This window comes from Dipteris shenzhenensis, chromosome 28, assembly GCF_047967505.1.
Source record: "Dipteris shenzhenensis isolate YYH24624 ecotype China chromosome 28, Dip_SZ_1.0, whole genome shotgun sequence".
Classification (NCBI taxonomy): domain Eukaryota; kingdom Viridiplantae; phylum Streptophyta; class Polypodiopsida; order Gleicheniales; family Dipteridaceae; genus Dipteris; species Dipteris shenzhenensis.
This window is the reverse complement of record NC_141623.1, coordinates 10,550,743-10,694,921: the sequence shown is the minus strand read 5'-3', so window position 1 is coordinate 10,694,921 and position 144,179 is coordinate 10,550,743. Positions and strand designations below refer to the sequence as shown.

The 144,179-nt window shown below is 43.8% G+C and overlaps 2 protein-coding genes and 1 pseudogene across 9 annotated transcripts; all 3 read left to right on the top strand.

The window, feature by feature from the left end:
* The first annotated feature begins 911 nt into the window (after positions 1–911).
* Positions 912–2,309, top strand: LOC147883161 (uncharacterized; annotated as a pseudogene).
* A 31,715-nt stretch (positions 2,310–34,024) lies between these two features.
* Positions 34,025–53,968, top strand: LOC147883160 (monodehydroascorbate reductase-like). Its single transcript, XM_087399280.1, has 10 exons — positions 34,025–34,213; positions 35,556–35,627; positions 37,165–37,216; positions 37,372–37,452; positions 39,911–40,029; positions 40,595–40,814; positions 40,976–41,094; positions 41,187–41,312; positions 52,828–52,968; positions 53,446–53,968. Exons 1-10 carry the CDS (start codon positions 34,166–34,168, stop codon positions 53,770–53,772), a joined length of 1,305 nt encoding a protein of 434 aa, XP_087255406.1. The 5' UTR covers positions 34,025–34,165; the 3' UTR covers positions 53,773–53,968.
* A 13,548-nt stretch (positions 53,969–67,516) lies between these two features.
* Positions 67,517–113,196, top strand: LOC147883159 (uncharacterized). 8 transcript variants are annotated; one of them, XM_087399977.1, is made up of 4 exons: positions 67,517–67,637; positions 103,126–103,301; positions 103,391–103,550; positions 113,089–113,196. In XM_087399977.1, exons 2-3 carry the CDS (start codon positions 103,176–103,178, stop codon positions 103,541–103,543), a joined length of 279 nt encoding a protein of 92 aa, XP_087256103.1. In that variant the 5' UTR covers positions 67,517–67,637; positions 103,126–103,175; the 3' UTR covers positions 103,544–103,550; positions 113,089–113,196. The 8 variants fall into 8 exon arrangements, 6 of the variants coding, with proteins under 6 accessions (XP_087256103.1, XP_087256105.1, XP_087256101.1 ...); XM_087399979.1 differs by lacking the exon at positions 67,517–67,637 and adding an exon at positions 78,442–78,655 and having other exon boundaries at positions 103,391–103,545; positions 113,095–113,196; XM_087399975.1 differs by lacking the exon at positions 67,517–67,637 and adding an exon at positions 78,442–78,655.
* Positions 113,197–144,179: the final 30,983 nt, after the last annotated feature.

The following is a 144,179-nucleotide window of genomic DNA, read 5'->3' as shown; positions in this document are numbered from 1 at the left end:
CACATGCATGTTGTTCTTGATCCATCATGGCTTTTTTGGAGGTCACTTGGTTTGATTCCAACAGAGTTGATGCACATGCTGCATGCGGGTCTGTTTGTAGAGTGACAATGTACTACTGGCGTAGTTGGATCGCTACATGCATCCATTCTATAAGTTGGGACTATTGTTTTACTTTGACTTCTAAGGCTCCTTCTCCTCCTAGACACATGCATGTTGTTCTTGATCCATCATGGCTTACCGCCATAGTGCCTCATAATCTATCTGGAGGGTATCGTTTGCGGGAGTGTTCCGTGGCCAAGGCCTTCTACATCTATTTTAGATCCTGTTCCAATTTCATGCCAATTTCTATGGATTGTAGTCTGACATTGAGCCAACCTTGCTTCCAAAGAAAGCTTCTGAGCAGGTGGAAGCTTCAAGCACTGTTGATCCCAAGTTAAGTTCCGGATGAGCTTTTGTAATTAGCACCCTATTCCCATGAATTTTTTACCATTCTAGGTACGTATGGTGGATGAGAGTGAAGCTTTACTCATATGGTCTTAGGAAGAGTTATGTTATCCTAAGAGACTTTTTCTATTTCCAAGCATATTCTCCTTGAGCAAGCGATCTCCATGAGGACCAATTTTTGTTTTGACTTAGGGAAGTCCAAAGAATGGTGTGGATAGAGAATGAGATGAGTGCTCTGTGTGGCGAGGGGGGCAATTTGTGACTCCTTGGGCCTGTTTCCCCATCTAAATGCCGGTGCGGTGGTCTTTCCAATAGCTACTTTTTTGGTTGATTTAATCTCGCATTGCGGGTGCGCCAAGCGCCACGTGCTACCAAAGAAAATTCAGCCAATCCCTCCATGTCTACTACATACCTCTAATGCATTTTCAAAGGACCGAGGGAGCTTCGTGCTGGAGCGTGTGGCTTGGATGGCCTCGGCGCCTGCCACGACGTGCCCACCAAAGGGCATCCGTGGAAAGAGGTCCCTGCGAGGAGAGAGTCCAAATCCAAATCCAACTGTCAAAGTCATGGCCACCAATAGCGCTGCTTTCCCTTCTCTTGCACCATCACAACTCACAATTATCACTGCCCGTCATCCAGCTATGGCGTCGCCTTCCATTGCTTCCAACATGCCATCACCCCCTCCTTCTCTGCTGCAGTTTGTTCCTCTCACGACCGCACAGCCCTCCTCGCGCCTCCGTCTCCAGTGACCCCTCCAACACTCTGTCCTCCTGGAAAGCCTCCTCCCCAAACTGTTGCTCTTGGAATGGTATCACCTGCGACTCCTCCTCCGGCCGTGTCACCCGCCTCGAAGTCAACCAAGCCAAGCTCGCCGGCCGCCTCGCTTCTTCCCAGCTGCAAGTCATCAGCCTCTACGAGAACAACTTCCACGGGCCCATCCCTGCCGTTCTCGGTAGCCTCAAGAAGTTGCAACAGCTCTCCCTGGCCAGCAATAATGGTTTGACGGGCTCCATTCCGGAGTCGTTCGGCCAAATGAAGAGCCTCCAGGAGCTGGATGTCTGTTAGAATAAATTGTCTGGGTCTCTCCCACAATCTATTGGAGGAATGTCCAGCTTGCAGCATATACGCATTTACAACAATCTTATCACTGGTCCGATTCCGGCCTCCTTTGGCCTTCTTTCTAACGTCTTCAACGCGGATCTGGCTTATAACCGACTCACCGGCCAAAACCCAGATTCTTTCACGCGCAATCTCACCAGTCTCTTCTTCCTCTTCCTCGATCACAACCGAATCACCGGCCTGCCCCGGGATCTCAGCAATCTGAAGAGCCTGGAGATTGTCTATCTCGATAACAACATTCTAACTTTGAGCAGTATTGCCGGTTTGGCTACTCTACCTAAACTGGGCGAGCTCCACTCTAGCTCTTGCCACTTATCGGGGGCTTTCCCTCTCTGGGTTGCCGAAATACCACAGCTAGAGGACAACTCGGACGAAGTGACACCTCTCATCGACTTGTCCCACAATGCCCTTACTGGTGCCATTCCGGTTCCGCTAGGATCGGTGGCCAATATACAATCCTTGAGCTTGAATAACAATCAGCTATCGGGGAACATCCCGAAGACGCTAGGAGATCTGACTTCACTACGGTTCCTGAGTTTGCAACAGAATAAGCTATCCGGTGGCATCCCGAGCACGTTTTCCCAGATTCAGGGTTTGGAAAGTTTTAATGTCTCCTACAATCGGCTGACGTGTGAAATTCCGCAGGAAGCACCTTTCACCACTTTCCCCGTCTCATCATATGAAGGCAATTCTGGGCTGTGTGGCTCACCTCTTACGGCCTGCAAGAGGAGATAGAAGTGCCACCCTCGATACATAAATAAAACGAGTACTGCAGATGTACCACAGCTTTGTAATGTCAACTTCTTCCAATATATATTGTTGTTAAAAAAGAACCTACGTGTTCTCAAAATTCTAAAGGTAATGCCGGGTTGATGGTGTTCTCTTGGGTTAGAATGTGGAGGCAAGATTAGGTGGTACCCTTTAAAAGGTTATTGTAGGTGTAAGTGTTAGTGTGCATTATGCATAGATGAATGCAATGGTATGTCCATTCTTTGAATTCTAAGTTGAAGTGAAAGTAGGTGTCCACCATGATTTGTAGATTTGTTGATTGTGGTGTTTTTTGAGAGGTATGTATGCTGAAGTCACCACTATGGCCTTGCTTTCAACAAGGTGGCACAATCACTAAATAGCCATTTAGAGAAAATGTAAAGTAGCTGAGATAAATATTAAAATTTTATGTAAAGTAGCTGGAATAAATATTACAATAAAATTTTTCAACAACTTATAAAAGAGAAATTAAAGGTGTAAGAAAGGGAAAGAGATTAATGCAAGTAAAGGTGAATAAATATGGCAAAGGTAAATGAGTGAAAAGTTAGGGGAAAAAAAAGATTAAAGAGGGGATGGCCATTAAATATGAGTGCAGACACGACCATTTGGCAAGAGACCTTCATTTTACATGCTTGTAATAAAGGTGGTGTCATAAAGCTAAATGCAAAAATAATTCACTATCCTTCATGTAAGGCCAAATACGTAATCCACACAAAGTCAAAAAGTCATTTAGGACCCTCACAAAAAGACAAAGGCCTAAACTTAAAACTCATTACAATGGCCTAAACTACTACTAATCCTAACACTAAACACCCAAAATGAACTAACTTCCAAACAATGAACCTGATTACAAAAGAAAAAAATCCATCTCTCCATAGACCTTTAGCAGGACCAAAAAGGGTATGCTTGATAGTGTTAAAACTAGGGTTGCTTAAGTTTAGTTTGGGATATTTTGAAAAGAGTTTTGGTGAAAGTAGCAGATTTGAAAATTGGATATGCTTCTTTACTATAAATGACTATGATTATGGACACTCTCGAGTCTTGAGCTTGTTGTCTATTGGAAATCCTCTCCATCCTCCTTGAGTCTCATTCTCCCCAAACTTGTCTTGTTGATTCTTGCATAGAGATTTCTTGCTTGCACTTTCCCTCCATTACCAATCCTCAAATCCTTGCCTACGCTCGCTGTCCATTTTCATGCATGTGGATTGCCTTTTTGCATGGCTCCCCTGAAAGCCTATCCAAGGCTAAAATATAGAGAGCTATGTCTGCCAAGTACCCTTCTCAGACAAACTTCTGCTGCACAAAAGAAGGGTTCCATGCATAGTATGGACTACCCATACAAAGCCTGACGTTGATGACCCATGAGAGTAGTTGCTCCCAATCTTCAAAGAAAAGCATAGAGTAATCCTGAAACCTAAAGAGCACTGATTGTTGAGGATTATTGCCTTTTGCACTACCATACCTACTGGGGAAGGTTCTTGTGTAACTACCCTACTTTTAGGGGTCGGTTCTTGTGTTGCTTCCTCGGGGACCTGAGCGACCTTCTCATTGAGTTGCACTATTCATGGAATCATGACACTCCATGGGCTTGGGAGCTTGTTCATCGTGATAGGCTCGAGGGTAGGTTCTTGTGGCACTACATCTAGAGTTGACACAAGTTCTTGTGTTACTACCTTCTGAACCCCAGCAAGTTGGGATCACGTATTTGGTGTCGTCGAGGTGTCGTCGAAAGTTTCTAGACTCACTGGCGGCTCGTTCACCTTGGTAGTAGGCCTAGATTTCCAAGAGCTTTGTTGCAAACCAACGCTTGTGAGGCTACTCTGCATGGAACATTAGGGAAATTTGGAGCTCATTTTGGGGCCCTCTAAGGACTTCCCTTGAGAATATTCTCTCAAAAAAGAGGGACATGGATGATATTTTGGAGATTAGCTCAAAACTTGTCAAACTTGACATTTTTAGAACCTTCTCTTTGAGGGCTTTCCAATGATATATACCATGATGCGGTGTAGAAGAAAGGAATCTTCCCTATGCTTTCCATTCCCATGTCCAAACCCCATCATGGTATATGTCATTGGAAATCCCTCAAAGGGTACCTTCTAGAAATGCCAAGTCTGACAAGTTTTGAGCTAATCTCCAAAAAATTATCCATGCCCTCCTTTTTTGAGAGAATATTCTCAAAGGAAGTCCTTAGAGGGCCCCAAAATGAGCTCCAAATTTCCCTAATGTGGTGAAATTGGCCCTTGCAATCGAGGTGATTGGCGGCGTTGAGCTCTTCTCTTTGATGAGATTGCCCATGTTGGTGTAGGCCAAGAAGGATCGAAGACCCTTCCCTTGCTTCCGTCTTCCCAAGCCGTTGACGTATGTTGAAGTGGCATTGTGCACAGCGTATGGCTTCTTGTACCTATTGTTCAGGGCATTTTCGGGTGGGGCACCTATGGTGTTGGGTGTGGGAGGTATGGGTGGGGGGGGAGCTTGTGGCATGGCCTTGCTATCACTATGATTAGAACTTCATGTTGTCTCTGTCGAGACTTCCTTGTGAGAGTCAAACCAGAAGTGTTGGGGGTTGTTGAGGACTTGGAATCACCTTTGTTAAAATTTCCTTGCCTTTTGCAAGTGGTGGTATTGCGATGGAGTTGGGATGATCTTCACAAAGAGGAATTACTGTAGTTCTGCCCCCATTCATGAGAGTTTCTATTCTAGCCCTCCAATCGATTTGGCAATTCGTGGCGTAGCACCAGGTCCTTCCCAATATCATATGTTTGTCGATCACCTCTATAGGGAGAACATAAAAAATGAATCTCTACTTCTTGACAAACAACCATTAGTTTCAAGTCCACATACCCCAATGTGCTTGAGTTTATCATTGATTGCACGAACTGAGGCCACAGTAATATTTAGGGGTACCTGCAGTGCTTCCCATACTTTGCGGGAGATGAAGTTATGGCTCGCTCTTGGATCCACAAGTGCCTGAATCTCAGCGGGTTCACCTTATAAATTTTACTGTACCACATGCATTCAAAAGGAGGGGTATTTTAATTGAATTTTTTGCAAAAATTTAACAGGATTACAATAATAGGAGGGATTTTTAAATTCAACTTTTGAAAAAATCACTTAGTTCAAAAGTAAAGAGGGGTAATTTTATTGGGGGAAAAAATTTAAATGAGGGGCTTTTTAAATACCCCTTGAATGCATGTGATACATAGGGTTTCTTAGTAGTGCACCCCCCGAGGCCTGGATGCGTAAGCTAGAGCCCTAAAATTGGACATTCAACCTAGCTAGATCTACCGTTAGTTCATTAGTCAGTTCCTAATGTTCAAGTGTTGCCTTAAATATGGCCATTTGCTTACATTGTCTAATTTTGGCATTACATGCCTTGGCTTCTTCGATGGCCTGGCGTTTCATCTGAGCTACCTCAGCCTTGAGCTCCTTCTCACTATGAATGGCTTGGATGGTCTACTGGGTGAGGGGGCTATAGTATGTTTTCAATTTGCTCCCATTGAGGTAGTTGTCCATCTCCACTCCATCCAGGGTAGCTATTCGGCATGTGCCTTGCAGAGTAACCTTCAATACGCAGTAGGGACCCATGCCCTTGTATTTAAGTTTATGTTTGGTGTTACAGACACTATAGAGGAGTGCAAGATCTCCTTCCTCGAGGTCCTTGTTTTGGAAGTTGCATTCGAATCATTTTTTGCAACATGCCTTCTCCACTTGGAGGCGATAGGCTACACACAATCATGTTTCATCTAGCCATTTGAGATAGATTAAGCACTGCACCAAGGAATTTTTTGTGAGTCTTTCCTCGACCATGATGCAAAGGTTGGCCACTACATATTCCATTGGAATAACTATAATAGTTTCAGTCACGCTGAATGGCGTGCAGTTAGGATCACTATAGTTTCATTGAGGAAATGAGTTCCTCGGTCCCTGACCAATTCTAAGGGGCACCCAAACCAAGGATAATGTCTCTGGCCCTTGTTCCTTTAGCGACTAGACTTATCGAGCCAATAAAATCTATGCCCCATTTCTCGAAGGGCCGATCAGTTAATGTTCTTGTTAGGGACATCATGTCTGCTTTATGTGGGATTGGCACTCTTTGGCATGGATCGCATCGCTTGATAAACTCTAGTGCATATCCAAAGAGAGTTGGCCACTAGAACCCTGCTTGCAACACTTAATGTGTTGTAACATCAGCCGGCAAAGTGACCGCCTGCTATCCTAAAATGGGCTTCTTCAAGCACGTCGATATATATGTGCTTGCACGTGCACCTATGCATGATGTCATCCTTGCCCATTTGGTATAGTTGGCCTGCTATGGTGCTGCGTCCTTGATGATATTGCAGGCTCTGTCTCTCTTGAGGGCCTTGTTCAGAGGCAACCCATTTGCCAGGTAGTGGCCTATTTCGACTTCCCATTCTGGAATTCTATCAATGACGAATAGGGGGGCATCTGGGAGGTCATCCTCGACTCCCTTAGAGCTTCCCATTGGGAATCCTTGAGAGGTGGTCGGGTAAGATGTGGGTCTTTCCTTTATATTACATACCACGACTTTGAACACTAGGACATGTTGATGCTCATGTAGGAGGTAGTGACTTATGATGCCACTTCCCTCCTCGCAAGGGTAATAGTTAGCATGTGCGTGATCTTGGTCGAGCTCCTCCCAATCATTGGGTAGCCACTCCATCAACACTTGATTGACTGGGGTTATATGAGGTGGGGGAAGTTGCAGACCCACTATAGGTGGTGGTAAGGGAGTTGGTTGTGCCCTATACTTCCTTGGATTGGCTAGAGAGCTCGACGGGTTCATCTCCAAAATTTTAGTGTACCACATGCATTCAAAAGGAGGGGTATTTTAATCCCAATTTTGAGAAAAATTTAACAAGGTTACAATAACATAAGGGATTTTTTAATTCACATTTAGAAAAAAATATGTTAGCTCATAAGTAAGAGGGGGAATTTCATTAGGGAAGAAATTTTAGTTGAGGGGATTTTTAATTACCCCTTGAATGCATGTGATACCTAGGATTTCTTACTAGTGTACCCCCCGAGCTAGAGGGGCACCTTGTGCATTCATTGGGTTGGGTGGGGCCGTCAGGGCTAATGGGGGTCTCGCTTGATAGATCGGTTGGGGAAGTACCTTTGGGAATCAACACTAGGAGGTGTTGTGGTTTCCCCATCTATAGCAGTGTGAACAGTAGAGTGCTTGCCTTGCCCTAAGGCGGGGGCACTCATTGGAGGGGTGATTTCCATTGCATACCCCGCACCAAACATTGTCTCTCCTTGGAAACAAGTGGGGGTTACTCACTGTTTCCTTGGAGGTTCCTGGCTTCACTACTGACCCAGCTAATTTAGAAGGTTAGAAACCAACTCGCTCATATTCAAACCCTTAGGTTCATTGTTCTCCTTCTTAGTAGGCTTCATACTAGAGAACCATACCGATTGTGATACCTCAATACAGGTGGCTACCTTGCTACAAAGTTTGAAGGAAGTGGGATTCATAACCATTAAGTGGTCATGCAACTTAAATTTGAGATTGCACATACAAAGACAATGCAAAAAAAGACACTTTATTATATTGAAAAGAGGCTGATACAAGACTGATGCCCAAAGGCAGAGTACATGAACTCTAACTATCGCCCAAGGCATATATATAAAATCCCTATGTGCCCTTGGGCTTCCTAATATGGACAATAAACTACATGTCTTTGGCGGTCACAGTGAATCTTTTCCTATAAAAGGCAGCTAGTTGGGTGTCATCCATGAGGTCTACTAGTAGGAAGGCATTAGCTGCATGCTGCATGGCAAGCAAGGCATCTCTAGAAATATTCCATGGAGCCTCCACAAATCCACTCCTATGATACCAAAACATGGGGCTATTGTGGAGGTCCTGCATGACCTTGCATACCACCCTTGCAAATCTTGCCATTGGGATGAGCAAATCGATAGATTTTTGAAACTTTCTAATCTCCCAAAGTGCCACAGTGCCCAGCTTGAACCTGTATCGCCTCACTAGAGGGCCTCTTCCTAGATGTGGAGGGCCTCTTTGCCCTGGACCTAGAGCTAGGTGCTGATTCTCTGCTCTTGACTTAGTCCTCTGCTCTATCCTTCGCTGTTGCTCTTCCTCGCGCTCCTCCTCTATGCTTTCTGAGTCATCGGCCTCTACATTATGATCCTCTTATGTCTTCCTCTATCCCTTTGTCTATGGGCCCACCCCTTTCTCCCTCTCTGACCTCCAAAATGACAATTTCTCCCTTAGACGGGGATCATCAAGGGGAGAGGGGGGGGGCTATCACTCTCTATCGATGAGTCTAGAGGCTAGTCTTATTGTGCCAGTATCCTTGGTGTCTTGATCTTGGGCCTGGCCATGGGGGATGAAGAGAGTGTGCAAGAGAAAGGGTGTAAATGTTAGGGGCAAGTGGGAGGTGGTGTGGGAGTGGAGAGCTCTTCAAACAATGAAATGAAAAGAGGTCCCATTCTTTTATATAGGGCCCAAAACCCTAATTTTTAAAAATACTTGTTTTTAATAAAAACTCTAAACAAAGTAAAATTGACACAACCTTTAAGTGCAACCTTGAGCTAAATACTTATAATTAACATGCAATAACTCAAAATTTCTCATTTGTACTGCAACTCATGGCCATTATACATTGGCTTTATTGCAAATCATATAACTAAAATTACAAAGAAATTCTAAAACTTATGCATGGGCATCCACGTTGGAAGAGTCTACATTATCATTTTCGTCTGTCCACCCATATGTGCCCTTCTCTATGATGGGTTGCACACCACCTTGCATGATTCTGTCTTGCATTTGATGAGTTGTATATTCTTCTTCGACATTCCGCATTAACATCTTGCACTGCATGGGACACTAAGGACTCTTTGACTGCTAGTGTTGCAGTTGCTCTTATTTCGATATGCGTCTACCACCATTGAACCAATTGAACTATTGGGCTTGTAGTTCTACCACCCCCATGTTGGGTCGATCTATTATATGCACAACGTGCTTACTAATGAGATATTTCCATGCCCTGCATAGGGACCACACTCCGATGCTTCCATAATTCCATGCCATGTATGGTGCATGAGCATATAAAATGTGCTACCAAATAGAAAAACAAATTAGTAAATATAGGACAATTCAATACGCAAGCTCTTTCCTCTTTCCTTGCTTTGAGCTCCCTGGTTTTGCAGGCTCTATCCTTCTTCCTCATTTCTTTAAGCGGGTTGTTCCTCCCTTCAGGTTCCTTTCCCTTGCAGTTAAGCTCAAGCTTGGCCTTCTTCAATTTAAGCTCCTTATCTTTTGCAAATTTTGCATAAATGGCAAATTGTGCTATAGCATCTATTGTTGCATCGTAGATAGCTATAGCAAGCAGGCACATTTAATCTGTCCATGACCGGGGCAATGGAAAATGACATACTCTACATACCGAGCTTGCATACACAAACACCTTAAAGCAAAAAACATGCATAGGGTGGTAGCATAGAAGCCATCAAATCATGCAGTCATCTATGATGGGGGGTATGGTATACCAGGGGCATACCATGCATTTTGGACCATATTACATAACAAGATAGCTATGATAATATTGGGTTGCCGAGGGAACCCTTGCAAAATGGATTCATGAAGCTCAGGACAAGCGGTAGAAAAAATGTCATTGCTGCTGTGGCTTTCCATCTCTGTTCCTTTGTTGTTCCTTCACTCAAGACCTGTCAGGTTTTTAAACTTAGTTTGCTCTCCTACTATCCAAGCTATAATTGGTCACATATTCTAATGTGTTAAATCAAGCCGTCTTGACATGCTTAATGATGTAATCCAATGAGATTACATCTTTGCCATCTTTGAAGACCCGTGTACCAATAGATTTCCTACACATTACATTGATGAATATGACATGTTAGTTGTATGACAATTGAGGCTAGAGGAGGTAGGCAATAGGGGCAAGGAAATCCATTTTCCTATACCCTTTAGTAGATCCCAAACAACCACCATGCTTGTTTTAGTAAATCCCAACCAATAAAGACAAAAGTAATCCCAAACAAGGAAAAATGTAAATCCCAAATAGTATACTAATCCCAAACAACCACCGCACTTGTTTTAGTGACAATGAATGTGCCTGAGGGACTTTGCATGAGGAACCATCTAATTCATAGGCTCAGATTAGCATTGAGTGGGAATCAGACTAGTGTAATAACAATGACTTTGCATGAGGGTCCATCTAATTCTCCCACTCAGATTAGCATTAAGCTGGAGTTAGATTGTAAGAACATATCAAAACGTTAGAGTTTTAGAATTTCTATTTATAATGGCCAGTGAATTATTATGATATTGGCTACAATGACCGAGAAATGCTCCCATGGAAACCATCTAATTGCACATCATGGCTAGACAATATTGTATATGACTGCCTACACTAGGCTAGGCTACCAGCAAGCTGGGTGCATGTGCTACCGCTCCTCCCCCTCATCCCATTTAATTATTATGATCTTGGCTTCGATGACCGAGAAATTATCCCATGGCAACCATCTAATTGCACATCATGGCTAGATGATGATGTATACGACTGCCTACACTAGGTTGGGGTCCTAGCAAGTTGGGTGCATGTGCCACCACTCCTCCCCCCTCATCCCATTGAATTTTTATGATCATAGCTCCGATGACAGAGAAATTCTCCCATGGAAACCATCTAATCACATGTCATGGCTAGATGATGATGAATATGACCGTCTATGCTAGGCTAAGCCACCATCAAAATCCAACGGGTGGATTGTGTGCTCTTAGTAGTGATAGGCACCCAGCGTTGCACAAACTCGCATAAGAAATGAAGGGAAAAAGAGTGGGAGGGTAGAAAGTCTAGCTATATAAAGGCCTTAAGGGCAGAGAAACAATTCACCGCATCCAAGAAAATCCCTCTCCTACCCCCTTCCATGCTCTCCTAGCCCCCTTCCACCCCTGTGATAAATTTTCTCCCACAATCTTGATGCCCCTTCTAGATAATGATGCCCAAGTCATTGGATCCATTGTTTACCTTGGCTCTGCATCTTGCAACACTCCACCAGCCATAGCCATGACCAAGGGAGTTGTAGGATGGGGAGCCAAGGGAAACGAGTATTAAGGGGGGGATTTCCGAATGGATTTCAGGTCCGTCGCATTTGATCCCGTTCTCACCTATGAATGACCTCATGTTGGAGACCCTTCTAGGCTTTCATTTTAGGGTCTCGACCTGTTCAAGTATCCAAGGTTTTTTCAACATTGTGCCCTTCTTTTGGTTAGTAAGCTCGATGGCAAACAAGCTGGTATTGGTGCTGTGTTTGGAGACCACCATGAAGAGGAGGAGACCCAGCCTATAGTGGCAGAGAACCAACTCCTACCTAAGCAAATGAGGCCTTGTCTATGCCTATCCATTTCCTTTTGACCGAAGGTGAGGATTAGAAGATGTTTGGTATCTCTTATCAAGGATTTTTTTATTGAAGCTATACTTATATGTTAATATAAAATCCTGGCAAAATTTTATCTAGCTAATTTTTTTAGTTTCACAATATTGATAGGACATATTACAATTATATTTATATATATATAATTTTGAAGTAAAAGATGACCTTAGCAAAACTGTAAATTTATTTTCATAAAAGCTTCAAATCTTGGCGAATTTTTCAAACATTTGTTTTTATTAGAAACTTTTGAGACCAATTTAAAAGTTCACTTCTTAATGAAACTAACATGAAAAAATCATCCATGTCTCTCATACCATTGTTGTTCTGTTGGGTTGGGGGTCCATGGACAAAGAAGTTGCTAGGAAGAGAGTTTGAAATGATAGACCTCGGACTGATGCATTTCTGTTTGGGGATTGAAGTTTGGCAAGAGCTAAAACAGATCTTCATCCACATCTGAAGTATGCTGGAGAGATACTGAAGGCATTTGGCATGGCTGAGTGCAAGATAGTTGGTACCTCTATGAGGATATCATTGTTGTTCCATCAGGAATTGGGAGACAACTCAACTTGGTGGAGAGCCGCTCATAATTGAGCACAACTTTCGACACTAGGGGAGGAGAACTCAACCTGGTGGTGAGCTTCAACACACTGAGAGCATCAGTGTAATAGAGCTCACCACTAGATTGAGTTCTCATTCCCACTGCCAAAGGTTATGCCTGATTATAGGGATCTCACCACCAGATTGAGTTCTCTCTCCCAGTTCCTTGAAGGGAGTTGCTATGAAGAAGATGATGTTCAATTACAAGGTGCTCGTATTGTCCCGTGCATACAAGGCACCAGGACAAAAGTGTAAGAAAGTTCTAACAAGGGCAAAAAGTGACACCAGGTTCTACCACAGTGGCGGTGTTGATAAGTGCTAAAAGTGTTTAAAGAAGTGTCACAAAGACAAAGTGCTAGAATCTTTAGATTTAATCTCTTTCTTTTGTTAAATGTTTTCTTCGGATGTAATTTCTTTTGTTTCAATTTCAATGTAATACTATTATCGCAAAAACTATCGAATGTAATTTCTTTTGTTTCAATTTCAATGTAGTACCATTATCGCAAAAACTATTGTTGTTGTTACTTTGGTAGTGAAAGTGGCTCTAAAGAACCACAAATGGCACATTTCTACCCTCTTTTACATTTTACTGCAACCGTAGGGATCGTTGCACAAGAAACTGATGAAAAAATTGTTGTTACTGTAGTGAAAATGGTTCACAAATGTCCTCATTTAGGATTTACTGCAACCAATGCAACCGGTGCAATTGTTGCACAAGCAATTGTTGCAGAAGGACTAAAATAGCTCTAAAATAGGACTACATTTTCCTTAGCTTGGAACTAAAATAGCTCGAAGAACTAGCAAAAATTATTGCACAAGGACTAGTAGGACTAAAATGGCTTCAAAATAGAAGTATATTTTCCTTGGTTTAGAACTATGATACCTCTAATAACGAATGCGTTGGTTGCAAGGAAACTATCATAAATTGCAAATGTCTATATTTTCCTTAGCTTGGAACTAAAATAGCTCCAAGAACCAGTGCGGTGGTTGAGAAATTATTGCACAAGACTAATAGGACTAAAATAGCTCCAAAATAAGACAATATTTGCCTTGGTTTAGAACTAAAATAGCTCCAAGAACTAGCATGGTGGGTGAAAATATGGACCTTAAGGGGTCCCATTTAGGGATTGTTATGCCATTATGGTCTTCATGCCAACATGGTGGTCTCTCAATGCCAACATCATCGCTTGAACCAGCATGATGGTTAGCACAAAAAAAGATTGTGTTGTGTAGTGACTCATGGTGAAGCTATGCAATGATAGGTGGCAATGCAAAAGTTGTGTGACATAGTCTAACCAACATGGTGGTCACTCCATGCCAACAACATTGCTCGAACCAGCATGGTGGTCACCACAACAAAAGATTGTGTTGCGTGGTGACAGATGGCAAAGCTGCGCAATGACCGGTGGCAAGGCAAAAGCTGTGTGATGTAGTCAGGCTAGAGACTATGGTGTGCAAAGGAGGGCATAGCAACAGTCTCGGTGCTGATGAGAGTAAATGCATGTAGTGCCATGTGTCGAGCTCCGTGCTATTGAGAATGATGAGATTGTGTCTCATTATTTTTCTAGTGCGGCAATCGTGATGCCGAAAAAACTTTTGGCAACGGTGAGAGCATGGGTCCACGCAAAATTCAAAATCTCACCCACCGCGACACCTAACGAATCCCACTTTGATTATCGATGATTAGCGCCCCATGTGTGCTAACTGCGATTGGCTACACCCAAGCAAACGTTGACCCCCAAGCTACTCCTTGTGAGAGCAATGCAACACACGAGCCTTCTGCAACTGTCACTCAAGCGGCTTTGAGATTGTTGCAATGTGTCCACAAGAGAAAGAGGGAAGGGAGAGAAGGTAGAAGAGAGGAAGAAAGGGAGATAGGAGAATAGAGGGAGAGGGAGAGGGGAAGGGAAGGGTGAAGGGGGATGGAGTGGCAAACACAAAGGCACTACAACGGAAATAAGAGAGCACCTAAAGACACACTTGAAAGAGAAGAGGGAGCTTGTATTCCAAACTTGTGCATACAACAATGAAGACCAAAGTCAACTATTTGGCCTTTTATATAAGTCACCTTTTCAACGGAGGGCCAACCCTTTCCTTATACCACTCTCTCATATTTCTCTTATTATAAAAACCACTTGGGCCCATATGGCACCAAGGCATTCTCTCAACCTCCTCTTGTCTTCAAATGGCTCTTGTGTTATCCATATACAGGATCCATATGGCTCTTGTGTTATCCTTTCCAATTTGAATGGTCCCAACGCTTACCTCTGTCTTAATCCATTTGAGGGTCAAAACCCACAGGACTAGATCGATGTTAAGACATTTGCAGCTCAAAACCCATATGGCCAGATCCATCTCTTTGCTCCATGGCTGTGGTGGTTGTTAACACCAATACAAGTAATGGCTCCTCATGAATCATTTATTGCACAAAATCAAATGATTAGTCACCTTAGAATGGATGAATAGCTATGCGCATATACATGATGTTCATAGAAGAAACATAGGTGCGAAATCCAAGAAATTATGTTGGATATGGTGAGCATAACAAAGCTTATAAATTGTATGGTCCAATCAACTAAAAGATAGCTATCTCAAGAGATCTAGTGTTTGATGAAATGTCTGAATGGAAATTATCAACTTCACAAGACATGATTGTTCCCGTAATCCAAAGTATACCTCGAGAAAAATAACTACCAAAACAAGTAGATGAGCCTACAAAATAACAAGATCTTAAGATATCCAATAGAGAAAGATAATAATTACCATGGTTGACATATGTTTAAAAAAGAAAATATAATATTAGGTTGCAAATGCCAATTTTGCTCTCATCAAAATTATATGCAAATAGAATAACCAATTTTCACGGTTGACAAAGCTAATATTAGGTTGCAAGTACCAATTTTGCTCTCATGACAATTATATGCAAACAAAATAACCAATTTTCTTTGAATATGCAAGTCCAAAGCCAAAATGGCAAATAGCAATGCAAAAATAAATGTATGCTTTGTAGAAGAACAACACTTGAAAACCATGTAAATTACTACCAAGAAAGAACCAATTATAAACAAATGGATATGTGTGTAGAGACCCAAAAGGTCCCCCCAAAAGTGGAGGGACTCCTATCCAAAAGGTCTCCTATAAAAGAGGTCCCACCAGGGAGGTACCTACAGATTGTGTAGACACCAACATGTATAAATATCTCTCAATGGAATGAAGCTCCCACTCTTTGGGGTTTAGTGTTCAAGCTCACTATTGTGTTCATGTGATTGATCTCCATTGCGTCCATGCTCTCTTACACTATTGTCTTCTAGCATGCCCTTACCCTTGCACTTTCTACCCTTGTACTCCCTCCTTCTCCTCCTCCTTCCTCCTCTTCCTCCCTCCTCTGCCTCCTCCTCCTCCTCCTCCCTCATCCTTCTCCTCCATCTCCTCCTCCCCCCTCCTCCTCCTCCTCCCCCCTCCTCCTCCTCCTTCCTCCTCCTCCTTCCATCTCCTTCTCCTTCCTCCTTCTTCCTCCCTCCTCCTCCTCCTCCTCCTCCTCCCTCCTCCTCCTCCTCCTCCTCCTCCTTCCTCCCTCCTCCTCCTCCCTTCTCCTCCTCCTCCCTCCTCCTCCCTCCCTCCTCCTCAACCCTTACCCCTCGAATCTGCGAAGGAGACTAGCTCTCCACTCCTCAACCTTGGACTCCTCCTAAACTGTGAAACCCCCTCTAAACCCTGGAACTCCTAGTTAGCTTTCTCAACCCTGTCCCCCTTTCGAACCCTGAAATCCCATTCTAAACCCTTGAACTCTTGTGGAGGCGAGAGCCTCCATCAATCTTTATAATCAAGTCTCTTTCTCATTCATGTGTGCATGAGATCTGCTTTCCATGCTTTAACCTATGCTACACTTGTGAACACCTATGCTACAACAAACAACGACATGACTGTAGGTGACCAACACCCTCAGAACCTGAACTTGGGTAAAACATTTGGTGTCATTGTCGAGGAGGTTAGTGGCAGAAGCAAAAGCAGAGCACGTGCTTGCATGTGTCAAAAAGAACCCCCTTCAAAAAACCATTCAAGATACATCCCTCAAGGCAAAGGAGTGAAAAAATGCTTCCAAATGATGCAAAAGGATAATGTTGACTTACAAAATCACATTATTACACTAAACACCCAAAATTAACCCTTAATCCCACCACATCCTATAAAAGCAACACCAACCCCCCTCACTTCTTTCCCCACACTTTTGCTAGCCACTTCCTTCTCCAAATTCCGTTAAGCCTCCATATTTTTCGTCTATCTCTATTTTCCATCCTACAACTTTCGTCCACCATTTCCACCACCACTTTTTCTGTCAACCCCCCTCCACCACCACTTTCTCTGTCACCCCCCTTCCATCTCCATCTCCACCTCCCATCATCTTCCTCCCCACCACCTCCACTTTTTCCATCTATCCCCCATCTCTCCCACTCAAGGTAACCATCCTTTTCCCCTCCACCATCTCTCTACCTCTCTCTACACCCCATCTCCCCTTTTCCCCCTCCACCTCCACACCCCATCTCCATCCTCCACTCCACTATCTCTCTATCTCTCTCTAACCCCCATCTTTTCCCACCCCCACCATCTCTCTACCTCTCTCTCTAAAAAACCCCATCACCCTCCACTCCTCTATCTCTCTATCTCTCTCTAAAAACCCCCATCACCCTCCACTCCACTATCTCTCTACCTCTCTCTACACCCCCATCTCCCCTTTTCTCCCTCCATCTCCCCTTTCCCCCACCTCCACCTCCCACCTTCCCCTCCCCCACCTCCACCCCCCCACCTCCACCTCCACCTCTACCCCCCATATCCTCCACACCCCATCTCCACACCCTCCCTCCTCCCGCCACCCTCTCCACCCCCCCCTTTCCTCCTCCTGCCAACCCCCCCCCCTCTCCACCTCCACCCTCTCTTCACCTCCTCCCCCCCCCCTCTCCACCTCCTCCCCCACCCCCTCTCCACCTCCACCCCCTCTTCCCCCCCCCCTACCCCCTCTCCAACTCCAACCCCCCACCTCCACCCCCACCCCCACCCCCTCTTCCTCCCCCACCTCCACCTCCACCCCCCCTTTTTTTTCTTCTCTCTCTTTTCCTTCCCCCCCCTTCCCTCTTCTCTCTCTCTCTCTCTCTCTCTCTCTCTCTCCCCTCTTTCTCCCCCACCCCCCTCCTCTCTCTCTCTCTCTCTCTCTCTCTCTCTCTCTCTCTCTCTCTCTCTCTCTCCCACCCCACCCCCACTCTCTCTCTCTCTCTCTCTCTCTCTCTCTCTCTCTCTCTCTCTCTCTCTCTCTCTCTCTGCCCCCCTCTCGCGGCCCACTCCTCTCCATACAAATAACAAAGGGCTTATTAAGCCCTTGCCTTAAGGTAAGGCAAGGCAAGGCCGGCCCAACGGTAGTGCGAACAGTGCTAGCCAGCAGTGCCCACTCACCACAGCGATGGTGCCACCAACCGCCAGCATCGGAGTGCTAGCCCCACAAGCGTCGCCTTGCACCTCCTACTGCGCCTCGTAGCACCGCCACATTCCACCTCCTACCCTTGCCCCGCCTCCTACTTCGCCTCCTCTACCTCCTCACCACACTCCCCTTCCCCATGGTTACCACACCCCCCCCTCTATCCCCCCACTCAGCCGACCGACCGGCGGTAGTCGCCACCCCCTGTCAAAAAATAAAAATTAAAATTAAAATTGATTAATTAATTTAAAAAAACCCTAATCTAGCCCTAGACTACCCTAGGTTAGGCTCTAATCCTAGGTTAGGTTAGGCTAATTTTACTAAAGCTAGGTTAAGATATTCGATTAGGTTAGCATTGAGTTAGGTTAAAATTAACTCTAGCCCAGTTGGTATACTAACTACAATTAGTTAGAATCAAAAGTAGGTTAGGTTAGTTGTTGTTTGGTTAGGTCAATTGGATTGAACCAGTTAGGTCAACTGAGCTGGGTCAGTTACTCCCCCTTAGTTCTACTTTAAGTTCATTCACACCAAACTTTTGACCAAGGGAACCTCCCCCACAAAAAAGCTGGACCATTTTTACAGCTACTTCAACCCTCCTTCAACCCCTCGTAAGTCACCCGTTTTGGACCCGAATTGGACCCAGATTGAACCACAAATTCACACATGGAACCATTGAACTATAGAAACTTTTTCTAGCCAATTCCACACCATTTAGGCACCCATAGCACATGTCTATTTGCACCTCCGTGTGGACCCATTTTTGTACTATTTTGCCCATAAGATTCCACTGTGACTTTTGATTAACAATCTGTCTACACCGACACATTTTCCCACTCATGTGAAACAATTCTAGGCACATTTTCAACACGACGGTTCCTACAACACTAATGCATCTCTAAACCCCCCTAACAATTTTTACTCCTTTTTTGGGAGCCGATATCATGGCCATTTCAAGACCAAATCGCACCCAATTAATGCATCAATGCTCCACTCTCACATAACTACACGGGAACCAACTAACTCTACTTATAAGCCCCCCATATGAGGAGAAGGCACTTGAGTAGCTCGGTTATCCGGTAGGTCCTAGTTTGGACACCAGATGGGGGCCATGTGTGGCCTATTGGCACATTGCCAACTAGGCTACATGCAAGTGTGAGAAGGCATCCCATGACTGATTGCATTGAGGGTAGATGGAGCATTTCCAGGGGCAGCCCACTCTCGAGCTGTGGGACCCATTTGGAGCCCTGGATGATCCCGGATGGCTCTATGCCAAATGGTAACCGTAGGTTAGTTGCTCTATTCTGCGCCATGGTTCTAACGTGTGGTCGGTGGCCTATTTCAGGACCGACCTCCAATCGGTCGTTTTGGGTGGATTGGGTCGATCACCCTATTGGGTCTAACCGACTATGACTAGTGGCTATATAAGAGCAAGCCCGTGAAGCCCATAATCATCATTGGCTATAGCAACCCTGATTCCTTAGCATCTAGCCTCCGTCCTCTACTGTTTCCAGCATGCCATCAAAGCTTCTCACACAGGAGTGCACAGCTGGGAGGCAGTGCCGTCTATTGTATCAGTTTTATAGTAATCAAAATTTTGATTCTCCATACTATCTGCTTTTCTCTCTTGCATACGAGATCCTATTATCTGTTGAGCACGGACGTTGTATTGTTTTCTTACATGGTATCAGAGCTTGGGCCCTAGCAAGAAGATTTGGTAGTGTGTTTCTGTTTGCAAGCAGATTGTGAGAGATGGCCCAACCCGCAACACTGTGAATCCCACCGTTCGGCGAAAGCGAAAAGTTGGACAACACTAACTATCCACTCTGGAAGTTCAAGATGAAGACCATCCTAAGCGCATACGAGCTTTGGGATACTACTACTAGGATGGATGTGAAGCTGGTTGGAGACCGAATCCAGCCAATGTAGGACAACAGATAGTACCAACTGCAAATCAAATTCTCACGTGGACAAGAAGAAATGCAGATGCACTGTGTTCTATTGTCTGCAGTGTAAGTGATTCTATCATGGCGTTAATTCAACATGTCACCACAACGGAGGAGGCATGGACGGTCTTGAAAAATCAGTACGAGACCACGAATCAGATGCGGATTCAGAATCTAGAGACTCAACTCACAAACGAGAAACTATCTGAGTCTGAAACGGCAGAGAAGTTCATCACCAGGGTGAAGAATTTGCGTGATCAGATGAATGTGATTGGCATCACCATCACCAGCGAGAATCTAGCACGAAGGTGCATACGGGTTCTCCCACCAAAGTACGACGATCTTGTTATGGTGCTGAATACGCAGAACAAAAATCCGCCCCTCAACTTTGAGGATTTGAGCGCGATGCTTCTGGAGGAGGAGATGCATCAAAAGACGAGGACTGGAGAAGATTCGGCTTTCTCGGCTAGATCAAAGAAAGGTAAGGACTCTAGTAACCCATCTTCTTCTGATGATAAAAAGAGAAAGAAGAAGATCAAGTGCTTCTATTGCAACAAGGCAAGGCACAAGCAGAATGAGTGCCAAAAGAAGATTGAAGATGAGAAAAACGGAGTAAAGAAAGAGTCCAGCAATAGTGCGCAGGTAGTACCGGTAGAGCTATTCATAGCAATTGAGGAGATTTGCATGGAGGCAGTTCATGTACTTATGGATGACCCTTGGATTATTAACAGTGGTGCATCGTGCCACATGACTAGTCGGAAGGATTAGTATACCTCTCTACATCCGGTAGGGAATGACATCCTGGTAGTAGTCGGCAATGATGCAAAATGTCCAGGAAAAGGAAAAGGTATGATTGCTCTTAAGTCAGATGGAGTTGTAAAACAGTTGTCTGATGTTCTTTATGTGCCAGATATCAAGAGGAACTTATTGTCTGTTTCTGTGATCACGGATCGGGACCTCACAATTCACTTCGATAAGAATGGTGCACAGATTTTAGATCTTCAAGAGAAGGTCATTGGTAAAGGTACACGACGCAACAACATCTACGAACTCTCATCTTTCAGTGCTCGAGCCGATGTGAGCAACACTAAGCTGTGGCATGAGAGGTTTGGTCATCTAAACCTTAGTTCTTTAAAGGAGATGCATAAAAGTGGAATGATTGTAGACCTATCAGAAATTACAGATCTGCCCGATGTATGTGAAGCTTGCATGATGGGCAAGCAGCATCGGTAGCCCTTTCCTAAAGAGGCCAACAGGGCAAAGGCTCCTCTAGAGCTCGTTCACACAGACCTCTGCGAAAAGATGGAGATGGAAGCTTTGGGTGGTTCCTACTACTTCATGATGCTGATCAACGACTATAGTAGAAGGATATGGATATACTTCCTGAAGACTAAAGATGAGGCTTTTAGTAAGTTCAAAGAATGGCATGTAATGGTTGAGAAAGAGACAAGGAGGAAGCTGAAGAAGTTGAGATCAGATAGAGGTGGAGAGTTCACATCAAGTGAATTTGAAAGTTACTGCAAAAGTCACAGGATCAAGAGGTAGAAACCCCGCCACATACACCACAACAAAATGGAGTAGCAGAGCGCAAGATGCGCATCATCTATACGAAATGGGCAGGAGTATGATGAAAGGGAAAGATTTGCCAAAGATTTTTTGGCTCAAGCATGTAACACAATAGTTTACATTCTGAATCATAGCTACACGAAGGTTGTGAACGGGATGACTCCACTGTAGGCCTTTTCTGGTAAGAAACCTTCAACTGCACATTTCAAAGTTTTTGGATGTGACTATTTTGTGCATGTCCCTGATGCTAACAGGACCAAATGGGAACCGAAGAAACGGAAGTGTATTTTCTTGGGCTACAGTGAAGAGGCGAAGGGTTACTGTCTCTATAATCCTGTTACCAAGAAGGTAATAGTAAGTCGCGATGTTGTCTTCTCAAAACAACCGCATCAATTGGAGGAGGATGCTTCCTTCCTAGACAACCAGAACCAGGATATCCATCCAATACAACCACCAACAGTAGACCGAACTCCCCCAATGGTGCTTGGGAGGATTCAAGATAAAGAAGAGGAAGAAGAGCCTGCAGGACCACAATGGCAACGGCCATTCCTGAAGTGGGTAAAACAGCTTTTGGATGGCAGAGAACCTCCAGCCATTGAGGAGGAACCAACGACCTTGTCATAATAGGGAACCATGAAGAGAAGATCTCACAGACAAAGCAATTACTAGGAAGAGAGTTTGAAATGATAGACCTCGAACTGATGCATTTTTGTTTGGGGATTGAAGTTTGGCAAGAGCCAAAACAGATCTTCATCTCATAGCTGAAGTATACTGGAGAGATACTGAAGGCATTTGGCATTGCTGAGTGCAAAATAATTGGCACCCCTATGGAGGTTGACGTGAAGCTCTCAAACGAGGATTCATCACCACTGGTGGACGAAGCGAAGTACAGAAGGCTTGTGGGCAGTTTGATTTACTTGTGCAACATGCGGCCGGACATCAGCCTTGCAACTGGTGTACTAAGCAGGTTTTCCAATAAGCCCCGGGAGAACCATTGGAGGGTAGGGATGCAGGTGCTGAAATACATCAAAGGCACACTTGATTATGGCATCACCTATACCAAGGGCAACACCTTGATCAGATTCTATGACTCGGATTGGGTAGGAGATGTGGATAGCAGGAGATCAGTGACAGGTTACTGTTTCTCACTTGGATCTAGAGCTGTGTCATGGGTTAACAAGAAGCAACACACAGTTGCTCTTTCTTCTACCGAGGCTGAGTACAAATCAACATGTTTTGCCTCTTGTGAGGCAGTGTGGTTGAGGAGGATTTTGAGGGACATGGGTGCAATGCAGAACAAGCCTACGCAGTTATCATGTGACAATCAGAGTTACATGGCAATTGCAAACAACCCTGTGTTCCACACTCGCACAAAACATATTGAGATTCAATATCACTTTGTATGTGAGCTCATCATGGATGGAGAGGTCGACTTGGTGTACCGTCCGACTACAGAGAATGCTGCGGACATCTTCACGAAGGCTCTTGGAAGAGACTTGCTGGAGATGCATCTTCATCGACTTGGCATTGGGCTGAAAAAGTAAGTTCACTTGCGGGTGGACATTGAGGGGGGGTGTTAGATATCAATGCTCCACTCTCATGTAACTACGCGAGAACCAGCTAACTCTACTTGTAAGCCCCCCATATGAGGAGAAGGCATTTGAGTAGCTCGGTTATCCGGTAGGTCCTGGTTTGGACACCAGATGGGAGCCATGTGTGGCCTGATGGCTAGATGGCTTCAGATAGAGTTGGCACACTACCAACTAGGCTACATGCAAGTGCGAGAAGGCACCCCATGAGTGACCTCACTGAGGGTAGATGGAGCATTTCCAGGGGCAGCCCACTCTCAGGCTGCGGGGCCTGTTTGGAGCCCCAGATGATCCCGGATGGCTCTGAGCCAAACAGATACCATAGGTTAGTTGCTCTATTCTGTGCCACGGTTCTGACATGTGGTCGGTGGCCTATTTTGGGGCCGACCTCCAATCGGCTGTTTTGGGTGGACTGGGTCGGTCACCCAATTGGGTCTAACCAACTACGACTGGTGGTTATATAAGAGCAAGCCCATGAAGCCCATAATCATCACTGGCTACAACAACCCTGATTCCATAGCATCCAGCCTCCGTCCTCTACTATTTCTAGCATGCCATCGAAGCTTCTCACACAGGAGCGCATGGCTGGGAGGCAGCGCCATCTATTGTATCAGTTTTATAGTAATCAAATTTTTGATTCTCCATACTATCTGCTTTTCTCTCTTGCATACGAGATCCTATTATCTATTGAGCACAGACATTGTATTGTTTTCTTACAGATTCACTCACGCAACACCCAATCTCAAATGATAATTTTCAAGTCTTTTTACCGTCATTTTCAATCTCAGTAGTCGCCGTTACGTAGGCACTGATTTTGACTCGTCGATTGAATATTTTTTGCCATTATCAAGCTACGAAGGTCGAAATCAATTGTGAATTTCAAAGTCAAAAGCACTCACTTAAAGAAAACACTTAAGCATTGTGTATGCACCTCAGATCTGGATGAAGACTAGCCCCTGCATACTTTTGCGAGATTTCTTCGGCCCTCGATGCTCTTCAAGAATTCAACCTCTCACCATTGACAAGTAGCATTTGACAAGTAGCATGGAGGAAATAACAATTGAAGAAGCAATAAGTAGCGACGATCAAAATCCTTCAGAACACCTTAAAGAATGACACAATCGCAACAACAACAACAATGGCAGACGACACTTTGGTAAATTGGAAATGCCAAAGTACAATGGACGAGGGGACCCCGCCAGGTTCCTTCAACTCTTCAACACAGCATGCTGTGTTGGAGGCAACCAGTCAAATGAAACCAAAGCTGCCACTTGGTTCCCGATGGCCCTAACCGATGAGGCTTCGGAATGGTACCTCGACCTTCTCATAGAGGAAAGAGAGCAAGAGGATGACTCTACACCCCTCTCAACACAAGATATAGAGGACTTGAAAACATTGGTATTATCGCCAAAATGGGAATTAGACCCTCCACCTACTCTCAATGCAGATAGCATGGAAGGGCAACAATAAATCCAAACAGACTCCAAAGAATGACAATGTGGAACTCTGCTTGCCAAAGAGTACTGCACTCAGTTCAATCTTGCTCCCGCAACAGAAGGACTCAAGCGTGGAAATCCAAGAGGATACCATTCCACATAATGATTTTGCAAGAGAGCCAAGTAGCATGCCTCTCCAAGAATCACAAGTCACCAATGTTGAAGACTCCATGACTCTAGAGTCACAAGCCCCAAATGTCTCTAATGGCACCATACAATAGACTATTGTTCAAGAAATAGATCAAAATTCCACATGGACACATGGGAGTCACCTGTATGTCCAATACAAGCAAGGTGATAACATATTCCAAATCATACAACGTCATAGCCAACAGTTAAAACAATGGTCTCAATTATTTGCTACCATGGCGTTAGATGAGCAGGAAAGAGAAATGGAAAGACAGATGCTCCCATCATTCCAATCCAAAGTTGCAAAGTGCCAAGATTGAAATTATGAAGCTCAAGCAAAGCATGGCAGAACAAATGCAGCAACAACTCCTAACACAAAATGCTCTAGCAAAAAGTAGAAAGGATGCCCTACAAGCCACGGTTTCTCTCCAAGATAAACACCTACAGAAATCTGATGCCTTGAACCAAAAGGAAAAGGTTGAGTTATCCCTCTCCCATATGCAAGCCACTTGTGATGATATCAAGAAGGAATTAGTGCACTTAAATGAAAAAATACTACTTAAAGAGGATCAACTCCATGCCACATTAGAGGAAAAGGTTGAGTTATCCCTCTCCCATATGCAAGCCACTTGTGATGATATCAAGAAGGAATTGGTGCACTTAAATGAAAGATTACTACTTAAAAAGTGAAGCCTTAGCAGTCATCCTAAATGTGTCCCTCACCATTGACGACCATTTGCCCAACCTCAGCTTCAATTCAAATCAACAGATAGATACTCAAACAACAAGTCACCTCTTTCAAAGGGCCATATCTCTTCAAGGGCGTTATGTGTGCTTGTTTGAAGAAATGGTCGACACCGGCTTCTTAAAAACTGAGGAAGCAATCTACGGTGTTCGTGGATTACAAGGAAAAGATCGACAAGAAGCTAACTCCATCTATCACCGCCACCATCTTTACCATACTCATTGAGTAAAGACAACCGCATCACATCATCTGTAGACCCAACCATAACCGGAGGACGAGTAATCAAATCGGTCCAGGGGAGTTGTTAACTCTGTGGCTACAAGGGTTAGAAGTGCAGTCTAGGACAACAACTATAGTCTATGAGAACATTGTGTGTGTAGAGTAGCGACAAAGCTCCGCTTGTAATATCTTGAGCTTGAAAGATGGTATGATAAATCTTAAAGGATGAGGATAGCCAAAATCCACTCTAGAAAAGATCCAATCACACTTGCAAAATCAGGATCTAGAGAGAGAAATACTAAATCTAGAGAGAGAAAGACTAAGCCTACACTTTTGGAGGTCCCTCCACTTTCTGTAGAGACCCAAAAAGTCCTTCCACTTTGTGTAGAGACCCAAAAGGTTCCCCCACCTTGGGTAGAGACCCAAAAAGTCCCCCCACTTTGTATAGAGATCCAAAAGGTCCCCCCCAAAAGTGGAGGGACCCCTGTCCAAAAGGTCTCCTACAAAAGAGGTCCCACCATGGAGGTACCTACGGATTGTGTAGAGACCAACATGTATAAACATCTCTCAACGGAATGAAGCTCCCACTCTTTGGGGTTCAGTGTTCAAGCTCACTAGTATTGTGTTCATGCGATTGATCTCCATTGCGTCCATGGTCTCTTACACTATCGTGTTCTAGCATGCCCTTACCCTTGCACTCTCTACCCTTATACCACCTCCTCCTCCTCCTTCCTCCCTCTTCCTCCGTTCTCCTCCTCCTCCTTCCTCATCCTTCTCCTCCATCTCCTCCTCCCCCCCCCCTCCTCCTCCTCCTCCTTCCTCCTCCTCCTCCCATCTCCTTCTCCTTCCTCCTCCTTCATCCCTCCTCCTCCTCCTCCTCCCTTCTCCTCCTCCTCCTCCCTCCTCCTCCTCCTCCTCCTCCTCCTCCTCCCTCCTCCTCCTCCTCCTCCTTCCTCCCTCCTTCTCCTCCCTCCTCCATCTCCTCCCTTCTCCTCCTCCTCCCTCCTCCCTCCCTCCTCCTCAACCCTTACCCCTCGAATCCATGAAGGACACTAGCTCTCCACTCCTCAACCTTGGAATCCTCCTAAACCCTGCAACCCCCTCTGAACTTTGGAACTCCTAGTTAGCTATCTCAACCTTGTCCCCCTTTTGAACCCTGAAATATCGTTCTAAACCCTTGAACTCCCGTGGAGGTGAGAGCCTCCATCAATCATTATAATTAAGCCCTCTTTCTCATTCACGCGCACATGACATCTGCTTTCCATGCTTTAGCCTACACCTCTCACCGGAACACAACCCGAGGACCTATGCTACACTTGTGAATACCTATACTACAATGAGCAATGACACGATTGTAGGTGATCAACAACCTCGAAACTTGCACTTGGGTAAAACAGAGACAACATTATGCAAGATCAAATATGATATTTCATAGGTTCACATTGAAATATGCATAGCTAGGCTTGTTGCAAAAGGATCTGCATAATGGTATCAACAAGTGCTAACCGTGTGGGGTGGCAAGGGCCAAAAGCACAATCTACAGCAACAAAGATGAGATTGTTATATGTGTGGAGTAGACGCAAAGTTTTGCTTATAATCTAAAGCTTCAAAGATAGTTTGGTGGATTTATAGGGTAAGGATAGCCAAAAATTCTCTCCAAAAAATATTTGGTCATACTTGTGAAATCATGATCTAGAGAGAGAAATCCCTACACTTTTGTGTAGGATAATTTTTCCTTATACTTTTGTATAGGATACTTGCCTTACACTTTTGTATAGGACAGGTGCATTACACTTGTGTAGGTCACTTGCCTTACACTTTTGTGTAGGACACTTTTGCCTTATACTTTTGTGTAGCTCAATTGCCTTACATGCTTTTGTAGGACACTTTTGCCTTACACTTTTGTGTAGGAAAATTTTTCCTTAACTTTTGTATAATAAAATTTTGGCTCACACTTTTATATAAGGGTGGAAACTATGGAAAATGGATAAATCTCTCTCAATGCAAAGAAGATCCCACTCTTTGTGGTTCGATGTTCACTTCACTTTGATGTTCATGTGCTTCATCTCCTTAGGTCTATGCTCCCTCAACACTATTAACGTGTCATTGCATGCTCTACCCTTGCAATCTCCCATCCTCCTCCCTTATCCTCCTCCTCCTCATCCTCCTCCATCCTCCCTCCTCTTGTTTCCTCCTTCTCCTCCTCCTCCTCCTCCTCCCTTCTCAACCCTTCTCCTCTCCTTTCTTCTGCTCCTCCTCCCTCCTCCTCCCTTGGTTACTTAACCTAAAGTCCATGAGTACATGAAGGAGACAAGCTCTCCACTTCTCAACCTTGAACCCTTTCTAATCCATGGAACTGTAGTTAAATTTCTCAACCCTACCCTCCCTCTAGACCCTAAAACCCTTGAACTCCTATGGATGTGAGAAATCATTTCAGACTACATTGCTCATTTGCATGCTCAAGTCAAGATTAACTAGATAAATGGATGTGAGAAGTCTAAATGTAAAAAAAAATGCATGCAAATGTTGAAAGCCTAAATAGTGGAGACTTTAGGTTGCATCCTGCATCTACCTATTAACTACCAGCTCACTTCCTCTTAAACTCATGATGTCTTCTTCATCATGAGATTCTTTCATCATGAGATATTGTCCTTTTATTGCATCATGGGTTTTTAATGGCTCCATCTTTTGAAGAATCTTGGCTAGATTTGGTGTTTCTCACATCCATTTATCTAGTTAATCTTGAATTGACATCAAATCATTGATCGATTCATTATTGTGGACCCTTTCATTACAAGAAGCAATGGAATTTGAATATGATTGTGTTTGTGAAGGTAAAGCATGGGATTTTAACATTGCAATGAATGGAACGTTGTTAGCCTTTTTGCTATGGAGAAGATGGTGCCCCACTCCTCTTTATCCTTTTTCTTAAATAGAAGCTGATGCCCCTAGCCATTGATGATATATTTGATTAGATGTTTCAAGTTCCCTACATAGGAGCAACATTATCTTTGCATCGTCCAATCACCTTAGTGAGCATATTACATCAAGCTTGTAGCTTTGATAAATCGCTCTTGGCCAAATATGTTGCCAACCCATTGTTGAAAAGCTCTAATCACATGTATTTTGATCCATCACATCTATTTATCCACTCTTCTTCTAAAATTCCTAGCTCTCACTACAGAGCTCCAATCGCTGTCAAACTAGTGCCATGATTTTTTTAAATTTGTGTTCAAAATTGCGGAACACATCTCCTACTAACTACTTCCCCATCTATGTAGCTTCACATACTGCTGCCCCTCTTCGGTCCATCCATGAATGTGTGTGTAGCATGTGAAAGCATCCAGCCTGGAAATTCAAGCAAGTCAGGAATCAACATCACCCTCGAAAAATTTGACGTCCGTCCCTCTATCCCCTTCAGCAACAGATGGACCGTGATTATAGGACTTCTACGAATCAGTCCTTTCCACTTGTACTCTTTTTTATGGCTCTCATGTACAGCGCTTTTGGCCGGCTTTTGCTAGAGGCCTTTAGGTCAACCTTGGAAATGCTTACAATTGAGCAAGGGCGACGGGTGCAAGGAGCATATTGAGTTGATTAATATTCGTGGACCTTAAAAACGGACCCGGATTAATTTTTCATGGTGTTTAAAGTTAGCTTAATCATTCTATTCCCATCACAAGGGGCATGACTAATTGACATGAATTTTTACATTAGGTGCCAGGGGCACACATTTAAGAGGGGCTTGCTCTAGCCTCTTAGTCTCAAAAACCCTTAGTTTAGTCAACACAATTTTCTTTTTGGTTAGGACTGAACTTGTAGTGAAGGTAAACCTTTTTTTTCATTAGGAAGGACTCAAATATTTAAGTGTAATTTTTATTTTAAATAGGTCATATCAGGCCTTACTTTGCAATGTTGCCTTTGGTAGAGACTCATCCTTTAGCTCCTACCTCAACTTCAATATCCTCTAGCAACTCATGTTCTAGAACATCCTTACTTATTACCTTTACCTCTCAATCTGCATCGGCCCTACAAGGATCCTTCTTTTTAGGGCATTTTTATTTTCAACATTCAATGTAAGGCAAGCTTTTTTTTTTTGTTTCTTGGCAAAACAAGAAATGTATATATTAAAGGGAGGAAATCAAAATACAAAACAAACATAAAGGATCTCCAAAAGGCTATGGTCTACATAAAAGCCGATGAAAGAGTTTAAAGTTAGTGTTTGACTCAAGTAACTGAGTATTTCTTCTTTAGCCACCTCCACAAATGGAGGGGTAGCTTACTTCTACCAAACAAAGTATTATTTCTAAAAGACCAAATAAAGTGGATCATTTCTACAAGAATTGTTTGCCAAACTTACATTCGAGTCTCATTTACCCGATTCGATCTGTTGAGAGAACCCAATGGTAACTCTGTTGGTAAACAGAAAAGAAAGCATGGAGTGAACACAAACTCAGATTTCTTGCTTATGGAATGAAGAAAGATGAGGTCCTTAAGTAGGCACCTCTTACATGATCATTGACATCACTGATGACCTCTGAGCTCCACAATCATCTCCTCAATCTACTCCTAGAGTCTCTCAATCATCCTATGTGGCTTCTATCATCACCTAATTGTGCTTATGGGCACCTAACTGTGCCTCTAGCACACACACATAGAAACCAAGGTGTGCCTAAGGCATACACCTTGAGATATCCCAACAAAACCCCCCCTCAAGGGAATGCCTCAGGCTATGTCAAGGATACAACTAGCACAAGGTGTCACATGCCATCTCATGGTGGTCATGGATCTATCAATGGCTAGGATCTCAAGCTAGCAAGGGTTCCCATGGGGGTAAGGTAAACAAAGGGATACATAAGACCTTCCAATGGTTATCTCCCCTGCATGTACATGCACACACTGTCTGCAAGAGGTACCATGGAGTAAAACACTACACATGGCCTACATCATATGGTGACCAGAGGTGTTCACAAAACACAATAGTTTATTTCATTCATTTTGGAGGACTATCCAGGCTGAGTACCTTGACTCAACAAAAGAGAGATCTAGAGCATACATGGAGATGATTCAAAAAGCATAATCTTCAAAGGATGCCTCATCTTGTGGAGGCACATCAACTGAAAGTAGATTGGCATTTTCTATCTTTGAAGTTGCTTCCTTTTTGGCTCTACAAAACCTTTCATGATGATTGTTTTTGCCACAGTGTTTGCATGGATTGATTTTGAAGCAGTCCTTTGAGAGATGATTAGTCTTCCCACAATGATTGCAAGGTGAAAACTTGCCCTTCTGGATTTTTATGGCATAGGCTGTGTCATTGCCTTTCTGGAGCTCCATGTGCCTTTCTTCTTCTTGGAGAGCAGAGATAAGACCTTCAAGATTAGGATTAGGAAGATTTTTCAAAGTGGTAACAATATGATCATAATCTTCACGCATACTCTTGAGCAACACTGCCATTGCATCATCTGTAGTGATAGGAGAGTTGATAGAAGCAAGTTGAGTCATAAGACTCCGCATGTAATTGACATGGGCAGCCAAAGGAGTGCCACTAACCATCTTTAATTCAAAGAAAGAAATTTTAAGTGATAATTTTGAGATGTGAGCTAGCACCAAAAATAATGTCAAGCTTCTGAAGGAGACTCTAAGTCAGAGATGTGATGAATATAATCATCTCCTAAAGCAAGAGCAATGATGCCATATGCTTTCTCCTCTCTAGCAGGATCTCTTGCCGGGCGTGTTGGAGCTGAGGATTCTCCAGCATTGGAGACTGTTGAAGAAGAAGTTGAAGCCGGTTTGACAAGTCCCCAGAGGTTTTCCCTCATTAATGCAAACTTCACCTTCATCTACCATGTGTGGAAGCCCTTACCATTGAACTTATCTATATTCAATATGGTAGCCATGAGAGGGTCTAACCCAGGTATTGGGCAGTGTCTTCTCTCTTACAAGGCTAGAAAAATAACTGAAAAGCTTCAAAGTATAAGCATTTAATGCAAAGACTTGTGACCAAATTTCATACTACAAATCAATGATGCTTTCACTTACATGCTTCACAGAGGTGGCTAAATGAAAGCTTTCCAATCAAAACCAGGTATAGCAACTTAAAAGAAAGTTGTAGCCACAATTGTACTAATGCTTTTCAAAACTTCAAAACCTCAGAAATGCTAAAGTAGCATCTAATGTAGCATCACTTTCACAACCTTGTCAAAACTGTCAAAAACAGAGGCCTAAACTTGGAGGGCTTGTATCTCACTCTCCAAAGCAAAGAAAAAGGGGCTTTCTAAGGCAAAAGAAAGCTCATATACTAGGGAGAGGCACAAATCCGCGTCAAGTCGCCATAGCTCGCTTCTTCAAAGTCGACTGGTTTTTCTCCGTTTTCTCCTTGAATATGTAGCCATTGCTACTCAGATTTCAGCACAAGATAGCCCAAGGTATGGAGAAGCTTCCCCTGAAAGGAATTAGAGAAAGAAGGAACAGGCACAGAGAAAACGTAGAACAGAGATTCGATGATCTGCATGAAATGGCGACCAGCAGAGATGAAGATGCTTCAATTCCTTGCAGCCAAAGGTTCGCCCCTTTGAGAGGTATCTCCAGCAGGAAGGGCTTGGAGAAAGGCGGAGAACTGAGGGAGAACAGGCTTTAGCAAGATTTGGGAAGAAAGAGGAGAAATGGTGAAGATGAAGAAGAAGAAGATGATGTGGCAGAAATGGGCACAAGGGGGATCAAAGGGCTCTGATACCATGTTGGTAAACTAAAAAGAAAGCATGGAGTGAACACAAACTCAGATTTCTTGCTTATGGAATGAAGAAAGATGAGGTCCTTAAGTAGGCACCTCTTACATGATCACTGACATCATTGATGACCTCTGAGCTCCACAATCATCTCCTCAATCTGCTCCTAGATTCTCTCAATCATCCTATGTGGCTTCTATCACCACCTAACTGTGCTTATGGGCACCTAACTATGCCTCTAGCACACACACATAGAAACCAAGGTGTGCTTGAGGCATACACCTTGAGATATCCCAACAAACTCTTTGCCTTCAAGCCACCGAATGAGTTTTCTCCAAAGGGTTCAAGTCCAGTTTGGAGGGTATGAGTCCAGTTGCACTCCCAAAGTAGATAAACATGAGACTCTACTCGAGCTTTGTAGAGTGGGCAATGAGGAGATATTAGCTACTTCATAGTCAAAATTCTATCCATGGGATAGAGGAAGTCGAAAGGTCCCATACCCCACCCCACCTCATTAGAATTCGTCGAGGGTACCTCAGTGCACTTAGGGAAAGCGCTGAGTGGCGCTTTATCTCGATGGGGCCTTCCTGTGCTTCCCCTTTTCCAGAGGGGTAAAATGCAAGGCTTTTCAACCTTCATTGATTTGTCAAAAACACCTTCTCCAAAACAAAGTTGAGTGAATAGAGCTATTAGGCAGATCCTTGTGGCATAGGCTAAGGACAACTTGCCCACTTTGCGGCCAAATTTTAGATATTGTCTCTTTTTCGGGCTAACCAGCCATTAATACATTTGTCACGTTAGATAAAAACCAAAGTGTATGAGGATAAAAGATTCTTACAGTTGGCCAAGCTAAAATTGGAGGAGAAAGCTTGTGTGATTCGTACCAATAGGTAATCAAAGGAATGCCATGGCTAGTTACATTGAGTCCATGATGAGAGAGGTGCATGGATAGAATGGGATATGGGCTAGTATGCATGCATTTAATGCAAAGATGTGATGGTTCTTTCACCTTTAATAAAGTTGAAATGGACGAGCAAAAGCATGAGTGTGTACTTCTTTTAAGAATAATGTCATTCTTATGGTTGGTTACTACAAGTCCACGCTTACAAGAGGTGAGTGGATAGCATGAGGTCTAGTCGAGGGTATCTTTGAATGCAATGATGGGTTTCAAGTGTTTCGATTCAATTACCTTAAAAGAAGATTTATTGAATTGTACACCATAGAAAAACATTTCATTCCAAGTGCTCCAACAACAAGCTTACAAAAGGATCTTAGTGGCTTAGATTCCAAGGTTCCATGCCTTACATTTGGGACAATGTAGTCAATAAAACATCTAGTTTCACCTCAAATGTAGATGCAATGGTCAGGATAATTGGTTTGATTCTCATACAGCTTTCGATTTGGCAGGCTGAAAAATCTCAGACTTTGAGATGGGCATTGTGGGAATGTGAGAGGGAATGTGGAGAGAGAGAGAGACATAACAAAAAAGGGGTATCAAAAGAGAGGGAATGTGCTCTTTTTTTCTTCCCCACACCCACTCGTGGTTCTATCGAGGGGCACGACCGGCTTGGACAGTCGGGCACAACCGGCTTGGACGGGCGGGTCGACAGCCGTCAAGTGAGAGAGGGAGGAGCATCAAAAGATAGGGCAAGGGTGCAATGAACTAAAGAAGAGGAGGTACAATACAAATAGATGACAGAGAGAAGAAGTGTCAAAGATAGGACAGGCGTAAAAATTGTTAAGACGGTAAGGACACCAGTGTCGAATTTTTTCCGTCATCGTCTTCATCATCATCTTCTTCCTTCTAAATTTTGGAGCTTCTTCATCTTCTTCATCTTCTTCATCACGGCAGCTTGCAAGATTTCTGCAAAACTCCGAATCTTCCTTCCCCTATCCCCCCTCCCTCGCTTCTTCTCTTCCCCCTCCATGGCCTCCTCCTTCAAATACATCGTCCTCGGAGGTGGCGTCTCTGCTGTACGTTCCCCCCCCCCCCCCTTCCTCAGCAGATCCCCTTTTTCTCCGCTCTCTTGCTCTTCAATCGCTCCGTGAAACGATGCTCTTGCGATTTTCGTTTCCCCTCTCAATTCCGCGAGGGAATACCGTAATCGGAAGAAGGTCGGGATGAGTTCCGCCTTTTACATGGGAAAACGTAGCGTAAGAATCCAGCTTCTCTGTGCGCGCTGTGCCGCTGCCTCTTTCATCCGTGTCGAGACCCAACTACTTATTCCTTGAGCATTTCAGACCACTGCCGCACTCTGTATTCAAGCGAGCTTGCAGCAAGTTGCATGAATCATGAGTTGGTCTTTGCGTATTATTATTATTTTGTAATGCTTTGACGAGCGATACGATGGATTTCCATGTTGCCTGCTTAGCTCGATTTTGAGCCCATTGTCGCCAGTCATCATTTTTCGAAGCTCACCGCAAGAGAAGATGGCCTTTCTTGCTTGCTCTTCTTGGCATTTAGCGGGTGTAGACACACTTCAAACACAAGAGTGACTTCCGCAGTTTACGTTCCCTTAGAGAAAATTTAATAAAACGCAAGAAACAGAATGTGAAAGAATTCTAATACTCCCGGATCAGCATTTCTTGTCTTTGGCTGAAGGAAAATAATGAATCAACATGGTGGACTGCTTGCAATCTCCTTAAAACCTTGCGAGGCAAGAAATCAGTTTCGGCTCGTGGAAGATGACGATATGCTTTGCAAAGCAAGATCAGCGTGTTCTAGGAGGGCGATTTGTTGAAATGGCTCCTTTGGAACTGCCTGTTGAACTATCCAAGTGCCGACCGTTAAATATAGCAGTTTTAGGATTTTGAAAAACTCGGTCTGTTATTCGTTTTGGTCATTCGTGTTTGATGCCCGATCAGGTTTGATCAGGAACGCAGAGAGACCTCCTGCTATAATACTCGGACATCAGTGAGTTTTTGTCAACAAGTTCCTACGCAATGACGCTCATATAGTAGTTACGTATGGGATGAGCAATGCTTTGTGGATTTCAACAATACATGCTTCTGTAGGTCTGTCAGGCAGGCACTGTATTTCTGCCCTCCCTTTCAAGGTCTGGGAAGGAAGGGGCTCATACGCAGCGTTCTGAGTTAATCGGAATGCAGCAAGTGCAGGGTGTACATTCACAGCCATCTAGGCCTCTAAGAATCATTTTCTGGAATTGTAGCTGCCTTCTTTATTGTTTCCTAATCATATATTCTCAATTAAGGTTTAGCCCTTTTTAATTAAACATTGCCTTATCCTTTTGTTTACTGTTTTATGTGCTTATTTTACATGCTCTTCTTAACATTATATATGCTGGTGTGTTGACAGGGTTATGCTGCAAGAGAGTTTGTCACTCGGGGCCTTCTTCCAGGAGAGCTAGCCATAATTTCGAAAGAAGCAGTAAGTTTTAACTTTGGTTGTTATCTACTCCGTCGTGATTATCTTCGATGCTTTCACAGCCCTTCTTACCTTCAAAAGAGTTGGTCTCTTCTCTGCTTTGGAGTTGGCGTTCTGAGCATCTTACACTATAGATGGGGTTCAAGGTTTGTAAATCATCCTTTACTGGCTTTTGAAGTGTGTGAACTGGTTCTCCCACAAGTAAAGAACCAGTGTAGAGCTGGTGCACTCCAGGTGAACAATTAATCATAGCTTCACATAGCTTTAGAAAGGCAATCTTGATGCTGAACGCTTCTTCTTGTACATGGGACATCTTGTAGTTTTAGCTCCACCAAAGTCTGAGGAATAGACCTTTATACACGTATTTTGTTCAGGGCTTTGGGTGGCCAAGGAAGCGGTGGACATATATTGCACACATGGTTCCCTTAAGAGGCATGGGATTTCCAATGTTTCTTTCAATTTACAATCTATTATTCGAAATGTACATGCATGTGTGCATGCACCTTTGTTGTACAGGTCTTTAGGTGTGTAGTTTTTGGAGACATGCGTTAGGTGCAAGCTTCGGAAGAATCTTACCTCTGAAATTTCAAGGCGTGAGCTTTAAAAAAATTATGCTTAAAGTTGAAAGGGGAAGGGTATATTGCCTATGCAAGGGTGCCAAGGGAGGTAGGCCACACATGTTGCCACCCCTACCCCTTGGAAACCCAACATGATAGAGAACTTGGGTGATAGAACTTTTCCCCACCTTACTGCAATAGACGCTTTCATTTCCTATTTCTGAAGCCGGCAGTGGATGCACCAACATCAGTGTTGTTAGGGGACTAGGTGGTTGAGGCATTGTGAATTTTGAGAGGACTTAGGAGGCAAAGGGGATGAGAGGGGACCGAGCCTCGAGAGGAGGGCTGAAAATGAAAGGGGCCTGAGAGAGTCAAAGAGGATGAGAGAGGGAAGAGAATGAAAGGGGGTAAGAGGGGGGCAAGGGTGTTGAGAGAGGGCTGAGAATGAAGGGGGCTGGGAGAGGGCTGAGAGATGGGTGCACATGCATGCCATGTGCATGCCATGGTTGATAGGAAGTGCACATCTAACAGAGGTGCAATTCAAAGCATTCAAGACTTTTTCAAATGCTTCAAATCATTAGGTGCACTTCTCCTGCACCTAAAACCTTAACTTGACATGACTGCCACACGTGACAACTCTGCCTGGCATTTGTTTCTAGCATCTGCTTTCGGGTCTTGCCTCTCTCAGCCCCTCACAGCTCTCTCAGCCTCTTGCCTTACTCAGCCCTCACTCAAGTCTCAGCCCTCTTAGCCCTTTCAACCCTTTGCCCACTCTAAGCCCACGCTCAGCCCTTTCTCATCCCTGAATGCTCTCTAAGTCCCCTTTTCTCAGCCCTCTCTCATCTCCTTTGCCCATGCATTCCCAAGGAACCCAAAATTACGACTAACAAAATCAACAATGTTAGTAGTAAAGAAGAATTAGGAAGTTACTGAGTCTTTGAAGTATGACCATTCAATTAATTTCATGACAATTGTATGTGCAGGTTGCCCCTTATGAACGACCTGCTTTGAGTAAGGCATATCTTTTTCCAGAAGGTATGAGAGGTTTGATGTATAGGCCTATTTATTTCCATGATTGCCTGTTTCATATATGTCTGCTTTCTCAGCTTTGTTTTGAATGTGTAAATGAAAAGTATCCTCATGGAAGGTCATGCTTGTCATTATTCACGAGACAGTTGTACTCTGAACAGGTGCAGCAAGGCTTCCGGGTTTTCATACTTGTGTTGGTAGTGGGGGCGAGAGGCTGCTACCTGAGTGGTATTTGGAGAAAGGTCAGTTCCATTTTTGTGTTCATCTATTTATATAAGACTTTTGTATTCTATTGGTTCTGATTGGATTGTCAACTTTGAAGAGTCGTTTTAATCCTATGAAGCTTGCTTAGTAGTCTTTTGTGGACAGCCTTGAGGATTATAGAGGGATGGGTGCAAGTTGCATGCAATGGAATTGCCTCGCTGAAGCAAGAGCTTCCAGGGCTCTGAGCTTGGGGTAAGACCTTGTACAACCAACTTTGCCAAAAGGGCTCTACTCTGCAGTTCCGGGTCTATGATTCCAGTCCTCCCTCTGCCCTGGGGCAGAATCACTGTCTGCCAAGTGGCCTTGGCTCTAGCATTTCTTGTGCCATCCGATCCCGCACGTAGAGAAACTGCGCACTAGGTGCCTTAGCTGTCCCATGCATCCTCTATGAAAACACTAGCACGAGGCTACCCATAGCTAGGAAGACAGAAGCACCTTCTAACATAAGGGAGAAAATTGTTGTTGCTACAATCTGGGACTCCCAAATTTTTGAGATGAGTATTTTGTGTATTCTCCCACTGCAGTTTTTCTGTCTGATGGAATCATAGAGTTGGTAGTGGTCAAGAAGTGGAATCTAGCACCCTGGATCATGTGAACTGGAGGGGAAGGAGAAGAATTCCGTGGGACAAGGGTGAAAAGATATTGCAAGTAGAGCTTGAATTGTTTCTTTGTGGAGGGGGTGGGCAAGAAGCAAGTTTTTTGAGCGAGTTGAGAAGCGAGTTTTTTTTGGCAAACCACCATTTTTTGTTCCACCTATTCCACTTGTGATGCCGCCACGAGTGCCCTTCCTGCAAGAGAGAGTTTGGCTGAGCTCCAATACAAAAGTTTGCACCACACACTCTCAAGCACAGATGCCGCCTGGTTGAACCTGGCTCCTTACGGGCACGAGGCCTACAATGCAGCGCACCAGTGCTCTATCATGGAGGGACTGGACGGCATTTTGGGGAAAGTGCAAACCGAATGGCTATGGGAGTTGAGGGAGCTGCCATGTGAGCCCCTCTTGCCAGACCGAAGGGCCACCATTAAAAGATGGGTGCCAAAGCAGCAGAAGGGGAGGGGGAAGAGAACTAGGCAGGTGAGGTGAAGCAGCAACAGGTCTCTTATGTTAAGGGATGTTAGAGGCGTTTGGGGATTTTTATATTTTATTGCTTTGTGGGGTTGGGTGGGATTTGGGGGGATCTAGGGTATATTGTTGTTGGTAAGTTGTATTGACAAGTTATAAGAAACATGTCAAATCATTTCATGCCTTGCAATCTTTCAACATGCACTCGAATTGAACATTGATATGCTTATGTCTTAGCCTCTCTAGCTCTCCCTTCATTGTCCATGGCATCTCTAGAGGGCCACAAATTTGCATGGGCCTTTTTTGGCGACAATGTGTTGAAGATTGTGGTGAGCCAAATGGGTGGCCTAGTGTCTCACCACCTCTTGTAGACTCCGATTCCTTTCTCTTGTGAAGCACGCGGTTTCCCATTCTATAATGTCACCCTCCCACTACTCCAAGGCCTTTCCATTGCTCAAGGCTGTCATCTTATGCTTGATGTGCATTGATGTTCAGCCTCTCATGCTTCTCAAGCTCTCGATTTATGTGATGAGTTATGAGTCATATGTGATATATCAGCCCTCAATTATATTTAGACCCTTTATTATGTGAAGAGCATTAAGCTTCTGTGGCCTTCATTGTCATGACTCCAAGGCAATTTAAATTTCTATAGTGCGGCGGATCAACGATGGTTATGTTTTGTATGAGCATATACCTGTGTAATAGTTTTTAAGTTTACTGTCCCCCCTCCCTTTTCTTGGAAAAAATTATAAATATTAACATAATTAAGGCGCCTTATGTCTCTAAAATAAAGAATCTTTAGGGTCTTATCCCTTATCTGCCCTTATGGCACGCGTCTTACCACTATCCTGGGAACTCATTTCATGTCTCATGTCAATGATCCTATTCATTTAAATAACTAAGAATGTGGGATTTAGATTGTGTTAGAAGTTTGCTGTTGCATGCTTCTTTGTAATATTGTTCATCTATGACAGTTGTATTGTTTTAAAATAATAGTTCATTTGAATGAGATTCAAAAACTATTAATTTAGAGACATCGCAACTACAATAACTTAACAATTACAGTCTAATCTATTACCTCGAAATTCAATGGAACACTCTCCATACTCCTGCACTATACAGTTGAATGAAGCTCATTTTGTTCCGTTTTCAGGTTGTGAGATCAGATGTAAAATACAGAAACTAGGGTCTGAATGGTTGTATTTTTAATCTATTGGATGAGAACCTTTAGATATAATAAAATTTGGATCTGCTAGCTTCAACGTGTTTGGACCTTAATATCTGTCCACCTAAATTGCACGCTGTCATGCATCAAACTAATGGATCCACTGTCTAGACCTTAAATTCTGTCCCTCAAATTGTCCTCTGTCCAGGTATCGACCTTATTCTAAATACCGAGGTGGTGAAAGTGGACCTTGCTAACAAAACTCTTACAAGTGCTGCTGGAACAGACTTCAAATACGGTACTTTAATCATTGCAACAGGGGCAACGGTAAGATAGTCTTTCTATGAAAATTTGGAGAATCCGTTGATTGGCTTTACTTTTGAACTGGAAGTCTTTGTCTGTGTCTTCTCTTCATCTTTTGAGAGATCGTATAAATGTGCATGATGGTTTTAGAATAAAGGGCTTCATTTACATAATCTGCACCTGCAACATGAACAGGCAATGCCTTCAAACTTATTAGTACATTTTTATAAAGTCAAAGCTACTTCATATTATCCCAGATTCATCTAGTCTACAGAATTGTCGTGAGACCTGGGAATACAGGTTCCATATTATGCACACACATGCACATCTATGTATGAATAGATTGAAACCAACCTACATACTCATACAGACCCACATTTATAATGAATGTGTGTATACCACACTATGCAGAGATTTTCAAGACTTCCTTTTTGTCAAGTTTATTAGTATTAGAGACTCTACAAGGCAACTTATCTTCTTCTTTTCACAAGAAAGAGCATTAGGGTATATTTAGTGCATCAGCAACTTTGAAATCCAGTTCACAGGTCCTTTGGTAACTAGTGCTAATCCTTTTCGTCCCCCGCTGCAGTTCATCAAGCTATCTGATTTTGGTGTGCAAGGAGCAGATGCAAAAGGCATATATTATTTGAGGGAAATTAGTGATGCTGATGCTCTCATTGAAGGAATTCGTGCAAATAAGGAAGGCACAGCTGTGATAGTCGGTGGAGGCTATATTGGATTGGAACTTGCTGCAGTTTTGACCCTAAATAAGTTGAAAGTTACCATGGTTTATCCAGAGCCATGGTGCAGTAAGTATCCCTAATTGACCCTCTTTTTGGTGGTGTGATTGTAACCTCTGTAGTTTTTCAACTTCTGGTTTTCTCTTTTGCTTTTGAGGTTGTGTGTAGGCCGCTTCGGTACTTGGCTATCAATCTCACTCTGTGTAAATGCTTGCTTCAATCATTTGCAGTGCCCCGTTTGTTCACAGCAGAGATAGCAGCCTTCTACGAGGGATATTATGCAAACAAGGGTGTGAAGATTGTGAAAGGCACTGTTGCTACAGGTTTTGAGACGGATGCAACTGGGCATGTCAGTATAGTTTGTGAGATCATAATGAAAATGCTTTTGATATTTCATGTGACTACAATTCTTTCAGCCCTGATTTCTCTTTTGATCTGCAGGTGAAGCTTGTGAAGCTGAAAGATGGACGAGAGCTGCCCGCTGATATTGTCGTTGTTGGAGTTGGTGCAAGACCCCTTACAAGTTTATTCAAGGGGCAGCTAGAGGAAGAGAAGGGAGGCATCAAGGTTGTGCTCAGCACTGTACATCAAGGTTTTCTTGTGTTTCTGATTGACAAAGACTTTTATATTCACCGCACAACTCTACAGGATTATAGAAGCTATCCTTATTTCTGAATGTTGGATTGTTTATTTGTCAATCGTTCATTTGCTAAGTGAATTACTATGGCAATATCTGAATATGGATTGATCTGCAGGATTTCTATCTTCTTCTCTTAGTCTTCTTCTTACATGCTAGTGTCCATCCCAAGGGTTCCTATTGACATTATAGCTGTTTGGTAAAGGATGGATATTCCTTCCATGCCACAATTTGGAATGAAAGTATCAATGTATGGGTTTGCCAGCTCCTCTCTGACTTGGTAGTAAAAGAGCCACAGTGATGCTGGATTGGTTTACACATCTTCTCTGGCCTTGTCTCAAAGTTTCTATTAATTTGCTGGTACAGACCCAAGGATGGTCATATCTGTTGGTAGGGACCTGAGGATGCCCTTTATTTCTGGTTTCAAAGTGGGGAAGCTGTTATCCTCTGAGGGTTCCTCTGTAAACTACTCGGTGCTTTCTATCAATTCAGACAACGGATTTTGAAGAGGCGTTTGAATGAGATGATTGCGAGTTGCCAAACACATATACTTGAACTTAAGAGTTTGCAATTAAGCTGGAATTAAGACTTATACAGCTTAAACACAAAGTGACATCATTGGAAAATGCAATATGATTGAGGGGCCAAGACGGCCCCCCCCCTTTATCCAAGCTCACTTTATTCTTGAAAATGGAGATACAAGACCAAGGTGCAATGCACCTTCCAAACTGATGAACTCAGTGAAAACCTAGGACCTAGATACAAGACTCGAGCATATGTACAAGGTAGACAACAAAAAGGAGGACTCCAAGCTCAGGTTTCAACTCTTGGCTTGCCCAATCCACAAGGAAGAAGCCTGCAACAATCACCACTTACATCCAACATTAGAGGCAAGCACTAGTTTCTAGAAAGATAGTAGAAACAACATGAAGTAGTGATGTAAATGAGATAAACTTTGACAATAGAGGCTCCCTTTGTGACTTGACTCTTTTGTAGATGAAGTCCTTGATGCCTCTGAAGCTATCTTGGGTGAGGAGAGTGTGGAAATGGGGCTGGAATGAGAACAGCTTAGAAAAACAGCCTGTAGGCTAGAGAGAGAAAGTTTTTATGGAGTGATAGCTGTAGAGAGAGAGTGCCACTGCTGATCCCAAGGGAGGAGATGTAAGAGAGGAGCTGCTGCTGTTCCAGAGGTGCACAAAAAGGCAGACTTGTGCAAGGGAAATGGGCTGGGACAGTAGAGAGAGAAATTCTGCAGTAGAGAGAGAAAGACTGCAGCAGGAGAGAGAAAGGGGCTGTGGCTGCTCCAGGCTAGCTGAAGGGGAGAGGATGCTGCTGTTGTTCCAGAAGAGCTGAGAGGGGGCAGATTTCTGGAGAGGAGGGGCTGGAACTGTAGAGAGAGAATGTGCTGTTGTAGAGAGAGAAAGTGCTGCTGAGGTGAGAGAATGGCCTGGGGAGAAGCTGGCTGCACCCAAGGAGCTGGAGAGGTTCTGCTGCATCATCCAAAAGGAGGGAGAAGAAAAGTGACGAATTTTTCATGTGAGGAATGAAGGGGAGAGGCCTTCTTTTATAGGCTCAGCCCCCCCCCTAGGCCTAGAGTGGAAGGTGGACACTTGTCCGAGATTTTTAGTGGGCTGCAGTCCCAAAGAGGACAGCCGACAACTTGCCCCAAATCTACCAGATTTGGGGCCAAACACTTGGCCTGCATGTCCTGCCACTTGCCATGCATGTTGCCACATGTGTGGGACAGGTGGACTGACCTGCCAGCTCAAATTCCATGTGGCAGTCTGCCACGTGTCAGCTCCCAAAAACCCTAAAATTTCAAAGTTGTCAGAATTCAATTCTGATCGCACCCATGGGTTCCTAACAACTTAGACTATCTATTGATGTACTCTAAGGTCATAATTGAGCCATACTGAGCTCATTTGTTTGTCGTCTTATCTTGTATCTCCATTACTCTTGGCATGCTGCCAGGCCCACACCCAAAGCTCAAGGAACATTCTCTTGAATGGTTCCTAGGTCGGTATGCAATCTGTGCATTTGATTGGTCCCATGTTTGGGTACTCAGGTGGGGTGTGGTTTCCAGATGTCCCTCTCAAAGAGAGGCCATCACTCTTGTGGGTCACTAATGCCCATAACCCCAAGCAAGGGGGTCCACTCTCAAATGCTAGACCTAGTCCCCATTGTCCGTAACTGAACAGTAGGAAAACATTTCATTTCTTAATAAGCATGCTATTGTAAAACAAAAAGAAATAGTACCAAGTAAGTGGATACATGTTAAAGCAGGATGACATTCCCTCCGTCTTTCATTCGGTTGTCCGCAACTGAAATGCTTCCTCATAAGCATCCAGGATTTTAGGACACTCCTGAAATGTAGCTCTGTCCACCCATTGGGCATCGGTGGATGGGAGCCCTCTGAACTTCAAAAGGTACATTTTGCGAGTCGTGCCTCGACGTCCCGTAGTGAAGTTATGCAAAATAATTTGCTCTGGGATCAACAAGATCTCAGTGTCCTCTACTTCAGGTGCATCGTCCAGTGTGGGCTCTTGAGGTGGTTCCCCAATGAAGGGTTTCACCAAGCTTACGTGGAAGACATTGTGGATCTTCCAATGCTCTGGAAGTCTCAATCGGACTGAGACATCATTTATCACTTGCAACACTTGAAAAGGACCATAATATCGAAAGGATAGCTTGAAGTAGATGCGCTTTTTGCCCACTTTGGTTTTTAATCGGGCTTTCTCAAATTTCAATAAGACCCATTGGCCTTCTTTCATTGCAAACGCCCTCCGTCTTTTATTTGCAGCTGCTCTTTGTTTCTCCTGTGCCTTTTGAATGGCTGCTCGAACTGTGGCATAAGCAGAGTCATAATCCTCCACGAATTGATGAGCGGCAAAGATTTTCTCTTTTGTTTGCATGAGTGGAGTTGGTAAAGATCTACCATATACAATTTCGAAAGGAGCTTTTCCAGTGGAGGAATGAATTGTGTTGTTATAAGCAAACTCCACAAGAGGAAGGAATTTCTCCCAAAAGGTTTGTTGGTCATGCACATAAAATTTCAGCAAATCCAAGAGTGTACTATTCGTAACTTCAGTTTGGCCATCCGTTTGAGGATGAAAAGCTGAGGAGAAACTTAGAAGAGTTCCAAGGTTCTCAAACAAAGCCTGCCAGAAGTTACTAGTGAACTTTGAGTCTCTATCTGATACTATAGACTTGGGCATGCCGTGGTGATGTGTCCAATAAATAAATGGGCAGCTTCAGGTGCCTTGAGATTCTTTCTGCAAGGAATGAAGTGGGCTCCCTTGCTGAATCGATCTACTATCACCCAAATCATGTCATGATTTTGATTGGTCCTGGGAATTTCTGTAATGAAGTCCATGGTGATGTGTTTCCATGGTCTCTCATGAATGGGTAGGGGCTGAAGTAAACCCTTGGGTTTTCCTCTCTCATACTTAGCTTTTTGACATGCGAGACAAGCCGAAATGTAGGCTGCAGTGTCCTTTTTCATATTAGGCCAGTAGAAAAATTTATCCATGGCTGAAAAAGTGGCCACAATACCCCTATGACCAGCATAGGGTGGGTTATGGCTTTTCTCCATCACTTTAGATCTAAGCTGCTTTGTGATACATAGTTTGTTCTCCATGAATAAATAGCCATCCCTGATGTGGTAGGCATGATGGGTGCCTCCATCTTTCAAATGTGCCCATGGCTGAGCAAAATCAGCATCTCCCTCATAGAATTTATCCATGGCTGAAAAAGTGGCCACAATACCCCTATGACCAGCATAGGGTGGGTTATGGCTTTCCTCCATCACTTTAGATCTAAGCTGCTTTGTGATACATAGTTTGTTCTCCATGAATAAATAGCCATCCCTGATGTGGTAGGCATGATGGGTGCCTCCATCTTTCAAATGTGCCCATGGCTGAGCAAAATCAGCATCTCCCTCATAGAATTCTTTGAGGGCTGTTAGCTCATCATGATAGGGAACTGAAATATGGTGAAGCCGTGGTCTACGAGAAAGGGCATCAGCCACTACATTCTCTTTTCCAGGAGTATATTGTATCTGAAAATGAAATGATTGCAGAAAGGTAGACCATTTCATATGTCTCTCTCTGATCAGAGGTTGAGTTAGAAAATATTTAAGACTTTCATGATCAATTTTTACAAGAAAATCTATCCCTAAAAGATAATGTTTCCAAAGTTTGAGAGCATGAATTACAGCTAAGAGTTCTTTTTCATAGATATCATAATGAAGTTCAGCATCTCTTAGCCGTCGGCTTTCAAAGACCACAGCATGACCATCCTGGGTAAGAGAAGCCCCAAGGCAATCGCCACTGGCATCAGTTGCTACTAGGAATGGTTTCCTAAAGTCAGGAATGATAAGTACAGGAGCTGTAGTCAGGGCATGCTTTAGAGCATTAAAAGAGTCCTTTTCTTTTTGGGTCCATCTATACTTAAGATTTTTCTTGGTGAGATCATGTAGAGGGGCTGCAAGTTCAGCAAAATGCCAAATAAACCTTCGGTAATATGAGCATAGGCCTAGAAAAGACCTTACCTCATGGGCATTCTTCAAGTCAGGCCACTCTACAATTGTCTGTATCGTGGTTGGGTCCATACGGACACCTTCTTGTAAGATAATGTGACCAAGATAGTGAATCTCAGGAAGAAAGAACTCACTTTTCTTCTCATTGATGTGAAGAGCATTTTCAGCTAAGATTTGAAATACAATCTTTAGATGTTCCTTATGTTCTTCCTCATTCTTGCTGAAAATGAGGATGTCATCAAAGAAGACGGCAGTGAACTGTCTATAGTTCTTGAACAACCGTTCCATCAGCCGATTGAACGTGGTTGGGGCATTAGTAAGGCCAAATGGCATTACCATATATTCATACAGCCCAAATGTGGTTCGGAAGGCTATTTTATGAATGTCCTCAGGTACAACTCGTACCTGATGGTAGCCACTCTTAAGATCTATGCGGCTGAAAATTTCAAATCCTCCTAAACGATCAAAGATATCGTCTATACGAGGAATCGGGAAACGATTCTTAACCGTCTGTTTGTTTAAGGCTCTATAGTCTATGCACATCCTGAAGGTTTTATCCTTCTTTTGGACTAGTAAGACAGGAGAGCAAAAAGAAGAACTACTGGGTTGGATCAATCCCTTGTCCAAGAGTTCTTGGACTTGCTTGAAGATTTCATCTTGTTGAGATTGACTAACTCTATATGGGGGTCTATTTGGAGGTGAAGACCCTGGAACTATGTGAATTTTGTGATCCTTTGGTCTCTCAGGAGGGAGGTGACTGGGAAGTTCCTGAGAGAAGCAACTAGAGAATTCCTGAAGGAAATCTAATCTTTCTTTTGTGAGAGGATCTGACTTTTCTTCACTTGGTTGCTTATCGCGTACAAACACTAGAAAAGAACATACTCCTTTCTTAAGAAAATTGGAAGATCGTGCATGACTTACCATAGGATTGGTGTTTCCTGAAACTCCCGTTGTAATGCTCACATCTCTACCCTTATGTTGGAGGGTTAGAATATTCTTCACATAATCGATTCGGGGGTTGACTTGCTTATGCCAGGGCATGCCGAGAATTACATCTGATTCTTGAAGTGGTGCCACCATGAAGGGTAGATGATCCAAGTACCCTTGGATGTGTACCGTCCAAGAAGGACGACTCTGATAACGTGGACACTTCCAAGAGGAAGCAGAAGAAGAAGTTCTTCTACTGTGACATGCCAGGCCATTTTACAAAGGATTGCTGAAAGAAGAAGGTGGATTAGAAAAACAAAAGGGAGTCCGACTTAGATTCAGAGGGCAACACAAAAGCCAAAGCTAATGTGGTAATCAAAGATTAGTTCTTGGTGACATCTCCGTGTGTTACTAAGGTCAGATATGCCGACCTAGAAACCCTATTGATGATGTCTGACATTGAGATGTGGGTCGACGAGGAGTCAGAAACCTTTGTGAAGGTGAAGGACAGCATGGAGTGCTTGGTATCTTCTAGGTGTGTGGCCATTGATACTGACACGAGGGTGGATTCCATGGAATGCCCTTGGGTTTCATGTTCAGATGGATGCTGTACTTCAGAAGGGGATAGAACAAGATTACATAGGCTATTGGTATGTGCCTCGATGAGGTGCATGGTTTGCTTTCAGAGCAAGCACACAGGCAGTACGATGATGTGGTATGTACTTGATGTTCTCAATTTGAGCCTTTATAGCATGATGTGGAGAGAATTTGCTCTTCATTTGTCTCAGATAATGCGAGATTGAAAGGAATGGGCCTTCTTCAAAGGTAGAAGGAGAAGTGTGAGTGCTTCTTCAAATCTTGGACGCAGATTGCTGGAAGGTGATGGACAAGGTGTACTGTAGCCAGAAGAGTACTTGCTTGAGAGCTTAGTGAGAGTTCGTGGTCCAGGTTATCTGGAGATATTCATTGGTTGCGGACTGACCCTCAGAACATGGTGACTTGAAGACTTCAGGTTGTTCACTCATTATGAGGGAGACAACTTGAAGATCGTGGCAGCTAGATTGCTCGAGTGCGAAGGCGGTAACGTGACTGAAGATGGTGGTGCCAAAAGGTGCAACTAGAGATGGACCCCTGTACCAAGATGGTGTATGGAAGCAGAACCAGACCTGGTGGAGCAAGAGCCACTAGATTAAAAGCCCGAAAAATATTTCGACACCGAAATGTTTTAGAGGACTACGACTAGGGAGTTACTGTAGCATCGTCATCGATGTGCGGAGATGTGTTGGTGAGAGGGGGTGTTGGAAAGGTCACCCCCCCATCTGTAAGCCCCCATATGAGGAGAGCGTGGGGGAGGGAGACTTAGGGCAGGATGTGCCCAAGAGAAAAGAAAGAGAGGGGGGCTGCCACATGGGCAGCACCTCACATCAAAGAAGAGAAAGCCATGGAACCCAGGAGGCAAGGACTCTAGACAGATGTGTGCCCTTTGGCAGAGGTGCAAAACATGGCGGCTGTCTACAGGCAGGGATGCAAGCAGTACGGCAGCGCGGCGGATCCATGGGCAGGGATACAACCTGCAAGAAGGTCCTGAAGGTGGCCTGGTCGCAGCACAGGAGTTGCAGGGAAGGGAGGGGCTGTAGTGGGCAGCACCTTGCCCTTATATAGGTCCAGGAAACTGGTGGGCCACATAGGCCAGCCCACAGCCCCATGCATAGATGGGAGTAGGAGGGGGCTGGCACACAAAGCAAGGGGGCATGGGCCCCTGTTGGCTATGGCAGGCAATGGAAGCTTAGAAATGGATAGAAGACCAAAAACGAGATGCTGCCCTAGAGATGTGCCCACATCCCAATAAATAGGGGCCTGCATCCCAATAAATAGGGGCCTGTGGGGTCGGTTTTATGGCAGACTGGTCAGCCATATTGGGGCAGGCCAGTCGGTCACTTCAAGGGGGCCTTTGGGCCAATAAAAGGAGGGCCTCCAGGCCCTCGTTACTCATTCTTTGGAGCAGCCTTCACACAAGCAGTATGAGCAGTCTTCTACCCATCTTGGAGCCTATACTTTGGAGGACCAAGAAACCTAGAGAAGCTGCAGAAGAGCTTGAAGGGTTGCCCACCTAGGCTGATCTATAGGCAGCAAGGTGGAGACTGGACAGAAAGTCTATAGACGCTCGAGGTGGAGCACGACGTGGGCTCGAGTCTAGAGATAACCGGCAGATAGAAGAAGTACCTTGTGTTAAGATAAGAGGACCACACCATTGGTGGGACTCTTGATCTATCTCTTTTGTATTGTGTCCATAGCTTTGGACAGAAATATATTATTTTGTCGTCTTCTATATCTGGCTGGTTCATTGTCTATTGATGAGTCTGCACCTCTATCCTATGCACGTAAGTTTAAGAAGTTTGGGATTCCACACGACCCATAGTGTGTATCCTATGCACGTAAGTTTAAGAAGTTTGTGATTCCACACAACCCACACCACACTGTGTGAGCTCCTGGGCTATTCTATAAGTCTTCCGCTGTGCGTACCCTGTGTTGGTTGATTTCTAACACGTGAGAGGGACACAAAGACCTCACTCGAGACAGAGAGTACACAGAGTACATTATATTCAGGTCCGACCTATCACAACACTCCCTAGAGGTGACCGACAGAGACGAGGGGTCACTCTTAACATAGTGGAGAGAGTTCAGAGATCGCATCCCCCACCACCGCAGTGCGAGACAGCCCTACAGATATCTTCACGGCTCAGCAGAGAGCCATCATTGTACCGGGCTTCGGTTTCTGAGTCCTAGCATTGAGACGGACTTGTCTCAGTTCGTATTTGGATAGACTGATTATGATTATGATTATGATTTTGCTAGCATAGATTAGTACTCAGCAAGGGCTCTAGCGCACCCTTTGCATCAGCCCATTGAGGCTTGTATGAGTTCGCTTTTTCTGTGCTCTTTGTCCCACAGGCCTGTGAGGCCTTCCACGGATGTTAATACATCTTTCTTTTTCTTTCTTTCTGGGCAAGGTTCCCTATACAGCTTGCTAGAGTGGTTTAGGCTTCTTTTTCCGTTTCGATAAAATTCAGTTAACCCCTTTCCCTGCTGTGATGGGTCCTAGGGATCATGCCTTCCTGAAATTTAGTCAAGATGCCACAAACAGGCTGCTCAATGTTTTGCCTTTATCTACCCCCCCAAAGCAGTTAGATCTTCATGCATCTGCTCTAGGATAGCATCCATAGAAGGCTTGCTGGAAAGGGTTATGCTGAGGACAGTAATGTCTACGTCTAGGAAAGTCTCACTCTTGAACTTTGCTCAAGCTGCTACAAAATAGGTTTCTGTGTCCTCTCTTGTTTGTCATGGGCATTGAATCCAAATGTTTAGCATTAAAATTTGTGGATGGCTAACTAGTCCCATCCAAATGTGGACCAGTATATATTTTTTAATGCTCCACCCTTTGTACCCTTCACCATAGCTTAGTTGCAAGTTGGTTGAGGCTATTTGTACCCTGCCCAATCCATGGCCTATACCTCCACACTCCATCACATTCATGTGTTTTCTTCACCTCCTGACTTTTATGAGTTGTGCAAGAGTGTTCAGGCATATTGCATTCCAGCACTTTGTTCCATCTTTTGTCTTAGAGTTGTGAAAGGAAGGCTACTGACTTCCAATAGAGGGAGTGTGGCTTCAAGAAATTGTACCTGTGGTGGAACTTCAGTTTCCAGCCCAATTGGGCCCTGTTTATACATTCTCTCTCTCTCTCTCTCTCTCTCTCTCTCTCATATGTGTGACCTATTCTTGGTTAAAGTTTGCTTTCACTGTTTTGCATTGGATGGATGTTGAATTCTCTCACATGGTATTAGAGCCAAATGGGTTCTTTTGAGAGAGATGACCTGAAGAAGACCAATAATCAGTCCGCCTATATTTCGTACCGATCTACATCAGTCTGGTTGAAGAAGTCAACCATGGCTGTACCTCAAGCTCAAGAAGCTTACCTGGTGAAGCGGATCTACATTAGATGGGACAGCAAGACCCTCCAGATCTAGTCGGCAGTCCCAGGAGAGAGAGCTGCACAGCAAACAAGGGCAGCAAGCCCTAGATCCAGTAGGCCTTGAAGAGTACCTATGGACAGAAGGGCCACATCCTCTACATCTTGGAGCATAGTATCGCTTTCAAGGACTGGGTCCTGTCGCAACAACATTGAATGTCTCATCAATTGGAAGGCCCACTGAAGACGAGAGGTTGTGGTAGTCTATGCAAGAGCACCCCCACCTCTTGGCTGATTGATGTCAGCGTGGATAGCCACCACATGTAATTTTGAGGGCAAAATTCTTTGGGAAAAGATGGCTGGGAAAATCAGGCTAAATCAGCCTGGGGAGACGTGTTAACACTAGGTTATATTAGCTAGAGGGCTAATTTGTAGGGACTTTGGGACAAGGCTAAAAAAGCTCCACATTTTCTCAATTGTAGATTATATATTGATTTGACTCCTTGAGTGGCTGAGCCAGATCGCCAATTTGTTGAGCACGTTCTCCCTATAGTGACAATTTTGAATTGCCTCACCAAATCATGATGAACAACAACCACTCATATATATGGGAGGTCAATTTGCGCTTGACCCAATGAGCCTTTTCATCAAGGGGTAAGTGTAGCAGTTCTATAAGAATTGATTGCTTTGTAGACTAGATTGGCAGCACAAGATAGACTGACTAGTGGAGTGGATCAATCCTACACTTTGTCTTCCAATTCTTCAAAGTCTGCAATAAAATTATCATAAGTTTTAGTCCATCCTCACAGTACGGAGCTCGATGGTCAATTACAGATAGTTAATCGTTTATGAATGTTCCTGTCCTTTATGACTGAAGAGAAGTGCAAGGAAGTTTATCTTAAAGAACTAAAGGAGGTTCATCTTGATAGGCAACCTTTTTTGAAAATTGAGCTCACCAATTTCCATACATAGCTGAGTTAGTCAAGTTTACACGTATTCACATAAGAAAATGCTCATCGTGTTGCAAGTTTTGTCACCAGAAGAAACAACGTGGAACAACTTTCAACATGTGTTCAAAGACACACATGATATTTATTATTGGTCTTCTGCCGGACTACCAACATGATATCATGAGAAATGAGATCTTGAGTGTTGATGATACAATTAAGTATGCTAGAATATATGATGGTACTTTGGCAGTTAAGAAGGGTTCATGTGATGCACAATGCTAGAATACTGCAGTCACTAGAATAACAATAAGGGTTGGAATTGAAGGTTTTCATCATCGAATCTTGCTTAAGGTACTTAGAGTGAAGTGAAGCGATGTAAAAAACAAAAGAAGGCGTGTTGCACTTGGTTCATATTGATGTATATGGACCGATGCGGACAGCATCTTTTGGAGGCTACTCCTACTTTGTAGTCTTTGTGGATGACTTTACCAGGCACACTTGGATTTTCCCTTTGAAACCCAGGTCAGATGTCTTTGCTTGTTTTAAGCATTTTTCTTACCATGGCTGAAAATGAGAAGCTCCTCACACTCTGCACGGACTGGGGGGGGGGGGGAGTACATGTCCCATGAGTTTGCTGATAGCAGTGATTTATAGAATTTTTATATTCTGACAAGCTGACGATGTGTTGCTTCTGTAGCTTGTGGAGAAGTGTTTGTCGTGGCTAGTTGCTTTTATACTAGGCTGTGACGCATGAAGATTTTGGATTTTGTGATCTATCATACGGTGGTCATATATGCGCTTCTGGATCTTGTTTTGAAGTGTGATCATACCTTTTTATATTGAAATATACGGCCATATATATCTTGGTATACTGGGCATTTCAACTTGCAGGGCATATTCTATAGTTGTTGGATCTATTTGGTTTGACATTTGAATGGTTCAGCAAATCAGTCTGTTTTGGACAAAGCCTTTAGCTTTAGCATTTGCTCAGAAGATTGCGTGTGACAGATTGCTCTTTGTTTTTGGAATTGTTTTTCATAGAAGCTAGTTTGATTGAACAGGTTGATGCATTCTTCAAAACCAGTGCTCCAGATGTGTATGCTGTGGGTGATGTCGTGAACTTTCCTTTGAAGATGTACAATGAACCAAGAAGAGTTGAACATGTTGATCATGCAAGAAAATCTGCTATTCATGCAGTGCAGGTGTGTTTGCCTCAAAAATTTCCTTGCTTTCAAGTTTCTAGATTCGGCATTTATTATGATGTGATGTAATGCAAGCCTGCTATTGCCTCCTCCTGCCTTGAAATGACCTTTTAGTTCTGTTTTATGTTCTATTTCATATACAATGGAATGGATTCGGCAGAAACAGTTAGCTCTACCCCCCATCTCCCTCCCCCCCCCCCCCCAAACCCCCCCAAACACACACACGCACAACAACAACACACACATCCCAGGGGAGGGTGTATCTAAGGACATTTGTACATGCGGGGGAGCATGTCTAAATGTGAGCTACACCGCCCACCATAGGGAGCAGTGAAGTTGGTCTGGAATCTGGATGTGATGGCAGCAAATATTTCACATTATATTGTTGATGGGCTGTGAGATTGTGGGTGACCATCATACTAGACTCTCTGATTTTGGCAGTGGTATTAATCTTTCAAGTTATCTTCTGTCTTGCAGGCCATCAAAGCCGCAGAGCAAGGCACGACAATTGATACGTATGACTACCTACCTTATTTCTACTCGCGCTCTTTTGATCTCTCTTGGCAGTTTTATGGAGATAACGTGGGAGATTTTGTCATTTTTGGAGAGACAAATCCATCCACTCCAAAAGCCAAGTTCGGTGCGTATTGGATCAAGGATAAGAAGATAGTAGGTGCCTTTTTAGAGAATGGTTCCCCTGAAGAGAACAAGGCCATTGCCAAAGTGGCAAAACTGCAGCCTACAGTGGAAAGCAAGGAAGCCTTACTTGCAGCTGGTGGTCTCGAGTTCGCCTCCAAAATATAGTGGTTATTTGAAGAGTGCAAGTCGCACGTTTGGATGCCATTTTTGAGGAAGAGCTTGTAAACTTGTCTTCTAGGCTAATGCAAGGAATTTTACACCATCTACTGATTGTAACAGTCCGCTGTAAAGTTTCAGGATGAACTTAGAAAGCTGTACTCTTATTTTAAATTAACAATTTATTTGATAAATTTCATTGTTTGATCCAGCCATGAATGTGCATTTTTTTGACCTGGCCATGAAATTGCATTTGTTCTACAAAATCCTGTGGTCTGATCATGAATGTGGATAGGGCATAGTCATAGCGGTGTGCGCATTTTTGGCTTCTTTTACTAGGTGTCTAATGCCTTGTTACCATCCTACTTCAAAAATTTGTGCAGGTTGCATCACGACAGCTAGATGCATACCTCTAGAATTTTGGACTTTAAAATAACAAAATCTGAATATATATTCTAGTCTTACAAAGGTATATATACCCCTAGTGTTTGCTAGGTGTCTCATCTTCTAGTTATAATCATACACCTGAAAATTTGGTGGAGATTGTATAATGACAGCTAAATGTATATCCTTACTGTTTGCTTGTTCTTTGGTAAATTCACATGGTCTTGCATGTAGTATGTGACTTCAAAGTATGAACATGTGGCTTGCCCCCCTAGCTTAGCTTGATGTTTTTAGACGAAACAAGGAGTGGCTTGTTATATTAGATACAGACTTCTTAAGTTGAGACAGCTTTTGGCCTTGGGTTCAACGCTACATCATATCTATTGCTGAGATTACATATTACGAAGCATGGTTAGAGGGAGTTGACCTCCCTGCTACGCGAGAGGTATTTGCTGGATGTATAGTCCACCGTCTTGGTTGCTAGCTCCTGTTTCGGAATCTCTCTAGTCAGTGAGCCTTGAGATCCATAAACAGGTGGGCTTTAGCTGGCAAACTGGTTTCTTTTTGGTACTTTCATTGACAGCTGCTTTTGGAAGCTGTTTGTATGGTGCCTTCAAGCATTAATAGAATTTGCCTTTTTTTTGGGGGGGAAACTTGACCTTGCATAAAGCTACTATAGCCCACCACATTGAGTTTAGTCCATGAGCCACCTTGTAGATCTCTTCTAAGCTAGCCACCAAATATGATAACAAAAGCACCATAAAGGTAGGTCTATCATCTTTTCATATGTTTACTAAAGTGTATTACCAAAAAGACTTCCTAGTATGTGATGAAAGTACTCGAGCATAAGTCTTAAGGCTAGGATGTAACTTCATTCAAGTTGTCTGGTATTAGCATTCTTGGAATATGCAAGCATTTATGCATTTTTTAAAAATTGTGTAACAACTTGCATGCACATCTTAAGGTTAGTGACGGGAGAGATTTGAGTTATGAACTTGTCTTTCTAATGGAGATTGGTAAGAGTAGTTGCAATAGTAGAAAAGCTGTAGATAAACTTTGACATATTCCTTAATTGCCTTACATTCTTGGATACTTTCCAATCTTTGACCATAGATTTGATGTTCATTTGGTCTATCATGATGCCATCTTGGTGAAAACATGCCCTATGCCCTAGGTTCACCTCCTCTTGATAGTTGGTCATCTTTGCAAATAGTGTATGTACCTTTGTAGTGGGCTCAATTGGCGAAGACCATGCAGGTGGGGGAAAAAAAGAAGAAGCTCAAGGTCTAGTTGCATATCCAAAGGTAACAATCTATGCATGGCATATGAAGACAACCCAACCATTCAATTATGAAGACATGAATAACATGAAAATATGCTGGAGAACATAAATCAAGACTCATGTTCGATAGAGGAAATGGTTTGAAAGGATAGTTGGCTTGAGGGATGCCTAAAAGGAGAAGATCCAAATCAAGAGGAAGGACCATTATGCATCCATATATTTGAAGTAAGGGAAGAAAGAGGTTGCCATCAAGGGGTAGTCTCACAGAATTATAAGGTCGAAATGGCATGAGAACAAACACATAGCATAGGACTAAAGAGGAAGCCAATTATCAAGATTGAGGCAAAAATGAAATCTCCATGAAGGTAAAAGCAAATCTTGATTTGATTTCTCCTTAGCCTTATAAACTTTAAATCTCTATCATTTCCAACAAAGCAAGTGCATAATAAGGGTTTGCTTGATGATGAGATATAGGATTTTTCTATCTATATGTTTTTAAACATTGAGTAAGCAAAAGAGCATGCATGTGGGAGAACAAGCTTACCAAGAGACAAAAAGATCTGCGTATACAAAATGAGTGGTGTCAAGTGATAGAGAAGCCTTGGAAAAATCAGTCCATAGGAGTTTCATGCACTCAATGAAGGTAACCTATGTAGTCATTTGTAGATAGTTTCTATCAACATCATATTATAAATTAGTGCAACAATTTACATAAATTACATGAACCACCTATCATGCACATTGCCCAAGGTAGCATAGAGGTGACCTAATCAATACCAAGGAAGACATTGCAAAATTGGGAATAGATGATAGATGCCTTCTTAAAGATATAAAAAAAGAGATCAATGAGGAGGATATATGGCCTTTACTAGATATCAAAGTAAAAGAAGCCCAAAATAATGCAAAATTTCATGTTGTGCATAGGATTATCATACAGTAGACAATAAAACCATGAGAGCATGCCTGATCAATGGGTTGCCAATGAATTTATAGTCTTTGCAGATATAAAATGCAAAAGAGACCTTACAAGGAGTAGTGGCCAAGGAGAAAGGAAACATGCCTCTTCTCAAGAGCAAGAGGATTGGAATAAAAGCAACACTAATGAAAACATTATTTCATTAATAGACCTTATAAGGAGCAATGGCCATGGAGAAAATGAAACATGTCTCTTTTAAAGAGCAAGAGAAAGAAGGTAGATTAGAATAAAAGCAACACTAATGAGAGCACACACTTCACTAATTTTGGACTTTTCTTTCATTTTTGGTAATTAAGTTTAAGACATGTTAATGTTGTAAAAATAAGAAAAACATAATGCTATGAAAGGAAAAACATTTGTACCTCATGAAGGCTTCAAGAAAGTAACAATTATGCACAAATAATAAAGGTTTTATTTCGTTAATTAGTATTACAAAAAGTACAAGTTATTAAAACTAGCATGACCATGCTCAATAACTAATATTTTACTTGTAAAACTTGCATATATCTTTTAGATTGAGTACATATTGCTTTCAAGTATCACATAATTCTCTATATGTGAAAAATCAAAAAGCAATATTAAATCCTCCTCTAAAATGTGTCATTGTCATTTAATCTTGAACGTAAAGAATAAATTTGCACACAAAAGACATCAACTCACATAGAGAAGGAGATTTGAAGCCACTTCATGCTTCCATAGATTAGAAGAGCCTTGCAACTATACATTGCATGTGTACAAGACATATTAGCTTCTTTGTTGTAGATTATTGTATGTTACAGAGTACAAAGAAATTTGGTAAAACCATGTTTCTCACTAAGTTACGGCTGAAAAGAAATAGTACATTGCCTTTCCTTGCATCATTTTGTTATAACATGACGTATTTGAGCACAAACATATTATAGCAATTCATCATCCTATATTATGTCCTTCTAAATCCTCCTTGGGGGGTGTCCCTACAAACTGTTCCATTTATGCTACATAGTACTTTAGTATTCTTATTTCTTTCTTACTAGATATTGCTTCATGTGCTTCCCATTTTTCTTAGACTTTGCTCAAGACATTATGATTGTGTCTGATAGTTACTCGAATATTGATTCATTGCTTGGGACCCATTATTTTTTTGTAAAATTAACATATCATAAATTGTTCTCCATATACTTCATCCTAGCACTTGTGCTCATACCATACTACTTTAAATGTCATGGCTCTTTACTACACTATGAATTGAATGCATGATGGATGTTATAACTTGATTGTTGTCATGAGGACGCAAGGAATCCTCCATATGTCTACAAAAAAAGTTAAAACCATGCAATAACACTCAACATAAATGTGTCTTCAAAAAGTGTCTATTACCTCTACGCCCCTACATTTTAGCTCTCGAGACTGTAATAAAAACTTGATCAATATCCTCATGTGTATATCCAACATACATAACTCTTACATTGATCCCATTGAAGATCCACGAGCACACAAACAAAACTCCTCTAGGATTTTGTCCTAGGCATGGACCCTGGACATGCAACAATAGACATTCCATGATTCCTCCAATTGGATGGCTATGCTTGACTTGCTGAGCAAGATGCGTTGTGATTGAACCCCCTCACACATCAGAGGAGCCTCACTATAAGTCCTGAACTATCCCCATCATTCACACTACTACTACTACTACTTCTACGGCTAAAGAAGAATTTACAGGGATCTACAAATAGATGCTTACAAAACATATAAGGGTTGTTAGTGTTAGTCCTGTACGAGAACACGCCTATAAGGGTAATGATCTTCACATGGAAATGAAGGAATCAAAAGTTACTAATAAACAAGATATATTAGAATCGAAGGTGGATCCAGTTCATGGCCAGATGAAGGAACCACCAGGAGCTAGAATGTGAACATGAATACATTAATGTTCTCTTGCTAGAAATTATTGGTAGGTACCTTTTGTTGCATCTACACTGTGAATTGCATGCATAATGGATGTTATAACTAGATTGTTGTCACAAGGATGCAAGGAATCAATCCATATGTCTTAAAAAAAAGTTAAAGCCATGCAATAACACTCCACATAAATGTGTCTTCAAAAAGTGTTTTCCTTGTAGCTTAGGAGGAGTGGCAAAAAGTGAGGCAAATGTTGTAATTTACTTCATACCATCTACAATAAGATGAATATATTATTTGAATGTGAAATGAGGTGCTTCTTCCAAAATGCATATTTTTGTTTTGTATCCAAAACAATTCCATGATGATATTTGAGCTTCCTTTTGTATAATTCCCTTTCCTCTAGACTAACTACAATCTCAATTGCTCATTTGAAAATCATTGTGTTCAACTGCATTTTGAAAATTTTTATCATTTTTGATTTCAACATTTGCAAAGTTGTTCTACCAAAGAGTACAAAGTATAAGAAGAAACCATGGCATGCCTATCTCCCTTAGTTTTTCTTTAATACGTATTTCTATTTAAGCCCATTAAGGTGCTTTTCATTTACCTACATATCCTAATATCAAGCAAGTCAATGAAACACATGCATTTGTTGGGTTGAGAGATAGAGCAAGTCAAAGGTATGAATGTTGAAGCAATGGATTGATGTGACTACAAGTATCAACAACACTCAAAAGTATAAGGTCCATAAGATACCCTAAGGTTATGTGCTCTAGGCATACCCCTTACCACACCCATGGTCACATGGTGTGGCACAAGGTTAAAAACCTCCACCAACTAGAGTAAAATTTGCCCTGGTTAGTGTCCTAAATGAACACCCATAGCTCTAATAAGCTAAAATATTACAAAACCCCTTGCAGCAATGTTGTGGTCAAGTATAGCCATAAGATGGGACATTAGTCACCAAAAGGCTAAAATTTCAAAAGCTTATGAAAGCCTTCAAAGTTTTCATGAGACAAAGACTTGGTGAAAATCTTTGGCACATTTTCATGTGTAAGCACACACATCATGTTGATCTCTCCTACAGAGAATGTCCCCCTAACATAGTGATAGTGAGGCATGAAACACTTCCATTGCATAACAATATTTTGAACTAAACTTGATGTTTCTCCTGAGATTGTTATTTCCTCATCAACATCATCCTCAATGCTTGTTTCACCCACATGCATGTTTCATTATGCATATATATACTAGCTTCTCATTAGTCAAAATTTGATGATTTGCATAACAATATTGATGTCTCTCCTGAGATTGGATCCATGTTGTTCAAGGGAAGTAGGATGCCAAACACATCTTGGGATCATATCTCTCACTGCTATTTGTAGGATAGAAAGATATGAGTGGGATTTTGAACAAACACCACATATTTTCTAGTGATAATCCTCCCACTAGAGGGATGATAGAATCTATAACCCTTTCTCTTTAAATTGTACCCCGCAGAAATGCACTTGACTGCTTTGCCATCTCGCTTGGTTTTGTGTTTCTTGGGCATAAGAGAATATGCTGGGAACCAAAAACATGGAAGTGGTCCACTAAGGGGTTTCTTTGCACACCAAGATTCATAAGGAGTTATTGTGTGCAAGGATTTCATGGACATTTATTGAGCACACATGATGGCCTCCAACCAAGAGCTATTGGGCAAACCTTGGCCTTTATGCATGCATTTGGCCATTTCCATGAGAGATATACTCTTCCTCTCAATGCACAAAATGAGGCATATATGGCACAATACACTGGTGAATAATGCCTCTGTCTATAAATTATGCATGAAACTCCATCGACATGTACTCCCCACCCCACCTAATATGTACAATTGTCCCAATCTTTGTTGTCGCTGAATTGTTTTTAGATTGAGAACCAAAGTGTCTAAACTTGAAAAAGACCTCAAAATTCTCTCAATGTATACACCCATGTGAAACGGGAGCATTCATTAATAAAGGTCAAAAAATACAAATATCCCCTAATAGACAGTGTCATCATATGACCCCACACATCACAATGCCAAGCTACAATTTCCTTTCATCTCTTAATGATCCATTCTTAGGCAAACAATCCTGATGTATCTTTTCAAAGATATACCCCTCACAAACAGGGCACATAGGGGCTATAATCTTTGGCATCACTGACACCATATCTTGCATTATCAAGGAGCAAGATACCAAAATTCAAATGGCCAAAATGAGCATGCCAAAGCTATGCATCTGCCACATTAGATGTAGTTGCAATTGTACAAGCATCATGTGCAACAATGTCATAGTGATCCATCCAATAATAACCATGGAATAATGAACTTGAGGAAACAATGATGTCTCCATCATTGAAATCTTGAGTTATGCACCTATCATTAAAAAAATTGACCATTAGGCATACCTTAGCAAAGGCTAAAAATGAAAATAGGTTCTTCTTAATGTCAACAACAAAAAATAAAAAATTCTTAGAGGTCCCACTATTTATTGCAGTGAGCAACACTCTACCAGGCTCCTTTCAATAGATAGGAGAAGTTGTTAGCACAAGTGAGAAGCATTCCCAAATGTGGTAAACTAACTTTGACATTATATAGTGTGCTTACTAGCACCAGGACCATAGTACCAAACATTTATGTTTGATACTAGAAGGTGTGGGAGTCAGAAAACCTTAGATGGACAAGGTTTACATAGTTGACATGTGGTGTATTGCATGCATGGCAATTCTTAGTCTATTACATGGCATTTCTACATGGCAGTAGCTTTTGGGCTTATGAAAAACTCCAAGATTCTTGCTTACTCCCCAATGTTCCTTTGCATGATGAATGGTTCCCATATTATCCAAAATAGTCGCTTGTGATCACCTTGAATCATTGCTGAGATCATGATTGTCACTAGTGCAAATTTGTTTCTCTACAATCCAAAGTGCACATAGTCTGATGGCTCATTGTAGTGGTATTGGTAGCTCAACACTCGTGCATTGTGGCTCTCCTTGCAACTTAATTTATGTTATAAATGTAAGATCCTCCAACAAGCCCTATAGGGATGAGGAAGATCCTTGATGGTGAATATTTGTAGTTATTATTACATGCAATAATAAAAGTTAGTTAGTTATTGTTCTTGGGCATTTCTTAGACTTTTGCATGTGTCTATTGCATATGTGTGTAGTGTATAAGCTAGGTTCTTTCTCATATCTACCCCCATGGCCACCTCATGCTTTGCCCATGTGTTTTCACTTTGATCTAGTCCCTTTTTTTTGTCATCCTCCCCCATCTACTTATATGGGGCGTTATAGGTGTGGAGGTGATATCCCTATGTGAACAAAGTATCTACATTTGTATACTGGTCTCTAAATCACTATGCTTTGATATCATAGTATTTTCATGGATGGTCTATAAGAACTTATGGCTCAATTCTAGTCTACTTAACAATTGGCATGGCTGTTGCATTTTCACCCTTGCATAAAATCTCTATTCTCTCTCAATTGCGATGGACTTAAAATCCAAATGTTTGTAGATGAAATATTCATCCTATAAATCTCTTTCAAACTAGCTATTGACCGGTAGCATAAAATAGTCCTTAGACAATGGTCCTTATTGTATTTGATTGGCTCCCCATAGGAGGAAGTACAGTTCACATGGGACTACCACATGCATTCCCATCATTGAAGCTACCCATGGGCCTTGTGGGAGGAGTCAAAGGCTAGGATAGTGCCCCATCATAAGCCCTATAGATAAATAAGAGAGCTAGGGCTTTTAGCCCCAACAATAGAAGAATGCTTTAAGGGACCTTGTGCAATGCATGTAGCACGTGGAATTTGGGAATGGTAGTCCCACATACAATGGTGTGAGCAAGTGGTCATTGCATATATTTCCTTAAGAGGTGGCCCTCCTTGCATCCTAGCTAGCTCTTCTGGGGTGTGGGGAGGTATGTACGGTTGGGAGGCGAGAGTGGCCTTCACCCTCACATGCGTGCAAATTTGTTCTTCAAGGGCCCTTGTGCAAAACCTGTGACACATGGACATGGGGACTATAGTCACATATACAATCTTGTGAGCAAGTGGTCCTTGAATGTAATGCCTTGAGAGATGACCTTCCTAGCATCTTAGCTAGGTCTTTTTAGGGTGTAACGAGGTATGCATGGTTAGGGGGAAGGAGAGTGGGACCCTCCATACCCTTTGCTTCACAAACAACATGGTATCAAAATAGGTGACTAGGCCTATGAACTGGACTATTGTATGGTGTGGACAATTGTATGGTGTGGACAATTGTACTATGCATGGGAAGCATAGAACATGCCTCCAAACACAACTACTTGGAGCAAGCTCTACTTTGGCAGACTATTTGGGTTGAAGAGATTCTAATGTAGGACTGTGTGCCTTCTCATGGCATTCTTTAGAAGATAATGTTGACGGTGTGAAGATGGCATATTCGTGGCAATTCTCAAGATTGGTGAATTTTTTTTTGATGGACTTGCACTTGTGTCTAGCAGGTAGCTATGGTACCTCATGATGGATGGTCACGATGGGTGGTCCAAGGGATTGGACATTTAGTTGTGAGCATGTAGACATGTGCTTTAAGGGACCTTGTACAAGGCCTATGACATGTGAACTTGGGGACTATTTTCCCATATACAATGCTACAAGCAAGTAGTCCTTCAATATAATGCCTTAAGATATGACCCTCCTTGCATCCTAGTCGTCTCTTTCGGGAATGTGACAAGGTATCATGGCTAAGGGGAAGAGGTTTTTGACCCTCTGCACCTAGTTGCTTCCTTGGCCTACCACTTAGTGGCCAATATTTATCAATGCTTATATGACATTTGTTCTAGCCTTTTTTGATGCCTATGAATTTTGTTAAAAAGCATCTTGAAGGGATGTGTTTGCTAGTGAATCCTTTAAATTTTAAGATCATATTTGATGTCTTTGTGCATAAACAAATCATTTAGTGAACTAGATAAAGTGGTTGGCTTTGCCAATTCGAATGATCAAAAGTCTCAAAAGGATCAAATTTTGTTATTTTATACAAGGAAGCACACAGCTAAGACAAAGGGATGATGGATAATCAACCTTGATGTGCTCCTCATGTGACCAATCATCAAGAAACGTTCTCAAAGATATAAAATAATCCAAAAATAAGAGGAAATCTGTTCATTGCAAAAGTCATCCATGCAAAGTGAGAGCCATGGGATTGATATATCTTGATGATGTGCTGTAAAAAACATAAAGAGTGGTTGATGATGTGCCACATGTACCATTTCTCACTCAAAAATCATTATCACCTTGTCAATGAATATGATGTCATCGAATAAAAGAGGAGTTTGCATCCAAGGGGGAGGCATAGGTTAGAAAGAAAGAAAGCTTATTGAAAGTCTTCAAAAGGCTAAAGGGTCTAGTATGAGACTTAAAGGAACTATATACAATAAAATGAATGGTGGAGCCTCTAAGTAGGCATCTAAACCCAAGATAAATACAACATAATCATAGAAAAACTAGTAAATAACATGTCGAAGATCATGGGGAGGATGGAAGCAGTGTAGAGTCATCATGGAGATGGTCCTCTAGAAACAAATGGAGGGGTCAGGGACAAGGGGATGTGTGGTGGTGTATGAGGATGTGGTCCTATAAAACCTATAATAAAGCAAATGTGGTGTGTGTGGTTTGTTATGGTCTCCTAGGTGCTGCATCAAGCAAATGCCACTCACACCCTTTAGATGTGTCTCTAGTATTATGAACATGGAGGGAAGATTCTTGAGCTTGATATGTGCATCAACCCTTTGGCAAGTCTATCTTGTCTCTTGCTCCAACAATAGTGTAACATCTAATTCGAGAATTGTAACCTCAAAATGAGAACTCCAGGAGAATCTTTCAAAGATTCCCTTCTTTTCATGTGAAATTTACATATTTTTTAAAAAGATGGCCATTTTGCACAATGTCTTTTGACAAAAGACATAAAAACCATCTTTTCTTGAAAAAATTTCAACAATGATTTGTAGAAAACAGGCATGAAAACCTTTACTTAGAATACAAAATCCACATAAAATACAATAATGTCTCAAAACCATTACAATATGGACCTATGCATCCAATGCAAATAAAAGGACCATGGCATGACATATTTCAAAAGTCTAATATGCTAGAAATTACATTGCTTCACAAATATACATGCCATTAATTCTACAAAGAACAATACTCATCCTTAGATCCTATACCTTCAAATGCACTAGAGCTAAAGCTTTGTGGGGTAAAAGTTGTAAGAGCCTTCCTCCTCCAAACTATCCACTCGAACATTCTCTACGTCAACCTAGCCAAGTTGAGATGTCACTCTCTTTCTTGCATGGCGTGTCTTGGCTTTAACTTGTGCACTGCATCCAATCAATGTCTTTGGAATCTCTTGGGATAATGTTATGTATTGTGTCGCCTTTGGCAATTACCCTACTTGTCTCAATTGAAATGCATATACCAAAATATATAACCCAATCACTCAGTCAATGATATCATCTACCAATCTCTACCTTGCTTGCTTTATGCAACCAAGCTATATGCTTGGTCAATGATATCATTGACCGAGTGAGCCAAAACCTTTGAAAGCTTTAAATTATTTGCAAAAAAAAAACTTTTTTTAGATACATATTTTAGTACTTTTGACATTATAAATGAGCTTGGAAGGCCCCAAAACCCTAAAAATGACCGCAAACATGGGTACCTTTTGATGATTTTTTGAAAAGGCTTAGAGGGAAAAGCATACGCCCATGTGCTATGTTGATGATATCATCAACCTGGCGTGCGTTTGGTCGATGATATCATCGACCAAGAACATTATCATCAACCTGGCACACATTTGGTCTATGATATCATCGATCAAGAACGTTCTTGGTCGATGATATCATCGACCAAACGCGCGCCAAGTCGATGATATCATTGACCAAACATGCACCAGGTCCATAATATCATTGACTAAGAGCCGAGTGCATGCTTTCCCATCTGGGATTTTAAAAACATCGTCAAAAGGTATCCATGTTTGCAATAGTTTTTAGGGTTTTAGGGCCTTCTAAGATCATTTCTAATATCGAAAATATGAATCTACAAAAACTTTACTTTTTTTCCTCAAATAATTTAAAGGTTTTCGCTCACTCCAATAAAAGTTTTCCATTCTTTTTATATGTGATTTAAAAAGTGGGTGAAAAGTCTCATTTGAACAATAATGAATAGAAGATGCTATTAGGTACAACAAGTTAAGATAATAAAAGTTATTTTTTGATAAAAATACAAAGGGCACGGGAACGTAAAATCTTTAAGACTTTGAGAATATAGAAAATCGAAAGATATATTGTGATATAGGGGAGGCCCTTTTAATTTATAGGCATGATGTTTGAAAAATGTATGAATTCTGTAAGTTTTTAGTTTTTGACTATGCAAAATATAGCTTTTTTCTAAAAAAGTTATAATTTTAATGAATTTCTTAGGGAATCTTAAAACGGGTACCAATGTTGAAGCTTCTAGCCTCAAGTTATATTTGTTTGAGTGTGTGAGGGTGAAAATCCCCATGACATTGTTAAGATATCATGTGAAGGAAGAAAAGGTTTTTGTAGGCTTCATGTTTTTTAAAATTCAAGGACCAATCCCTTATGATATGTCCTTGTTCTTACTTTGGGAGAAAATGGTTTAGTTGAAGATCCCCCCCTTTTTTGGTGTTCAATGTATCTTCTTTAGTATTAGGAGGCATGGGGGATAGCAATTGGTGGCATTCCTAAGTATACTCTCACAAAGCCTTATAGTTCTAAGGCCCTAATGCTATGGATATACCTCTAAGGTTGGTGTGGAAGCTTTGTTTTACTAGATTCTAAAGGAGCCTTAAAGATGAGGGCCCAAGGCATAAGACGTGCAAAGATTTAGAGGTTTTAAGGCCCTAACACTAAAGAGCTAACTACTAAGGGTGGCATGGAAGTTTTACTAGGCTCTTAAGGAACCTTAGAAATGAGGCCCGCAAGGCACAAGAGGTGGGTGGGGGTAAACATTTTTAGACAAGCATGCACCACTTTTGTCCACAAAACATGGGTGCTTTGAGCATGGCAAAAAATGCAACAAATACACAAAAAAGAGGCATGAATCCATTCATAATGTGACCATACAATTTGTATACTAGAGGGTCCAAATGCTTGTGGATGCCATATTAGTCAACAAAGAGACCTATTTGACACTCATATGTCATTTTCTAGGATACCTTGCATGTTTACATTCAAGGATAATGTGATTACTATCTATGAGTTGTGTCCCATTTGGCTAGTGAAACATGTTTTGATTGAAAGGAGAATTGTGAGTGATCTTGCACCCCTTCTCCAAAGTCCAAATAAATTTTTAACAAAAGGAGAGTATTTTCCTTTTATGATCCATTTTACCCTTGGTCCAGTTAAACTCCAATACTCTCTCTCTCTCTCTCTCAACTTTGCATATGATATTTTGAGAATCCATAGGCTTTTGAACTTGATTCTCACAAGCTCCTATGTTAGAGAGAGATTCCAATCTCTATGTGAGACATAGGGCTTCTAAATAGCCATGCATCTTCATGTGCAACTCTTATTTCTATGAGTTAGCATCTCCTCATTTGTGTCTTTATGTATAATGTATTTGCGAATGTTGAACATACCATGTTATATCATTTTATGTGTACTTTAATGATAGTGCCTTACACCAGCTATGTGTACTCTAAGGGTGATGAACATTTTCTTGTCTTTCAAACTAAGATCCACTAATTTGTCACCACAAGATTCTCCAGTTTCCCAACCTCGACACTTGTGACTCCCTAATCTTGTGAAACTTGCCATGAACCTTTCCTGAGCATGATTCAAGCCTTTGTATGCCCAAAAGCGAACAACCCAAGTACCCAAAAAAAATAAAATATTGCCAACCTTGATCATTTTAAACTGATATTGCTCTACCTAATTTGGGACAGACCCACAATTGAGATACAACGTAGTAGTCTTAGATTGGTTGATCTTGAGACGTAATAGTATAGCAAATTTGTGGTAAATCTCCATCAACTTATCTAGATTAGTCGAGTCAGCTAGTAGCAAATTAGAGATGTCATCGGCAAACAATTGTGACATGAAGGAAGAGAAATTAGGAAGAGGTTCTCCATGTACGGAAGCAATAGAAGCGTGATGCTCAATCTAGTGCCATAGGGACTCCATCTTGAAACTGCAAATAGAGGTGCTGCTAACGAGCAACTTCAAGCGCTTTGGCAGTTTCACAGTAATACCTGTTGATAGAGATTGTATAGCGCTTTTGGGAAGGGAGTTTTAACCACGCTACGAAATCCTTCTCAAAACGGTAAGAGTTTATGGTCTCGTTCTCCGCTTCAGCTTGTCCTCTGTAAGGAGTACCTTCCAATTACCTAGATCTGTTGTTGTTGCTGCCTCATTCAAGATCTCCAGAGTCCAGCAGAAGTCTCTATTGGTCAGGCCCTCTCACCAGCGCATAGAATCACAGCATCGCTTGCAGCATCGATTGTGCAATTAGCTGTTTGAATTCTAGGGCGGGAGAGGGAGAGGAAAAAGATAGGGAAATTTGAATCCTTCCCCTCCTTTCATTTCTCTTTCCCCTTCCTCTCCCCTCTCTTCTCCCCTCCCTCTCTCTCTTCCCTCATTATCATCTCCCCTCTCCCTCTCTCTCTAAACGACCAACAACTGATCCGATCACATGCTTTCTCCAACTCCAAGTTTCATCATGACCATCAGGATAAACGACCAACAACTGATCCGATCACACGGTTTCTCCAAGTCAAAGTTTAAGGAGGAATAGCTAGTCAAAGTTAAGAAGGGAGTTTTTACCATGCTACAAAATCCAACTCCAACTCCAAGTTTCATCATGACATTTAGGATAAACGACTTGTTGAACTGGTCATATGCTTTCTCTGAGTCAAAGTTATGTGTGACGACAATGAAATCAATTGTTGCGTTATGGATGATCCCTCCATGAAGAATCATGTATTGCTTAGGGTGCAAAGATCACGCTAGAAGAAACTTCACACATGATGCCGTGGCCTTAGCAACTATTTTATAAGCACCATTCAACATAGTTAGTGATAGCTAGTCATCCAGTAGAACCCATTTGGGGATTTTTGGATAAGTTTTATAAGCCCCTGATTGATCTGTCGAGGAAGTTGACCTTCCCGTATACAGTGATTCAGGAGACTAGTGAGATCCCTTCTACATAGACTCAGATAATGTTGATAGAATTCTATGGGAATATCGTTGGGGCCAAGAGATTTATCTTTGTCCATACTAAGATATAGTAAAGTGCAGATCTGATTGACTGAATGAGCATTGAAGTAGAAGCGCTTCATGAGGCATCACACTGTGGTTGGTGTAGTGTTAAGGAACGGAGCAATCTAAAACTCATAATCTTTTGGTGGCTAGGGCCGAGTACCAAAAATTCTTGATAGGTGTGTACACATCACCCTTGTAATGGAGTTGTCATCCATTACCTCACGCTCATGACTATCCACGATGATTGAGATATTTTCTCTAAGCCTTTTCTCCTTCACGTGCTTGATGAAAATTTTTGATAGCAATCCCCTAGGTCTAAAGATTTCAAACCTAATGTATGCGAACAATAGCAAGCTTATTATGTTCAATGGCACATAAATGGGATTCAACTTCTCTCAAGAGAGGCGGTAAATATGGATCGTAGGGTTTACACTGTATAGCCAAGAGAAGACATGACCGGATGACTGTGAGAGTTTGTTCACTTTGTCTTTTTATCTTAGCCCTTTTCCTACCATACTCTTTGTACACTTTGTTGGAGATAGTTTGCCTAACGTTGGAAGAGAACAAGCTTTTGAAAGAAGAGAACAAGCTTTTGAGGAGAGATCTAGGTGCTTTGGAAGAGGAGCATATTGCGAATTTTTTGAGATGTGTTACTGATGGCTGGTTGAAGTCAAGCAAGGGATCTACAAAACTAATGGGCACTCGAAGCGTAGAAGAAATCAAAGGACTGCTACGAAACATAGAAAGGTTGGAGTATGAAAAGAGCAAGTTGGTAAGAGCGGTATGTGAGAAAAGAGAGAGAGAGAGAGAGATTTATGTTTTTTGTCTCTTTTGTTTGAACGTACCATGCCGTCAATAATAGTTGTCTTTCTTTGAATTAAAATGACATGTGCCCGATTTTGGAAGGGAAACATAAATTTCACTCTTTCTAAGGGGGATTCTTGTCGCAGGTAGATATTTTAATCGGTTGGCAAAAAAAATTATGTAGATTGTCTCTCTATCGGATGGATTCAAAATAATTAACTGGACTTAGTGCTAGATCACTAGCGTGTGCTCTGCAGAACTCTCGAGTAATTACCACATAGTTTGAAGTCCTGTCTTCACAATCTGTCTTTGGGATTTGGAACCAGTACAAAAGTCAGCACGCAAAGCTAATTGATAGCTATACTGTATAGCAGGCTATAAAAACGCTGCGAGTAATTTTGTCTATATGTCTTCCTGGAAGCTTAACAAGCAAACTTGCGCTCTTGCTTAGATCTTGCTGGCCTAGGTGAAACCTTTCGCATTCCTTTAGAATATCAAGAAACTACTAACGAAGGAAATAAGTACCACATGTCGTGCCATCCAATAATGTGAGTGCAAGATACCTTTCGCATTCCTTTAGAATATCCGATTATCAGAATATCAAGATCCTTTAGTTTTTTGCATTCCTTGAATGACAAAAGATCCACTTGATCCAAGTTATGAAGTGTGAGCTGGCACTATCAAAGTCCGTGAGACTTTTGATCTTTAGGTAGCAGCAAGAACTGCTGCTAAAGTGCAGGGCAGAAGTTTGAGAATAAATTACGACCTGACAACTAACGTGTATCTGTCATTTTAACTTTAGATGCGTCTAGTTTCACCTAGGCTAGCAAGATCTAAGCAGGAGCGCAAGTTTGCTGTAGAGAAGGGGGAAGGGGCAGATTTGGAGATGGGGAGAGAATAGCAAAAGGAAGGGAGGAGAAGAGATGAGAAGGGGAAGGAGAAAGGAAGAGAGAGAAGGCTGAGGGAATAGAGAGAGGGAGAGAGAGAGAGTGTGAGCGTAGGCAGCAGGTAGCAGGAGGGAGAGTAGATAGGATTAGATGTCACATATAAAAGTCCCTTACAATTTTTTTGGGTTGACTTATATAGTCTCCCACAGTTCCCACATTTCCCCTACTATTCTCCCATCTATTTCCCCCTTAAAATCCTTCTTTTTCCCACCTTCATTACAGCCATCCCTTCCCAAAGAATTTTGCCCTCAAAATTTCCAAGAGGTTGCCCTGGATGAGAAGGATACAACAGAAACTGATCAGCTCTGTAGGAGATAGGGGTAGTCCTGCACAATGCTCTCAGGTTGCCAAGAATTCTCATCTTCGGTTAAACCTTTCCATTTGATAAGGTATTCTGTGTAGGCTTTGTTCCTGAGTACATGATCTCTGAAGCCCTTGATTTGCTCCGGCACATAGATTATGTGGCCCTCTTCATCCATAGGAGGCAGCTCAGGAAGAACCTGGACATGCTGTCCGACATGTGGTTTCAGCAAGGATACATGGAAAACATTATGGATCTTGGAGGTACTCGGTAGTTCCAACTGATATGCTACCTGCCCAACTTTGCGGATGATTTTGTAGGGGCCATAATACCTGTGGGCAAGCTTTGTGTTGGTATTACCTTTCAGCGAGGAATATCGATTCTTATGGAGACGTAAATGCACATAATCCCCTTCTTCAAAAGATAAGTACCTCCTTTGTTCATCCGCATACTTCTTTTGCTTGGCTTGGGCATCCTGCATATTCCTCTTAGCCAACTGCAGAAGGGCATTGATACTCTCCAAATCATTCCTTGCTTGCTGATTTTTCACAGCCAAGTCTGCAACCCTGGAAGGGATTCCCACTTTGCATCCATACATAGCCTCGAATGGACTCATGCCAATAGAGAGGTGTTTGGTGCTGTTGTAGCAAAATTCAGCCAATGCTAACCATTTGTCCCAAGACTTCTGCGTGTCATGACAGTAGTCATGACAGTAATGTCTTAGATACTCCTCCAACCACTTGTTCACCCTCTCTGATTGTCCATCCGTCTGTGGATGATAAGCAGTACTAGGCGCAAGGGAAGTACCAACTGCAGTGAATAACTCCTGCCAAAGGTGACCCATAAATTTAGCATCCCTGTCACTGACAATCTCCTGAGGAAAACCATGGTGCTTGAACACATACTCAATGAATTGCCAGGCAACCTGTGAAGCGGAGTACCGAGTTTTAGTCGGTATGAAATGGGCCTGCTTAGTCATCCTGTCAACCACCACAAATATGCTATCCCAATCCTTATCTGTAGAAGGCAAGCCTGTAATGAAGTCCATGGCAATGTGAGTCCATTTGCCTTCAGGAATGGGTAGCGGTTGCAGAAGGCCTGCGGGTAACCGGCTGTCCACTTTATTTTGTTGGCAGGGCAAACATTCACTGAAAAACTTAACCACATCTCGCCACAAACCATCCCAAATAAAGCTCTCCTTGACTTTTTCATATGTTTTTGTGATACCCGTATGCCCTGACATAGGGGATGAGTGCATTTCCTGTAATACCATCAACCTGTACTTGGAGTCTGGCACAAGATAAATTCTGTCCCTGCACCATAACAGTCCGTTGCGGAGCTGAAATCGAACATGTCCTTGGCTGGACGGACTCTGTAACTCCACAAAAATAGGAGCTGCATCAGAATTTTGCATGTATTCCTCCTGAATCCCAAGTATCCACTCCTGATGAAGCGTGGAAATGGCAGACAGTTTGCATGACCACATCTTGGACAAGGCATCAGCAACCACATTCTCTTTCCCCTTTCTATATTCAAAATCATAGGACTGAACTGCAGCCAGCCATCTCTTCTGCTTCATGGATAAATTAGGCTGCGTTAAGAAGTACTTGAGTGTCCTGTGATCCGTTTTGACCTTAATCTTGCTACCGTACAGGTAGTGGTGCCATTTTGCAAAAGCATGCAAGATTGCCAGCATCTCTTGATCATAAACATGATAATTCATTTCTCTGGCATTAAACTTCCTGCTCTCAAAAGCAATCACACCATGCTCTTGTTTTAGGACAGCCCCTAAACCTTTGCCACTGGCATCCGTCTCAATAATGAAAGACCGTGAGAAATCAGGGCACACCAATACAGGTGCATTGCTAAGGGCATCCTTGAGGTTATCAAAGCTGAGTTGTGCTGCTTCTGACCATTGGAAGGCATCCTTTTTCAGCAAATCAGTGAGAGGGGCAGCCCTTTTGGCGAAGTGCCTAATGAATCTCCTGTAAAAAGAAGCAAGACCCAAGAAACCTCTGAGCTGCGTGGTATTTTGTGGCTGCGGCCACTCCTTAATGCATTTCACCTTAGCTGGGTTTGATTCCGTGCCTGCTTACAACATGACCAAGATATTCAACCTCCTCTGCCATAAATGTGCACTTGCTGGCCTTGGCATAAAGCTGATGCATTCTCAAGATTTCTAGCACTTGTCGGACATGGTCAATGTGTTCCTGTGCATCCTTACTATAAATGAGAATGTCATCGAAAAATACCAGCACACATTTGAAAAGAAGGTGGTGTAAGATCTTGTTCATGAGTGCCTGGAAGGTGGCTGGTGCATTAGTCAAACCAAAAGGCATCACCTTGAACTCATATAATCCTCTTTCTGTACGAAAGGCAGTCTTATGCTCATCACCCTCTTTCATTCTGATCTGATGGTAACCTGACCTCAAATCAATCTTCGTGAAATACTGAGCACCCTTGAGTTCATCCAGCAGGTCATCAATCCTGGGAATAGGAAACCTGTTCTTAATGGTGGTCTTATTCAATTCTCTGTAATCAATGCACATACAAAAAGAGCCATCCTTCTTTTTCACCAGGAGTACTGGAGATGCAAATGGCGAGGTGCTATGAGCAATGAAGTTTTTCTGAAGCAAATCTTGCACCTGTGTTGCCACTTCTTCCCGTTCAACCTTAGAGAGTCGGTACGGGGCCTTGTTTATTGGTTTACTACCATGTTCCAGGACTATGGCATGATCAACATCTCTTTTTGGAGGCAACTGAGATGGCATATCAGCAAACACATCCCCAAATTCTAAGAGCAATTTCTGCATTTCACAATTATCCACATGGGAATACCACCCTTCTGAGGTACAGAGACATTCAATGCATAAATGGCACTTTCGTTCTTGAGCTCCCTAGCTAGCTGCCTTGCTGAAATGACCTGCAATTTCTGATTCACAATGCCCTGCAATGTAACAGTTCTACCTTTGTGGCAAAACTCAAGAGATAAAGCATTCAAATCTATACTGATTTTCCCCAGGGATTTCAGCCAATCACAACCCAGGACAGCATCTATGGGTCCCATATCCAATGCCAAAAGATCACCTGCAAACTCATAATGATCAGAAAACTTGATCCTGGCATCCTGGCAACAATGTCTGCTGATCATGTGCTGTCCATTCGCGATCTCCACTTTCAGACCATGGTCTATCTCTGTAGCAACTAATCCCAATCTTTGCAATGTTCTACAATTAATGAAACTGTGAGTGCTACCACTGTCTACCAATACATGGACAGATCTGCCATTAATCATTCCCTTCAACCTGATTGTGTCAGCACTTTTGGCACCCATCAAGGCATGTAGTGAGATGGTATACAGTGTAGACTGGGCATCCCAATAAATCTGTTCATCATCCACAGGAACATTACCATTAGCATCACCTCTGACAGGAAAAGGCATTGTAGGTTGATGCTCCAACACAGAGAGTGTTGGCTTACGGCCCTTCCTGCTACATGTAGGCTGAATATCAATCTCATGCATCACATGAGTGGTTTGCTCAATAGCCCCACCCGGATCAAAAGGAAAAACAGTCCCCTTTGTGGCATCTGTGTCGGGAGACTCATCTACATCATGAACTCCTGTCAATTCCTCATGAGAGACATCATGGGGGTCTGCTACATCAGCCACTTCATCATCATCAGATAATTCAATTATCATGCTGAGTTTGGCTGAGCTGACATTCTTCATTTTGCACACATCTCGGTGCTCAGGTGTCCATTTCTCTCCACACCTAAAGCATAAATTTGCCTTCTTCCTACTGTCCATTATGGCTCTGGAATGTTGTTTAACTTCTGATTTGCCAAAACCAGCGCTGGGTTTGACACCTGTCTTTGCATCCATGGGCCTGTATGGCTTTGCATATGGCATCTTACTTCCAGAAACCGTTGGATATCGTGGGAAGGAAGCAGCTGCTGGTTTCTTATCAATCCAATCAGCAGAATTTGTCTTCCTGTCAGCATCATAAGCAGTACCATAGAAGCTATGTGACACATGCTTGTACTTGCCAGCATATTTTGGCTCAAACACCTCAGCAAGCTGGGCTGCTCGCTCAATGGTTAGAGGATTGTGAGCTCTCACATCAGCAGCTAGAGAGGGATCTAAGCCTTGTATAAAACGCAGCAACTTCCCTTTCTCAGAAATATCCTGTACAAACAAAGAAAGTCTCCAAAAACGCTGCAAGTACTCCTGGACCGTACCTGTTTGTGACAGTGCATAGAATTCAGCAAGGTACTGTTCAAGGATCAGGGCCGAGACGAAGGTCGTGACCATAAGCTCCTTGAACTGTTTCCAGGTGGTAGGCTTCTGAGGTGACTCTCGCATGTAACGCCACCATGTATGTGCATAATCCTGTAAACGCATGCCAGCAAAAATGATCCTCTCCTCATCATTCTTAGGGTAGAAGCGGAAATAATCTTCAAGCTTCGTGAGCCACTCCTCCAACTCATTGGGAGTGCGAGTGTCACCCTTAAACTTATGCACAGAGATTTTATCTTTCACATCTTTGGCTGCGTTATTCCTATAGTGACTACCAGCATACTCACGCTTGAAGCTCACATACTGTGAAAAGGGCATCTCATTACGAACATCCTCAGGCAAAGCCCTATATGAACGTAAGGCATCTGAAAGCATATCATCCATGTTTGCGTGCTGCCCACTTCCAGCATCATGCTGGTTAGGAGAACCACTCCCCTGATGCATAAAGTGCGTCTGACTGAAAGCATTACCTCCCTGATACGCAGGCTGAGTCTGACTGAATGTATTAACAGGAGGTGTCATCGAAGCATGCAATCCCTGCTGAGTCTGCCTGCCATAAACATCTCGGTGGGTGGGTGGCATAGAAAAAGGTTGAGAAGAGGACTGGCCCCTCTTCCAACTGCCCTGAAACCCAACACCCAATCCAGGCATGCTCGCCGTTGGCAAAAATGTGCCAATGGGCCGGCCCAAAATGGACGGCTCAGCGAATGAAATATGCGAGCCAAATGGCGTGGAATCAATAAGAGAAGTGCTCGGCGGCACGGGCAAGGCATCACCAAAATCAACATAATTCCCATGCTGGGGTGCATGCATAGAACCAACATCATAAGTGCGACGGCCATCAGCCATAAATCCCCTGTGTGGGTCAGGAAAATCACCCTGGCTATCCGACTGATCCCCGTGCTGGGGTGCGGGCTGCTTATCCCTATCGTGCATACTGATGGCGGTAGTGATCTGTTGCCCAAGGTTCTTACCCATCTGGGTGATAGCTGTATCGTGCATAGCCATAGCAGCGGTGAGCTGCTGCCCCAACTGCTGACCCATCTGCTGAAAAGCCCCTTGAAGCATCGAGGCCAATGCATCTAGAAACTGTGTGTTGGTAGGCATAGCAGAAACTGGCTGTGAAGGAGATGCACCCTCTGGGACCGGCATCTGCTCCTGCTGAGCAACATCGTCACCGTGCTGAGATGACTCATCCGACCGGGGTGCACGTTTGGGTGCCATGAGTGACACGAGGAAAATGTGCCAAGTGTCGAAGGCTCGATGTAGAGGCTCGAGAGGTGTCAGTAAAGAGGCTCAAATGCAGTCGTTGAAGAGGTTCGAAGAAAGCTCGGTGAAGAGGCTGGAAACGGGGCTCAAAATGAGCCACGAAGGTGGCTTAGAAAGGCCCAGAATAGGGCTGTAGGAGTACCCTAAAAGAGGGTTTTTTTTTTTTTTTTTTTTGGTTGAGCTTAGGACAACTAAGACACCTAGGGTAGTCTCAACTAAACCAAACTGACTAAACCCAACCTTATCCAATCACTAACCTAAAAAGACCTAACTAGACCTAAACTAACCTAACCAATCAAACCCAAGTAGCTAACCAACCCAACCTAAACCCCAACTAGCTGAACCTTAGCAACTGCTAAGGTCTCCAGCAACGCAGCGCCGACGAAAGGCGACGTCAACGGCACGGGTGGAGAAGGCATGAGCGCGACGTGGGCGCCAAGATGGTGACGGGTTGCAGGCATGACGCCAGGATGGTGACGGGCTTTGGCGGCTGACGGGCTGAGGGCCTGAGCGACGGATGGGCAACAACGCCAGAGATGCAGGCTATGGCGGCTGACGGGCTAAGGGCTTGAGCGACGGATGGACTGCAGATCGAGATCATTGGGTAAACCCGTGCATGGCAGGTTATGGCGGTTGACGAACTGACGGCCTAAGCAAGGATGGGCTGCAGATCGAGACGGTTGGGTACACCCTTATAGCGCAGCTCTTGAACAGACGGGCTGCTCACAATCGATTTGTCTGGCAGTCACGTACTGTCTTGGGAACAAGAAGCCCTTTTTTTTGTGCTCACGAAAACGTGTATTTTGATGTTGTTTTCGGGAGACCCAGTTGTAGAGTGGCTTGGCAAATGCTATCTCCTGCCACAGCTTGATGATTCTGAAGCCCTTGGTGATGCTGGCGTCCAACAATGTAGATAAGGGGTTGAAGGGGAAGCGAAGGTGCCAGAGATTGGAGCTCTGATACCAATGTAGAGAAGGGGGAAGGGGCAGATTTGGAGATGGGGAGAGAATAGCAAAAGGAAGGGAGGAGAAGAGATGAGAAGGGGAAGGAGAAAGGAAGAGAGAGAAGGCTGAGGGAATAGAGAGAGGGAGAGAGAGAGAGTGTGAGCGTAGGCAGCAGGTAGCAGGAGGGATAGTAGATAGGATTAGATGTCACATCAAAAAGTCCCTTACAATCCTTTTGGGTTGACTTATATAGTCTCCCACAGTTCCCCCATTTCCCCTACTATTCTCCCATCTATTTCCCCCTTAAAATCCTTCTTTTTCCCACCTTCATTACATTTGCTTGTTAAGCTTCCAGGAAGACATATAGACAAAATTACTCGCAGCGTTTCTATAGCCTTATGTATAGTATAGCTATCAATTAGCTTTGCGTGCTGAATTTTGTACTAGTTCCAAATCCGAAAGACAAATTGTGAAGGTGGGACTTCAACCTATGTGGTAATTACTCGAGAGTTCTGCACAACACACGCTAGTGATCTAGCACTAAGTCCAGTTAATTATTTTGAATCCATCTGATAGAGAGACAATCTACATAATTTTTTTGCCAACCGATTAAAATATCTAGCTGCGACAAGGATCCCCCTTAGAAAGAGTGAAATTTATGTTTCCCTTCCAAAATCGGGCACATGTCATTTTAATTCAAAGAAAGACAACTATTATTGACGGCATGGTACGTTCAAACAAAAGAGACAAAAAACAGGAATCTCTCTCTCTCTCTCTCTCTCTCTCTCTTTTCTCACATACCTTCTCTTATCAACTTGCTCTTTTCATCCTCCAACCTTTCTATGTTTCGTAGCAGTTCTTTGATTTCTTCTACACTTCGAGTGCCCTTTAGTTTTGTAGATCCCTTGCTTGACTTCAACCAGCCATCAGTAACACATCTCAAAAAATTCGCAATCTGCTTCTCTTCCAAAGCACCTAGATCTCTCCTCGAAAGCTTATTCTCTTCTTTCAAAAGAGCGGCGTTGGTAACCATCGTCAACCGAGGGACGCCTCCCACTCCCACTCCACTTTCAGGGGTCTCCCCCCAGAAGTTGGTTCAGCTCATTTCTCCTCACTTAAGGGAGCAAAGGTTCCTCAAGATTGGGGAGAGTGGAGTCAGGCGTCCTTTGTTTGTAAAGGACGTCAATGAACCCCTCAAGGCGGTCTTAGCACAGTTCAAAGTCATAGGAAGGGACGTAAGAAAGCTTCAGGAAGAGGACATAGTCAACAAGGTAGAAATTCAAAAGTTGAAAGAAGAGAACAAGCTTTTGAAAGAAGAGAACAAGCTTTTGAGGAGAGATCTAGGTGCTTTGGAAGAGGAGCAGATTGCGAATTTTATGAGATGTGTTACTGATGGCTGGTTGAAGTCAAGCAAGGGATCTACAAAACTAATGGGCACTCAAAGCGTAGAAGAAATCAAAGGACTGCTACAAAACATAGAAAGGTTGGAGGATGAAAAGAGCAAGTTGGTAAGAGCAGGTATGTGAGAAAAGAGAGAGAGAGAGAGAGATTCCTGTTTTTTGTCTCTTTTGTTTGAACATAACATGCCGTCAATAATAGTTGTCTTTCTTTGAATTAAAATGACATGTGCCCGATTTTGGAAGGGAAACATAAATTTCACTTTTTCTAAGGGGGATCCTTGTCGCAGCTAGAAATTTTAATCGGTTGGCAAAAAAATTATGTAGATTGTCTCTCTATCGGATGGATTCAAAATAATTAACTAGACTTAGTGCTAGATCACTAGTGTGTGCTCTGCAGAACTCTCGAGTAATTACCACATAGGTTGAAGTCCCGCCTTCACAATCTGTCTTTCGGATTTGGAACCAGTACAAAATTCAGCTACTTATTTCCTTTGTTAGTAGTTTCTTGATATTCTAAAGGAATGCGAAAGGTATCTTGCACTCACATTATTGGATGGCACGACATGTGGTACTTATTTCCTTTGTTAGTAGTTTGTTTTCAGTCCTTCTCGTCTTGCTCTGTTGCGTTACGCTTTCACACACCGTCTAATGTCCTTGAAAGCAAGTAATAGGGAGAGAGCCTAACTCGCTCTCTCTTTCTTGCTTGGCACTCCATATGTCCTGCTGTCCTAGCTGTTGACCTAGTTGCTGATGCAGTGTGCTAACATGGCAGCAACCTGCATGGGCTGCTGACGTGGCTGCTTGCTAATTTGGCAGTCCATGTGGCAGTCCAGCACGCCACAGGCTGAGGATGCCTGTGACATCCCCTTCTGCTGAAACTCAAACTAGTACATGAAAGGGGCCTCCCGACATGCTGAAGGAGATAGCTGACTGTGGTATACTTGGCCAATGAATCCTGATGTGAATACGTGGTTCATGCATCCGGAGGTGATTGCCAAGTTCATGAATCCTGATCTGCAGGAACTGAATTTCTAGGTCTTGTGCTAACTTCTGGTAAGGATCTTTGCTCTGGGACAGTGCTCTAGGATGATGCTCCATTTGGTTCTCCTCGGCGTGTATACGTGATAGGGATTGAGAAAAGTTTGTTTTGATAGACATCCTAGTCCTGCTGTGGGCCTTGAGCCCTCTGTCTACATCAAAGGTCGAGGCGGAACATGCCTAAGCCAAGAAATGAACTTGGACCAAGATATGGGATCTTGATATTCTGATAATCGGACTGGTGCTGCCATCCTCAAAGGTCGAGACTCATCCAAGAAATGAACTTGGATCCATGGACTGGGATCTTGATATCCACGCCTTGGTTCTGATAATCTAGTCGGACTTCGAACTTGTGCCACTATGGTGCCCACGAGGTGACATCCGTTGTTTAAGTAGGTGTGACCCTTAGTGTCCGATTGTGTACGCACCCTAAGATCTTTAGAGTGGCTAAGGATACTTGCATGTGGCTCTCTACTTGACGCCTTGGAAATGTGCCAAGTCACATAACTGTCGGCGTGAGAGGCAACTGGACCTTCTTAGGTGCTTTGGTGGAGATGATGTCCTCAGAGCTACTTGAATCTGCCAAGCTAAGGACTTTTTGACCACCAACATGTCCATAAAACTGAAACATGCTGGGAAATTGACGAGACTCCCCCTTCTGTTGATCGTCAAGCACCTCGATAATCACTGAGGTTGTCCCTGTAGGAGTTGAAGCTGTGGGTGAACCACTTGGCAATCTTCCTTTATTATGGCCCCCGGCACATTATAATGGAAGCATCAGTTTTCTTTTGCATAGTTTGCGCGTGTCGTTGCATCCAAGTACCCGCCATATCCGTTGCCGTCCTTCGTCATCCAGATCTTCTCCTGCTGCCCATTCCCACCATCATCTGGTGTGGAATCCTGGGACTTTTTACTGGTGACTTGCGTGGATCCTTGACTCTTGTACATGAGCTCAAAGTTCTGAGCAAGCTTGTACGCACACTCATAATCCCGTGGTCGAAAACTATGGACGTACCATTGGATGTCGGAATGCAGCCCATGGAGGAACCTGCTCAGCTTCTGACTTTCCGCCAGCTGCAATTGTACGAACACGTGAGTGAACTTGTTGGCATAATAATTCACTATCTCGGCGTAGCTTGTATAACTCACTCAGTCCTTTTGCCACCTCAGCCACTAGGTGACCGCCTCGCCTGTAAGGTGCATGGATGCTAGGATGCACTGCTTGTTGTTGGTTTGTAGGCATAGCTGAAAAATAAATCTCAAATTGATTGAGCTAGGAGGCCAACACTAAAGGTTCTTGCTTACCATCGTACCACGTGAAGTTGAGCTTCCCAGGAAAAGAGGGCTTGATGGGCGGTGGGACTCTCACTTTCCTTCCCCAATGGTCAGAGTAGAGAAATGAGGAGTTGTCGGTCCCATTCTTCCTTCTCTTCCCGAGTACTACACTCTTGCTTGTCCTTTTTTACCTGAGCAGTACGCTCTCTAAGCTTCGTGGCCTCCTGAGCCTCACTGTCCTAGAGTTCCTTGGCTAGCTGAATTATGTGGCTGAAGAGACTCTCGGTCTACTGTTGCTGCATCTTCATCATAGTCATCATGGTAGACATTGAAGTATCTGTAGGATTCCGTGGTGGTAGGGGTTGGCAAATTGATCCCTCCTCCCCACTTGTCGTGGACTACTCACTAGTACTCATGGTGTCCTTTCCGAATCTCATCTGTACCATAAAATAGTGGGGCTGTCCCTAAATTGACCCTCCCCAGCTGTCTTGGACTGCTCATTAGTACTCATGGTGTCCTTTCTGGATCTCGTCTGTACCATAAAATAGTGGGGCTGTCCCTAAATTGACCCTCCCTGTGTCTCAAGAAGAAAATCTGAAGCTCTGATATCAATGTAACAGGGAGGTAGCCTAACTCACTCTCTCTCCTGCTCAATACTATGTGGACTGAAAGAATGATGCACTCAAAACACACGAGGAAAAATGAATAATGAACAATGTCTGGTCCAGAGGGCTGAATACAACTGTAAATAGAGAAGTACTGTATGGAGGGGAAGCCCTCACTACAAAAGAGTGAACTAAGGGGACTAAACTGAAGGACTGGATGGGTTGCTGCTCTACTGCAGTCTTCTCCGAGCCTGATCCTGGACTCAAATGCTGCTGCTGGCTGAGGCTAGAGCTCACTGAGGAGGAGGATGAATAAGGGCTAGGGGGGCTGCCTTTTATAGCCCCCCTAGGGCCCTGAGTGCATGTTTCCCCACTGACCGATGTTGTCCGACTGCACCGACCAGATGCTGATGTGGCATGACTGCCACGTAACAGTTGGGTACTGATGATGTCACCGTTGATATAAGCAATGATGTCAACACACTGTTTTGCTGCCTGCGTGGCACTGGTGTTGGCTGACGTGTCGTGCACTAATGTTGTTGCAAGCCCTACTCTGCATTGATGACGTGGTTGCCTATGTGGCAGTTTGTTGATGTGGCTGCCGATGTGGCAGTCCATGTGTCCTACTGTCCTGGCTATTGACCTAGCTACTGATGCAGGGTGCTAAGGTGGCAACAACCTGCGTGGACTGCTGCTGACGTGGCTGCTTGCTGACTTGGCAGACCACGTGGTAGTCTAGCTTGCCACGGGCTGAGGATGCCTGTGACAAAGCACCTCCCCTCTTAATGAGATTTATACATTTTCTCTTGGATTTGTTTGTTTATTTTTGCTTATTCACCTTCTTGCTTTCTTCTTTATTCTTGATTCTTCCCCTTTTGTTTAATTGATGTATTTTAGTAACCACTGGGATTGGCAAAGAGACTCCGCGAACCCAGTGTAGCTGCATCTGATTGGGCACTGATTACGACATAAGCATTGCTTTGCTTGTCTTTCTCCGAAAATACGGGCTTATATGAATAAGTCACATGTTTTTACTAAAAGTTTTCTCTGCCCATGTGAGACTAAACGAGAATATAGATACACCAAAAACATCCGAAACTTTCAGGGAAACATGTCTGGCTTAAAATCCACACTAACGACCAGGCTGTAAGGGGGGGAGGAAAACAGTCCAGCCTTTGATGGGGTAACTTTATTAATGTCCTGAGTAGGAAAGTGTGTCTGTACTCTACAAAGGTGTAGATGCATGAACTGCTACGGTTCCCACCAAGGTAGAGGCGCCAGGATATTATGCATGCCAGATCTTTTGGAGCGAATCTACGGCATATTCCCATCTGGTGTAGTCAGCAAAGCACTTGGAATCACCTGAGAGGTAACTTTGGGAGAAAAAAGAAAAGGAGACTGGTAGGAGTCTGCATTGTTTGAGCCACACCCCACTTGGGAAACCTGGAGATCAATTCTCGGGCAAGCCACCAGCCCTAGGTGTATTGATACCACCACTAGCCACAACTGAATACAAAAAACTGAACGAGGAGAAAAGAGCTGTTCTGTTTGAAATGTTTGACTTTTGGAAATTGCCATCTATGCCATGGTAGTCCTCTGCACCACAACTTCCTGTAGGGGAGACTGATCTTGCTTCTTTGACCATGGAGTCTGAGGAGTCGTCGAAAAATCCCGCCAGCATGGTCCAGGTCTTTTTCTTGAGGCAAACTCACAATTGTTGTACCAAATGGTCCACATGCTCCAAATTTTCAGCTCAGGCTTTAATTCACCGACCATGTTATAATAACATACCCTCCATCCACAGCCTCACCTCTGAAGGCATTAGCACATCTTTGAACCACAAGACATTGCTTCTTATAATGGTCCAATCTTCCTGCATTCTAGAAGGAGTGTCTCCTAGTAGAATGTCTGCATAGTCAAATGGGAAATGTATGATATGACTTCTAACCAAGCTCCACACGTAGGCACTCAATTCATAAAATTGTGTGGTATGTCTTCATGTGTGCATTAACATCTTTGGCATCTTCCCCTGTCTTGTCATCCTGGCCCTACTAGCTGTCCACACAGTCTTATGCACAATTATCCACAACAGACATGCTTGCTTATTTTGGGATCTCTTTATGCCATATTTTTTCAAATCTAAGTTTGTGTTGAGTCTCTTTTATGCCATTTTTTGTTTAGATGAGCTATTAGATCCTTCTGGCAGTCCACATTGATAGGAAAGCTCTTTTGCCCGACCATCTAGAGTCTTTGGGTGATGGTTGTTGTGTACCTCCCATCCATGCCAAGGTCTTCTTATCCCAAAGGTTCCTCCTCTCCTGAAGTAACATAGTGTCAAACTCATCGAATTTAAAAACTCTTTTTAATTCCAAATCACTTTTCCAAGTGCCCCTTCAACCTTGTTTTGTCCCACAGGTCCTGCTAACATCTCAATCCCTTCTTGTTGAGTCTTAGAGCCCCCTTGATGTTTGAAAGGTCACGTCCTTATGTGTAAGTTCCCAAATGAGGAGAAAGAGAGAAAGAAAGAAAGTTGATTAAAGTCTTCGGGAGACTGTGAAGGTCTATGAGACTAAAGATAACTGATACAATGAGCATAACGGTGGCAGTCTCAAAACGGGCCAGCCAACCGTTTCTACAAAAAAAGAGGTTATGAAGGACGGTGTGTCTAGTCCTGATACAAAAAATATGTGTCTACCTAAAATGGGGCAGAGGGGGGAGATACAATATATATGTGTAGGTGGTGATCGTCAGAGACCAATCATAGAGGGGCCGTCAGATGGGAGGCCGGAAAAAACCCTGTGATAGATGATTGGCCTCTGACGTCATGCGGCCTAGTCGAGCTCGGTCGTCGGGGGCGGCGGGTGGCCCTGTGGATGAGGGCAACGGTAACCCCGGTGGGGCGGGCAGAGAGCAGAGACGAGATGTCATGGACCCGGATGTGTGAGTCTGTCCGCTGGTGCAGCTGTCATGGCTTTGGCTCTCGCTCACGTCCGCGTCGTTGGCTAGACTGAGGAGAGGTATCCTGTGATCGGAAGAAATCAGTGATGGGCCGCTGGGTGTCCTCACGCTGTGTGTGCTGTGCGTGTCGTCGTGCTCGAAGAGAGGTATCTCGGTGGTGAGTCATCTCATGTAAGAAAGCGGCTAGGCATCGCTGATCCGGAAACTGTAGCATGTGTGGGAGGGGGCCGAATCCGTCGCGGAAGAGGCAGTGGTACCGGCCTCGAATGGCATAATAGATAGGACATCTGAAAGCAAAGTGCTCCTCCGACTCGATCTCCTGCAAGTCGCAAAGTGGGCAAAGGCGGTCCTCTTGTGGGACTCCCTCTGCGCGTCCGCTCTCAATCCGTAATCGGAGTGACGAAACCCTAAACTGACCAAGGGAGATCCGGAGCGCATGTGGTAGATGAAGCTGTGTGTAACCCGGAGGTGTGATGAAGCCCTCCTGTGAGATCTGGAGGCAGTGTCGGCGGTAGAAGTCGAGCTTCACAGGAAGCTTGGGGTGAAGAAACCATGTCCGCCAGGTGTGGAGCTGGAGCAGATCCGCTCGAATGAGCCGGTTGACCTCCTGGTCAGTGGGGGAGAGGGGAGATGGTGGAGTGTCGAGGCTGTACTGAAAAGGAGGCAACCGGTCTAAGTCGAGGCCCAGTCGGGTGAACCAACTGGAAAGACGACTATACCAGCATCTCTGGTCCCCATCAACGGATAAGGCCATAGAGGAGGATAGGGCTAGCCAAGGTAGGCGGAGGCGACTGTCAGAGGAGCTGAAATCCCTGACTTTGTGTAGATAAGTGATAGCTTGAAAAGCCGCATCGAGCTGTAGGGGTGAGGTGCCGAACTCTGCTAGAATGATCTGGTGTGGTACCGATGGTTTGCTGCGGATCATCCGAGCAAACATCAGTATCTGTAGGCGCTCGACTCGAGCCGACTCTGTGTTTGAAAGGTCGGCTCCCCACCACGGGCTACCGTACATGCCTGCTGGGCGGACCAAAGTACTTTTGCAGGCGTCGTACCTTTGCAGGTTTTCCTTGCAGGGTCTCCTTGCAGAATCATTTTGCAGGTGCCTTCCTTTGCAAGTGTTCCTTTTGCAGATTTGTCCAGAAATTGGGGCTTTTGCAAGCAAATCACAATTTCGGCAACATTTGGGGCTTTTAGTCAATATTGAAATTTCTTGCAGGAATTTGAGGCTTTTGCATTTTGGATGCAATTTGGCAGTGGACAGATAATTTGAGAGTTTTGTAGGCAATTTTGGACTCAGTTTGAGTCACCTTGCAGACTTTTTGCCAATTTTTGCAAATAGATTTTGCAGATTTTGGGCATTTGTAGAGCATTCTGGTGCATTTTAAGCCTTTGATAGGCTGTGATAGCAAGTTGTCATTTTGGGCAGATTTTTTGTAGCTTTTGGTTGTGCATCTTTCATCCTAGGAAGGGATTTCACTTGTCAGGTTTGCTGCATTTTTTGAGTTATATGGCTCAAAACAATCCCAATGAGGTTTTTGGTGTCCTCACAGAGGAGGATAAGTTGGATGGCACCAACTACTCCTTATGGAGTTTTATGGCGCGCAACATCTTAGTTGACAGACATCTATGGGATTATGTCAACGGAGATGAGACAAGGCTAGAAAATGTGGTTGCACCTCAAACTCCTCCTCAACAAGGTGGAGGACGACGCAGAGGTCAAGGTGCAGGACAAGTGATAGGAGTAGCAACTGCTGCCTTGGTGGCTGCCACACAGGACAAAAAAGGTGGGATTCACGTTATGCCAGGTGAGCAGGTATATGCACAGCCCAAAGACAACACATTGGCAAGCTGTAAAACGCATCTTCCGTTACTTGCAAGGCAGAAAGTCTTATGGCTTGATGTTTCTCAGGGGGAGTGACTTGCAGATGCATGCTTACAGTGACTCAGATTGGGCTGGAGACTATGACACTAGGTAGTCCACAAGTGGTAATTGTTTCTTTTTGGGCAAAGCTTGCATTTCTTGGCTGATCAAGAAACAATCTACTGTGGCTACTTCCTCATGTAAAGCTGAGTACACAGGGCAGCTTCCCCAGCAACACTTGAATGTGTTTGGCTACGTTGTTTGTTTGCTGATCTTCATCTCTTATTGGAGGGTCTTTCTCCAGTTCTCACTGATAGTCAAAGTGTTGTAGCAGTGGCAAAGAATCCTTTGTTTCATGCTCGCACGAAGCACATTGAGGCTCATTATCATTATGTCAGAGAGAAGTTGCATGCAGGGGAGATCAATATGATCTATGTGTCAACACATGACAATGTTGCAGACATCTTCACCAAAGCACTTCCACGTGAGAAGTTCGAGGCATTTCAGAGTGCCCTGAACTCATCTCCTTTTGGTGATTGATCACTTCCTTGTACATCATCATAGTAGGACCCTCATGGATCGGTTATTTGAGACTGCAAGTCAGCCCACAAGGGACTACTAAGTGGGTACAGATAGAGGGATACCAGCTCCTATAAAAGGGCCCCCTTGGGGCTTCATACCATATCCACCAAGGTAGCCTTCAGGGAGCAGATCAGTAGTAGACCAGGAGGACTAAGGCAGCCTGTGTACTGCAAGTAGAGTTTGAAGAAGGGCTGAACACCTTTTTTTTTTCAAGAAAAGAAGGGCTGCACACCGTGACATGACACCAGAACTCTTGAAACCTCTGACCTGCAAGCAAATACAAGAACACACGAAACATGAGTCGTCCGAGCAGGCAGCTCACCACCCAACCATGACATCTATCAGATAAGATTGTCTCCGAGCCACGAGCTGAGCTACTTCCCCCTCCTCTAAGAACTCACTCCTAAGTCCTAAGAAAACCTGGGAATGTCCATTGGAGGCTAGGTAATGTTTCCCATGTTGCATCCTCCTGAACACGATCCTTCCACTTAATCTTGTATTCCGTGATAGTTCTATTCCCGATTTGTCTTTCACGAAATTCAAGAATACTTTCAGGTTCGTGTTGAATAAAAGTCAAATTAGTAACTTCTATTATCTCTTGAGGAGAAACAAGTTGATCATCTGTTACGCTCTAGCCGAGGTAGCATGACCTCGGAAGAATCAGTCGACATTTCCCTTATAGGATCTATCTTTGTAATATATGTGTTTGCGCTTTATGTAAATGATCGGGAGGGATTAATGTCAAGGTCCTAGGTGAGGGCTGATAGCACCAGACTAGATAGGTCTGAGACCAAGGGCCTAGTGCAAAGAATGTGCCTAGGGGCAAGGAATTAAATGCATCCCAAGAGATGGGTGAAATGTTGCATTAGGAAGGCCCTATATGGATGACATGTGGCATCTAGATCTATCTAGGGATTTGGGGTCTGTCAAGGCTAGTGAGAGAAGTGAAGAATGTGTGGATTTACGTAATTTTGATATAGCTCTCTCTCTCTCTTGCTTGAAGACTTGGCAGAATTGGCTGGGTGGTAACGAAGGGTGCTACTCCCGTGATCTGTAGAGAAGAGAAAGGCAGAAATTTGTTGACACTTGGTATCAGAGCGCAAGGAACAGAAAGGGGTCTACGAATTGGCGATCTCGCAGCGGCCGTGATTAGGGACTGGTTGATAGCGTGGTGGTTCGCCGGTCAGTCGGGACTTCTCAGATGGTGGCTGTACCTAGAGAGTCGCCGTGACGACGGAGAGCAGCAGATTGAGTGACGCCTTATCGCAGGGCTGCTGACCAGGATTCGTACACGCACCAGCCACTATTCGTCGTTATTCAACCAGTCACCACGAGTTTTATCTGTGTATCGTCATCTCCACGCAAGTGACGAAAATAACGAACGGAGCAGGCCTGGACATCCCTGGTGGATTGACGACGTACAAGTAGAGCGGGGCGATGACCCGTTGTGACGTAATAGAAGGACCAGAACACAGGCGCTGTTGACAAAGCCAGACGCTGTGACTGTGGGGAACTAAAGGTCGCTTGCGAAGGGTGGTGCAAAACCAAGACACACGAAAAAAAAAAAATCGGCTCATTGTGTGAAGATACGTTCCAAAGCATAGGGGTGAGCCTGCAAGACTGTGTATCGTGGAATTTGCATCAAAGAGCCAAGTGGGCCGTGCCTGCGAATAGCTGCAGCAGCCAGAATCGTCGAAAAGATCAGGGAGGCCTTTCTTTCCGTGCAGTTTTTTTTTTGTGTTGTCCTATGGTCTTGTGAATTCTGCACTGTAGAAAAAAAAAAGAGAGACACAACCAAAAAAAAAAAAAAAAAAAAACCCTCCCTTTCAACAAATGGAAGCAGAAGGACAGACTTCAAGAATAAATCCTAGCGAATCTAGAGTACAGTCAACACAACCAATGTCACATCAGGCAGCATCTACATTGGTTGGTAGGATTTCAATATTAGAGGATGCTTTACAGCAGATTATGAACCAGCAGCTTCAGGCGAATGCTGGTCAAAATGAGATTAGGGAGATGGTGCAAGCCTTGTCGGCTAGACCGTCTAGGATTGATAAGGGCAAAGCTCTAGCTGAGCCAGAGCCCAGTGTACATTCCTTAGAGCGCGCAAGGGTCAAAGTACCTAATATCGCTAATTATAGACCGGAGAAGTACGCTGGTCGGATGACCGAGCGCAGCTCTGATGTGATCGAGGTTTGGTTGCACAAGTGGGAAGAAGCCTTCGCCATTTGTGAGATTAAATCCGATCTAAAGAAAATCCGCGAGGCCACACACCTGTTTATTGAGGCAGCGGATAGATGGTGGATAAAGCAACAGAAGGATCAAGTTGCTCCAACCACCTGGGAAGGGTTCAAAGCTGAATTCAAGAAACACTTTCTCCCACCTGATGAAGAATCCCGAGCTTGGGATGCTTATAGAAATCTTCGTCAGAGGAGCTTGTCAGTGGCAGAGTACACTGACAAATTCAGAGAATGTGTTATGAAAATAACAGACCCTCTCCCTATGTCGGTTCAGTTAAAAGACTATATTTATGGACTGAACGACAAGATCAAGATGGAAGTTCGGGCTAAATATGTGACTACACTAGATGAATCTATTGCAGTAGCCCTGAACTATGAGGATGCCAGAGGCAGATCTGGTGGATTTGTGCAGGCAGGGACTCAGTATGAGCACCCGAGGAAAGGGGGATTTCAGAGGAAATGGGTTTCAAAGACAAGTGTCTCCCAATCAGGTGGCCAAACCAAGCAGGTGAAGCCGGTTGAGGGACCAGTAAAGACAAGTACCACCGTTGGGGTGAAAAGGAAAATAACTCCAATGGCAGCCCGGGCTTGGTCAAAGTCCTCATTGACCCCTGAACAAAAAGAGAAAGCTAGAAAAGAAGGATTGTGCTTCGGCTGCCTTCAGCGGCATCAGTGGAAGGATTGTCCACTGAATAAAGATCGTCGCACGGCTAGTATGATAATATCTGAATGCGACGTGGAAATGCAGGAGAGTCCCAGTGCGGAGCATATGCAGATGCAACTGGCGGGACCTTCTCAGAGGTTAGTACCTTGTTTGTTATGTGTATCTGTTGCTAAGTTAGTGACGAGTGCACCTGATAACATCCTATCTAAGCCCGCAGCAACGGGGTATACAGCCTTCAATGATACGGAGTTGATCAAGATGAAAGGGCAAGTGGCCAGTCATGATGTCATTGTGTTGTTTGACTCAGCGTCAACTCACAATGTGATTAACTCCAAGCTCGTGAAGAGGCTGAAATTAAAGACAAGTCCATCTGACTATGCGTATACAGTCAGGATGGCAGATGGAAGTTCAACTGAAGTATGGGACCAAAGGGTTACCCAGTTGGAGCTTCGGATTCAGGACTATGCTGAGAAGCTTGATTTTGAAATGACCAAGCTTGCTCATGCAGATATAGCCCTGGGAATGGCGTGGCATTCTAGGAAGAATCCAGCCATTGATTGGAAAAAGCACGTATATCAATTCAAGATGAATGATGTGCTTTATGTCTTGCGAGGTGAAAAAGATATACCTCAGGGACCGTTGGTTTCCGTGATGGAAATCAGAAAGGCTCAAGTAGAGTTTTTATACCTTTGCACAGCATCGGTAGAGTCAGTGGATGAGTCTTCGGCTAGCACTGATGTTACGCAAAGTGGTGAGATGGCCAAGCTGGCTAATCTTATAACAGAGGAGTTCTCTGAGTGTTTTAGGGATGAACTACCTTATGGGTTACCTCCAGAGCGGAAAGTTCAGCATAAGATTGAACTGATCCCGGGGGCAGAACCTGTAAATAGACCTCCCTATAGAATGAGTTTTACTGAAGAAGCAGAGGTGCGTAGGCAACTGGAAGAATACCTCAAGTTGGGGCAGATTCAACCAAGTTTCTCACCTTTTGCTTCGCCAGTGATATTAAAGAGGAAAAAGGATGATACGTTTCGACTCTGTATAGATTACAGAGCATTGAATAATATCACTGTTAAGCACAGGTATCCGATGGCTCGGATTGATGATTTGCTAGATGCATTACATGGAGCCGTGATTTTCAGCAAGATAGATCTTAAGTGCGGCTATCATCAGATCCGGATTAGAGCCGAGGATGTGCATAAAACCGCTTTCAGGAGCAGGTTTGGTCATTATGAGTTTTTGGTAATGCCCTTCGGACTTACCAATGCTCCAGCGACCTTCGTCATGCTTATGAATGATTTACTACGTCCGTATATCGGAAAGTTCGTAGTACATTTTATTGACGATATCTTGATATTCAGTAAAAGTGTTACTGAGCATTGTGAACACTTAAGAGTAGTGTTCAGTACTTTGAGGAAAGCCAGTCTTTATGTAAATAAAAAGAAAACTATACTGTGTATGGTTAGGCTTGAGTATTTAGGGTTCATAATTACTCCACAGGGGGTAGAAATGGATCCGAAGAAAGTGGCTGCGATACTGACTTGGCCAATCCCTCAGAGTCTGACCGCGTTGCGATCATTCTTGGGATTTGTCCAGTTTTATAGAAGGCATATCAAAGGATATTCCGAAATAGTATCGCCGTTGACTGATCTGACCTCAGATAAAGTACCTTTTATTTGGGGACAGAATCAACAAGAAAGTTTTAACACCATAAAACAAGCTGTGGTCACAGGACCGGTGTTAAAAATAGTTGATCCCCAGAAACCATTGTTCCTAGAAACCGATGCAAGTGGCATTGCGGTAGGAGCAGTTCTCCTTCAAGAGGGAAGGCCAGTAGCCTTTGAAAGCAAGAAGCTTTCTCCCTCTCAAAGGAATTGGCCAACTCATGAATTGGAGTTGTATGCTGTTATCCATGCTTTGAAAACATGGAGGCATTATCTGTATGGTTCAGAGTTTTATGTGGATGTAGATCATGATACTCTGAAACATTTTTGTAAACAGCCTGACTTGAGGGGCCGCCAAGCTAGGTGGGCAGAGCTCATGCAGGAGTTTAATCTAACGATTCGGTACCGAAGAGGAAAAGACAATAAGGTAGCTGATGCGTTGTCTCGCATTATGCATAACCTGAGTTTCACGGTATTAGAGAGTGCTCTAATGACCGAGATCAGAGAAACTCAGAAGGTGGACGAGTTTGTCCAGAGCTTATGGCCTAAGGCTCATGTATTAAAACCCGGGGAAAGTGAAAAGGATGACCTGGCATCCAGAAAAGGCCAAACTTATGCAAGATATACCATAAGGGATGGTATGCTAGTTAGAAATGGCAAGGTTGTAGTACCTGGTCAGAATGATCTCAGGCAGAGAGTCATTCGACAATGCCATGATAGCCCGTGTGCGGGACATCCAGGAGTCGAGAAGACATATGATCTCGTGAAGCGAGATTTCTTTTGGCCAAAGATGAAAAAGCATATTCATGAATATGTGACACGGTGTTTCTCGTGTCAGGTAAGTAAGGCCGAGCGGGTGAAGCCACCCGGACTTTTACAGCCCTTGGAAATACCACTAAGTAAGTGGGAGAGCATTTCCATGGACTTTATTGTAGGGTTACCTGCAACACAAGGAGGGTATAATTCTATCCTTGTGGTGGTTGATCGTCTAACCAAGATGGCTCACTTCATTCCGACTAGAGAGTCTATTAGTGCCCCGCAAGTAGCGGAGTTGTTTATTAGACATATATTTCGTCTGCATGGATTGCCTAGATCCATAGTGTCAGACAGAGATGTCAGGTTTACCGGTCATTTTTGGACAACGGTATTTGAGACACTAAGGACTGAGTTGGGAATGAGTAGTGGGGATCATCCTGAAACGGATGGTCAGACGGAGAGAGTCAACCAGACTTTAGAGGATATGCTGAGAGCATATGTGTCATTGAGGCAACATACATGGGACAAGTGGTTGCCATTGTTGGAGTTTGCCTACAATGATCGAAAACATTCATCTACTGGGTTCAGTCCGTTTGAACTGAACTATGGTTATAGACCAGCCAATCCGACTATAGTTGGAGTACCTCAGAAAGTGCCTAGTGCCGCCAACTTTGTAGTTCAGATGCGGGAGATGCTAGCACTTGCGAGAGCTAATATCCGTCAGGCTATGGATAGAGCCAAGGTGTATGCGGATGAAAATCGGTCTATAAGAGTATTTGAAGAAGGAGAAAAAGTTTTTCTCAGAATTCCTTCGCACTCGAAGTCGTTGACTTCAGGAGAGTGTGCTAAGTTATCACCTCGATACTGTGGGCCGTGGTTAATTCTGAAAAGAATAGGCAGTGTAGCCTATAAATTAGAATTGCCACAGGGGTGTAAGGTGCACCCGGTTTTTCATGTTTCACGTTTAAAGAAATTTTTACATACTGGTGACTCACTAATCGAAGGTGTGGTTTTGTTTCAGGAGATAGAGGATATTGCAAGGCGCAAACCAACAAGAATCTTGGACCGAGGAACAATGCAAATACGAAATCGGAAGATACCCACGGTGTTGGTTGCATGGCATGGTCAGCCTCTATCCGAAGCTACCTGGGAATCCGTATATCAGTTGCGGAGAGCGTTCCCAGACTTTATCATCGAGGACGCTGATGTCTGAAGAGGGAAGGAATGTTACGCTCTAGCCGAGGTAGCATGACCTCGGAAGAATCAGTCGACATTTCCCTTATAGGATCTATCTTTGTAATATATGTGTTTGCGCTTTATGTAAATGATCGGGAGGGATTAATGTCAAGGTCCTAGGTGAGGGCTGATAGCACCAGACTAGATAGGTCTGAGACCAAGGGCCTAGTGCAAAGAATGTGCCTAGGGGCAAGGAATTAAATGCATCCCAAGAGATGGGTGAAATGTTGCATTAGGAAGGCCCTATATGGATGACATGTGGCATCTAGATCTATCTAGGGATTTGGGGTCTGTCAAGGCTAGTGAGAGAAGTGAAGAATGTGTGGATTTACGTAATTTTGATATAGCTCTCTCTCTCTCTTGCTTGAAGACTTGGCAGAATTGGCTGGGTGGTAACGAAGGGTGCTACTCCCGTGATCTGTAGAGAAGAGAAAGGCAGAAATTTGTTGACATCATCCGCACTCTTTCAGGCTACTGACATGAAAAATTGGATGTACTTTAACATTAGGAGGCAACTCTAGTTTATATGCAATTGGTCCAATTCTTTAAATGATCTTGAATGGACCACAATATCTGGGGGATAATTTTGGAACCACACCAGTACTTCGGCTCTTGGATTGCTTGGGAATACGTCAATATACCATCGTTCCATTAGAGTACTCTCTAGTGAACGATGTCTATTAGCATGAAATCTATCCAGATCCTAGGCACTTCTAATAGACTCCTTGGCAAACTGTAACATTTCTTGCATGTCTTACAAGAATGTCCTTGCAGTATCATTGCTTCTTCCCTTGAACCCAACCATAACTGGTGACTTGGGTTGAAACCCGTACATAAGCATAAAAGGACTGTAACCTGTACTTGAATGCTTTGCATTGTTGTAAGCAAATTATGTCATGGGGAGATAGTCTTCCCATGAAGACTGTCTCTTAGAAACATATGCACGAAGCATATCTTCAACCAATTGGTTAGCTGTCTGTGTGTTGCCATCGGATTTGGCATGATTTGAGGAACTCATACTTAGAGTAGTTTCCAACTTCTCAAAAACAAGTGTCCAAAACTTACTTGTAAACTTAGAGTCCCGGTCATTGACTATGTTTGAAGGCAAACCATATAGCTTAAACAATTGGTCCACAAACTTGTGAGCTAACTGAATAGTTGATATAGTCGATCGAGTAGGTAAGAATCTAGCCATCTTTGTTAGACGGTCAACTATAGTCGATCGAGTAGGTAAGAATCTAGCCATCTTTGTTAGACGGTCAACTATGACCCAAATGGAGTCATGACCCTTGCGCGTTCTAGGCAAACCCGTGATAAAGTCCATGGAAATGTTTTTCCATTTATTACCAGGGATTTGCAGTGGCTGTAATAACCCCGTACTTCTAAGGCATTCTGACTTAGTGACCTGACAAACACGGCAACCTACGACATAGCTTTCAATAAATACATGCATCTTAAGCCAATAAAAGGTATGTTTCACAAGAGACAGAGTCCGGTGTATGCGTGGATATCCAGCACTAGGAGCATCATGACACTTCCAAAGAATCTTTGATCGAAGGTCCGAAACATCTGGCACACATATCTTTTCATTCCGGAACAAGCAACTGTTCCTAATCATCCACTGACCTCCCACCACCTGTACCGTAGGTGGCACAATCCCTGAGTCCTTGTCAACTATGGAGCTCCCATCCTGGGCCTTCTAGGGTATTTTTGTAAATGACATAGAAGTTACAAACTTGACTCGACTTAAGGCATCCGCCACACTATTCAAGGAACCCTTTCGATAATGTATTTCTAAATCAAATTCTTGCATCAACTTTGCCCATGTAGCCTTTCTTCCCTTCAATTCCGACCCGTCACACATACTTTATTGGACTGATGATCCGTCAATATAAGAACCATACAAGTAGTATCTCCAAATCTTTAGAGCGTACACTACTGCATACAGTTCTTTTTCTAGTGTGGGCCAACGATATTGAGTGTCGTTGAGCTTTTTACTTTTAAAAGCTACAGGTCTTCCCTCTTGGAATAAAGTTGCCTCAATCGCAAAGTCACTCTCATCGGCCTCTAGAACGTAAGGTCGGGAAAGATCAGGCAGTGCAAGAACAGGTGCTTCCTTGATACTGTGTTTCAAGGTCTTAAAAGCCTTATTCATTGCCTCATTCCAAGATATAGGATGGTTAGACCTGTGTCCGTGAAGGAAAGCACGAAGTTGTTTCACTTTTTGAGGTATGGGCCATTCCAAACCTTTTGAATACGTTCTAGATCAATGCTGATACCTTCTGTGCCCTAAGTAAATGATCTCCTTCATAAAGAAGTCACATTTACTCATCTTGGCATATAGCTTGTGCTGTCTTAATAGAAGTAAGACAATTCTGAGGTGTCCAATGTGATCCTCTAACGAGCGGCTATAGATCAAGAACACAACGAATTTGCCAAGCAAAGCAGCCAGGAGCCACAATCCCAAGATCTTTGTCGGAGACATGCTCTTTAGTTGCGAGAGGTGGCGCAAACTAGCATCGGTTGAGGGACTTGGAGACTATGACCCAAGATCCCAGTGGCTCAGCAACAGGTATGAGAGCACGTTGCTTGACTTGTAGGCCACAGAGATTTGTTGGGTCGAATTCTCGTACTTCTTCTCTTGGGCCAAAATGGGTACATCAGGGGGTAGGATGACCAGACAGTTCTTCCGGACCACAGGGCCACGGTCAGCTAGGACGCAGTTGCAAAGGTTGTGGGACATGCAGGGGTAGGTGCACATGGATCCTCAAGAGATCCTTGAGTTGACCACGGACTTCTTTCGGCAGCTATTTCAGTTTGAGTCATCTGCGACACTGATAGCCCTAGAGGAAGTTTAGACACAAGTTTCATCCGTTGTCCCATAGAGTTTGAGCAGCTGACTAGAGCCTCCATGAAACATCCCCTATCTAGGTCTGATAAGCCCTAGACCCTAGTAAGGTACAACTTTAAGCTAGAGTCCAATCAAACCATGCGCAAACAACCCATAAGGGTTGGAGCTAGCAGCTCCTCAGTTAGAGGTCTAGACCACTGCAGAGAAACATCTAGTCTTGAAGTTAGACATGCGTCCCATACCACATGCCCTTTCCTCTAAATGCTGCTCCTAGGCCAGCAAGTCTATGTCCGGAGGAGCGCACTCCTCGGAGCCCTAGCAATGAGCCCTCGGCCTATAGTTACAGACCAATATCCGGCCATTTTTAGCTATGAGCCAATACTTTAGCATGCATGCATAAAGTAATTTTACATACTTTGTGCCAAGTATAGCTCAGCCATGCCTTGCCTTTAGCGGGCTAGCTTTATCTACAGAATCTAGACCTCAACTTCGCTAGCAATGAGCCCTTGGCCTATAGTTACAGACCAATACCCAGCCATTTTTAGCTATGAGCCAATACTTTAGCATGCATGCATAAAGTAATTTTACATACCTTGTGCCAAGTATAGCTCAGCCAAGCCTTGCCTTTAGCAGGCTAGCTTTATCTACAGAATCTAGACCTCAACTTCGCTAGCTCTGGTCTCAACCCTAGGTTATTCCTAACCCGAGTTTTTACCTTAGATCTATTCTTATATCTCAGGTTAGTCAGGCCTAGGCTTTGATAAGCCTATATCCTAGTTAGTCCAGTCATGGATGTAACATTCTCCTTCCCTTAAAATAAGATTTATGCTGACATAAATTGAGGTAGGAGAGTTAAATGAGTGATTATTAGACTATATTTATCAATCCATCATTCGAATTCCAAATGGTAGTATCTGTAAGGGATCTCTTCAAAGGAGTTTTGGAATCAAGATATTTACTACGGATGCTAATGGCAAAGTATCAGTTCTACAATCTTCTAAGTAGATTCAGAAATTAATTGATTGATTGATTGATTGATTGATTAATTGATTGATTCAAGTAAATTAATACTGAATTTAGTACTCAACTCTCACCAAGATTTGTCAAGATTTAGTTGAATGTATTGATTCTGATTTATGTCAGAATCCATTATAGTACTGTAAATATGCAGAAAAAGTACCCAAAACTTTGAAAAGTAGTGAGTAGAATACATTCAATACTTAATTGAATGTTCAGATTCTAATTCTACCCAGAACAGATTTGGTGTTGAAATATACGTTGTCATGATTGTTATGCACAGATTTGGGATTCAAGGTCTACTAAAATCCTTTTCAGGATCCTTGAATCTATTACTAGATTCTAGAAAATCATTACAGATTTTCTCTTCTCTCCCTCCCTTGAAGATAAACATAAGGGATCCTAGAATACCACAGGGAGAGGTATGGGTGGAATATGAGTCAAGTATGCAACACGACTCCCTTCATGTTCTGTTGACATGAAATAATTCTGTCAGGTTTACTCTTTCTAGAGTTACCTCTTTGCTATAGCCAAGCAATCCACTTCTTAACCTGCCTCTAGCAACGGAAAGCATAACCATGTCTCTTTAGATGGGATGCTTAATCGTTTGTGTAAGGGGGCTCTTTGTATTCTCTCTGCCATGTCCAGGCAAAGGATACATGAATTCATAGTCCAGTAGTACTCAATGTTTAGGATAACTTAGCTCATTGCATGGTAACATCTGAGCGACATAGCCATGTTGTCAGATAAAGGTCACTACTCTTCTAGTACTCAACATAATGATATCCCAGGTTAGCCTACCACACACTGTTCATGTCACTATCGCTACAGCAATGTGACAGGCCATTAAGTTGGCCTATAACTAATAATTCACATTTTTAACCGTAATTCTTGTGTCCCATACCATGGGAATCCACCAGGTCAATATGTGAATACCAAGGGGTATACCAACACAGTTGGGCACAAGATTGGACCCAATAAATTAATAACATATAAAAAACTTCTCAAATTCTGCATAGAACATCAAGTATTTTGAACACCTTTCCAAACATATGCTTTAAATTAAAACTTAAAACTTTTGTTTTAGAAAGTAAAATATGAATTCCAAAAGAAACATCAAATGGTAGCAAATAATCAAACAGGATAGGTAGCAAAATTAATAATAACATGCATAATTCTCCACCCAATCATGGTAGTTATTTAGTGGCTTAGATGTATCAGATTTCTCTTCCATTTTCAGCCATCTATCCAGTAATCAAAATGGTGGTTTACAAAATAAAGCCCTAAGTAGTTTTTTATTGGTTTAGATGTATCAGATTTCTCTTCCATTTTCAGCTATCTATCAAACTCATCATCGGAGTCGTCATTAACACTACTGCTAGTTATCTAACCAGTAGTAGGCACGCTACAAATTTTAGGCACATAAGAAGCCTTTAATTCACCAAGTAAACACTATATTTCTTCATGTAGGTGTTGTATTTCCCTCATAATCAGCTCAGGCTCCCAAGATCAAGGTCATGAGGTGGGTGTAGCTGTCATCCATCTACTTGGCATTCAGTGCCGAATAATTCTTGAACGTGACAAGGTATCTGTAAAATACGTTGTATTGGGGTCCCTTGCGTATGATACACAATCTTCTCTAGCTGGAGGATCTCCTCCAACTCATCCACTTCTAGTGGATCTTCCAATAACTGAGGCTTTCTAGCTGGATGATGGTCTGCCTTAATGGCCTTATGCACCGGAATAAAATGGGCCAGCTTGCTGAATCTTATCATATTAGTCCAATGTTTACATTCATCTTTTTGTCTCCTTTAGGGATGAGCTTTATCATACCCATGTTGATTTCGGGATTCAGGCATCCTTTTTCTCAGGATTCCTGCCACAAAGGTATTAAATAAGAACCTACAGTTTCCCAGAATGTTTGATAAAATTCAGTTGGGAGACTGTCCTCTCCTGAGGTTTTCCCTCTAGCCATCTGGTCAACAGACACCTTCAATTCATCTAATGACAAGTCTCTGTTTAAGTAATTTGCATCAGTTTTCCCTGTCTCCTTTTTCCCTTGACCACAGTAAAAAGAGGGCCTTCATTTTCAGCATTTGCTTTATCCGCTTGCAATAGTTGTTCTTCAAAATTCTGCGTGTTAGGAACTATTTCTTCCAATTCCTCACCCAAACTATCCCAATCTAAATTCACGTCTCTCAGCAACTGAAACATGTTTTTGCTGTCCATTGACTTTCCTTTTTCTTTCTCTAGCTCTTTGTTATCCGCGGGTGGAGGTTCTTTTACCACAGTGGGTTTGTCCTCTCCTACCTTCACAGCTCCTTCCCTTGCCTTCTCTCTTTTTCTCCACTTTCCTATGAGTCACCCTGGAATGAAAGTCTAATAAAATGCCCCCCCAGACCACATAGGAAAAAAGAGTTTAGAATGTTTTTGTAGTACACTTCTGGGATTAGTTCACCTTCTATACCCGGATGGGAGGAGGGTCAATAAGGACACAAGCTTGCAGATTATCTCTCGGGTTGAAAAACTTTCCAGCTTCAAGACCTAGAAACTGAACCCAAGGGTGTACAAAGTGTATCAATCTGTGGGAAACGTGATAGAGCCAAATTGGGGAATTCAACGCAGATTGGAGCCTTAGACGGTGGCGGCATGTCTGGATTAAAAGATGAATCCCACAGTTGGATTGATAAAGGCTAGTTTCTTATTATCCAGGTGTTGTTATGAACCACGGAACTGGCCATCTTTGGCTTTTCAAATAAGAACACCATGAATCCGTTCCTGAGGAAGCGTACATATGTTACGTTTAAACCTTTCCAAGACCATGCATTACGAACCCATGCTTCCAAGAAGATGGCTGGCAGACATGGTGTAGAAAAGGGGTAGGGGACAGATTAGAGAAGGGGGATTGAGGAGCAAGAAAGAAAGAAAAAAAGAGGAAGGGAGAGAGAGGAAGGGGGAGAAGGAAGAGGGAGAAGGAAGGAGAAGGGGTTGGAGAAGTGGAAGAGGTGAGAGAGAGAAAAAAGAAAGAAAGATGTATTAACGTCCACGGGAGGCCTCGCGGGAGGCTGCATCAATTTTACGAGTAAAAACCTATGCTCTCATGTCGGCTTGCTCCTCCTCCTCCACTCCGTTGTGTCTTGGGGCTGACTCAAATGCATAGAAGTCTGTGACGCGTCGCTGTGCAAGGTCAGCCTCTATGTCCTGTGGTGGTATGGCCATCCCGTGCTGCTCTCTGATTTGTCACTGTAGTATCTTCCTGTGCCGACGCATCTCCATCAGATAAAGCCCAATAAATACATGGTCATGGAAATGGATCAGTTGTGATAGAGGATTGAAGCCACTCCCCTCCAGGTAAAGACAGTGTATCGCCCTCGGATCTCATAGTACGCTGGCCCCTCTGTCTCAACCGTCCCCAGTGTACATAGCGTGTAGACCCGCTGCTCTCTGGGTGTACTTGTTGCTCTCCTTGCCTCGATCCTCAACTGATGGGACGAAACCCACATCTGACCAGTGGTAATCCTTAGTGCATGGGAGACTGCTCTGTCCTCGAGATACTGGGGTCTGATGATGAATCCCTCCTCTGATACTCTCAAGAAGTGGTCGCTGTAGAACTGGGTCTTGGTTGGGAGCTCCCGGTCCCCTCCCCCAAGTCCGGGATGTATGAAGTTGGAGGAGGTCTAACCGTATGATACGGTTGATCTCATCTCGTGGAATCGACTCAGGAGATACATCCATGTTGTAATGAAAGGGGGGAAGCCTGTCCATTTAGATACCGTGGCTGGCAAGCCATGCAGATATGGATGCATACTATGTGTCTGCCCCGCTCTCTGCTAGTCATCTGGATGACTCTGGTGCCAACCTCGGAAGTCTCTAGTGAGGTAAGTCCCAGACTCTGTGGATAAATGTCAATGTTTAAAAGATAGCATTAACTTGGAGAGGTGTCATGGCGAACTCTGCCTGCACTATCTCATGTGGGACTGATTGCTTACACCGAATCATCCTGGACCCCATTGTCTCCTATAATCGCTCAAAACTCCTCTAGTCTGTCCTCGGGAGATCACATCCCTAGACGAGTGCTGCATACATGGCAGTCGGTCGCACCAGTGGGTCAAAAAGCCAGCCCTTCGTCGGTGGATCTTGGAAGTGCACATGGAAGCAATGTCGCTCTAGTCTAGCCAAAGCACTACGCCCCCGTGTGAGCCGTGCCTGGGCTGCATGGGTCATCTTGAAAATGGGTCCTACGAAGACTGCTCCCAAATATGTGTACGACTACACTATCTTCACTGGCTTGCCACATTAAGTGAAACTAAGTCGGCGAAGCACTGCTCATGATGTGTTGAAGACCATAACCCTGGTTTTCCCAAGGTTGACCGTCAGGTAGAGAGAGAGAGAGAGAGAGAGAGAGAGAGAGAGAGAGTAGGCTGCAAGGAGGAGGAGAGAGAGTTGTCACATCGAAAAGTGTTACAAGAGTGGAGGGCTTGGGCCTATATAGTTCCCTCCATTATCCCCTCTAATCCTCACTTAAGCACCCCTAAATTAACCCCTTTTCTACCTTCATTACACATGTTCCAAGAATGTATTGTATCACCATGCACAAGCTCAGCCATTTGGTAGTTTCATTAAGCACAATGTTATGAACTTTTACTAAAGTGAACTTACCTGGAAGAGGCTCCCGAATAGTGTTTTGACTGCCTTTGGCTGCACCTGGTTCTTCGCCACCTTTTGACCTCTCTGGGGCTGAAAGATCTTCCTTGCTTTGGGGTGACGATGTCTGTTTTGATACTGAAGGGGCCTTGAAGAAACTCTTGTGGTCCCCTTGGATGACTCTAATGTAAGAAGGTTTGCTCTGCATCTCGCACATGGACTAGTTTCCTTTATCATTTTCTCAGGTGGCGGCACTCCATCAGTGGCAGACATATGCGTTCCTCTGTCACAGTGCCGGATCTCCGACTTGGGGCGTTCGACGTTCATTGAGTTCTTCTAGTGCCCAAGTCATTCATCTTGCCTGTGCTCTGGAGCTATCTGCCTGTCCACCTCTAATCTTTGTGATAAAGGGCCCGAGGGCTTCAGGCTCCTTGGAGCCACATCATTTTTTTCCAAGTGCAATGTCGAATCTAGGGAATGTCATGAAACGACCTGGCATGTTGTTCTCATCATCACTCACGCCCATCTCGACGCCTGCAGCTGAAACATTTCCATGCATTAGTGGGACTTTAGACCCTATAGCTAGTTTCACTGGGGCCGATGAGTCGTTGTCTGAATCGTCAACGGTAGCTGGGAGAATAGACAGTTTTGGTGATGCCAATGGTGGCAGTGGTGGCAGCCCTATCTCCTCCATCGCTGGAGAAAGCCCTCTCTCTCAAGCTTTTGCTGGCATCACTTTTGCCAAAAAGTGGTATGTCCACCTAGACCAAATGGAAATTCCAACTGATTTTGCATCTTGTGGGACACGGATGCCCCTACTCCATAATCTTAGCTACGTATGTCTACCTTTTGTTTTTTGTTCTATTTTTTTTCTTTGGGTTTTGTTTTGTTTCAGTTAGCTTACTTTTCTTCTCTTTCATTTTCTCTTTTATTTTTATTGTCGAAATTTGGACTTTGGAATAACAAATCTGAATTTGTATGGTTGGATCTATTTTAGTCTTATGATATATATATATTGTGTGTGTGTGTGTGTGTGTGTACACATGCACACGCACACGCACACACACACACACACACACACACACATATATAAAGACTTCAAATTGGACCTTTGTGTGTGTGTATGTGTGTTCAGAATCACAAAAAAAAAATTTTGTTCAGAAATGTAATTGATATATAAGTTTTTTAAAATTACAGGTGGAGCTACACAGGGGCTCATTAGATCGTAGGAGTTCCGCATCAGAACAATGGAGGCAGAGTTGGCGGAGTGGAGGAGATGCGTTGACAGAAACTATGCCTTAGGTGGACGGGAGGAGACAACCAACCTACATCTAGCAAGGCAATTACAAGCCTTGTTAGGTTCATATGTACAGGTAAGCACTCAACAATCTTTTAGAAATTGAGTATACCTTTTTCCCTTTTTGGCACTGCAAACTCATCTTATCTGAAATGAATTTTGTAGGTAGATGAAAAGCTTCACCCAAAGGTCAAATCAGTTCGTTGGAAGAAGCTGTCGGAAATGGCCTTAAGGCTTGCCAAGGATGGAAAGCTGAAGGTTGAAGGGCACAACGTAAGTGAGATCGTGACGATCTTTTTGGAGGACCTGGATGATTGAAGGTAATGTGGCTCGTCATCTTCTATACCTGGTTTTCATTCTAAAAGATTCTCTTTTGTGGGATAAATTTCTGGTTGAGGCTGTAGACTGCTGATAGAGGCTGGAGCTAGAGCTGGAGCTGATCCCCTAATAAGGGGAAGATGGATCTGGCTCCCGACCTGAACCAAGAACAGTTGTAGATGATGTGTGCAAAAAAATAACTCGAGGAGACTCAAATTTGGGAAGATGAATGGTGGTGCTATCAGTAAGAGAATTGTGCATGTGTGTGGGTAACACTTAGGAGGATGGTCCCACAACAAATCCTAGTAGAGAGAAAAAGTTAGCAGGTAACATAGTCCCACTGTGTGTGTTGATGTGCACAATCATAGTTGATAGGTCCAGGCTGACTGCTGCAAACCAAGTACCTATAAATGTCCACCTTGACCTGGATCCAATCGCACCAGAAGGGGATGCCATGTACCTCCTCTCATGGATGATGGGCAGGACTCCTTACTGTAGGGCTGCCAGACGGCCAGGCAACCATGGAGCAACCATAAGGCAACCAATCAGCATGAAGATCAGGACCAAATCTTGCAAAGGCAAGTAAAAGGCTAGGGGCTGCCATGGAGCAGGCAAACCACCCATAGGACTGGTCATAGGGAATGTGCCGCTGTGAGCAGGCATTCCAGTGGTCAATTCTACTTCATATAGGTAGGTAGGCCCTGGCTAGTCACGATAAAGTTGATCTTTAGGAACCAGCTAGAGTGGGGCCCTTGATGATCTGAACCTAGTTTTGATCTCAGTAGAAGGGGATGCCATGTACATCCTGTCATAGCCTACTCCCACAGAGGAAGAAGGGTCCCAAGGCTTACACAATGCAAATCAAATCTCACTCCTTCTAAGAGTGCACACCACTACCACAGACCTTGAGCAGTGCTCAGATAAATAGAACAGCCAAAATATATATTGAGAATTCTCCAAATAATGGACAAAATCTGACACAAATGTCTGGTCAATGTGCCACCATCTAGCAGCGAATGTGCTGCCTGGATGTGGACCGCTAGCACCTCATAGTATTGGCTTCTACCTCTGTTTGGAACCTAAAACTTTGTCAGCGTGCATGCTGTCCAAGGGCTTCAGTGGGCTGGGAAGATGCTGCTCCAACACCTCTCCTGCTCTCCCTCCAGCTGCAGCGATAGTGTTCTCCAACAATGATCCCTGAATCTTGTTGCTGCTGTGGCATGCAGCCCAAGATTGAGGCACTGAATGAATTCCAAGGCCCCCCAATGGGACCCTTACAATGGAAATGTAGACTCCATGAGTTCCATGTTTGTGGAGCACGAGGGGGAGGAGCTCATTTTCTTACGTTAATGACTGCACAGAACTTTCATCTCCAAGCCTATTTTCCTCAGGCTGATGTGTTCGCTCCTTACACAAACCTCCTCCAATCCTTCTGTATAAGATTTAATTCATCACAGAGAAGGTAGCGCTAGTTGGATATGAATGTAAGTAGAAAAGTCTAATGATGGACTATGAGTCTGAGAGGGGATCCCAGCACTCCCTGCATACACACATAATGTGCTAGCCTGCAAACAAAGAAAGCTGCCACTGGGTCATATCTGAGAACAAAGGGCCAGGCAGGGTGCCATGTGCTGCATAGAAGGTTTGCACAATATCAGCAGAAGGCCGGGGCATACTCACAGCAACAGGCGCTGAAAGGGTAGCACATAGAGCCAAAGAGGCAGACTACTTGGGGCTGCCAGGACCTATTTATAGGCTAGAGACTGGAGAAACCAATCAGGGCGGGCTGGATAGGTGAGCAGGATCCTAGAACAGGTCAGCAGAAGGATCTGGTAAGCAGGTATTGGAAAACCATACAGCCTGTAGGAGCAACAGACTAGGGCAGCCCAGTCAAGAGTCTATTGACCGGTCGGCCAGTCTGTGGCGGGGCATTCCTTGGCCTATGCCAAAAGCCTCCCTAGAGTAGTATGTCTACCTCACAGCAATGAAGTCCCTTAGCACATGGATGGAGGTGAGTGTGACGTGTTGGTGCATGGAATGTTGACTCTGGATCCTCCATCCAGCAAAACCTCAGGAATCACTTGACTGGAAAACTTGATTATCGCAGGGAGGCGCTTCTTTTTGTGCAGGGAGGATGGCCAGGGTGGCCGGGGCCCTGGCAGGGGGGGTGCTGTGACAAAGTGGGGAGGGGTGGTGACGGAAGACTGTCAATTGCCAACATTGGAGTAGGGGGAGTGAGCTTATTGATGAGTTGTTGGTAGAAGGTGGGAACAAGAAGGTATGTCTTCACTAAATCCATGTTGTCTCCCTCTTAAATCTGAGCTCCTAGGGAGGAACGTATGGCAAAGAGCTGCTGCGAGCTTCCTTCTTCCCCCTTGCATGTCTCTCGTTTCCTGCCTGTTCTCCTAGCTTCTGCTTCTCTCCCTCTTGGCCTTCCTTCCCTGCCCTCTTTTGCCTCTTCCCCTGATCTCTTTGTTCAAATTGAGCCAACACAGACATGTGCCTCAGTGTCCCTAAAAAAGGTTGTCAAACAGACTGCAAGGGGAGGATGTGCAACTCATTGTAGAAGACTGTTCAAAAGTGCTCGCTAGCTCATTCTTCTTGATGGCTCAGCTGGCCTTTTTCTATCAGCCCTCTAAGCCTAGAGCAGCTCCTTAAGTAAGCTTTAGGGTGGGGATTCTGATCCTTGCATTTTTCCCTTCTTTCCCCCCTTTTCCTTTCTTCACAGTGCTGGGATTATTGTTGGCAGCAGCTTCGACTCTCACTACCGTCAAGGTTCTACTTTCGCCCCAGGACAAACATGTGGTGAAGTTAGCTGTTCAGTCTCTATAGGATAGGTCCGTGGTGGGTAGAGTTGTGGGACTCGCGCCTTCGAGGAGCAAGATTTGGGATTTGTTACAGGCGAGCTTAATGCTAGGTGGGGACCACATTCAAGAGGTCATTATCTATGGGAGAGGAGTCTTTCTTCTCCAGTTGAGCTCACCCAACATCACCTTGGATCACACTGATTCCGCATTGAGAGAGGACGAGTGGGAGCTCCTGCTGAGCTGCTGCGCCCCCCTTGGCTTCCCCATTGCCTCACCTTGTCCGCCTCCCTCTGCTCCCCCTCTGCACGCCCTCGCCCTCTCCGCCCCCCGTCTGCTCCCGCCTCTCCTGCTTTCGCCACCCCTTCAGCTCCCGCCTCCTTGCCCCGCCCGCCCCTCCCGCTTCCGCCTCTGCTACCCCCCTCTGCCTGTTGCGCCCTCTCCGCCTGCTGCGCTTCCGCCAGCCCCGCCCGCTTCTGCCACCTCCTTCTCCTCCTCCATCTCCGCCAACCCCACCTGCTCCCTCCACCTCCATCTCCGCCTCCTTTCCTCCACCTTGGTCCCCCCCGCCACCTCCGTCTCTTTCACCCCCGCGTTCTCTTCCTCTCCCCCGTCGGCTCCCCCCCTCTCCTACCTCCTCTTCTGTAACAGAGGGTTGCTTTTTACTTAGGCTAAAAGTTAGTAGAAAGGCCTTTATTGGCTTGTAAGTTTTTCTTCTTTTTTTAGGGGATACCATAAGTTGCCACGTGGCATCCTAGGAGGTAATCCCATAAGCAATACTGCTTTGTACTACCCTGGGCCATACCTATATAAGAGCTCTAGTTGTACTTGGCAATTCATTCATGACTTGTACTTCATTACTGAAATAGAATACACAGCAAGAGTTCAATACTCAGCTGAATTCTAAAAAGGATTGACTTTCTCCTGTCCTTGTGCAGCCCCTCACAAGTCTCTGTTGAAGATCCAGCCCATGATCTTTCCCTCCTATCCTTTTTCCTAAACATAAGGTACTACACTACACTACTTAACTCTCCTGCAAATTCTACTAAACTTAGTGTTTACTGTTAGTTAGGAGTAGTCTTGTTGCATCTTCGCTCCCTTGCCCTCTCATTCCCTCTTGTTGTCCCTCCTCACCTTCTCGCCCTCCTTCTGCCTCTGCCTCCCGCCCTCCTTGCCCTCCTCCTTTCACTTCTATCCTTGCCCCTTCCTTCATCCTGCCTCGCCGCCACCTCCCCCTTTGATGCTTCTCTTCCGCACCGGGAGCATTTGTGCTTGTTAAGGTGAAAGAAGAACCTTGGTGGTGACCCTTGGTCTGGCCAGAGGGGCTCTATGGCAGCACCCTCGAATCCCACAGTCGTTAAGGTTCTTCTTTCCCCAGCTGACAAGCAACAGGTACAGGAGGTAGTTCAGTCCCTCTAGGACAAATGGTCCTTCAGCCTCGGAAGGGGGGTTTGATCAGTGCAGTGGGATCTCAAACACACCTCGTCTGGAGATTTCCGTTTGCCTCCACAAGGTTGGAGAAGTGGTCCCCAGAGGTGTTCGATGCTATTTTGGGTAACCAGATTACACTCATGATGGACGAGTGGATAGTACCACAGGGACTAGATTTGTGGTACGCCCATGGCGCGGAGGTGAACTTTCAGTTGAGCTTCACGCACGAGGAGCTGGTGTGTGGTTTAGCGGCGGGAGTTATCAGATTGCCGCTGGAGACAAAGGTGGAGCAGGCACACTTCTGGCCCCTCCAGAAGTGCGCAGAGCTGTTCGGGGTGGAAGCCTTCTTCATGATGAAGTGGGTACGGAAGATCGGTATTGAGCCGATATCCATCCTAGTACGGCGATGCACAGACACTGACTACTCGCCCTCTAAACCCCCGGCAAAACCACACAAGACAGTCTTTCTAGGACAGGCACCCACTCATAGGATAGCCTTGTTCCCGACTCCCCCTTCCTCATGAGCTAGACCATAGTGAGTTGGAACGTACACGGGCTCCACGACCGTGTTCGTAGCCAGCCGTAGTACTTGATACTCCAGCAGGATTTGCAGAGGGCAGTGGTAGGGTGGGCAGTGGACATTCTTATGATTCAGGAGCACATGTTTTCAGCCGCAGACATCAGTCGATGCCATCGCCTTCTCCTAGGGAGAGGTCTAGAGGTGTGGTCCCTTGTAGTAGGACGGAGCGGAGGGGTCTGCATCTCAGTCTCACAGACTTTGGCTTCAGAGGCCTACGATCAGGGCGAGCTCATTCTAGGATGGGCAGTTTGGATGGGAGTTCGGACGGGAGAGTCCAGGATTGGGATCCTGAATATGTATGCCCCAGCGTGTAGATAGCACCACTCGGCCTTTTGGAGGAGGCTATCAGAGTGTCTTCCGGACGTTGACTCCTGGATTGTTGAAGGTGACTTCAACAACCTGGAGTTTGGGGAAGACAAGCAAGGCAGCGCCTTGTTCTCTGAGATGCCAGCAACAGAGCGTAGCATCTGGGAGCAGTTCATTTTCATGATCAATGGTAGAGACCCGTGGAGGGAGCCAGAGTTCAGCAGGACTTCTGGCAGCCTTCTCTTTTTTTTTGGACAGAGGAGACACGATGGATTGCTAGAGAGATTAGACCGCTTCTATGTTGGGGACTGGGCACTACACAGAGGCAGATCTACCGGAATTTTGGCAGGTACCACGATGTCAGACCACTCTCTAGTGGTACTTCACTTGGATTAGCCCCGCCGAGGTCTCCCTCAGAAGGGGGTCCTCATTCCAGAGGACCTCCTGTAGGACGAGGAGATCCAAGAGGTCATGGTAGGGATTTGGGAGCAGTCAGAGATGGCACCATGTGAGGGTTGGGTTGCGTGGGTGGCCGATGCGATTCAGAGGAGCAGTGAGGAGCTGCAGGCTCACGCCCTTAGGTGGAGGAGGACCCTTTTGGAGCATGAGCGGTTTTAAGGAGAGACCTCGCCTCCATTGAGAGGCTCAGGGAGTAGGACCCAGCTTCTCAGTGGCTTGGTGATAGATTTGAGAGCGCTGGTCTTGAGCTTCAAGACACGGAGCTGCGGCGGGCTGAGTTCTCCTATCACTCCTCCCGGGCCCGTTGGGTGCAACAGGGGGATAGGGTGACGAAGCAATTCTTTCAAACCACCGGGTCCCGATTGACAGGCACACAACTACAACGTCTCCGAGACTTGCAGGGTATCATGCACACTGACCTGCAGGAGATTCTTGACATGACCACCGGTTTTATAGCCAACTCTTTCAGACGGAGAGGATGACCCCAGCTGGTCTTGTGGCCCGAGAGCGAGTTTGGGATCATGTTCAAACAGTAGTCTTGCAGGACTTATGCAGCAGACTTGAGGAACCTTTCACAGATGAGGAGCTTTGGGAAGCCCTCAAGGCTCTCCCGACCTAGAAGTGCCCGGGTGAGGATGGCTTGACTCGGGCCTTCTTCCGGAACTTCTGGGAGATTATCTCCATCCCTTTTCGGTTAGCTTGCCAGGAGATTTTTGTCACAGGCCTTCTCCCTCAGTCCATGAGCAGGGGGTGGATTTGTTTGATCCCGAAAGGGGAGATAGGTCAGATATCCGACAGTGGAGGCCGATCACTCTGCTTGATACCGCATACAAGATCCTCGCCAAGGTCTTGAGTTTGTGGTTACTTGCCAAGGTCTTGAGTTTGGGTGGCTCGTTGCAGTCTTGTGATGGGAGAGCACGCGGTTCCACCATCAGCTACCTTAGTTGCCATCTGGCAGGATACCATCTACACTCTACGGTCCACCTAGGAGCGTGGGACTCCAAGATCCAGGGCGACTATTGAGAGGCGTGCTCATTTCTGCAAGGCTTGGCTTGCAGGTGTTTTCTACATCTTCACTCCGCGAGGGATTCGCTGGCTGTATAGTCCCTCTACTTGGCTGTTAGCCCTAGTTCCAGAGATTCCCTAGGCAATGAGCTGGGTTTCTTTGGAACAGGCTGGTTTCTTTCTTTCAGCCTTTTCCAGTTTTTTCCATTCTCAGCACCTTCGGGGCTGCTGTCTTGTATGAAATCTTTCAAGCATTAATAGAAAGTTTCTTTGGAAAAAAAAAGAAAAACATCACCTTGGAACTTGTGGAGCAGAGTCCCATTTTTCTCAGCCCGCACTTCTTCTATCTCTTCCCCTAATACCATGGGTTCATGATCAAGGGCGTGGACACAAATTGCTCTCAATGGAAGACAATGGCGCTCGAGGGAAGGCAATGCCATCCTTTCTTCCATTGAACACGCTTTTGGCACAGTAATGGAGTCTCCACCTGTTTCAATAGCCTCACTCATGGCGACTCAGGGCTAGTTGTAGAGAGTTCAGAGTCCTTTCCGAAGGAGATCTACCTTGAGATGGTCAATGGAGAAGAACTCTCTCAGAGGATTGAGCTCTCTGGGTACAAGGTTATTTCCTTTGCTACAAACTGATTGGACACTTGGTACGTGATTACCCTAGAGGGCAGGCTGGCCCCTCCAGAGCAATAGGGGAGCCTTAGGCAGATAGGGCTCGGCGTCCTCACCGGCAGCAACAACAGCCCTAGCGCCCTTGGGTCAGAATGGAAGTGGACTAGGATGGAGAGGAAGGAGCCGAGGAAGAAGGCCACGGAGAACTGGAGGTGGCATGTGGCATGTCAAGATTGGAGAGTAGGCGAGAGCAGAGCTAGAGGTAGCTTCGTAGGCAACACCGCCCTGCCTTTTGGACGAGGAGGGGAGTAGAGAGGTGGTGGGTGGGCCGTGACCGCTAGGAAAGCGAGCCAAGGGGGGGGTGTAAGGAGGGTGGAAGGGGCAGATCTGGGAGGGGAGGAAAGGTAGAAGGGAAGGAAAGAAAGGGTAAAGATGTAGGAGGGTGAGGCGAGGAGGGGCGGGGCAAGAGGTAAGGGAAAGGGGGAGGAGGAAGGTCCGAAGGAGGGGAGGGCTGGCAGAAGCCGAAGAGGCAGAAATTGCTGTTGTATAGGAGCCTGGGTGCTTTGGACCCCTGTCACTAGGGGGTCTACTAGAAGATCAAAGGAGGTCTCTTCATCAGAGTTTGGAGATGATCTGCTAGGGTGCCCTCCAATTGCTTCCCTTGGGACTGGGAAGCTGCCTCTTGCTTAGCCCTCCTCCACTCTCGAAGCTCGGCACATTGCCTGTGGTTCTTTAAATCTGTCTTGCTAGGCTTCTTGCGATTCACCTTGGTCCAAGCCACCTTAGAGGGCCCTACCTAAGGTGTTGGTTGCTATGTGTCCGGGCGCTGCAGTCTATACGAGTAGGTTGCCCATTTCCCTTTGGTGTGAGGTGGAGCCCTACCTAGGCCCCTCTGACAATCACGTGTAGGCACTGACCTGGCAGCCCCGAGATCTCGACTCGCTACTCTCCTCTGTCAAGAGTCTCAAGAAGGATCTCCTCTGGTATGGCTCTGGGTACTCAACTACCACCCTGATGCCCTGAACCTAAGTATTTATTGGGACCACGAGATGGTTGCATCACAACAATGGGGGAGGAACTCCGTCATTTGCTGCCACTGATGCTGCTAACTGGGGCGCAGACTCAAGCACCTTGGGGCATTGAAGGCTTGTAGTATCGTGGCAGTACAGGAAAAGGGGAAGCAATCTGATGAGAAGCTTGTAAAAATAGGAATCCTACTGAAAAGGAGAGCAATCCATTCCCAATTAGTAGAGAGTGCCTTTGAGTCATGTGTTTTCATGGGAAATACCTCGGTGGATATGTATGCGTAATGCTGGAACCTTGAGGATGCACGGCATGTCTTTGAGGAATCGCCTCATCATAATGTAGTTTCTTGGAATGCCATGATTCTGGGCTATACAACATTACTATTACAACATGCATTCGGAAGTGAATTGGTTACTGTAGGCTTTTATTCGCCTCATCTTAATGTAGTTTCTTGGAATGCCATGATTCTGGGCTATACAACATTACTATTACAACATGCATTCGGAAGTGAATTGGTTACTGTAGGCTTTTATTTCTCCCTCATGTCTGAAGGAATTTTAGTAAACTTCCAACGTTCTGCATTTATCCGTGTTTGTTGTCAAACTTTAGGTCCTGGCACCAATGAATGGCATTATCTACTGTTTGAAGTGGTATTAGTGGGTTTTAAGGCTTTGTAATTGTAATATAGCACTCTCAAATTTTTGCAAGTTGTGGCTCCAGGTTCTTGCTAGTTCCTTCTATCCTCACTCTTGAATTCTGCAAGTAAGTACAATACATTTTTCTACGATGGTGGCGGTTGCTTGAGATTGCAAGGATACAATTCATCACCTCTATCTCCAACTAGCCTTTGTCATGACAGAGTCTGCTCTTCACCTCTGGAGAAGTGACAAAACCTGAGCATTGTAAATTTGTGGTTTGGATGCACCTGTATGCAGCATAATTCTGGATCTGATTAACGCATGATTTTACATGCCTGGTAAAGTCCATGATTTGAAGCTTTTGTTTGGGTCACAATGCCTTGGGAGACAAGTAAGTAGGGATCTGAAGTCAACACGACTTTTACGACATGCATTCGGAAGTCAAATGTTTACCTCTTTGTGAGGGGGCTTTTGCACCTAATTGTATGTTTATGATGCTAAGTTTAGGATTTACAGGGAAAATACAAATGCATTTTTTAGCTTACATGTTCTGAATCTTCTGAGTAATCTTTTTCTTGTAGGATATGGTAAAGCTGCTTTTAGTAAGAAAGGATGCCGCTTTTGTATATCCCAGAATCAGGCTGTGAAAATATTTAGGCTTTGTTTTGCAATGGAGCTGCAGGGTACTATGAAACACAGGGCAACGTGCAATCCGAAGTTAATACTTGTGGCAGAGATGCTGACAGCACAGTTAATCACCCATTTTTATCAATCATGGCGTTGAAAGTTTCTAGGTGCAATCATCTGAGAGACTATGCAAATAGGATAAGGAGAATCATAAGAATATTGTGAGCTGATTCTTCTCTAAATTCTGCAATTTAGGTCAGCCAATTTGTTTATGACAGCCCACATACCTGAGTTTAAGTGTTAATTTCAGTTATCATAGTGCTCACTAGCTTACAACTACTACATCGCCTGAGTAAACTCTTAGAGATGTTCTGAAGTTGTTGGGCGGTTGCTAGGTAGGTAGATCTTGTCAGCATAATTGTTTTTCTGACGCCTCTGCTTTCTTAGCTGCTAGGCATTCTGTAGTTACTATTGTTAGTTTTATGATATACTATGCTTGTCGTTATCATGTACTTGCCTCAGATTCCTTTTGAGCTGCACATTGTTAGTGCTTTCCTCTGGCAACGGCACAATGAAATGTGGTGACATACATCCCTTTTAGTATCCAGTGAACATACTTCTACCATGTATTGTATCTAGGATAGATTGCATATTTGTGAGCCTCACCACTAGGGAAAGAAAAAAGAGGATGCATTTTATGTTTAGTTTAGTTTCAAAGCACAGCCCTAGCTAGGGCCAACCAGATTGCAAACTGATACTTGAGAAATAGCTTGGGCCAGTTGGTTTAGGAACAATTTGTCTGCCTGGTTGTGCAGGTTGGATAGCAGGTAGGCCAAGACGTGTTGTGTATTTTCACAATATGTTCTGGAAATCTACTGCATGTAAGAAAACATAAAATGGGTATTTAAGCGACTGGTTTTTCTCCTTTTTGTGTATGTGTGTGTGTGTGGCTAAGGTAAAGGAAGGGGGCGTCATGATTTACATACAATAGAAACCTCAGCCTTCTAAGTAGAAAGGAAGCTATAAGTGAAGGCATTTTACCGTACCTTTGGAACACCGAGGGAAAAAAAATATTTGTGTCCGTGTAAAATGAAGGAGGTGAACAAGTAGTGCTTTTAGTTCCAAATTGAGACAATGGCATCAGAGTTGAAGGGACTGATTGAGTGAGTATTTTAGAGTATGGATGAGCCCCTTGCAGAGTATGCAAGGTATGCTCTACATCTTGTTTGGATGTAATGAGTGTTTTTTTTAAATGCTGCGTGTTTCTATATCCCAGTGTAGTGAGTGTTGTGAGATAGGTGTACCTCCATTGACATTGCATGAGGTTTTTTACTTTGCTCAGCCACTTTGGGAGGCATTTTGTTATTTGATATAAAAAGGAGAGTGATGTCTGTAGCATCCTATTGATGCCTCGCAGTCTCTTTGTTACATTAATGGTAATAAGATGTAGTATTACCCTGGGGGGGATGCCTAAGGTAGGAAGTTAGGAACACGGCTCATCGGTTCGTAGGGTAAAGTGACCCTAAGGCCCAGTACTACCTACTTACGATAGCTAGGATAGTTAGTTACTAGTCCAAGGTGCCAAAAATGTCCTACGTGTAATGAGAAGGTGGCTACTGAGCTTAGGTGTGGCAGATGATAAATTCAGGAGTTTCTAGTTGTGGGGACTTCTGCATTCAGCTGTTGAGGTTGGGAGGCAAATCCTATCAACCACCTGTAAAATACAATGTATCATGAGAACAGAGAAGATAAGGTTAGTATGATCCAAGTGACTTGGCAAAGGATTGACGACTAGTTCAGTGGCATGCATGATGGCTAGTGCAACAGATGCTGCTGGTGAACCCTGCGTGAAGTAACAAATAGATGCTATTTGTCTCCTTTCCCAGGTACTTCCTCATTCTCTTTGCTGCCCACATGGCAGCCCCATGTAGGTGGGAAGTCTTTGTTAGGCGTCATATGAATTGCTCTGTTGAAGAAGAGAATGGCGACAAGTGAAGATGCAAATCGATAGCATGTGAACCTGGGTGAAGGATTCGTTGGTGCAGTATAAGCTATTGTAGTCTGTGCTAAATATGTTGGTGTTGTACGCTCTTGTGCGAATGAGTTTGTTAGTCGGATACAAGCTTGTTTGTGCTTGCCTCGGATGTTGACGACAAGTATTTACTTGTATGTTGATGATGCACTTGTGTTGCTAATTAAACATAATTGTTACAAGGTTCCTAGTGTGGAAAACTGCTAAAACTACAGTTAGAATCTGTTTTTTAGTTTTGCAAGCACTGTCTGAGTTCGAATTGTGTCATTCTGAATTTTGGATTGGCATTTGTGGAAACGATTTTGGATGAGATTAACCCAGATAAAACTATGCTTCTTGATGACTCAGTTGCTACTTTAATTGCACTGCTGAAGAGTTATTTGAAGCTCAAAATAGGAAGGATATCGAAAGGATGACTTAGTACTGTGTCAATAGTAATGTATGGCGAGGGCCTCACTCTGTTGAGTAGTCACAGTAGTGCTTACATAGAGTCAACGTAGCCACCCATTTTTAATGGGATGAGAAAGATAAAACAGAAGACGCCCTTTATACCCAAAAGTGGCGAGATTCAAAACTACTACTCTTGCGTTGCAAGTCAGTGTCTCTTAGTAGCAAGACCTTATTAAGTGGTGGATGTGAACTTTCATGACAGCAAGTTTCTAGTAAGTGGCCAGAGTTTGGAAAGATCTTTCTTAAGGAAGTCCTTCAAAGAATGAACAAGAAAAATCCAAGGAGGCATGGGATTCTCAGAGTATGGGAAAGTTCCCATTGAATCAATATGCTGCCTGGTACATGGAGGCCATTTTTGAGTTAGAAAACCTCACTGAGTTTCATATGATTAGGGGTCTTATACGCAGCCACAAATTGCCCTAATCAACTATAGGGAATGAAAACACCCTTTTGACAATGAGGCAAGTTCGGGTGTGTAGGTCTTGTCATTTCCTCAACATTCTCAATACAAGGAAGTTGAAGTCATTCATGAAGTAAAGAGGCTACCTTCATCCATGTGACGCTTGGGATTCTTAATTGAAAGAGGATTTGAGTTTTAGTGGATGCTTGAGTTATTCTTCTTTAGGAAATTGTAATTTACTAGAGAGTCCTAGTGTGCGTCCTATGTGGTCTACAGGACTGATTAGTCCTAGGTAGGGGCTCTATGGATTGGACCATACCCTGCAAAAGGAGTTAGTTAAATAACTCCCTACAATAGATCGATTGTTGAGAGAGCAGTCGGCATCAAAAAGGAAGAAGAGGTCATCTACCTTAGAGGTGAGCCGAGCCGAGAGTTGGACACCCCGGACACAGCAAGGTTGTGGGACAGAGAGATGAGGAGGTAGAGAAGTTATCTAGTTGGAGCACTTAGTTGAACATGACAATGCCAAGTATTTCTTCGTGATGTTTACTTTATTGCTCAAAGTTCTTTGCATTCAATTGAAAAGAAAGATGAAAAGGTTCAAATCTTGCTAGTTGAGTTTTTCTTGAAGATCTACCTCTTGAGCAAGTAGTACACCATAGGATAGAGTTAGTTTCAAGAGTTGCTCTTGTTTCCAAAGTACCTTATCTTTTTAGTAAAGTGAAAGATGATGAAGTAGAGTGGGCATCCATTAGAGGACCTTAGAAAAGGGTAGATTCGGATCACTAGTTCTCCATGGTTCCATGGCTTGCCCCAGTTCTTTTAGTAAAGAAGAAAGATGGATCTATGTGGTTGTGCATAGGTTGTCATGCCCTTAATAAGGTGATAGTTAAAAACAAGTATCCAAGGTCTTGCATTGGTGAGCTCTTTTGTCGATTGCAAGGAGCTAAATACTTTACTAAAATCGATTTACGTCGTGGGTACGATCATGTAAGGATTCATCTTGATGATATACCTAAAATTGCTTTTAGAACCCACAAAGGCCATTTTAGTATAAAGTAATGCCTTTTGGCGGAACTAATGCTTTTGATACGTTTGAAATTTAAGGCACGGTGTGTTTAGACATTATCCCAATTTCTAGTTGTCTTTCTAAATAAGAATAAGCACAAGCACTTGGAGCACTTGAAGTTGGTTTTCGCGTTGCTCAAATAGCACAAGTTTTATAAACAATCTAGGCGTAACTTCTTTTGTAAAGACATCAAATTCAAGTATTTGGGTCAATTTATCTCTAGTGAAGGAACGAATGGATTTGAACAAACTTAAAGTTATTCTGAAAAGCCAAGCCTAACTTTTCTAGAAGAGCTTCAAATATTCCTTTGTCTTTTTGGTTTCTGCTAAAGATTTGTCAAGGGTTGTGCTAAGGTTTTGGTGCCTATGATGGATCAACTTAAGGAAAAGGGGAGTACCTTCCCTTGGACTGAGGAAGTTGTGTGAAGTTTTCAACTTATTAGTGATAGCAATTGGCCTAGTTTTAAGAGTGGTTGACCCTACTGAAGAAGTTGCGTGAAGTTTTCAACTGATAAATGATAGCAACTGCCCTAGTTTTAAGAGTGGTTGACCTTAATTTACCTTTATACTTGAAATCAATGCAATTAGCTATGGGTGATGTATTGATCCACATGGTTAATCAATTGCTTTGAAAGGAAAAAGCTAGACTCAGATTTAAAAAATTGCAAGCTAGACCTACTTGATACTCTCTTGATTAAAAAAGAATCTCAAACTTAGCACCCTACAAATGTTATCTCACATGTTTTCAAAGCATGGATGACAGCATAGTTTTTTCTCATAGTTGGGTCTAGCTTTTTCCTTTCAAAGCAATTGATGAGTAGGGTGACATTGACCCGAAGGCCTAGTAGTACTTAGTTAGGACAGCTAGAATTGTTAGCACTAATCATAGGTGCTCTAAGTTTCTTAAGTGGACTAATGCATAATTAGAAGGTGGCTTCTATGCTTAGGGTGATAGATGGTGCATTCAAGAGTATTCAAGTCATGGGGGCTTTTGAACTCCGCTGTCGAGGTTGGGAGGTGAATTCCTATCAATTGTAGATTACAACTTAGCACAAGAATGATGAATGTAACACTCTTTCATTTGCGTTGTACTTGGACTCTTTGTGTGAACCACAAAAAGGAGGCAATGATGAATCCAATTCTCATTTCAATAGGATGCCTTTATGATGCCCATCAGTCCAAGGCGGGGTGCCCCTCAATAGGACAATGGGTGCATGAGTTTGGGGTGGGTGTGTTTAACCAAATAATAATAATTTGATGTCTTTATGATGGCTTTCACATGAGGGAAGATCCTTCTTATATAGCTCCCATCATGGGAAGTTGCGCTTTACAAGTGATAGATGCACCTCTAGCCATGATGGGAGCCTTTTTATTTGCTATGGCAACGTGATGAGGCTCTTTTTTTATGTGAATAAAAAAATGAGGGGGTGATGTTCTATGGCCGTTATGCAACTCTTTTATGCGATTGTTGCAAAGGGCAATAAGAGAGGTTAAGAAAAAATGAGCATAGTTTTTTTCTACTTCATGGTGCTATGTAGATTCAGGTGAATTGGAATCATCTTTCATTTAGTTTTTAAGCATCATAGTAATGATGACAATGAGTAGGAATCTATAGCTCAAAAAAAGGGTCACGCCAAATTGGCAAGTGTTGAGGTAATGGCAATTACCGAGGGATGTTTTTGTAGGGTTCACAATTTGCAAGGCATCTATGTGCAAAGACTTATACACCACAAAAAACAATATCAAAAGCACATAATTTAATGTCACCTTGAAGCACAATGGGCAAATAACTACACAGTCCAATTCTTAGTCATAGCACATAAGCAATTCTAACTCTTACTATGACTCAATATCTCACAATAAGCATAACTATGAAGTCTACAACATGGGGTGTGTTGCAAGGTGAACAAATCTTTATTTTAAAAAAATAGTGTTCTAAATTCAAGGAAAATCACAATAGCTTGGATGCCAGTGACATCGTTTTCTCATACCTTACTTTTTCCATGAATATATTAGTGAGTTTATAGTTGTCCATGCCTTTCTAAAATTACTCCCTTCCCTTTGTCTGTTGCATTGGCTAGGTTCTCAAAGGCAAACCTTTAAGGCATAAAGATTTTATATTATTAGAATATGTGGGGCTAGTTATGTGATAGGCTAACCACAAAATTTAAATGTCTTTAGAACCAACAGTAGAAATTCACATACAAAAGTATGCATGCAATAGTTGGACATGTGCACAAGATAAAAACTTTGATAGTAGTAGCAAGCAAGCTACACAGAGAGAGAGAGAGAGAGAGAGAGAGAGAGAGAGAGAACACAAGTGGAACAAGCTTTCTTGTATTATTACACCAAAAGATGGAAAGAAAGAAAGAAAGAAAGAAAGAGAGTTTATTAAAGTCTTCAGAAGACTGATGGGTTTATGAGACTGTGAAAATCCTGATACAACAAGCTGTGGTAGTGGAGCTACTAAACGAGCATCCATACCAATGCAAAATGCAAAAATGCAGAATGGTAGTACTAAGTTTTAAGTACAATATAGTCATGTCAATGGTCGACTATGAGAGTGCTCTCAACGGAAGCAAGAACGGAAGAGAGAGAGAGAGAGAGACAGAGAGCCACACAAGTTTTGGTGGGTGCAGAACACCCTAATCTTCTTTTTCATTCATTTATATATGTGTTTGAGTATTGTACATAATCGGGGTAAAGGCACAGTGACCTTTAAACCCCACAACCTCCCACTTAAAGGACAATGTGTCATTAAGGGAGAACAACCAGTGAGCATACTATCCTATGCCCATCAATACACGACAATACTCAAACCGCTGACTAGGTAGACTCTTCGTCAGCATATCTGCAGGGTTATCATTTGTATGAACCTTGACAAGCTCTATGCACTTGTCCTCAAGTACCTCCTTGATGAAATGGTACCTGACCTCAATGTGTTTGGTCTTTGCATGAAAGATTGGATTCCATGCTAGCTGAATAGCACTCATGGAATCACTATGCAATGTCGGTACACCTGTATGAATCCCCAAATCTCCCACTAGCTGATCAAGCCATATAGTCTCCTTGCAACCCTCTGTGGCTGGAACATACTCAGCCTTTGTGGTACACAAAGCAACGCACTTCTGTGCGTGAGACATCCACGACACTGCACCACCTGCAAAGGTGAACACATAACCAGAAGTGGGCCTCCTACTATCCACATGCCCTGCATAGTCTGAATCTGTGTACCCAAGTACACACATGTCTCCTTTACCAAAGCAGATGCACATCTCCTTGGTACCCTTCATGTACCTCATGATGCACTTAACTGCCTTCCACCAATGCCTCTTTCCTGGATTAGCCATATACCGGCTAACAACTCCCACTGCAAATGCAATGTCTGGTCTGGTAGCTATCATAGCATACATAAGACTCCCAACCGCTGATGCATAAGGAACCTTGGCCATCATGGCCCTCTCCTCATCTGATTTGGGACTATCTGTATGACTCAGTTTCACATATGGAGGCAATGGAGTACTCACTGCCTTCCCCCCCCTCCATATTGAAACGCTGCAATACTTTTGTAACATACTCCTTCTGTGAAAGCCAAAGGAGTTTCCTACTCCGATCATGCGTGATGCGCATACCAAGAATATGACCTGCAAGTCCCAAATCCTTCATATCAAAGGCCTCATGCAACTTGGCCTTTAATGCATCTAGCTCATAAGTATTCTTGCTAGCCAATAGCATATCGTCCACATATAGTGCCAGGATTATCAGGCTATTATCCTTAGCCCTTTTAGTGTAGAGGCATTGATCAATTTCACTTTTTCTAAAACCCTGGGACCGAATGAAGGCATCAAACTTCTGATACCATTCTCTAGGCGTTTGCTTAAGGCCATAGAGACTCTTCTTTAGCTTACAAACTAAATGCTCTTTCCCCTTTTTTTCAAAGCCTTCCCGCTGCACCATGCAAATTTCCTCATGCAAATCCCCATGCAAGAAAGCTGTCTTGACATCCATCTGCATAAGCTCCATATCCTCTGCTGCCACTAGTCCAAGCATGCATCTAAGTGTGGTCATCTTCACAATCGGAGAGAATATCTCATCAAAGTCCACACCCTTCTCTTGCTTGAATCCTTTAGCGACCAAACTGGCCTTGTACCTAGGCACATCATCACCTGTGACCTTCATTTTGTAGACCCATTTACATGGCAATGCTTTCTTTCCATGTGGCAAAGAAACCAAGTCCCAAGTCTTATTCTTCGTAAGTGAACTCATCTCTGATTGCATATCATACTCCCACTTGCATTGGTCCTCATGCATCATAGCCTCTCTGTAGCAAGAAGGCTCCCCGCAATCAGTAAGCATCACATAGTCTACCCTGGAACAAACCTATCAGGTGGTCTAGACACTCTAGATGATCTTCTCAAGGGCATTTCAGCTTGTTGTCCCACCTGCATATCAGACACATTTGGCTCATCATTTCCACCAATAGGTGATCCATCATCTACCCTTGATTGTATACCTATGGGAGTATTTGGTGGTACCATTTCTTGCACATTTGGTGCATGGACAGCTTGTTGTCTATCAACATATGTGGGTGGATTCACATCCTGGAAAGTGATTCTCCTCATTTCAACATCCCTCATGGTGCCTTATGCATCTTCTTCTCATTGAAGACTACATCATGGCTGCGTATGATCTTCTTTGCTTCTGGATCCCAGAGACGATAGCCCATCTCTCCACTTTTACCATAACCCAAAAAGATGCATTTCCTAGACTTAGGATCTAGCTTATTTCGAAGCTCTTTTGGCACATGTGCATATGCCTTACACCCAAATATACGCAAATGAGAGTAAGAGGGCTTCTTGCCACTCCATGCCTCTTTAGGAATACCACCATCCAAACTCTTACTAGGTGATCTATTGATCATATGCACTGCAGTCTTCATTGCCTCAGCCCAAAAACCACTAGAAAGACTTGCATTGGAAAGCATGCATTTCACCTTTTCTTGAATGGTACGGTTCATCTTTTCTGCAACTGGATTTTACTCTGGAGTACGAGGGGATGTGAGCTCCCTCTTAATCCCACGTGTATCACTGAAATGCTGAAAGTCATGAGAGAGATACTCTCTACCATTGTCAGTCCGTAGGCATTTCAGCGTTCTACCTGACTGATTCTCAACCAAGGCCAGCCATTTCTGAAATACCTGGAGCACATCACTCTTCCGAGCTATAGCATAAGCCCACACTTTCCTAGTTGCATCATCAATGATGTCACATAGTATTCAGCCCCGCCTAATGACCGTGTAGACATGGGACCACATACGTCTGAATGCACCAAATCAAGCTTTTCAAACTCTTTTTTTCCCCTTCTTTTATGGGCTGATTTAATCTGCTTCCCATAGAGACAGTGCTCACAAAATTTAAAATCAAAGAAACTCAAATGTGGTACATAACCCAAACGGCATAGGAGTTTCATTCCATTCTGGCTCATGTGCCCCAACCTGCAATGCCACAAAGAAGTGCTTGGCTGCTCGGTTATTGCAATAACATGATCAAATATGTAAGGGGTACAAAGTCCCACACTTGGCACCCCTGGCCAAAAGCATAGAGCCCTTCTGAATTTTCCAACTCTGAAAACCAAAAGTGGTGTGAAAACCAGCATCATCTAGCTGACCCACTGAAATAAGGCTCTTGGTCAACTTAGGCACATGTCTCACATGTTTCAAAATAAATGCAGACCCATTTGCAAAAGAAAACTTTATGTCACCTACTCCCACTCCCACTATGTCACATGCATAGTCATTTCCAAGATGCACACAACCTGTCTTTCCACTCTCATAAGTGGAGAACCATTCCCTATGGGGAGTAACATGGAATGAAGCACCAGAATCCAAAATCCAATCCTGGGAATATGCATCATCTGAAGTGGTAAGCAACTCTGTAGATAAACTAGACATGAAGAGAACGTCATTGTCACTATCATGTGTGACTGCATTGATCTCCTCGATCTTCACTTTTCCTTTGTCCTCCCTTGGACTCTCTTCCTTTTGATTTTGCACCCCAATTTGCATTCTTTTTCTTATCCTTTTGCTCTCTTTTCAGCTTGTAGCAATCCTTTTTCATATGGCCCTTCTTGCCACAGTGGTAACACTCAATGTTGCGTGCCCTGGATTTGCTACGAGACTTCCCTCTTTCTTGGGACTTCCCCCTGAACTGTGATCTGCCCCTTTGCACATTTAAGGCTACATCCTGCTTGTTGCCGTTCATAGACTTCCGTCTAATCTCCTCGACCAACAAGCTACCCACAACATCATCAAACTTCAGTACTCCACCAGGTGCAGAGTTACTGACAGCTGTACAGAAGGTATCCCATGAGGATGGCAATGAACATAAAAGAAATATTGCCTTAGTCTCCTCATCAAAATTGATCTTCTGAGCCTAAAGCTAGTTGAAAATAATATTGAATTCATTCAAGTGAGAAGCAATGGAGACCCCTTCATTCATCTGCAGCTCAAACAACCTCTTCAAACTTTATTAGAGGCAGTTTCCTTCTCATAAGTGGCACACAGTTTCTTCCACAAATCTTCCGTAGTCTGCTCATTTACTACTGTGAAATAAACTGACTCTGCAAGATGAATTCTAATAGTAGACTTTGCTAATGCATCCAACTCATTCCAATCATCCTCAGACATATTTGCAAGCTTAGCTTCAATCCCTGCCAAGGGTTTAATCTGCTTCTTTTGAATAAGCACATCCCTTATCTATTTTTTCCACAAAGAAAATTTTATCCCATCAAACTTTTTAATGCTGAAAAACTCCTTTTCAGACATGGAAGAGGATGCCATGATGCAAATGAAGCAAAATCCGAAATGCTAGTGCCTGTAAGAGAGAATCACACCAAATACCAAGTGCACCCAAATGTATATGCCACAATAGACTGAAATGTCACCAAAACTCAAAGCTCAAAGCATCAAAAGATCCAGCTGACTCATGTGCATGTACTATGCATCCATATGAGCAAACCTGGCCCAAAAGAAATGCCAACTACAATGGCAATCCAAAATGCCAATAAGTGCCAAATGGCTCAAGCATAAACACACGGTCCATGGGCATATGCATCAATAATATCTCATCCAAGAGAGCATAACACTATCAGTGCATCACCTGCAATGTGTCAAAGTTATCCCTCAACATAAAATAGCATCCATGTGCAAAGTGTCCATAAAAATAGCATCCCACAAGGCAATTTGGGCCTATCAACGCATCTAATAAGAATCGCAATGCATCCAAATGGCCTATAAATCATCCACTGCAACCCAATACACACCATGAATGAGCGCACATGGCTCAAACTGTAACCAGAGTGATTTGCATAAGGTATGCTCAAGAAATCATGGTCCCATGGAAAAGACTGCTACTGAAAATAGAACGTGAGATGCCTCAAAACATGGGCGTCATTGCATAATCGGACTATAAGGTATGCTCTAGAAATCATGGTCCCATGGAAAAGACTGCTACTGAAAATAGAACCTGAGATGCCTCAAAACATGGGTGCCATTGCATAATTGGACTCAGCAAGAAAATCTGCAAATATCTCTCTTCTGCCGAAACTCCAAAATCCCAACCGCCGATGAGTGAGAAATGGGAGTCAACACTTATCCACTGCCATGTGGCATAAATCTAAGGTTTCAAAACCTTAGAATGAAAAATGCATAACGGAGAGACCAAATCGAATACACAGAGATCTATAACTCTGAAAATACTCCACCGAATCGCGCAAGAACTGACAGGTAGGGATTTTTGGGCGTCTGGAATGTAATGGGACATACGATTTTGGAAACCGTGGTCTTAATCACTGGGTCCAACACACGGACTGAAAAACGTTTTTGAAAATAGAGCTGTTTGTAAACTCCACCAGAGTGCAAATGATGAGCAACATAGAAGTTTTAGGACCTCCTGAGTCCACCGGAACTGACAGATCTGCAAATGGTTGCTCCAAACTTGAGTTCCAATACCCGGATAGAAAAACGCAGAAACTAACACAGTGAGTCACTATCGCAGGGGGCTTTTAATTCACCCTCATAGTTTTTGAATAGAAGTTCACCTACGGGGGCATTCAGCATCGCTTTCTCAGGGGGTTTCCATTTTCCAAGTGAAAACTCCCGACTAACGAGCGTGGGAGGGGTCAAAATATATAGTCTCAAGTCATTTTTGGGGAGCATAAAATTCCAAATTTTTTCAAGGAATATGTAAGTACATATGAAATATTGATGAATAGAGATAGATATAAATATACCTTTATATAATGTCCTAGCTCAGCCTGAGGAATTGTCCTCAAACTGTAAAGAGGAGATTTTCTCAAAATTTCATGATCTATCCAAGAAAAAGATATAACCCCTTTTTAATAGACCCTCCAAGTGTATTCTACCAAAGGAATATGGTTTGACGAGCTTGCCCCAACCCTATGATGCCCACGGAAAACCCTTGGAGGGTGTACAAAGAAAGGGTCATAAGAAATTATCCCGGATTCAAGAATGAAGGTGTTTCCAAGCTCCTAAAGTAAAGTGGACACCAAAAGCAAGCAATAGTTGCCTCTACAAGTCAATATGGAGTCTCTGTCATCGAACGGAACAAGAAAAAGCTCAAAAACGAAACACTTAACAGGCCCTCAAAACCACTTTGCAAAGCCAAAGTGACTTTTCCAAAGGTTCCTCCAAGGTCTCTACACACTCAGATGCAAGTAAAGTCACTCACAAAGCTTCCCACAAAGCTTCTCCTTCCTCCCACAAAGCTGCTGAGCTTCCAGGCATTCACGCATGCTCAGCTAGATCACCCGGGCTCTGATACCAGTTGAGAGTGCTCTCAACAAAAGCAAGAACAGAAGAGGGAGAGAGAGAGACAGAGAGCCACACAAGTTTTAGTGGGTGCAAAACACCCTAATCTTCTTTTTCATTCATTTATATATGTGTTTAAGTATTGTACATAACCGGGGTAAAGGCACAGTGACCTCTAAGCCCCACAGACTATATATCAATCTCAGCATCATCATCAATATCATCATCATCGGCAACAACAAGATATTAGGATGGATGAGGCAGTGGAGGCATGAAGTTGGCAATAGAGTGTTGTCAGCCACTCAGAGGTGCGGTCCTAGCACGTCAACTGGTCATAGCTCTATGGTTGACCAGGGCTACTGTGACCCTCATCCGTCCAACTCTAAACAAGGAGGGGATGTCCCTAAGTGTGATCCGTGTGTCGACCCTCTGTCTGAGCTATCGACCGCGGTCATGTCGAGGCCTCGTCTCATGGGGGTCCATGTGATTTAGCTGAAAGAACTTCATGATAGAGCTCTGAGAGGGATCAGCTGAGGAAAAAGTTTGCTCCTATCTCCATGCTCGGATTATCCTCTCGCGGTGTTTAAGTGCCTCATGAATGAAACCTACCAAACACCGCTAGTTTGGGTAGGAGAGGAAATGGGCCAAAATCCCATAACTATCCTTGAAGAGGCAGTGGAAACCCCCTCGGATCTCATAGTACACAAGACACCTGAAGATGAAATGCTCCTCTATCTCAACCTCCTGCATGTCACACAGTGTGCATATGCGCCTCTCCCTGGTAGTCGCTCTGCTCTGTGGCTCTCGATGCGAAGTCTATGTGAAGAGACCCGAAACTGCCCAAGAGAGATCATCAGCGAGTGGGGTAGGTGAATGTGCGTGTATCCTGGTGGGTCAATGAAACCCTCTGCTGTGATATGTAAGAAGTGATCTCTGTAGAAGCTAAGCTTCATTGGGAGTTCACTCAATCCCAACCAGGTCCGAAATGTGTGTAGCTATAGTAGATCCTCACGGATAACCTGGTTGACCTCGTGTGATAGGGTGTGATATGTAAGAAGTGATCTCTATAGAAGCTAAGCTTCATTGGGAGTTCACTCAATCCCAACCAAGTCCAAAATGTGTGTAGCTATAGTAGATCCTCACAGATAACCTAGTTGACCTCGTGTGATAGGAGGGGAGAAAACAGAGCATCCATGTTGTACTGGAAGGGAGGTAGTCTATCCATGTGGAGCCCAAGTTGCTCAAACCATCTCTCTATACGTTCATAACAACACCTCTAGTCTCCTCCTCCTGCAAGTGCCATAGAAGAGGATAGAGCTATCCATGGTAGCCTGCTATGCCCAGAGGTGTAATCCCCATATTCCCTAACTCGGTACAGATATCTGATGACTTGAAATGCAGCATCTAGCTATAAAGGGGGTGACCCAAACTCAGCTTGAATGATCTGGTGAGGAACAGATGGCTTACCATGAATCATCCGTGACAACATGAGAACCTGTAGTCGCTCCACATGGGCCCCCAACAAGGGCTATCATACATCCTCATTAGGCGAACCAAGGAGTCAGAAAGCAACCCCTTGGTGCGTGGATCCTGAAAGTGTGAGCAGAAGCACTGCCTCTCTAGTCTGGCCAATAAAGCATACCCTCTGCTCAAGCATGCCTGCATCACGGGTCTCATAGTGAAGCTAGGTCCGGAGAAAATAACCCCAAGATAAGTGTATGATGAAACTATATCAACAGGTGATCAAATGTGAACTGCTCCTGACGCATGATGGCTCGAGATGTATTGAAGATCATGACCTTGGTTTTACCCAAGTTGACCTTCAAATCATGAGACTCACAAAAGGATTGTATTGCGTCTAGGCGTCTCTGGAGCCCCTCTGCTAAGGAAGACAAGAGAGCCATGTCATTTGCGTAGAGAAATATTTGGATCAGCGTGCCTGCAAGAGAGCAACCTACACCCCCCTGTGTCTACATCACTATACAAAAGATGCACCCAAGATTGGGTGTAAAATTTATCACATAGATGCTCCATCTGCTCCAATTTAAAATATCTCATGAACATGCCAAGGCGTTGTCATATTCATGTACAAATTTAGTACCTCTAGGTCTTTCTTTTCATCATCCTTGAACAAATGGAACCAACCCAAAACACAAGTACAATCATAGTATGACATGCTAGTGGCATTGCCAATCCTAGTCAACGAGCTTGCTAGTGTCTACAAGATACTCAAGTATTATTAAGTCCATCTAGTTCTTCCCCTTACTAACCGTGGGAATATAATAGAAGCTTGTCAAACACCTCATGTCCACTTGTTCAACATCTATCAAAGTCTACAACATTGATCCTAGAATCTAGTATTGTGAAATCATTGTGGTTGCTCCAAATAAATTTCCATTCTTCCTAGAATAGAAGCCACAAAAATTCTCATAGATGTGTCTACACAAGTCTAACCTTGACTCCACCAAAGTCACTTATAGTCCCCATGTTCTTTTTGTCTCTTGGTCTCTGTCTTCAACATACCTCTCCAACATCACATCTAGATCCATCTAAGAAAATCCTCTGGCATCACCATCTTCCTCGTGTACATGACACCAACAACTAATAAGCAAAATCTATGATTTATTTTGCAATGACAATTCCCCCCTCTATGTGTCCAAAAGGCCTTCACCCTTTATATTGTGACAAACGTATGCAATTGAAATCAACATCAATGCCCAAAGAGAACAAAATCCGTGTATCTCCCAAATCTTGTTCTAACAAGCTTGCACTCTTCCTTAGTAGAGTGGCCTTCCATATCTTCATTCTTGCTAGCATACATGGGCTCATTCTTAGCACAATCTAAGAAAATTTGTATTGTCCTTGACCTTCACACAGGGATCTAATCTTTGGACCACTAGTCTATAACGGACACAAGTATTGTAATGCCCTTATTAATAAATCCACTATGGTGGCTACTCGGTGTGAACACCCCCCATCGGGTCCTCCGCCTCTTCCATCGTCTGCTTCTTCGCTACCCCCCGTCAAGTCCTCCACCTCCTCCATCGTCTGCTTCTTCGCCTCTCGGCTCCTCCGCCTCCCCCTCGTCTTCTTTTCTGCCTCCCCTTTGCTTGCTTCTCCACTCCCCCTTGTCTACTCCCCACCGTCTTCTCCACCCCCCACCTTCTTCATCACTCCCCTCTCTCCTCTACACATCCCCTCCCTGTCGATGCAGCTCCCTCCCTGCCCACTCAATGGGGGGGCTAGTCATGCCTTCATGCTAAGACCAACAAAAAGAAATCACAACAGTCGGCTTTTGAAATGGGAAAAGGGGAGAAAGACAAAGACAAAATCAAGAAAGAAGACAAAAACTAGTAGACACAATTAAAGCTCGAGGCAGTGAATAAACGATTCAACTGGAGTGGACTTAGAGTAGATATCAAAGAAAGTCGCAAAATAAGATCTACCTTAGCTTCAACTTCAGCTTCAACCATGGCTTCATTTGCAGTCACATCCACTCCAACTACTTCCTGATCTACAAACATACCCCTGACAAGAGGTTCAACATTGATTTCCTCCTCTTCTCCTGCAACAGAGGGGTTGTCACCGATCTCCTCCCTCTCTCCTTCTTCCACTACAATTACAGTCTACCCATCCGCTTATTACCTATGTCACCTACATTGGATGTATCATACACTGTCCCACACCACTTCTCGACCTTTCTTTCCCCTCTCCCTCTCAGCCAACCATCTCTCCCACACCCACCTGGTATCACCCCAACCATGCCCTAGACATCCCCTTATCTCACATAGGCAGCTCGGTGGAGTACCCAAGTGGTCGAGGCACAGATTGTGAGCATGCAATATGTATAATTGAGGAGGCATCCAGATGGGTGGACGTGGCCGAATGAGAACCTACAAAGGCAACCGTTTTGACGACTCTCATGGAGCAACAATAGAGAGCCAGTAAGGGTCTTAACATCAGAGTCCATGGTATTCCATGCACCGAGGCTACACCGATGAGCGATGTGACTACATTTGTGGCCACTACTCTTGGGGTAGGTGAGCATAGGATTGAGAGGGCATGGTGGGTGGGGAGAGATCCCAATCAAGAGTAGAGCCTTATGATACGATGCCATGATACTCAGGCATGACTCTCGGATCAGTCTTACGGGACCAGCCATCAATATCCATGGATGAGGATCTCACCCTCTTGCCCAGTTAGGAGTGGCGCACTCTAATATAGCAATGGGATTAGGCCCACAAGGATGGAAAGTGGGTAGTAGTTCGATATGGACGACTGCTTACACGCCCCTGTCAGTTAGTAGGTATACATGGGAGACTACCTACTGAGATCACATGGGGAGTACAAGGATTGGGAGGAGTAGCAATTCTTTACAAGTCCACTCTTTTCTCAGTAGAGCAAAGATATACACACTCCAGATTTCTTTGGGATCCATATTCGAGACACAGATAGCCAGGATTTGTTCATCCTAGTATGCTATTTCCCTCCCAAAACTCACTTTTTGCTCGAGATGTTTGAGAGGAGACAGAGACCACCATACACAGCCCATGGGGAGGTCCTCCTTGTTGGGACTTCAACGCGAGGTTAGGGGCTTGTAAGGCACCACTTCTCAACTTCAGATATACAATTCCATTTTACTACCAGACATTGATCTTGAGAGCCCCCCCCCCCCCCCCCACCCCCCCCTCCCCCTCTCCACCCCCCCATCACCCCCTCTATTCCCCCCAGCCCCTCCACCCCCCCCCCCCCCCTCTCCCCCCCCCCCCCTCTCTACCCCCTCCATTTCCCCCCCCCACACCCTCCATCCCCCCCCCCCCCCTCTCCACCACCCCCTCCATCCCCCCCCCTCCACCCCTCCCCCACCCCCCCCTCCACCATTTCCCCCTCCCCTTCACCCCCTCCATCCCCCCCTCCAACCCCCCCCACTCTCCACCACCTCCCTCCCCCACCCCCCCCCTCTCCACCCCCCCCCCTCCACCACCACCACCACCACCCCCCCTTCTCCCCCCCCCCCCCCCTTTTTTTCATCCCCCCCTTCCTCCACACCCCCCCCCCCTTTTTCCCCCCCTCTCTGTTTTTACCCCCTCTTTTCCTTCCCCCCCTGTGCCCCCTCCATCCAATCCCCTCCCTGAGTCCTAATCTAAAGGGATTAAGCCCTTGCTTAAGGCTGCAAGGTAGCTCGTTGGCGTAGTGCTAGCCAACTGACAGCACGCCTGCCCCACCTCACTTGCGCCCATGCCTCAGGGCCGCCTCACCTTGCCTGTAGCCGCCACCCCGTCTCCTGCACCCCACCAGCTTCCCCTTCCACGTCCTCTCCAGCCGCCTCCATCCCCTCCCTCCCCTCCTACTCCTCCCACTCCCCACTTTCCTCCACACCTCCCTCCCCACCCCCTTGATTCCACCCCTTCACAGACCCCTCTGGCTGCCATCGCCCACAACACCACCTGACAGCCCCCCTCCCCGTTTTTTACTTTTTTAGTTTTTTAATTTAAAAAACCCTAATCTAACACTAAACTAACCCTGGTTAGATTAGTTCCAACTTAGGTTAGGTTAGATTTAAGTTAGGTTAGTTTAGCATAGGTTAGTTTTAAATTTGGGTTAGTCTTACTCTAGGTTAGTTAGCTACAATTAGGTTAGGTTACACTAACTGTTAGTTAGTTAGACTAATTGCATAGTTAGGCTAGTCTAACCTCAATTAGTATTAACCAGAGTTAAGTTCGATTACCCTAACTGTTAGGCATCTAACTGGGTAGTTAGGCTAGTTAGACTAACTAGGACTACTCTAGTCCAATCCCCTCAGTTAGAGTTTAGGACCATTCACACCATACTTAAGGCCAATCCCCCCCCCCAAACCAAAAAAGGCCACCTTTTACCCGCACTTTAATGCTTCAAATCTCACCAGTTTGGTGGCCAAACTGGACCCCGTTTGAACCACAATTTCACACAAGGAAACACCATGCTAGGGATCATTTTGCCACCCCATTGCACACCAATTTGGCATCCCTAGCTCTCGCTAATTTGTGCCCCCGTGTGGGCCCTTTTTGCACTAATTCGCTCATAAAATACCACACTTAGATGCATGCTTGGACTAGTGGCAGCAGAGGATATGGAGCTTATGCAGATGGATGTCAAGACAGCTTTCTTGCATGGGGATTTGCATGAGGAAATTTACATGGTGCAGCCGGAAGGCTTTGAAGAAAAGGGCAAAGAGCATTTAGTTTGCAAGCTAAAGAAGAGTCTCTATGGTCTTAAGCAAGCACCTAGAGAATGGTATCAGAAGTTTGATGCTTTCATTCGGTCCCAGGGTTTTAGAAGGAGTGAAATTGATCACTGCCTCTACACTAAAAGGGCTAAGGATAGTAGCCTGATAATCCTGGCACTATATGTGGATGATATACTATTGGCTAGCAAGAATACTTATGAGCTAGATGCATTAAAGGCCAAGTTGCATGAGGCCTTTGATATGAAGGATTTGGGACTTGCTGGTCATATTCTTGGTATGCGCATCACGCGTGATCAGAGTAGGAAACTCCTTTGGCTTTCACAAAAAGAGTATGTAACAAAAGTATTGCAGCGTTTCAATATGGAGGGGGGGAAGGCAGTGAGTACTCCATTGCCTCCATATGTGAAACTGAGCCATACAGATAGTCCCAAATCAGATGAGGAGAGGGCCATGATGGCCAAGGTTCCTTATGCATCAGCAGTTGGGAGTCTTATGTATGCTATGATAGCTACTAGACCAGACATTGCATTTGCAGTGGGAGTTGTTAGCCGGTATATGGCTAATCCAGGAAAGAGGCATTGGGAGGCAGTTAAGTGCATCATGAGGTACATGAAGGGTACCAAGGAGATGTGCATTTTCTTTGGTAAAGGAGACATGCGTGTACTTGGATACACAGATTCAGACTATGCAGGGCATGTGGATAGTAGGAGATCCACTTCTGGTTATGTGTTCACCTTTGCAGGTGGTGCAGTGTCGTGGATGTCTCGCGCACAGAAGTGCATTGCTTTGTGTACCACAGAGGCTGAGTATGTTGCAGCCACAGAAGGTTGCAAGGAGGCTATATGGCTTGATCGGCTAGTGGGAGATTTGGGGATTCATACAGATGTACCGACATTGCATAGTGATTCCATGAGTGCTATTCAGCTAGCACGGAATCTGGTCTTTCATGCAAAGACCAAACACATTGAGGTCAGGTACCATTTCATCAGGGAGGTACTTGAGGACAAGCGCATAGAGCTTGTCAAGATTCATACAGATGATAACCCTGCAGATATGCTGACGAAGAGTCTACCTAGTCAGCGGTTTGAGTATTGTCGTGTATTGATGGGCATTGGATAGTATGCTCACTGGTTGTTCTCCCTTAAAGGCACATTGTCCTTTAAGTGGGAGGTTGTGGGGTTAAAGGTCACTGTGCCTTAACCCCAGTTATGTACAATACTCAAACACATATATAAATGAATGAAAAAGAAGATTAGGGTGGTTCTGCACCCACCAAAACTTGTGTGGCTCACTGTCTCTCTCTCTCCTTCTTCCGTTCTTGCTTCCGTTGAGAGCACTCTCAGTGATGTAAGCTTACTAGCCCTAAACTTTGATGGTCCACCCCAATAATGTTGATTGGGATGTCAGGCTTAACTTCTTTTTGTTGTGGGACCTTATTTTTCATGGGACAATCTATACAGGCATGGCCTGTGCCACAATCTCTACAGTGTGGTTGGAAAGTAGTGGGGCTACCACGATGAGTGCACTCTGTGATCCAGTGATTCTCTCCACAACCGTAGCACTTGATTGGTGCTCGATATGTGTTAGGTTGAACTTGATTTGCATGACTGGTATTAAACCTTCCATGCCTTCTACATAGTACACTAAGTACTCAACTTCATACTCGAATGGCGAGTCTAATTCCTTAGCTTGCAATTGTTGTATTGGAATTGCATGAGGAGCTAGATTTGGTGCTCTTGGATATGTTCGTGGATTTGGATTCTTGAGTAATTATGGGACTTATGTCGAATGGGAAGAGGATTCAGCCTCGAAGCTAGGGGTGCTTATGCAAGTGCCGGTTGCCTGTACACTAGTATGGGTGCTGGTTGGTATTGTTGAGGTTGAGGCGGGTTGTTGCGCATGTTGAAGATGCAACTATTTTCATCATGGCCACCGACTATGTTAATATGGCACCACAACCTTGGCAGTGGATTTGCTTATGCAGTGATGCTAGCTCTTAGTACCGGGCTATCATTTGCTGTATGATTGGCCATGCAATGTGGGCACAATACAATTTATTGCCATGGATAAGTCTGAGGTGGTGGCTAAGACATGTGAAGCTTTTGTTCCATGGCCTGGATCATTTCTTCTTTTAGCTTCATGGTCATGGTCTCTAGGTGATCTTCATTTTACGTTTTGGCAGTGGACTTGGATTTTCCCTTTTTAGAGCATTTATCTCGTGCACTATATCTTCCATCATCACTATTGGTGTTAGAGTCGGTCATGCCATCCTCGATGTCAATGGCTGTCACATGAACAGCACTGAACGTTTCATAACTGCTAATCTTTTCCATGTCTTTGTGGATTTTCTTCCTTAGGTCTGCAATGAACTAGGCTGTGAGATACTTAGCATCGAGGCATGGGTCACATTTGGCAATTAATCGTTTCATCTTGCCCAGGTACATGCATACATCTTCTCGATGACCTTGTTCGAGCTTGCTTAGTTGCAGAGCGAGATCATCTTATAGTCTCTCCGTTCGAAAGCGCCTCTTGAATTCAGTTTGCAACAGGTCCCATGTGGCTCTTTCTTCCACTAGGAGGTCTAGGTACTATTTTGAGGCTTCATCGGTTAAGGCCATAGGGAACCAGACGACCGTTTCATTGGAATGATGTCCACCTGCCCAGCATGCGGCATCAAAATGCTGGAGGAATCAGGCTGGATCGCCCCTACCATTATATTTGGGAAGTTTGAGTTTGCCTAGGGGGTGCCTCCCTTGATTGTTATTATTGTTACGATTAAAGAAATTGTTTCCCTCCGCATCGAGGTCAAGATCCCCATCATCGCCGACGACGGCGGTGCTCAGCCATGGTGTTGTGGAGGAGTCAAAGGGATTTCTTGAATTTTAGGGGAGGAATCAGTGTAGAGGATTGTTGGAGGCATTGGCCACAATGAAGTTGTATGCAGAGTTGGCAAGCGTTGGTGTCAGAGGCATTGGTCGGAGCGTAGCTACATGCAGATTTGGCGAGAGGTGCAGAGGTGTCTTTGCTGCAAGTGCGGGTATGGATGTGGTTTAGTGTTGTAGGGACATTTGTGTTAATAATGTGCCTAGGATTGTCCCACATGTGTAGGAAAATGTGCCGATGCAGATGGATTGTCGATCAGAGGTCACTACGGTCATCTTCACAACTGGAGAGAATATCTCATCAAAGTCCACACCCTTCTCTTGCTTGAACCCTTTAGCAACCAAACGGGCCTTGTACCTAGGCACATCATCACCTGTGACCTTCATTTTGTAGACCCATTTACATGGCAATGCTTTCTTTCCATGTGGCAAAGTAACCAAGTCCCAAGTCTTATTCTTCATAAGTGAACTCATCTCTGATTGCATAGCATACTCGCACTTGCGTTGATCCTCACGCATCATAGCCTCTTTGTAGCAAGAAGGCTCCCCGCAATCAGTAAGCATCACATAGTCTACCCCTGGAACAAACCTATCAGGCGGTCTAGACACTCTAGATGATCTTCTCAAGGGCATTTCAGCTTGCTGTCCCACTTGCATATCAGCCACATTTGGCTCATCATTTCCACCAATAGATGATCCATCATCTACCCTTGATTGTATACCTGTGGGAGTACTTGGTGGTACCATTTCTTGCACATTTGGTGCATGGACAGCTTGCTGTCTATCAACATGTGCAGGTGGATTCACATCCTGGAAAGTGATTCTCCTCATTTCCACATCCCTCATGGGTGCCTTATGCATCTTCTTCTCATTGAAGACCACATCATGGCTGCGTATGATCTTCTTTGCTTCTGGATCCCAGAGACGATAGCCCATCTCTCCACTTTCACCATAACCCAGAAAAATGCATTTCCTAGACTTAGGATCTAGCTTCTTTCGAAGCTCTTTTGGCACATGTGCATATGCCTCACACCCAAATATACGCAAATGAGAGTAAGAGGGCTTCTTGCCACTCCATGCCTCTTCAGGAATACCACCATCCAAACTCTTACTAGGTGATCTATTGATCACATGCACTGCAGTCTTCATTGCCTCAGCCCAAAAACCACCAGAAAGACTTGCATTGGAAAGCATGCATTGCAACCTTTCTTGAATGGTACGGTTCATCTTTTCTGCAACTGGATTTTGCTCTAGAGTACGAGGGGATGTGAGCTCCCTCTTAATCCCACGTGTGTCACAGAAATGCTGAAAGTCATGAGAGAGATACTCTCCACCATTGTCAGTCTGTAGGCATTTAAGCATTCTACCTGACTGATTCTCAACCAAGGCCAGCCATTTCTGAAATACCTGGAATACATCACTCTTCCGAGCTATAGCATAAGCCCACACTTTCCTAGTTGCATCATCAATGAATGTCACATAGTATTCAGCCCCGCCTAATGACCGTGTAGGCATGGGACCACATACGTCTGAATGCACCAAATCAAGCATTTCAAACTCTTTCTTTCCCCTTCTTTTATGGGCTGATTTAGTCTGCTTCCCATAGAGACAATGCTCACAAAATTCAAAATCAGAGAAACTCAAATGCGGTACATAACCCAAATGGCATAAGAGTTTCATTCCATTCTGGCTCATGTGCCCCAACCTGCAATGCCACAAAGAAGTGCTTGGCTGCTCGGTTATTGCAACAACATGATCAAATACCCCTGATACATGTAAGGGATACAAAGTCCCATACTTGGCACCCCTAGCCAAAAGCATAGAGCCCTTTGGAATTTTCCAACTTTGAAAGCCAAAAGTGGTGTGAAAACCAGCATCATCTAGCTGACCCACTGAAATAAGACTCTTGGTCAGCTTAGGCACATGTCTCACATGTTTCAAAACAAATGCAGACCCATTTGCAAAAGAAAACTTTATGTCACCTGCTCCCACTATGTCACATGCATAGTCATTTCCAAGATGCACACAACCTGTCTTTCCACTGTCATAAGTGGAGAACCATTCCCTATGGGGAGTAACATGGAATGAAGCACCAGAATCCAAAATCCAATCCTGGGAATATGCATCATCTGAAGTGGTAAGCAACTCTGCAGATAAACTAAACATGAAGAGAACATCATTGTCACTATCACGTGTGACTGCATTGATCTCCTCGATCTTCACTTTTCCTTTGTCCTCCCTTGGACTCTCTTCCTTTTGATTTGCACCCCAATTTGCATTCTTTTTCTTATTCTTTTGCTCTCTTTTCAGCTTGTAGCAATCCTTTTTCATATGGCCCTTCTTGCCACAATGGTAACACTCAATGTTCCGTGCCCTGGATTTGCTACGTGACTTCACTCTTTCTTGGGACTTCCCCCTGAACTGTGATCTACCCCTTTGCACATTTAAGGCTGCATCCTGCTTGTTGCCATCCATAGACTTCCGTCTAATCTCTCGGCCAACAAGCTACCCACAACATCATCAAATTTCAGTACTCCACCAGGTGCAGAGTTACTGACAGCTGTACGGAAGGTATCCCATGAGGATGGCAATGAACATAAGAGAAATATTGCCTTAGTCTCCGCATCAAAATTCATCTTCTGAGCCTGAAGCTGGCTGAAAATAATATTGAATTCATTCAAGTGAGAAGCAATGGAGACCCCTTCCTTCATTTGCAGCTCAAACAACCTCTTCATAAGGTAAACTTTATTAGAGGCAGTTTCCTTCTCATAAGTGGCACACAGTTTCTTCCACAAATCTTCCGTAGTCTGCTCATTTACTACTGTGAAATAAACTGACTCTGCAAGATGAAGTCTAATAGTAGACTTTGCTAATGCATCCAACTCATTCCAATCATCCTCAAACATATCCGCAGGCTTAGCTTCAATCCCTGCCAAGGGTTTAATCTGCTTCTTTTGAATAAGCACATCCCTTATTTGTTCTTTCCACAAAGAAAAGTTTGTCCCATCAAACTTTTTAATGCTGAAAAACTCCTTTTCAGACATGGAAGAGGATGCCATGATGCAAATAAAGCAAAATCCCAAATGCTAGTGCCTCAAGAGAGAATCACACCAAATACCAGGTGCACCCAAATGTGTATGCCACAATAGAGTGAAATATCACCAAAACTCAAAGCTCAAAGCATATGACTCATGTGCATATACTATGCATCCATATGAGCAAATCTGGCCCAAAAGAAAATGCCAATAAGTGCCAAATGACTCAAGCATAAACATCGTCCACTGGCATATGCATCAATTATATCTCATCCAAGAGAGCATAGCACTATCAGTGCATCACCAACAATGTGTCAAAGCTGTCCCTCAGCATAAAATAGCATCCATGTGCAAAGCGTCCATAAAAAATAGCATCCCACAAAAGGCAATTTGGGCCTATCAGCGCATCCAACAAGGACCGCAATGCATCCAAATGGCCTATAAATCATCCATTGCAACCCAATGCATACCACGAATGAGCGCACACTGCAACCAGAGTGATCTACATAAGGTATGCTCAAGAAATCATAGTCCCACGGTAATGAGCGCTACTGAAAATAGAACCTGAGATGCTTCAAAACATGGGCACCATTGCATAATCGGACTCAACAAGAAAATCTGCAAATATCTCTCTTCTGCTAGAACTCCAAAATCCCAACCGATGAGTGAGAAATGGGAGTCAACACTTATCCACTGCCATGTGGCATAAATCTAAGGTTTTAAAACCTTAGAATGAAAAATGCATAACAGAGAGACGAAATCGAATACACAGAGATCTATAACTCTGAAAATCCTCCACCGAATCGCACAAGAACTGACAGGTAGGGGTTTTTGGGCGTCCGGAACGCAATGGGACAGACGGTTTTGGAAACCGTGGTCTCAATCACTGGGTCCAACACACGGATTGAAAAACGTTTTTGGAAACAGAGCTATCTGTAAACTCCACCGGAGTGCGAATGATGAGCAACATAGAAGTTTTAGGACCTCCTGAGTCCACCGGAACTGACAGATCTGCAAATGGTTGCTCCAAACTTGAGTTCCAACACCCGGGCAAAAAATGCAGAAACTGACACAGTGAGTCAGAAATCCACTGAAATGATCCCGGATTCAAGAATAAAGGTGTTTCCAGGCTTTTGAAGTAATGTGGACACCAAAAGCAAGCAATAGTTGCCTCTACAAGTCAATACGGAGTCTTTGTCATCGAACGGAACACAGAAAAGCTCAAAAAACGACTTTTTCTTTGAAAGCTCTTAACAGGCTCTCAAAACCACTTCGCAAAGCCAAAGTGACTTTTCCAAAGGTTCCTCCAAGGTCTCTGCACACTTGGATCCAAGTAAAGTCACCCACAAAGCTTCCCACAGAGCTTCTCCTTCCTCCCACAGAGCTGCTGAGCTTCCAGCATTCACGCACGCTCAGCTAGATCACTCGGGCTCTGATACCAGTTGAGAGTGCTCTCAACGGAAGCAAGAATGGAAGAAGGAGAGAGAGAGACAGAGAGCCACACAAGTTTTGGTGGGTGCAGAACCACCCTAATCTTCTTTTTCATTAATTTATATATGTGTTTGAGTATTGTACATAACTGGGGTTAAGGCACAGTGACCTTTAACCCCACAATCACAACCTGTGAATGTAATTACACACCAACAAAAAGAGGCCACCAAGGACCCTAATATTCCAATCCAACCAAGATGACTCTTCATCACAAGAAAGCACAAGTGCCTCTACCGCCACCAAGCAAAGAGCAACCAAGCTCATCTGCATCAACTCCTGAGCCTCAAATAAAAGAAGCTCCATACCCAAATGCAGAAGTGGAGAAGGCTCAATTTCAGGCACTTCAACAATGGGTACGAGACGAACAAGCCCAATTTGAGGCTGAGAAGCAAGCAAAAGATCCAATCCTTGATTTAGCCCCATAGAGTATTGATATTGTACTTGAGCCTCTGTTTTAACAACAAAATCCACAACATAATGTACCACCATGCCAACTTGAAGGAGGCGCGCTCTCTAGCATTCTAAGTTTTCCTGTGTCAATTCCCATCGGAATCCTACTACGGAATTGTCCCAATCTCTAGGAGAGTTTCAAAGGCTAGATTGAACTCACAAATCCCCCTCCACCTATGGAAGACATAGAAGAGATCCCTGTGCAGATGGGTGAGAGAGATGACATATGCAACATAATTGTGCCTTTGATCTACAAGGCATATAATAAAGTCCAAGCCATAGTGGATGGTGGAGTAGGTGTAAATGTCCTATCCAAGGAGCTCTACCATGAATGGGGTCTCCCACCAATGCAAAAGGCTAATTTCAACATATGCCTTATTGATGATTCATAAGCAAAACCCTTGGGAATAGTGAATGGCGTGTCAACAAAAGTCACAGGAGTCCACTTTTCCCTTCAATTCACAATCTTGGATCTCCCCAAGAAATCCTATCAAATCTTGCTAGGATGTCCTTGGTTGCGGGAAGCATCAGTCCTCCATGATTTGGGAACTGATAGACTAACAATCCAAAATCGTGACACCACAGTCAGGGTAAATGTGGGGACAGGAGAAATAAAACCAACTGTGCCTAGAGCGCTGGATGAAACCTCTTCAATGACGATCTCAAGCAAATCAACTCCCCTGCAACAGCATGCCATAGTGGGCGATACACAAATCAATGTCAATAATTGGATACAAACATTGGCAACCATTGACAACTGCCATTCATTAGACCCCACCTTCTCACAAATAGATGCTAGGGTCATGCAGGTAGATCCTCCACTCATACATGAAGAACCAATCGATCTAGAGGTGCCATTCTTTATGGCTAACCTCGAGTGGAATAATGAACTTGAAGAAGGTACCCATACGAATAATGACTCACATTTTCCTTGGGACCTTGAAACTAAGGCCCCGGGGGATTCATAGGGGGAAACTTATGATATCACGTGAGTGTACAATAGGGGGTTTTTTTGAAATGAGGCATAAGCTTATACATTAGGGGTGGGGGCCCTTTTTTTTTCCCCAATATTGAATTTAAGCTAGGGGGACCATGTCATATTTAAGAAGGGGGGACATAATATAGGTTACCTTGGGTAACTAGTCCAAACAAGTTTGATTTTGTGTATGGTTTTAAATAGTCATAGGGAAAGTAACCTAAATTTGCTTATTGTGTAATCTAAATGCTTGAGAGAGAATATAGATTTAAGGAAAGGGGGGGACATAATGGAATTTTGGTGGTATCTTATAAGCTTAAATAGGGGTGTTTTATCATCCTACGTGGATCTTAAATAGGGGGTTTTCTTGAAGTTCATGCACGCAGGTGACGTCCCCCTTTAATGAAGAGTGAATCCCCCGGGACTAAGGCTAAGAATGCTTAAATTAAAGATCAAGTCTTTGACAATGACTTAGCCATTCTGCATGCCTTAATGGCGGTAGAGCTTCCCAAAGTTGAACCTCCAAAGTTGAATAATAGTAGAAGATCCCGCAAGAAAGATGGAGGAAATCGCCAAAAAGACAAGGCCGAACACTTCAATGAATTTGAACGAGTCCAAACAAGGATTGCCAAATTGTATCTTGTAAAGCCAACTCCCTCAAAATCTAAGCCACCTCCTCTTGAATGGTCCCTTGATGGACTGGAAGGAGTATGTGCAGCAAATGAACCCTTACTTGGGAACACCCTACCAATGGAAAAGTTACCCCATAGTTCCCAACGTAAGAAGTTTCGAAAGTATAAGCCACATGCATGGATGAAGCTCAATCAAGAGTCTTTAGAAAAAGAAAGTCACAAAGAGCCTAACAAATTTGTTAATGATACTATGCCACCTAGTACCCATAGCACATGTCATGCTAGTTCAACACCATTAGAGGCTGATCTTCGAGAAGTGCCAAAGTACTTCAAGAATTACACAAGTGGCAGTGTCCCCATAGCAATGCCAAGACCACTAAGAGAATCTACTCATGAAACTGATAGCATTAGAGAAACTCCAATCTATTAGGGACCGGCAAAAGCTCAAACAATAAACCTCGCGCTTGAAGGGGAGGAAGAAAAATTGGTTTTCATTGGGAAATAGCTTCGATAGAAAGATGAAACCAAGCTCAAAGCACTCCTAAGTTGCATGTTCTACATGCAAATTCTACATACGATTCCTACATGCATGTTCTGTAGATGAGTTCTGCATGCAACTCCTACATGCAACACGCAACATGCGAGTTCTACATGCAACTCCTACATCCAACATGCAACATGCAACATGCGAGTTCTACATGCAACTTGCAACTCCTACATGCAACTTCTATATGCAAGTTCTACATGTAGAGAGAGAATGTCTTACAATTCCTACATGTAGAGAGAGAAGCTCTCCAACTTGTATAAATACCCCATAATAGAATGAAGCCCACACATTTTGGGGCATTGGGTTGAGTTCTACTTTGGTATTCCAAGCAATTGTCTCAAGTGTCCATGCTTCCTTGCACTTCACGTCCAAAAGCATGTCCTAACCTTGCAACTCCTCCTCCCCTCTCCTCCAACCTTGCAACCCATCCTCTCCCTCTCCTCCTCTTCCCTTCTCCTCCTCCTCCCTCCTCCTCCTCCTCCTCCTCCTCCTCCCTTCCTCCTCCCTTCTCCTCTCTCTCCTTTCCCCCTGTGCTCTTACACCTTCTTCCTCTCCCACTCCTATGCTCCCCCTAAACCCTTAGTTCCTCAACCCTTGACCTCCATGATCTACGAGGAATACGAGCTCTCCACCATGTACTCTACCCTGAACCTTGGATCATCCTTCTAGGCAATCATACCCTTCATTGGTGCAGTATTAATGGCAAAAGTAGTGAGGACTACTTTGCAATCATACCCTTCATTGGTGTAGTAGTAATGGCAGAAGTAGCGAGGACTAGTTCTGGAGCTATGGCCTTTACAGATCCTGGATGTTGATGCTCCTACTATAAAAAATTTAGATGCTTAAGACTCAAGTGCTAGAGGAAAAACCATCACATATGTCACATCAATGCAATTTAATTCTTACTAGAGGCTCCAACTCTGTGACAATTGCTTTTTGAAGACTCTCTTTTTCATCTTCCAAACTATACCCATGAGCTATCAAATCCATGATAGTTAAAGGCGTTGAAGTAGCAAGCATGACTTTTAGAGATGCACCCTTGTTTGGTGTAAGAGGGACTAAAGTAGCTATGTGAGGTTCAATGGCATGCTCAAAATGATGATTGTTTCAAGACAAGAACATTACATGAGCACAAATAATTTTTCTTAGATCCAACATAGGGTGTTTTAATGAGAAAAAACATGGCATAGGTGAAGTCAAAACAACTTAGGGCCTGCGTGTTACTGTCTGTTCAAAGGCATCGCTTAGCAATTCAAGGTCTAACACTTTATTTTGGCTCTCTTGAGGAAGCAAGAAACATCCATAGATCCAAATTGACTATAAGCTTGGATTCTATTTAGTGATGATAAACTGCATATCACTTGTAATGTAGTAGTTTGAGATGGATCATATTTTTGCTATTGTTCAAGTGCAATTATTTCTTCCTCCTCCACCACCTATAAAGAATAGAAAAGTTTATGAAATCAATAAATTGTATTAAATATCTTTAAATAAAATGCTTTACTAAAGAATAGGGACCCCGAGCGAGAGAAACTCTATTAATTAATTAGTCGATCAGTGGGGGACTAATTAACATAAGCATGTTCAAGGGGGGGAGCCAACTGATTAAGGTGCAATGGCAAGTCTGGATGCAGAAGTCTCTAGAAGCCATTGGATGCAGAAGTCTCTAGAAGCCATTAGATGTAGAAGTCTCTAGAAGTTTGGCTAGCTATAAGTAGATGGTGTTGAGTCCAAGGAGATAGAGGGAGAGGGAGGAAAGGTGAGTGTCGCAGAGGCTGAGTCAGGAGGTGAGTAGAGGGATAGGAGAGGGAGAGGCAAGGGAGAGGAGAGGGAAGGGGAAGGTAGAGGGAGAGGGAAGGGAGAAGAGGGAGAGAGGGAAAGGCAGATGTAGAGGGAGGTGAAGGGAGATGCAAAGGGAAAGGGGAGAGGGGAATGAGGGTGGCAAAGGCAAAGAGGGGTAGGGAGAGGGAGAGGGAGAGGAAACATAAGGGTAGCGCGACGAAGATGGAAGAGGTGGGTAGAAGGAAATTAAGATAAATAAAATTAACACCCCTCACATATTAGAAACTTTGGTTAATAAATAACACCCCTCACACCCCACAACTAATTAATTAGTAGTTTTAA

Bases quoted from the DNA above. Each gene is read 5' to 3' on its own strand.
- LOC147883160 (XM_087399280.1), top strand. From the start codon at position 34,166: ATGGCCTCCTCCTTCAAATACATCGTCCTCGGAGGTGGCGTCTCTGCT. The intron at 35,628-37,164 runs GTAAGTTTTAAC...TTGTATGTGCAG, and splicing joins CCATAATTTCGAAAGAAGCA to GTTGCCCCTTATGAACGACC. The intron at 41,313-52,827 runs GTTGTGCTCAGC...TTGATTGAACAG, and splicing joins AAGAGAAGGGAGGCATCAAG to GTTGATGCATTCTTCAAAAC.
- LOC147883159 (XM_087399977.1), top strand. From the start codon at position 103,176: ATGGAGGCAGAGTTGGCGGAGTGGAGGAGATGCGTTGACAGAAACTAT. The intron at 103,302-103,390 runs GTAAGCACTCAA...TGAATTTTGTAG, and splicing joins TGTTAGGTTCATATGTACAG to GTAGATGAAAAGCTTCACCC.